This window comes from Phalangium opilio, unplaced genomic scaffold (genome assembly GCF_054372755.1).
Source record: "Phalangium opilio isolate 3A_F unplaced genomic scaffold, DU_Popi_V2 ptg000024l_1, whole genome shotgun sequence".
NCBI classification, from domain to species: domain Eukaryota; kingdom Metazoa; phylum Arthropoda; class Arachnida; order Opiliones; family Phalangiidae; genus Phalangium; species Phalangium opilio.
Window position 1 is genome coordinate 1 of NW_028324155.1, and position 132,135 is coordinate 132,135.

General features: G+C 35.3%; 8 protein-coding genes and 2 long non-coding RNA genes across 23 annotated transcripts; 6 read left to right on the plus strand and 4 right to left on the minus strand.

Moving 5' to 3' along the window:
* Positions 1–1,242: 1,242 nt before the first annotated feature.
* On the minus strand, positions 1,243–40,256 carry LOC149691939 (uncharacterized). The gene is made up of 2 exons (XM_089867561.1): positions 39,789–40,256; positions 1,243–2,139 (listed from the first exon to the last, which is right to left on the minus strand). Exons 1-2 carry the CDS (start codon positions 39,822–39,824, stop codon positions 1,258–1,260), a joined length of 918 nt encoding a protein of 305 aa, XP_089723687.1. The 5' UTR covers positions 39,825–40,256; the 3' UTR covers positions 1,243–1,257.
* On the plus strand, positions 2,394–10,312 carry LOC149691940 (sterile alpha motif domain-containing protein 3-like). 3 transcript variants are annotated; one of them, XM_089867559.1, is made up of 10 exons: positions 3,187–3,589; positions 3,736–3,824; positions 7,491–7,787; positions 7,853–8,113; positions 8,182–8,281; positions 8,337–8,537; positions 8,608–8,811; positions 9,593–9,773; positions 9,837–9,913; positions 9,997–10,312. In XM_089867559.1, exons 3-10 carry the CDS (start codon positions 7,501–7,503, stop codon positions 10,264–10,266), a joined length of 1,581 nt encoding a protein of 526 aa, XP_089723685.1. In that variant the 5' UTR covers positions 3,187–3,589; positions 3,736–3,824; positions 7,491–7,500; the 3' UTR covers positions 10,267–10,312. The 3 variants fall into 3 exon arrangements, with proteins under 3 accessions (XP_089723684.1, XP_089723685.1, XP_089723686.1); XM_089867560.1 differs by having other exon boundaries at positions 3,189–3,589; positions 7,642–7,787; XM_089867558.1 differs by lacking the exons at positions 7,853–8,113; positions 8,182–8,281; positions 8,337–8,537; ... (2 more) ...; positions 9,837–9,913; positions 9,997–10,312 and having other exon boundaries at positions 2,394–3,589; positions 5,021–7,586.
* Positions 40,257–46,383: 6,127 nt separating the features above from the next.
* On the plus strand, positions 46,384–47,045 carry LOC149691941 (cytochrome b-c1 complex subunit 10-like). Its single transcript, XM_089867572.1, has 3 exons — positions 46,384–46,638; positions 46,755–46,894; positions 46,958–47,045. Exons 1-2 carry the CDS (start codon positions 46,598–46,600, stop codon positions 46,879–46,881), a joined length of 168 nt encoding a protein of 55 aa, XP_089723698.1. The 5' UTR covers positions 46,384–46,597; the 3' UTR covers positions 46,882–46,894; positions 46,958–47,045.
* LOC149691942 (uncharacterized) lies at positions 47,005–47,677 on the minus strand. 2 transcript variants are annotated; one of them, XR_016382572.1, is made up of 2 exons: positions 47,351–47,677; positions 47,005–47,269 (listed from the first exon to the last, which is right to left on the minus strand). It is a non-coding gene; the product is annotated as an uncharacterized LOC149691942 (long non-coding RNA). The 2 variants fall into 2 exon arrangements; XR_016382573.1 differs by having other exon boundaries at positions 47,005–47,273.
* Positions 47,678–48,253: 576 nt separating this feature from the next.
* On the plus strand, positions 48,254–52,860 carry LOC149691943 (solute carrier family 25 member 44). The gene is made up of 3 exons (XM_089867570.1): positions 48,254–48,902; positions 48,967–49,094; positions 51,219–52,860. The coding sequence occupies exons 1-3, from the start codon at positions 48,254–48,256 to the stop codon at positions 51,408–51,410; spliced, it is 969 nt and encodes a 322-aa protein (XP_089723696.1). The 3' UTR covers positions 51,411–52,860.
* Positions 52,861–52,882: 22 nt separating this feature from the next.
* gem (transcription factor CP2 like gemini) lies at positions 52,883–59,722 on the minus strand. Of its 8 annotated transcripts, XM_089867564.1 has the most exons (18): positions 59,574–59,722; positions 59,435–59,506; positions 59,144–59,224; positions 58,363–58,485; positions 58,195–58,297; positions 58,013–58,136; positions 57,808–57,896; positions 57,373–57,579; positions 56,809–57,164; positions 56,559–56,732; positions 55,894–56,258; positions 55,583–55,836; positions 55,438–55,519; positions 55,168–55,358; positions 54,821–54,870; positions 54,585–54,730; positions 54,220–54,271; positions 52,883–54,109 (listed from the first exon to the last, which is right to left on the minus strand). In XM_089867564.1, the coding sequence occupies exons 6-18, from the start codon at positions 58,124–58,126 to the stop codon at positions 54,063–54,065; spliced, it is 2,127 nt and encodes a 708-aa protein (XP_089723690.1). In that variant the 5' UTR covers positions 58,127–58,136; positions 58,195–58,297; positions 58,363–58,485; positions 59,144–59,224; positions 59,435–59,506; positions 59,574–59,722; the 3' UTR covers positions 52,883–54,062. The 8 variants fall into 8 exon arrangements, with proteins under 8 accessions (XP_089723690.1, XP_089723694.1, XP_089723691.1 ...); XM_089867568.1 differs by lacking the exons at positions 59,435–59,506; positions 59,574–59,722 and having other exon boundaries at positions 56,809–57,071; positions 59,144–59,364; XM_089867565.1 differs by lacking the exons at positions 59,435–59,506; positions 59,574–59,722 and having other exon boundaries at positions 58,195–58,262; positions 58,435–58,485; positions 59,144–59,363.
* Positions 59,723–60,124: 402 nt separating this feature from the next.
* Positions 60,125–62,187, plus strand: LOC149691945 (uncharacterized). Its single transcript, XM_089867571.1, has 3 exons — positions 60,125–61,004; positions 61,061–61,279; positions 61,836–62,187. Exons 2-3 carry the CDS (start codon positions 61,068–61,070, stop codon positions 61,912–61,914), a joined length of 291 nt encoding a protein of 96 aa, XP_089723697.1. The 5' UTR covers positions 60,125–61,004; positions 61,061–61,067; the 3' UTR covers positions 61,915–62,187.
* A 5,284-nt stretch (positions 62,188–67,471) lies between these two features.
* Positions 67,472–72,150, plus strand: NPF (neuropeptide F). Its single transcript, XM_089868803.1, has 3 exons — positions 67,472–67,850; positions 71,020–71,110; positions 71,756–72,150. Exons 1-3 carry the CDS (start codon positions 67,669–67,671, stop codon positions 71,795–71,797), a joined length of 315 nt encoding a protein of 104 aa, XP_089724929.1. The 5' UTR covers positions 67,472–67,668; the 3' UTR covers positions 71,798–72,150.
* A 1,399-nt stretch (positions 72,151–73,549) lies between these two features.
* Positions 73,550–76,292, plus strand: LOC149691947 (uncharacterized). The gene is made up of 2 exons (XR_016382900.1): positions 73,550–74,270; positions 75,727–76,292. It is a non-coding gene; the product is annotated as an uncharacterized LOC149691947 (long non-coding RNA).
* Positions 76,293–83,889: 7,597 nt separating this feature from the next.
* Positions 83,890–109,565, minus strand: sNPF (short neuropeptide F precursor). 4 transcript variants are annotated; one of them, XM_089867579.1, is made up of 5 exons: positions 109,369–109,565; positions 109,197–109,275; positions 104,566–104,708; positions 84,636–85,084; positions 83,890–84,140 (listed from the first exon to the last, which is right to left on the minus strand). In XM_089867579.1, exons 3-4 carry the CDS (start codon positions 104,657–104,659, stop codon positions 84,885–84,887), a joined length of 294 nt encoding a protein of 97 aa, XP_089723705.1. In that variant the 5' UTR covers positions 104,660–104,708; positions 109,197–109,275; positions 109,369–109,565; the 3' UTR covers positions 83,890–84,140; positions 84,636–84,884. The 4 variants fall into 4 exon arrangements, with proteins under 4 accessions (XP_089723705.1, XP_089723704.1, XP_089723706.1 ...); XM_089867578.1 differs by having other exon boundaries at positions 109,197–109,286; XM_089867580.1 differs by lacking the exon at positions 109,197–109,275.
* Positions 109,566–132,135: the final 22,570 nt, after the last annotated feature.

Below are 132,135 nucleotides of genomic sequence, written 5' to 3' on the forward strand. Positions count from 1 at the left end.
GTATAACGATTCTTAAGAAGAAGAAAAAATATTCTAGAATAAAATTGATTAGAGGCGCATAGGGGGAGCCTCAACACACATTTCTCTCTCTCTCTCTCTCCTTCTCCCTTCTTCATTCCAAAAAAAATCTCCCTTCGAATGCTTTCTCATTTCTTCTAAACTTATTTCTTTTCACAAATATTAATTACGTAAGAAGGCAATATATATCACGTCTTCACGATGGCGCATTAATCTGCGAATTCATTGGCCTATCCCGTGATCAATTTTCTATGCCCCCCTTTTTTCATAAACCCCCTTCTCATTTTCTCAAGACTCTCTCAAACCTCGTGGAGTGGGAAAAAATTTTTAGTTTTTATATACATACACTGGGTTGGTTAGCCCGGGCCTAAAAATTTAGTTGGGTAACCACTATACCACGCCAGAGGTTAACCTAAGGGAGGTATATATTGGCGAGGTTGAAATTTCCTTGGGTTTTTGGTTTCATCTAAGGAGAGAATGAGATGGAAAAGAGATGAAATCGCTCGGAGAAATAGAGAAGGGAAAGCCAGAGAGAGAGAGGAGAGAGAAAATATCCCTTCCCTGGGAGACGCTAGGCTATCGGGGAATGAGAGGTGACCAGGGGTCAAGCTTTGGCTAATACGTTTCTCAGTGGGTCGTCCAGAAAAACTCCGAATTCGAAATCGCTACACCGCGGGGAGAAGGGGGGGGACTCTAACCTCGATATGAGATCTTATAGTTCTAGAGAAAAACGCTCAGGAGTTGGAGAGAGAGGAGAAAAGTTAGCTAGCTCAATTCATCAAGTTCAAAAAACAAACATTTCGAAAAGTAGGCGTTATTTTTAAGGTAGTAACGTACTAACGTTAGCGTTTCGTTTCCAAAGGGGGCTAGTTGTTGGGGTATAGGTTTGAACAGGGTGCCCGGGGTGGTAGAAGGAGGGAGGGTGGTGGTTCGAGCGAAATGAAATAATCACGAAAATAAGAGTGAGGAGAATATAAGAAGGGGAGGGTCTGGGTCAAAAAGTTTTAACTTTCATCATAGATGATATAACGATTTCAAGTCGAAGAAAAGTTTGGCTCGCGATAGCCAAAACGAGCTACTACTTTATTTTCACTCATCACCCCATCCTCCGTTGGACCATGCAGAAACCGTGGTGGAATGATGATGGCACGACTTATCGACGATTCTCTCTCTTTAAAGGTATACTGGGGATATTTGATAAATACGTCTGATATTCTTAGCCAACGCCGAATGGGGCCCTCAAAAACAATATAAAGCATTTAAAAACATAAAATTTCTAAATAATTCTTCCATTTCCACTATTTCTACGCTAAAAACGAAACGTAAAAAAATGATAAACGTTTTTTCCCTTACTTGTTTGAACTGTTCTTCGAAAGAGTATTTATGCTGATCCACGTTCGAAGACTGACTGGCTCCTGAGGGAGAACCCGCCGCCGCAGCAGCCGATGCCGTCGCGGATGCCGCGGCCATGGCGGCCGCCGTAAGTCCTCCGTGGAGTAAAGACGCGGGTGCGGCAGCCATGGGCATATTGTTATGATTATGAGCGGCCGTGGCCGCAGCGGCTACGGCAGCGGCAGCCGCCATCGCCGCTGTTAAAGTCTTGGGCAAATGGTGCGAAGACAGTCCGTAATGAGACGCGCTCAGGGGCGGCGATATGGAAGAGTGTGGTGAACCCCCCGAAGATGAACCCCCAGCGCTGACGCTACCCATCCCGGATTGACGGTGATGATGAGGGTGAGTCAAAAGGGGCAATGGTTGACCGTGAGCGGCCATGGCTTCTTGGTGTTGCAAGAAAAGTTCATTTTGGGCCAGCCTATACTGTTGTTCTTGCTTCTCCAGCCTAGCGTGTAGTTTCAAACGGTTAAGTAGTTCCAACTCTTCTTCGTTCAGTTCAGGTTCAACTCCGTTGTCCTGTTGCTGATGTTGCTGCTGTTGTTGTTGTTGGTTATTGTTGTTCACACCACCTTGATTCTGTTGTAGATTTTGCAAATTCACCGAATTTCCGTTGTTACCGAGATGCAAGGGTAATGGCGTTTCTTCGTCGTCCATGTCGTTAGGGTCATCCGACGAGTACTCGGACTCATTCAGACCCATGTTATCATCTTCCTCTTCGGGATTAGACTGTTCAAAAGAAAAATATTCTGGTCAGAAAAACATCCTAAAGATCGTACATTAGAACAGTGTTAATTATACCATCTCAAAATCCTAAACAATGATCCCTAACCTCCAACACCTCGAGGTACAAATGAGAAAGGTCGTCTAAATATACCGATATAATATAATAAAAGAAAGAATGGAAGGTCTCTATAAAGGAGTCAAGAAAACTATAAGTAGAACGATAAGGGAGCTACACTCTCAGAAAAAAGTGTGCAAAGCTAGTCCAAACTTGCACAAATGGATCCAATTTTAGGCGTATTTTGAAAAATTGTTCAAATTTGGTACATACATTCCAAAGTCAAACCTTTGGTCGATTTTCCGTTCAATATGGGTAAAAAGTGTGCAAAGCTAGTCCAAACTTGCACAAATGGATCCAATTTTAGGCGTATTTTGAAAAATTGTTCAAATTTGGTACATACATTCCAAAGTCAAAACTTTGGTTGATTTTCCGTTCAATATGGGTAAAAAATGTGCAAATGCACAAGCCTTTTCTTTTTTCTGATTAAATTTATAAAGCTTTAAGGTAAGATATGGGCAAGCATGCAGGTGGCCTTTATCTTCCACGTTTTTTTAAATTTGAGTACTTTGACATAAGTGATTTTATTCGTATTTGTGATTTGGCTTAGCGGTTGGTTTGAATAATTTGGTTGGTTTGGCCAATTTTACATAGTGATTTGACCGATTTAATAATAATCTGCCAAACACCCAACTTACACGTATAATTCTACACCTACTATTTCAGTCTGGTAGATTGAACTTAAGCTAATTTGGCTCTCCCACTGTTGAAAACAAGTAAGGTTTAGAAATTGAAATACAAAAGTAACACAATTAAAACTAATAACACAACAAATTAATTCCAACAAAAATCGTCGAGAACATTATTATTAAAAAGCCATTATTGGTCTTTAAAATTGGTTTAAATTTTTATCTAACTAAAACGTTAGAATTTAAATTAAACGTTAAAACGTATTTGTGAGAAAGCCTTTTTTTTGGAAAATACGGTATTATAAGTGCTTTTGGTTAGTATTGACGAAGGCGTTACCACCTGTCAGTCAAACTTCTTTCAACAAGTAAAAATTCCATTGAAACGCGTCACTGTGCCGAGGGTCGAGGAAAGGTTCAGGTTAAGTCTTAGGTTTAACGACAAAGAAAAACCCATATCCAGAGGTACCTCTCGGCGCCTCAGTAGCTGTCACGTGACCAAATAACTACAAAGACTTCTTTTCAAAGAGTTTTCGGAAATTCTTTTGACCATTTATTTAGCCAGTAGAACTTGTACTCAACAGTAGTGAACAAGAAAACCGTTCTTTAGCTTGATGAAATTTCTCTGCATATAGTGATCACAACGTTTGCTATTCTCGCGCCATTTTGAGAGTTGTTCGTAGAAGAAAAGAATATCTACATTTCATTAAAGGTATGGCTTCAAAATTTTAAATTAAATTATGCTTCGTCCAACGAAAGAAGAGATAATAATTACGATAGAATATTCATACATCTTTCTTTGGTCGAAGTGTAGTATAGCAAAAATTTGATACTAAACTAGCTATCGATGTTTTCCAGATTTCTTTTCCTTAATTTTACATTTATCATTTTTACTTACCAACAAAGTAAATTTTCGATAATAATAAGAATTCCCTACATAAGTTAAGGTAAGCTTTTTATCCATGTATTCTATATATATTCTATTTCCGGCTGGAAATATAATTTGATTTAGAAATAGAGTAGTGTAATGTGAATTTTATGTTCTTTATTCATTGTGTCAATGACTTTTAGAGTGCTCTAAGAGTAGTCGGAGCAGCTAAATTGAATAATAATTTAATAAATTAAATCACTAGTTAATATAGACTAGCTTTAATTCTTGGATTTGTAATCTGTAACTGACCCCTTGAAACGGATCGATGGTACGCGCTCATACTGAAATTTTAATCTAAGGGTTTTAGATATTACGAAAATAATTAATTTCGTAAGACTATATTTGAGTGGAATTTTTCGCGCCAGATCTTTGGTCCTGCCCATTTCGGTTAGAATTGCTTGAAAAGAAAAAAGGGGTAGCGGGCCCGCGGGGGGTACATTCCCCAACCCTCTCTTGGCTTTGTTCACCACACTCTCCTCGCACGGGACGAAAGGTTGGTTTTCAAAGGCGCTTGTTGAGGGTAAAAATCGAAGCGATACTTTTTCTCGTTCCCGCTCGTTTTATACCGTGAACAAGGGCTTTTGAAAACCCAACTTTACCCTGGTAAGCCTATTTTTAGTTAGCTCGGGAGTGGAATGCGGCCACTCCTGCGTTTGCCTTTCTGGGCCACGACTTTTCACCGCCGATCGTCGCCACAGATTTCAAAGGAGAGGTGACACGACGAAATAATATTTTTAAAGGAGGAGTGACGAGTGAGAGAGTTTTGGGAGAAAAATAATTAATAAAAAAACTATTTTAACTAAAAAGTCCATCTGCGAAAACCATCAGCTGTTTAGATTTCGATTAGAATGTTTAGATTTTGATTAGAATGTTTAGATTTTGATTATAATTTTTAGATTTTGATTAGAATGTTTTGATTTTGATTATAATTTTTAGATTTTGATTGGAATGTTTTGAATTTGATTAGAGTGTTCAGATTTCGATAACAATTTTTAAGCCATCAGTATTAACCACACATAGCCCAAGTTGTAGCATTTACAAATAAATGGCAAATAAATGGGTTTAAACATGTAACAGGTATTTAGAATATAATATAGGCCGGCTAAAGTTAGCAATAGCTCTGTTGTAATTTTTTCAAATCAAATTTAATTTTAAGTTAAGATCTTTCCACCAATGAAGTGTCTTTACTGTAATGTCTTATGTTTTTGAAAGGTTGCAATTCATGACCTCAAAATGGTTTTTGCGTGCTCTATTTGTGTTCACCCCAGGGTGAAAAAACAGTGTTATAAGTCATGGCTAAAACATTTGTTTGTGCTTCACTCGCACGAACCTAATCGAAGTTTTAAATGTGCCTTCGAACCTTGCACACGCATATTTCAAAAATATGTGTCGCTAAAAAGTCATGTTTACCGAAACCACGTAGGAAAAAGTATCGTAACTGTTCCTGGATGTTTAGCAAACGACTCCAATTCAGAATTAGAAGATAGTGAACAATTTGCGGATGAGGAAATAGTGAATAATGATTTACAAATTAGTGACCTTGAGAGAAGTGCTGCTTTAATGATTCTAGGAATACGCGAGAAACATAAAATACCAAATTCAGCTGCCATAAGTATGTCAAATAGCTTCACCGATCTATTGGAACAATCAATTGAGGTGTCATTTAACTTACTACGAAAGCCAGGTGACGACGAATCTGGTAGAAATTTCCATGTTAAAAAAATTACCTCTGGGGTTACATCTATTATTAAGTCAGAATACAGGTTACATACATATTGCAAAGAACAATTAAATCTTGTAGAGCATATTGAATACACCCTCGGAACTAGAAAAGTCAATAAGTCTATTTTCAAAGATACCCTAAGCTATGTGCCTGTTATTGAAGTCCTTAAGCATCTTTTAGCGCATGATGACGTGTGGAGTGACTTTTTAAAAGTGGACAAAAGAAATGTGAACTATATGGTAGATTATCAAGATGGTGCCATTTGCCAAGCGCATCCATTATTTCGTGTAGACTCCAAAATATTAAGACTTCATTTCTATTTGGATGAGGTGGAAGTTGTTAATCCACTAGGGGCCAAAAGGGGGAAGCACAAAATTTGTTTGATCTATTATGCAATTGGAAATTTTAGTCCTGCCTACAGAAGCAAATTAAGTAGCATTAATTTAGCTATGGTTATTAAATATCCCGTCCTAAAAAAATACGGCTATAATAAATGTTTAAAGCCATTATTGGAAGATTTGGAGCTTTTACAAACTCAAGGGTTTGAAATAAGAAGTAAAAAAATAATTGGGGCTTTAGCAACCATTTCTGGGGACAATTTATCGAGTCACGGTGTAGGTGGGTTCCTTCAATCATTTTCCTCTGGAAGAGTGTGTAGGTTTTGTATGACCAAGAAGGAACATTTATCTCAGAAATTAGACGAAAACGATATGATTATTAGAAGTGAGGATATTCATAAATACCATCTAGAGGCAATTCGTGAAAATCCAGATAACATTCCAATATATGGAGTAAAAAGCTCTTCCCCATTTTGCGTGTTACCGCATTTCAAAGTAACCCAGTCACTGCCCCCTGATATAATGCATGATTTCTACGAGGGGTTAGTACCCAGAGTGCTAAAACTGTGTATAAACCATATGATTAGTGAAAATTATATTTCTCTGGATGATATAAATGCGAAATTAGAAAGTTTTCCCTTAGGAGAACTTAATGTAAAAAATCGAAGCGTACCGATAACCAAGAGTGTACTTTCTGGCAATGGTACACTCGTTGGCACAGCGTCCCAAAAGAAATGTATGTTAACGTTTTTCCCTCTCATGTTCGGTTCGTTTTTCCCTGTTGATGACAAATATTGGATTTTATTGTTAACCTTAGTTGAAATTGGAGAAATAATCATAGCCCCCGCAATAAAAAAAGAATGGCTTCCTTATTTATATGATTTGATATACGATTTCAATTGTATGTTTAATGAAATCCCAAATTCCCGATTCACTCCAAAGGGACACTATTTGATTCATTACCCTCGCTTAATTTACGAATTTGGGCCTTTAGTTCGTCTCTGGTGTATGCGCTTCGAAGCGAAACATCAATATTTTAAACAACTTGCTGCTATATCTAGAAATTTCAGGAACATTGGTTACACAGTCTCTAAACGTCATCAGTTACTTCAATGCTGGGAAAGAAGTGGGGAATCGGGATTTGAAGATGATTCATTTGTAACCCCAATGAAGATTAATTTTTCCAATCTTCCGTTTGGTTTAAAAGAACATTTAAGAATGTACATGGAATATTTAGTAGACGCGAAAGTTACTCAAATTGCCTCCACCATTCGCGTTAATTCAATAACATACAAAGCAGGATATGTATATTGCCTCAATGTGAATAGTGACGACCTCCCAGTATGTGTGAAAATCTACTATATTGTACAAATAACTGAAAAATGGTATATATGTTGTCGGCCATTACTAATAACAAACTTTATGAAACATTACAATGCTTACTGCGTGGATGAAAGTAATGGCTGGTGTATTTTTTCCCCCGGTGAGGAAATTGATAACTACGCCTTAGAATTATATAAAATTGACGCAAACGCAGTTTTAGTCTTTAATCACAAACTATGTAGCAGAGATTAATTTCCATCTTTTAAAGAAAATGATGTCTAAACAAAAATTTGTTTAGAGTTTTAAGGATGGCAACAAACCATTTGAAATATCACGTTACGTGCAAGGAAAAAAAATTAGTGTTTCAATGCGGTGATGTCAGCAAGGAAACATTTATTCAAGAACTTGAGACTCTTTTTGAAATCAATCAAAAGATTAAATATGTCCAGGTTGAGGACAAGGATTTCAATGATTTCGTAAACCACAACTTTGATAATGGGTTACCCGAAAATAAGTCGAAATTAAACTTGGTTTTAAAACCAAATGATGTTGTTTTGGAAGAAACAAGCACTATCATCCGTATGGAAAGATCTAGGTATTAAAAATTCATATTCATCTAAAATATATAAACACGTTGAAATTATTCTTCCAAATTTTTAGTTCTTCGAGCATAACAAACCCGGGTCAATCATTTGGATTAAATAGTGATTCTCTGAAGTCGATGACAGATGAAGCCTTTTGCAGAGAAGCCTCTTCTACAACAGACCTAGAAGAATTATCCATTCCTAGCCCTTATGTAGTTCCTAGACTCCCGGAAACTATTAGAAAAATGATTGAGAGCAAGAATCCCCATGTATTTAAGAGGGAATACAAGGCCCAAATTGTACGAATCTTGTTTGAAGACATGAGTAGATACAAAGAGTAAGAGTAGTGTGCATTCGCTCGTTTTTGTACCTTTTGATAATATAGCTTAATTGTAATATTCTAAGGTATCCGACAAAGCAAGAACGGAATAGAGTTTGTAGTGCTTTGGTTGAGAAATACCCTTTTCTAGAAGACAGGTTAAAGCACCCAAACAACAATGGATATGTAAAGAGATAAGTTAGATGTGATGTTCATTTTGTTTAATATTAAATACTTTTAGAACACGTGGCTCGAAAGTTTGAAAACTAAATACCGTCACGAACGGGCTAAAAACAGTAGTTCAAAGATGGTCGAAGAAATGAAGAAAAAATATGCAAAAAAACGTAAGCTTCCAGCAGAGGAAAATCCCACAGGAGATGAAGAATCTCAGGAAAGTCAACCCAAGCCAAAAGAGCCCAAAATAAAAAGGTCAACTCAATTGGTGAGTCCTGTGTTTAACTAAAATAGAAATATAATCATTAATCCTAACAAGCCTTTTTTTCTTTCATCAGAACCTTTCCAGCATAGCCGAAGATGAGGAAACTATACAAGCTCATTTATGGGCTATGAATAAAGAATTGGAGAAATCCAAACCCAACGAGAATTTAATTGAAGAAAAAATGAAACGTACAGCTGCTTATAGACAGAAATATGCTTTCCAGCATTCTGTGCCCGACGTAATTAGGATGTTTCCCGTTTTGTCGAAGAAAAACAAAGTAATAATTATTTTAAGGGATGATGGAAGTTATATTAGATAGTGTTAAAGGGAGGTTGAAATGGAAAATCAAGCGATTTTTAACGATTCGAATATTAATTATAAGATCTATCTGCATAGTAAAACATTTAGAAAAAATTACAGAACAATTTTAAAAATCGAAATACATTGAGAATTCACGGACAATTTAATGTTTGAACCTACGATCAATCGTGTAACAACGTGCCTTTATTCCTTTACACGCGCTATATCGAGCGCAATTATAGCACGAGATGTGATAAACAATGCCCAGGATGTGACAAAAGTGAAAACTTTGTTAGCTGAAGGGCAGGGCGTTACACGATTGATCGTTCAAGCTTTAATTTGTCGGGGAAATCTCAATCTTTCTTGATTTTAAAAATTATTCTGGGATATTTTCCGAATAAATGTTTTACTTTGCAGATAGGTCTTATAATTAGTAGAAGAATAGTTTAAAAATCACATGAATTTCCTTTTCACCCTCCCTTTAACTAACAAACTAAAAGCATACAAAAGTAGTGTTTATCAGGCCTTCTCTAAATATATTCCACTATAAGTAATTTGATTAGCATGAATCAAATATAAAACTTTCCGGACATCGTTTTTTATGGTAACAATTCTAGTCTATTGTAGTTGAAAATTTTTAAATCCATTATGAAATGTGTTCGTTGATTGCCTAGAACTCTATCTGGCCGTGGCTTTTAGCTTCTCGTTGTATTTTAATAGTATAATTTTGCTAATGAACTACCCCTCTTTCTGCACAGCTCATTAAAGAACTGAATATGCTGTGTAACATTCACCCATCTGCTGAAAAGGTTCTCTACCTACATTTCCAGCCCATCGCGACAAGAATTTTGCAATTGGTGCAGAAAAAGAAAAATGCTAAAGCTATTTTGTCCATTTTAAAAGAAAAATGTCAAGTTATGTCAGATGATGCTTTTAAAGGTAAATACAAACATAGCTGCGATTAACTTTTATCAGTAATATATTTTTATTTATGTTTTGCAGAATTGCAAATACGGGCTTCAATTTTATTATTACCGTGCTTATTTGGAGAATCAACAAAATTGTTTTTTACTGCTGATGTGAGATTTGCATTTTGAAACCTTTTTCTCAAAATTCTAAATCCTGCTTGATCATAAATTTTAATTTGTGCTCCTTTTTATAGACGCCTGAGGGAGCTACCCCTATAATCTTGTTTTCGGACATAAATTATCTTGATGCTGCAGCCGAAGTCCAAGTTGAGTCTGAAATCTTTGAAATTGGCTCTACCGAAGAAGGTGCAGTTTCTGTTTTTGCCGCATATTACGTGTTTCATATGCAATATCCGAAACCACTTGTGAAAACAATGGAGTATCTACAAAAAATTGTCTTCAAAATTGATTCCGGAAAAACTTCCAACGCTATGCTAAATGCAATTAACATGCTTTCTCTGTAATAAATGTATGTATGTTGAAATAAATATTTCAGAAAGACATCCTAAACGTGACCTTTTCATATTACCTATCAAATAGCTTTACAATATTACTGGTTAAATGTCCCAAAATGGGTAGATTAAAGCCCCAAAGTTATGCGTTAAATCCCCGAAACTGGACGATAATAGGGCTTAAACTGATCGATAAAACCCACGAAATAAAACGACAATAGCCTCGAAACTGAACGATATGTCTCGAAATTGAACGATAATAGCCCTGAAATTGAATGATAAAACCCCCTAAATTGAACTTTAATAGCCCCAAAACTGAACGATAATACCCCTTAAATTGAACGAAAAAATCCGAAATTGAACGATGAATAGCCCTAAAACTGAACGATAATACACCTTAAATTGAATGCTAATAGCCGTGATATTGAACGAAAAAAAAACCTAAATTGAACGATAATAGCTCTGAAATTGAACGATAATAGCCCTGAAATTGAAAGATAAAACCCCCTAAATTGAACGTTAATAGCCCTGAAATTGAACGTTAATAGCCCTGAAGTTGAACGGAAAAAACCCCGAAATTGAACGATAATAGCCCCAAACCTGATCGATAATACTCCTTAAATTGAACGAAAAAAAAACCGAAATAGAACGATAATACCGCTTAAATTGAATGTTAATAGCCCTGATATTGAACGAAAAAAAAACCTAAATTGAACGATAATTGCTCTGAAATTGAACGATAATAGCGATTAAAATGAACGTTAATAACCCTGAAATTGAACGAAAAAACCCCCGAAATTGAACGTTGAGAGTCCCAAAATTGAACGATCAAAGCCCCGTAATTCAACAATAATTCTACCAAAATTGAACGCTTCTGGTAGAAATGTGCAAGTTTAGATTATAAAAATGTTCAAATTTGTGTCTTTTTTATCCATAGTTGAACGACTTAACGTCTAATTTTGGCCGATATAAAGGGTCCAATATTGGACGATATATTTTTGTTCAATTTCGGCCAAAAAAGTGTGCTGTCTCAGTGGCAGCCTATTGCACACTTTCTCGTCCAAGTTTGAACACATATTTCTAAGAGTGTAGCTTTTTCGGGGCTTCAGAATTAAGATCTTATAAGAATTCCAAGATCTTTTTTATATATCACGGAGAGAGCGAGAGTTCGATGCGTAGCTTTTACTCGAGGACAGAGTTCATGAAAACGTCAGATAGTCATTTTTAATAATCCATGGGGTACGCGAAACATAAAGAGGATTAACTTTTCTATCTTTCAAAAGGGTCAAACTATACTTTGACCGAATTAAGAATCCCTAGAAATTATAATCGTACGTCATTACGCTTTACAACGCGATTTACGCTATGGAATCGATTCGCAATTCCTCTCGATTACGGTGTAACGTTTTAAAGTTCAAATGAATGATAGTATAGCCTACATTAGCTTGAATTAAAATAAAGGAACCTTTGGCATTATACCTTAGGTGCCTCGTAGAAACTATTTTACCCTTTTACAATTAACTACACATCTTGCACCAAAGGGGTTCTTCCTTTGCCATTCGTAAAAAGTGGTATTGAATTAAGCAAAAAAAAATTTCACCGTCGTACAATGAAATTTACGACGAATTTCAGCATCGGTTATAACAATCGCGGTTATAGAATCACCAACCAACCATCACTGAAACAGAAATTTAAAATTTCGGAAACCCCCATCGTGCGTGTCACAGTCTAGCAAACGGACTCCATGGTGAAACGTACATAATATAAGTCCTTTTTGTTATGTAAATGATTAGCCTTTCGCGATGAGAAATAGAGGTTGAGATACAGGAGACGTCGTGACTGCGACGAGGATTTGCATTATTTACCTACATTGTATTTAAAAATGTCTCGAGTTAAGTGGCTCGAGGCAAACGGCTTGAATTTGGGTAAATTTTAAGCTAGCTAGACCTTGCTATAGCTTGTCACGCCAACTTTCAGATGCCATTTTCTGGAACCATGCATACAGACGAAAGAATTTGGAATTTTAACATACAGATCCTTGCAAAGTGCCTTATTTACAATGTATTGACTTTTACGAGTATTATACATTCCACCATCGTAATATTCCACAGTCCTAAAGGGTATGGGTACCTGGGCACCCCAAATACAAGTTTTCGGGTTATTCAGTTAGAATGCACCCATCGCCATCGTTTTAAGCAAAAGTTGTTGAAGACCCTATCGGACATTGTGGATTAAAAGCAAGGAAATGGGCACGGTCATTAACTCTAGGGAAAAAAAAGGGAATTCATGAAAGATTAAGTTGTCCATGGCCCCGGCCACGCGTCCATCAGGACGGAAGCCAAAGTATATAGCAAAAAGGGGCTACTTGGGGGTAAAGCTCGCTCGCTCAAGGTGACGACGATCTATTCGCGGGGGAACTTCGACGGGGGGATAGAACAGCTGCACGCGCTCCAGCACCCATTTTATAAATAGGCCGAGAGCTACTCGTGTTTACGATTCAGCGAGATTAGCCAGAAGACTTTGTAGGCTTATGGTCGGTCGCGGGCGCTCGCGGAGCCAACGCGACGCGGTCTATACCAAACCCCCCACCCCACAAACCAAAAATTAAGGACCTTCTTTTCCCCAATCGGAAGCGGCGGTGGAATTAAGAGGAAGAAATAGGCTATCAGTAGTTCAGTTCGACGAAAAACATTACACTTTATCAATTAAAACTTATCGAAAAACAACAAACCAAACCGGGTTTTTTTTTCTTTGTTTTTCATTTTCATTAAACGTTGGACCCTTTTTGAAATTTACTTATCGTGATAAGACCAAACTTAAAAAAAAAAAAAAAAATCGAAAAACACCCTCCGCGTTTCTTTGGGTAATAATCTGGGGGCACACACCAGGGTGCGTTATAAGAGTTACGACTTTAAAGGGGCAAAAAGAATGGCAACGAGGGATGTAGGCACTCGAGCATAGGACAACTTCCGGGGTCCGGATGTTGGGACGAAACTGGTGAAGAAGTTAGCCCCCGAATTGACGCCACCACCATCGCGGGGGCAACTAGGGTTACCAAAACTATAGCAATAGGGGAGATTTTTAATGTTTGAATTTGGCTATAGCTGCAGCGCGGGGGAGAGCTATATACTAAAGACGAAATAAAAGGGCAACTAGATTAGATGGGGAGAGTTATTAAAAAGGACATATTTACGATCGGTCTTCCAGGAAAAAAAGGAGAGGAGCATCGGACCGAGTAAGCATAAAGGTCTGGAAATATTTATTGGTTAGGCATTACAAATACTTGGAAAAATGGAAGAGAGGGTCCGGAATAAGAGAGGATGTATCGGTTCGTATTACATAGTGTGATTTTGTAGAGCTCTATAGAACATTTCATTATTTGCCTGCAGAGAAACCAACCCGTTACCTAGCACCAAAAGGCATCACCAGACGAGGCCCGAGCTCAGTACAAGCAATAGGCTAGCCTACTCGCGCTGCCTCTAGCGGTGCTCCTTGGCACGACGGAAGTAACCCAAGAATGTTGCCCCGCCCCTTGTGTGTTTGCTTCTCTTAAGACATTAATGAAATGGTCCATAGAACAACGAGACGAGACTCGGGTTAAGAACCAGGTCAGCCAGCATCAAGTGAAAGCTTCGTTTATTTGAAAATTTATATATCTACTTTTGGGCACCATTATAGTTTTAGAGTCAAAAATAAATGTTTTATGTTTCAAACAATGTTTGATAAACCCAGGCAGCTGTAGCTTTCAACTGCCTTACTGTAAGGGAGGTGGGTACCAGTCCTGAGAACAGTTTATTATTTTTAACACTTGAAGGGGGGTCCCTGGTCCAACGGACTAGTTTAAAAATATTAACATTGGGAGTTAAGATTTGGTCCATGGCCACCTTCTGGTGGGTAGCTTCACAGTGTAGCATTACAGTGTCTACTGTAAATTTTGAAACTGAAAATTGAAATTTCCATACAACAAAAACCCTATTGCCCATCTAAATAATAATTCTTGGCAAAAGTACGTTGTTAACTCGTCGAAAACCATATGGTTTAGGGACACGAATAAAAACTAGAAATACTACAAGTAACGTGTGACAGATTGCTTTAAGCAGTGTCGCATTAAGAGACATCACTTCGGTATGCATCTAAGTCTTTGTGCCACGAACTTTAAATTTACGTAAAAGACACGCGTTTTAAAATTATAAGAAAGGGAGCCCTGAGCGAGCTCGTGCTACCTTATTATTTTCCAAAATCCCACGTTAAATATTTCGGGCGTTTTTACATTTTTCCGTCGAGTTTTCTTTTTTTTTTCTTTTACAACGACAAAAAAAATGCAAACTGGTAAAAATATAATGTCTGCAGCCTATCCCACAAGTTTATAAATTTTATTACAATCATACCAAGACCTGCCTAACTAAACTTCCTTTTGAAGAGAAATAAAAGGGAGTCGAAATATTTTGCTGAAAAAAAATTACTTATATATATTTTAAGTTCCATATACATTGCATTGCGTAAGAGATGAGAGAGAGAGAGAGAGAGAACAAGGGGTCGAACATATCTTCACGAAACCCAATATAAAATACCGGCCCATAAGATATAAGCAGCTACAAATTACTTATAATCAGTTTGTTCAAATACCCAACCAACCCAAATATCACAAACATTAAAATTTTATTTGATCACTAAATTCTGTAAATATCTCAATGTCCGACACCTCTGCTAAGATATCCTACGTAACTATAAGAAGACATCCACCCACCGTCGCAATCACGGGTCCCAAATGTTCCGCAAATTTTTCTTCAAAAGCTCGTAGCAAAAATCCACCCATTCCAAAGAAGTAAAAAATGTAATGAATAGTTTTATAACTTAGCTAATATCAAAGGAAGACGCCAAAGATGATATTTGTCGACATACTAGACAACGCCTGCAACCAGTTAGTCCCTATAACTTACTGGGGGTAAAATAAGGAGAACGACGCGCGCCACTAGCGACCATAGGCCTACCGGTATTGAAAAATTACCCCGCTTTACATTTTACTTCCCCCCTCCTTAAGTTGGTAATTACGTTTCCATGCAAATGACGAACGATGGCTGTTAGTTTCGAATATACTTTACATTTCAATAAAGGTATATTTTCATTCCCCCCCTAACTGTCTGAGATTTTCAACTCAAGTTACAAAACCCTCTTATTAAATTGTATGATTATTTTGTCTTATGTTGCGAAGACGCGAGATTGTTTGGCTATATAATTTGGAATCGTTTCAAATTTATTTCAAGTTTCATACACTGTAACTACTATACCATCTTAGCAACTTGTAAGGAGAGTATTAAAAGTTACAGAAAACCAACGGGTTTCCAAGGACGTTTTGGCAGTGGGTTTAATTTTCCGATGTTGATTGAGGTGAAGTCGCTAAGCTCGTTTTCAACGTCCAAGTAAAAGATTCGCGGGTTTGGTTTGAAAAATTTCCAATTTTGTCATGCAGTGCTTGCTAACGAGATGGCACCACCTCTTTAGCGCTTTATGCCTTATTCTGTAACACGATCGAGTGAGCTATGCATTAAGCAGGCGATTTATGAAAAGTTCTGGAACTTCTACGTTATCTTGGCGGTACTTGTCAGTTTAAGTTTGGTTGTTTTAGAATTGACAAGTTTTGGTAAAAAAAAAAATCACCGTATACGTCGTCTGCTCTCACGTCTGAACAAGGAAATGAACGCACCAACGCGAACGAAAGGAACCTAAGATTTTAACATAGTTTGAATGGGCCTTAACAGTGACAAAATGATTACGTGTAAGGCGTAATCGTTGCACAGTAAAAACTGTGATACTCCTCATCTCTACGAGTTATCAGTGACTATTGATCCGCCATAGCTTCCACCATACTTCATCTAAACTCCTCCACAAACGCCTTATCAGTTAACAATCATAATTAAAAAGCGATCGACCCAAATAGAACCATTTATTAATTAGCATAACTAAAGACCGTTAAATAACTGCACGCGCATTATCAAAGGGGCCTGAATCTCCGATTGGTTGAAATAGCACCCTTAGTACCACCCTTTTCAGTAAACTTCACCAATAATAAAATTCAGAGCCCCCGAATATTTTTTAATTGCCCTTCTTATGGTTCTCCTCATTCACAAAAATTCCAGCGTAGAGAGATTTGTCAAGTATATACGATTATACCAAGAAAACAATTAACGCCCAAAAATTGTTTTTAACAGGATTTCGACGGTATCTCGACTCGAAAATTGGCCCTCTTCAAAAAAATGTGTGCAAGTCAAAGGCGAAATTAGGAAATAGGCCATCAAAAGAATCTAAAGTTAATTCTTTATCTTGGATATAAGAAGAAATAAGAACAAAAAAATATAAGAAAAGTTGAAGAACCGCATGGCCAATTATTGTTAATAATAAAAATAAAAAGAATCTGAAGTGGAACTATAGATCTTAACCTTTATATTATATTATAAGCCGATAGAGAAAGCGACGGAGGAAATAACACAGACGTAACAATAACTTACAAGTGGCGACTGCTTATTCATTTCATATTTAAGATAGATAGAGATATGTCTATATTTAAAGGGAGAGTGAAACCTTTTTACACAGAATTTTCCAAGCTAAAGTCACTAAAATAAAGATGTTTTCAATAGAGGTGCGGGGATATACAAAAATTACAAGGCGATAATGACAAAATTTGACCTTTGAACCCATAGAAAAAATACGCTACATATTTCTTTAATAAAAGTTAGGGAAGATCTGATTGGGTGTAAATTTTAAAAACAACTTCATGGAATTTAAATTTTTTATAATAAATATTCAATTGACAAAAATTGCAAAAGATGAATTAAGGTAAGGCGGATGATTACTTAACATTACTGCTAAGAAAAGTAGTGTATGAAAACGCGGTAAAAGAGGAGAAAAATAAGTATAATTTCGTCCGAGAGCAAGTAATTTAATGAGGATAATCTGGGCTTGAATGGTTTTGTTTGGGGGTTAAAAATCCAATAAAAGTGAATAATTTAAGGGCGTTTCAAGTTCCCTTTAATATTTCGTTAGATTTAATCCCGGTAAGCACGATAGGCGGTGTGGGAGTCGACAATATACGCTGGCGCTGCTGCGGAGAAGTCGTCGTAGTTTTCGTTTTTGTGACCCTATTAAAAAGATTTCCATAAAGGTCTATCGCGTTTTTCCTTCAAACCGGAAATATAAAATATATTAAACATAAGAGTTTCGCCTAAAGACGAAATTTCTTTTCTTCCTTTTTTTTTTTAATATGTTGTTATACCTACACTCGTATATGAGGTTTTAAGTTTTAGGGTGGCGACATTTTGTGCATTGGCCCTGTTTTATACTGGTCATAAAAAGATATTTCTACATCTAGGAAAAAAAGACCGGAGAAACTTAAGTGAGTGTCAAGACATTTTTATTTGATTTTATATTTTATATAAATAAAACTCTCTCGAGTTTCCGTCTCCTTTTCCGTGCCAAGTCAAGCTAAATCAAAAAATTCCAAATGTTTCCTACCCGCTTATAAACTCGAAACACAACTCCGCCAATTATTAGACGTTAAATTAAATTATTCCTATGTTTTTTGTTTTTTTTTTGTTTTTTTTTTCAAAAGAGATTTACTGTATCGTGGTAAGTAAAGTAAAAAACATTTATTACGAGTATTTCGAGATTTTGTAAACACTAGAATATGGTAAGTGCCCCTGTAAAGGTATTTCGAAGCAATACACCAGTGTTTAAGAAAACAAGTACGGAAATTCTCTTTTCGTAGACTGGCTGTGTGTAAGTAAGCACGAGACAAAATACGATGGAGTATTAACAACGGGAGTGCGAATATTATATGATAAAGCAAGTCCCTTACTGACCGTCAGAAGTAAGCCAAATTTCCCTGACCAATCAAACCCTTCTTTTGCCTATAAGAAAGCCAGAGTGTAATTGTGTTTGAAACAGACTAGCGCCATGAATTTTAAAGTATATTAAGCTTTCTTAAGTTGTAACAACTTAAGAAAGGATATCCACACTAAGCCAGGGGCTAATTCACAACTGTGTCCCTTTACAATGCATGCTGCCATAGAGCTAATATTAACTATTACCGTTAACCTCAGCCATTTGAATAAAAGTTCCACGAGAAACCGTGTAACACTGCGGCCCAAAACCCTTTAACAAATGGAGAGAGAGAGAGAGAGAGAACTTGCAAACTCTACGCGGAAGGTTTTGTTCCTACATACTTCAATAATAAAGACATTAAACTCGGATTCCAATAATCACATCATGCAATTGACGGAGGCCGCGGAGGGGCCCCCCGTTTATGTGGAACAAAATAAATAGGGCAAGCTCTTAATCGAAGTGACACTAGGGTGACACGAAGGGGGGTTGGGGGATTGCGAGGGAGTCTTGGATTTTGCGGGGAGAACGAATAAGAAGCGAAGTTATATTACGGATCGATGCTAATGAAATCTTGATGAATCCGCACCACCAACAATCGGCTTTGGGGTACAATGTGGATGAGGGGAGAGAAGAGCGTAAGGTCGGGAGGTCGGAGGCCATCGCGATCGCGCCAAGTAAACCTCATTGTTCCCTCTTCCCCCATTTCCTTCCGCGCCCCCTATTGGCTTCCTTTTCTAATTGACAAATAATATTTCGTTGGGACAAAAAGTAACGCTGACATTATCATCCAAGGAAGTTACGAATTTTCTTTGAAATACAGAAAAGGTTCTAATAGGCGACATATATTATAAAGTCAACTTATTAAAATGGGACTAGAGTAAAATGCATAGATTGAAGGCATTCTTCCCTCCCGCGTCTACTGGTGGAAAAGTACTTTATAATATCGCCTATTTCTGAAAATTACCCAAGACTCTTCAAGAAGGTATAGCTTCACCCATTCCCCCCCCCAACATATTATGTATAGGTCCTCTTAAAGAGTTTTGATGACTTTACTAAATAGAAATCAGAAATGTATAACTCCAGTTTTCCATCGAACATTTAAATGTAGATAAATTTGAGAGTACAGTTAAGTACCAATGAAATTCTTTGTCTGTGTTTTCACTCTCTCTTACTTATACGTAGTGATCGGAACATAGCTGAGGCTTCTTCTCCATCTCGCGCGACCCTTGTAAGGTATCTTCCCGGCCAGTATTAGCGGTATTACCCCTGACAAGCTTTCTTCCTTACGCGAGGCGTCGAAGAAATCGGAACTCAATCGTCTTTGTCGAGGCTTTTGTTCGACCTGAAGGGCGCCAGACGGCGCGAGCGAATGATAAGGGCTCCCCGGCCCTTCCTTTCCCCTTGGTGCCCTATCTTTTATACACAACGTATAGTTTGTGTCGACAACTTTACGCCAAGATGATGGCTGTACGATCAGGGGCCCGACCGAGGGGGATATGTTCCTAAAACTATAACAAAAACATTTTTTCTTTTTTCCTATATAGAGATATACATTTTTTTCTTCTTCCTTCTATCATGGTATGGATGGGAGGAAGAAAGAGAGTTGATATTGCGTATAGCGTGTTTTCGGAGCAATCCAATAGAAATATTCGCCACTCGATCGCCCCCATCTATTCACCACAGATAGGCGCTCTATTTAGTCGATTAGATTTCACCCTCTATTTACAACTCAATCTATACTAGTCTCCGTTCGTATTAAGAAACAGTTTGACTAATTAGATATCAGGAATTTATCGCGATTGTGAACTATAATGGCAATATAATTAATTTTCGTCTATAGATAGTGTTGCATACAAGCATTGCCAGTCATTTGCGATTGCAACTGAACCGTTATCTACAACAGACTGAACATCTTGTAAGGGTTGCCACGAAACTTTCAGATTCAAATTGCCTGAGTTATCCAAGTTTTCCCTGTCCTTTTTTTAACGATTTTCCTTGACTTTTTAGGCCGCAATGTTAATGTTCTACTTATAACTAAACCATTCTTTATTGAAATTCTCATAAATCCCAGACCTTTTTGGCTTATTTTGATTCCCAGACTTTTTCAGGTTTTAACTAACCTGTGGCAACCCTTTTGTAGTTCTGGTTGATCTGATCATTGAATTCCAATTTATTTTTAAGAATTTTCGTAAATTTTTATAACAAAACACGCTTTTAAAACTTATATACTCAAATAAACTGTGAGAAAAAAAAAAAAGACTATTTAACCATACCTGATCAGAACGCAACCTTATGACGTATTAATCCGCACCATGTCCCTTCCCCCCCCTCAAGAAAAAATATTCGATAATAAAGTATATAATACCTTCACATATTTTTGTTGAAGTATATCGAGCACCCTGTTTTTAAAGTTACATTAAGGGGTCCACCCGCTTATAAGGCAATATAGAGAAAAAATCTGTCCCAACAAGGAACCTCAGGGGCTCGCTTCACACACACCCCGACTCCTCGATTTTACAACAATTGAGAATAGGGTGAGAAATATTCGATAGTCAAATGAGCCTTTAATAGAAAAGAAAAACCCCGGAAAGAAATCGATAAGAAGTCGTTAAAAACTCTTTTGAAGAAGACGCGAGAACCAAGAGAAAAAAATAAAAAAAAATTGATACCAAGCTTTCAAGGGAAAAAATTTTGCAACATATTTTGCCCTTCTCAATCTCGTTCCGCTATATTAATACAATATTCCATGAAGAAGAGCTCACAAAAAAGTTCTCATATTGATAGGCTATTCATCTTTGATGTCCCTTATTTTCAATATCGAGCCATGACACCCTATGTTATTTTTACATAAGCCCAAAATATAGCTAAAGGAAGAAACCTGCCATTAATCTATACCAGGATAGGAAACAAGATATTCAAGTCAACATTAAACCCCTTGTTCCTAAAACATAGATTTTGAACTGAACTTTAAACTTTTATTCGAACACCTTCCGACTTTCCCAATCCCAAAACTGGGCTTCTTATCCCTGATATTTGATTACAGAGTTAGTTTAATTAATAAACTATTCTCAATACGTGACTACGAGTTCACTGTTCACGCCACTCTTGATCAGGTCAAAACCCTTGTCGAAACAACCTTTCTAAAAGCTTAAAAAAAATCTGTATTTTTTCGACAACTTTCCAAACGACAACGACACCGTTGTTGATAAATTTTTCATACCCGAGAGAATATTTTGGTGACTATAATGAGGGTTATTAATAATAAAATCGATATAAGAAACGAAAAAAAGCCCTTATATTATCGAGATTGTCGCTTAATAACGCTCAGATATTACTACTAAGGAAAGGGGCCCTTACTAAGGCGTTGACAAAGGTATCGCCCATCAGCGGGCGTTTTTAACCAACTAATGAGCCAACATTTCACTTTACCACACGACAAAAAAATACCAGATTAATAAAAAAATAACCGAAAAACACCCTAAATTTAGGGTGACGTAAAAACGCCTTCATAATTCGCGGCGAGGATACGGGGGGCCCCATGGGTGATCCCTAGATCTAACTCCACTATGAGAAAAAGGTAGGTTCATTTCATTTTTCCACTCATCTTTATTTAACAAAGAATAAATTACTTTTAATAAAGAAAATCATATCATTAAAATAATAAAGGACCTGACTTATAATGGAAAACAATAAATTATTATTGGTTTCTATAGTTTTTCATATCAAGCTTAATGATTTCACGGGCCCTGTGTAGTGTAGTCATAGGTGGTCTATGGAATGAACACTCGGGTTACGCAAAAGCGGATGTGTTTAAGAAGCCCTAAACCCTATTTTATTCATATGGGAGCTTAGGGTGCTGGTCCCTGATAAGAAAAGATACCGACAAACTCACTCTAAGGGACTAAACGATAACTTCCGTGAGAAAGTGTATACTGCTTGTTTTCGGATTTTTAAATTGGTATGCATTTGGGTTAAAAATGGGACTGAAACTGTATGAATTTACGAACCGGAGTTTTATCGAGGGGCAAATCACTATTGAAGTAAATTGAACGAATGTTTTGATTTCGTGAAGTTCTTGTAAAGATGTACCTACATAATCACGTTGAAGTAAATTCACGCTCAAAATAATTTTAAAATAAAAAGTCAAGGCAATCACCGAACTCAAGTGTTTCAAGTCAGGTTTTGTGAAAACACTTTCGAAGTGACTTACCCCTCTGGTTTTACGAGCATATACTTAAAGTAAGGAGTATAATCCGGTTAATTACCATAAACCACCCGAATCTAATTTAACTTTCCAAGAAACACAACGACTTTCGAATATTTTTCGAATCATTTGTATAAAATGTCTAAAATATATTCCCAAAATTCAATTAGATCTAAGAGACTTATATAACTATGACGTCACCATGGGTGACCCCGAAACGTACGACCCCCAGCACCACAATTTTGGGCACGCGACTGCCTCGCTCTTTTCAATCTACTTGTGTGGTTTAGTCGCGTTCACGAGTATCCACCCAGTCAATCCAGGCACGATGCATGCAGCTCAGACTCTCGTATACTTCTCTTGTGTGTCTACCGTGACGGTTCGCCTTGACCCTTGGTCACCCTAACGGCCCGGGGTGGGTGATGTTGGGTATTGAATGGCGCTCGACTATACCTCACTTTCATTCTACCTTGCTTTAACCGCGGATTCGAGACACAAAAGTTAAAATTGTTGGTAACATAATTTCACCCTCCCCAGCATCCCGGACCGTTCCAGCGGAAGAAGAAGTCCAGGACTAGACCAACGCCATTCACGATTTTACGGTTCCACCGCGCCTAAGAGAGAGAAAGTTAAATTCGCGAAAAGTCTTTTCTTTGCCAAGTATTATCCGTTGGGTGAGCCCTTCCGTTAAAAAGGTGCCCTTTTATAATAGAACCCCGCAGATTAAATTTTTCTTTCTTTCTTCAAGATGGGCGACGGAGAAATATAACCCAAGAACGAAATAGTAGTAACATAATATTTTAAAGTGTACGCTAAACCGCACACAATTATGGTGAAAAACGTCTTAATTACATTAATTTCTAAGAAAAAAATCATAACAGAGCAAATTTCGTGGAAAGATTTTGAAGAGAAAACATTTATGAAACAAAAAACTACCATTTTTGTTAGGGTTTCCCGCGCAACACTGAGGAGTACCGCTATTGGACCTGACTGACTCGCCAATAGGGGTACTCCCCAGTGCTTTGTGGGAAAGCCTAACTTGTAGCGTCCATAACGCGCTGGCCTGGTGCTAAACAATATCCTCCCTTTAAAAAAAGACCAGTATCCACGTTCCATTTTAATAAAATCTATATTCTTCAGTTACAAGCTATTTGCACGAATACAAACGATGAGCACGCGCTAGCCACGCGTCTCATCTTCCAAAAAATAAAAATAAAAAAATCCCAAAAAATAACTATTACGCCAAAGGAGAAAAGATTACGGGGTTTTCGCCCATCCAACGTTATACGAATATTTATTTTTTAATAATTCCCCCTCCAATTAAAGTACGTTGGGCTCTTTATTACCCCGCGATGCTAAGGGAGAAAACACCCTCGGGGATGAAGAATGGACGACCTAAACGCTCTTGACGTGATACCGCACTCCAGATACCACCAGGACCCACACACATACACGGAGTACCACCACCACCAAGACTTTTTAACCATCAACGCCCGACTATTTAATTTTAATCATCTTTATCCCTTGAATATAAAATATTTCTTAAAGGGTCAGATTTTTTACTAGTGACGTTATTTTTCATTCTCCCTATTGCGCAATAATAGCAGTACCCGAAGTAAATATTTTCGAAGTAACGATTTCCAAACATTTTGCGTGCGCTATGAAATTTATTAACATTATTGTCATCCAGGTGGAATATTTAACTTCGTGATAATCAACCTTTACGATTTCTTAAAACGAATTATTTAACTAAGATTTTTTCAAAAGATATTTGGGACATATTTCCGGCGAGCTCTAAACTAATTTAGTTAGTTCCCTGACGATGACACAAAAGTAAAGCTCGGGGGTAAATTTCTCGATCAAAAAATGCGGTTTATTTTTTGGTTCGGGACAGGAACGCACCCCCCTCTGCGCAATCAAAAGTGGGTAGATGGTTTTTGATTATTTTTCAAAGGGGGTAAAAATTGGGGTGTCGACTGATTTCGACTCCATTTCATTCCTTATATTCGCCCCCTTTTAATCTCGTAAATCATGGAAGCAAGAACGGAGGGGGAAGGGAACGGCAAAAGGGGTACATTCGAAAATTGACTGAAAGATGAATTAAGAGTGTGATAAACTTATTAATTCGGTAAGCCTTTTGATTACGTGGGAGATTGATTCCGAAAAATCTCTCTCTCCCTCTCCCTCTTTCTCACCTACGCGCCAATTTCGTGCTGGCGCAATCGGAACGCTAACGTCATTTTAAAAGGTTTTGATTGAAACATTCTTGATCGATGATTTATTAAACATAGTATATTAAATTGTGACTTCTTCAAAAGGGGGAGTGAAATTTAAGCCTAATGGATCGACTTTATAAATACAAAACTGAACACCTAAGGTGCTGAACAGTTTTAGTAGAATATTGGATGAAGGGCATCTATAGAAATTAGGTAATGAACCGGCAACACTTGCTTGCAGCCTATCAATACCCCAATAGACCAATTCGATATAAATAAGAGGGAAAGACACGGGGGGTAAAACTCCACCTTCCATCTCGCTTTTTGGCGCCTGTATCAACCCCCTTTAATGTCCCCATACTGAGGGTTGCCTACCCCTTTTAAAAGCTAAATATGGGAAGTACTGTGTAAAACTGAACTGTAATCCTTTCTCTTTAGTGGAAATTTCGCCATCCTTATTTTCGTTTATATTATGGGCTGCACACGAAGCACACCATATCACTAATAAACGAACAAACGCTTCCAAGGTCACCAAAACTCCCTTCCTATAAGCTACGTTGTGTTTATATACCCTCACACGTAGATAAAAAATACTTCTGCAGTAAAACCTCGCTAAATTTTTAGCCTGGGGTCAAAGGATTTAGATTGAAACTGAACATGAGGGAAAGCATTAAATATTTTCTAGAAAAAAATATCCCCTCCCACCCATTAATCATGAAATTCAATAAGTAATCTAGAAATCAAGTTTTGATCTTTTTTTTTTTATTTTTTTGGTATTAAAAATTCAACGAACTCTTTTGATCGGGAACTTTTAATTCTTATTAAAAAAACGGCTGGTCGTTTTGAAAGTTTTTCGGCAGCACCAGGGTTTAGTTTTAATTTAGTGTCAAAAAAGGTATAGAGCTCGCGTCAAAATAAGCCCACTATTAATAGCTTTTAAGAAGACGTTATCTCAAATCATATTTATATATATACGGGCCATCAAAAATTCCAAACGATCAACGATTTATAAATTGAGAAAACGCCAAAATCATTCATCTTGTCTTTAAAAACTCCCTTAATTCCGTAAGTTTTTAAGGATTAGCTAGATTCCCTTATACGGTCCTGTTAACGTTTCCCCAATTTATTTTTTAATCAATGATTAAAAGCGCATTAAAAGGCGGTTATGAAAATAAATCGAATGATCTAGTTTCGATTAAAAAAAAACTGAAGAAACGTTCGATGGTGGCAGTTGAAATAATTAGGTCAGAATAAACATAAGTAAGTATTAATTACGCCACAGATTAGATTGACTAATAAAATCTTATTAAAATTAATCAAAAAAATGATTTGATTGGCTAACAACAACAGGGTTGAAGATTTATTGATTGAATTAGATCAGATTAGCTAAGAAGGTCCTTGGTTTAATTAATTATTCGAGCCCATTTAGTGTCTTTAAATGGAGTAGAAAATAAGTCCAGAAATCGTCAGCGAACACAAGTGACGACATGTTATTCACGCAACTACCGTCCAATTCCTAAGGACTTAAGAGAATTAAGACAAGGAGGGTTGCGACCCATTTTAATCAGTGGTTTAATCTGTGCTCTACAAAACGAGACGGGGTTAAACTTCAAAACATGGTATATAAAACTATGAAACAGCTTAAATTTTTTGAGTCTACCTGGCGCGATGGTCCGCGGTGAAAGGTTAACTTTAAAGATAAAGATGGATAAAATGGAACTGGAAAATTCCTCAAAATAAAGTGATATCATATTAAACTATCAGCGTCAGCGTGATCTATGTTTTTGCCCTGTTTAATCCACTTTTACCCAGACCGGGTGGGTGAAAAAGTTTCAACCCCGGTAAAATGCAACCCTGGTTCTAAGTATGTTTATTATCACCGAAAAAACGTTTTGCGAATTAAAAATTTGTTCATTTCAATTTTAATTTGACTTCGAACAAAGAGGATAAAATGAAGGGGAGTTGAAGCTAGCCGCTTTGGCAAGACATTTTGTTAGTTCTCACTTTTCTTTTTGTTTATTTACTGAAATCGAGTAAATACCCCCACAAATAAAAGAAAGAGAGAATACAAAAAGGCAAAATACGAGAAAATAATAAATGAAACAAAACGTAACGATGGACGGTTTACCATATTTTTAACTAAATCCACGGGAACATAAACGTTGAGGCCTTCATGTTAAGAGTGGCGCACATTACAGCTTGTTAGTAAAGAAAAGGGCACGATGGCATTTTGTTGGCTACATGACTGACTTGACTACATAGAGAGGAGGAGGATGAGGAGAAAGATGATGAGCGCGCGAGAGGAGAGCTGATGGAGAGGTGGAATTAAAAAACGCTCGACGGCGGAACTTTCTATAAATGACTTAAGGAGGCTTATCTTGATAACGGGGAAAGGGGGAGAGGAACGCGAATCGTTTAATCACCTCGTAATCGAGGAGAAAAGAGCGAAGAAACAACTTGGCGCTAAGAAAAAAAAATGTTTTACACTTTCCTAATCAAAATTGAAACGGGGGAAAAGAAATTTCTCTCTCTATCGCTAGCTCTCTCTCTTCCTTCATTTCGATTTAATATTTGAGCACGAATTCACGCCTACTAACCTCGCTTGGCCCGACGATATTTGGGAAAGCAAAAATAAAAAAATATATATATATATATTTCTAAATTCTAAATTCCCTCACCCCTCTTTAAACAACTTTTAATGTTCTTGATGCAATATATGTTAAAGAGCAAAATGAAAAAGAAGAAAAAAATGTTTCTAAAGTTAAAGATTATTACCGGGAGGGGCCTCGAACCAGTGGATTCCACGTCGATGATTGAAACGATAACTTTTGATATTTTTTTTTATTTTTATATACATTCATCTTAACGTTTTTAAATTAAAAGAATTTAAAATTCTATCTTTCGCAGCTAGGCCTAGGCATCAGCGCGAATATTGCATCTCTTGCCCCTTTTCTTCTTATTTAAGTTTTAAGTAAAAATGAATTAATCGCCATGAATGGAAATAACCCAGGGTTTAATATTTATGGGCACTTTAATATTAAAGGAAAGCTGAAACACCCAAAATGTCTAATTAACTTGGTAAAATTATTTTCTTGATTTAACCATTTTTCATTTCAATGTTATATTTCCGACTTATTCAGGCTTTCAATTATCCCACTTTATTTATTTCTCAGAATTTCGTGGCTAGAAATGTATAGTTCCAAAACTACAAGTAATAAGGCAGGCCATTTAATTAATTGTGATTCGGATTAATAAATTAGATTTAATCACGGTTCAATAGGACTGATAAAAAAACGCCATTTAATACCTAAGGATTCAAATACAAACTCTGGTATAAAAAATATTTTAAATATTTTAAAATAAAACTATTGCAATAATATTAAGTCCCTGCTGATGCCGGATTGCAATAATATTAAGTCCCTGCTGATGCCGGACCTTGTAGAAGGAAAAACCGTGTGATTTATACGATGAGCTAAATAAAATTGGTTTGATTTATTGTTTCACTATCCCTTTGATTAAAATGAATACGATGTAGAAAGAAATCTTAAAAAGATTTTTACAAGCGGGAGTGTTTCTAGCTGGGTTGGGGGAGAGAAGAAACATTTCAAAAACGTGCAGTAAAAGTAAAAAAATAACAATCGTGCACCTGCGAAAGCGGGGGAAATTAAAGAGCCGTCAGTAATCTTGATATTTTGATAGATTAAGAAAAAGATATACCTATAACTATATTCAGAAAAACGAATCAAAATTATAATCCCCCCCCCTATTTCATAATACTAAAGTTAATGTATGTATATTTTGGATTATGTTTTGAATGAATAGCTATATGTAATTCAATACTGAATTTCTAACAACATATTCTGAATTAAAACAAAGAGAAAGGTTTTCTGTGTATATTGTGTAATTAATAAACAGTGCCTTTGTTAAGAAAAAATAAAAGAGAACTAATACGGGGTATTTCTGAAATTAAGGGGGATGTTCTTTGGGCGATTTTGAGTCGAAAATGTTCTGTGACATTTTGTCGTCCGGGCCACTGTTTTCGAGTTAAGATTGTCCTGAGTATTATACGGATAACCTCTTAAAAATTAAGAAACTGATTTAGACAATGATTTCTAATTTAATTAAGGCGTCATCAATAAAACACTCAAATCATAACTCGAAAACAGTGACCCGGACGGAAAAATATCATAGCAAAATATGAAAAAATACAAAAAACCTTTCAAAACTGTGAATAAATTCACCATGACGTACCTCTATGGTTTCTTTAAATTCATCTTCCCTTTATAACCCCAACAAATAAACATACCGACCCCAAAAATTAAAAATGCATAAATTCCCTTAAAAAGTAATTAAAAAATACCGAATCGTAATTTCCCATTAAATATTACCGAAAGCGGGGGGATGAAAAATGGGGAAAACTATTCGAAATTTATTGAAGAGAAAATTAAAAATATATAATTGCAATTTATAAAATTTATTTCTCTAAGAATTTCTTATTTATTTTTTCAATAGATATACACTAGTTACCTTCCACATGCACACTTCTTTTTCACCCACCCTTACCTATAAATTAACTTTAAATTAAAGTGAAAGATAGTGAAAGGTATTTTAATATATGTATTTTTTCTGCTTGAAATATCGTAAAAATTGGCCGGTGATAATTTACATAACAAAAAGGAATTCTGGAATTTATGTAATATATAAAGATGGGGAGGAGGAGGAAGGGGGAGGAAAAGATGGAAGATGAGGATATATTCAATGAAATATTAAAAAGGAAAGGAAAAATTCATAGAAAGTTTCTTTTTTTATAAAAAGGGACGTGTTAGCTAGATTATATTTCTAGTGGCGCTTGAAATTAAGTCGTAAATCGAAACCATAGTCTAAGAAAGACTTTTTAACATGATTCAAAACGTTATTAAATGCCATAAGGAAGAAATTTAAATGTCTTTACTTTTGAATTTATTTATTTCATTCAATATAAAACTGGTTAGAAGAAGAAAAAAATAAAAATTAATACGAAAAGTTTTCCTCTAAAAACTAAGACTTGGGATTTATCTAATAGATAAAATTTAATCGGGCTTATTTAGTAATTGAAGTGTTAAGTAAATAATTTTTGACAAAATTAAATATATCAAATTGAAAATTATAATTTTCCTCGAAATTATTGTTACTAATTTTACACGTTATTCTGTAAAGGTAGAAATTAGATTTGAATTAGCGTCTAAATATTCATTTATTTATTTAATTTTATTTTCATATCTGCCAATTTCCTTTGTTATTATTTACTAACACACATATTGATTCTGATAAAAATTGATTTAAAGATTTCCCGTTCAAGGCATCAAACTTAAATAATCAAAATAATTTTGAATTCACTTTTAAAATATTACGGATAAGGTTCTTCAACTGAACTGAACTGAACAGATTACGCTTATTTTACGAAACGCAAACTCAATATTCCTTAAAAGTTAATATTATTTTGAGAGGTCTGCTAATATTTTGACAATCCATTTCTTACAAGCGATAAAGGAAAGAAAATATTTGAGAACTCAAAAAACCAAAAAAAAGGGCAAACCCTGCTAGGAACGCTCTATTATCTTAAATAAATTTGAAAAATTTAATTGAATTAGATGATTTAATCACGACAAAACGTGGCTGGAATGCATTTCCTACGCTTCATAAAGCACGACAATCGAGTATAAAAGAGAGAAAATCTCTTAAAAATGATAGACTTGTAAAAACAACGAGCTAAGATATGTCGTGATGGCGCTTGATGAAGCCAATATCATAAAATAATACACAGGGTGTTTCTGATAAGTCTGCCATAAATTAAGGGGATGTTCTTGTAACATCTATCTCCATTTTGCCGTCCGGACCCCTGTTTTCCAGTTAAGATTTGAGTGTTATAGGTACGACCCCTTAATTAAATTAGAAATCATTGTCTAAATCAGTTTCTTAATTAAATTTAAGGGGCCACTCGTAAAATACTTCTTACAATCTTAGCTTGAAAACAGTGGCCCAGACAGAAAAATGGAGATAGAAGTTACATTTTCTCCTTAATTTATGGCAGACTTATCATAATATAGATCTGCACCGTAGGAATGTACACACATACACACGAATAGCTTAGATTCTCAGTCCCCAAAAATAATATAGTAAAGTTTTTTAAAAACGGGATAAAAACTATAGTCTAAAACAAACAGAATCGAACACGATCTCACGATTCGACGAAATATTTTGACTGTAGCTCAAAACTACTATAACTTTTGAAAGAAAATTTCCCATAAAGTTTCATATTATATAGTTGGCCCAAAGCCATATCATTAGTAAATTGAATCTAAATAACATAGAGTATAATATGATTTAACTTATAAAGGGAAAATAAATATAATGAATCGACGTAACCCCTTATAAGCCTCTCAGTGCATACATGCACACTTAATACCCCTTTACTTCATTATCCCTTTACTAAATAAAACATAAAACCAACTCATAACCCGAGGTATAAATTCTTAATGTTTATTTAGATAAATTATTTCGGGTTATTTCTAAATTCTATAAAAATTGTTGTTTTTGACCTGAGCTTTTCCGTCATTTTTGGGGGAAAAAGCAGAAAAAGTAAATGAAATAAATTATTCCAGGCAATATCATTACTAATTTCTAAATAAAGGCGACTTAAGTAAAGACTGGTAAGGATTGGTTGGTGGTGCCTAAGTGTTACTGAAACACCTCTCTAGAAGAGATTGGGGTAAAACGGAGGACTTTTATTGCACGAGATATATCAGTCCAAGGAATATAAATTTGGTTAAGATGTTGCCAAAATTTTCTCGCTTCGCAGTTCTCGCCTTTGCTATTTCAAATACAGTAATGGCATCCTTCTGCCTTTAACTATATAACATTCTATAAATGGTTAACACGGAGTGTCACTACTCTACACGGCCGAATGAAATATATAGGAGCAGCTGCTTCGAGGCGCGTGGTAAGAAAGGGAATTTATTTTTTCTTTTACTCTTCTTTTTAAAAGATTGGATAGCGTACATTAAATAAAAGAAATAGGCGATTAGAATAAACAAGCTTGATGGAGGGCGCTCGATATATCGCTCATTCTGACAGTATTTATACAAACTGAATTGGCGCCCATGGTGCGGGCGTGCCTACTACGCCACACGGAGAAATTAGAATCAAATATCTCCCCGAGTAAAATTTAAGTCTGGAGCTTCCAAAATTAATGGAGAAGGTGGGTGACGTTGGTAACATTGCATCCAGCTTTCACCCTCTCTAAATGTAAACACGATCATTGGAAACTGTGGTATAATTTCTGTTGGCTAGTTTAATAGTATCACAACAAGCCTGTGACTCCGAATTCGATGAAATTAAGGGGGTAAAACTTTGCCTTCCATTTAGCTTTTCGGCGCCTGCGCGCTAGGGTTTTGGGTTCAGAGAGTGACCAGAGACGGCAATGAGTCAACCCGATACTAAGGGTTGCCTACATCCTTTTTACGTCGAAGAGGCTTACTGCCGGACAGGAGTTCAAAAATGGAAGATGAACTCAGTGGCGAAAGGTCGGTCCAAGACAGGATTATTCAACAATTGTATGGGAAGTAGAAGAACTTCGTGACAAGATATTTACTTATAATCAGCACTTTCTTATAACTACAGACACGAGGAACATCTGAATATGATAAACATGAAGATGCCATGAACGGTTTCACGTCAACTAATGGGCTTCATTTATTATTATAGGGGGTATCCACTCAAGTCGCTCAACGTAATAGACCATTTCGATGTAACTTAAGAGGGAAAGCACAGAGACTGCAATGTATCAGCGCCATTGTACGTTTCGATACCGAGGGTTGCCTACCCATTTTACGTCGAAAAGTTCTATAAGTCTACTAAAGGATTACACGTGTCCAGGGAATCTGAATTCTAGAGTGATTATCCCCTTATTCAAGATATGACTGAAGAAGTTATACATAGCAGACGATTTTTCATTTCTCAAAGACTCCAAGCTAAACTCATCTATTATGAATGCCAGGAGTTTTAAGAAGCTCTATAAGTTACGTTTATTTCCGATTGCTTTTTCTGTAAAACGACAGCGTTTTTACCCACGCAGGCCGGTAACCCCTCTAACTACTATCTTATTTTTAAAATGACGAAAATTAAGGGGAGTTGTTACTAAATGGGAAACATTTCTATTTTTTTCCTTCGCGTATTTTCCATTTGGTAAAAGATGCGAAAGAAAAAAGAAAACAATAACAAAGCAAAGGCGAGAAAAGTGTCGACATTCATTTCTTGACTATTTGCCAAAAAGTATCGTTTTTTCTTCAACACGGTTTTTCCGAAACGTGAAGTTTCACCGAACAGTTTTGATTTTCAACTGTCAGCGAGACTAAAAACTACCCATAGTTTGTTTTTCCTTCAGAACCAATAAATTCAAAAAGCTCAAACGCTCTATTACTAATTGCAAATTCAATTACGAAATTAGGAATATTATTTGGCAAAGGCCTAAGAATAAGCCTTAGCTTTCTTTTTTATTTTTAAGAAACAAAAGTGACTGACGTTCGGAACAAAGATCCCTGATAAGTTAATAGAAGTAATTTGAAGAAAGATTCTGTCCTGTATTGTGATTTCAAAATCAAAATGTCTACATTTTAAACCTCATGTGACGTAATAATGCTACGATGAATTCAATGGAGGACAAAGTATTCCTTTGAAAACAAATAACCGATTAAAATGTGTTGTATTATCAATTTAAAACTATTGCAGATGAAAATTAGCTAACAAGGCAATAAAACTAAAGAATAGGCCATACATTAACTCGGCCGCTTATCTATAAAATTATACCCAACTCTTTCAGAAATTGATAAGGGGAATATATCAAAATTCTTTTATTATATAAGGGGGGTTAGAAACACAGAAAAACCTTTTCATCAAATTATATTCTAGACCAGGGATAACTTGATTTGAGGCCATCAAGCTCTCTTTTTACCCCCCCCCCTTCCCCCGTTAGATAGTATTATTAAATATAAAAATCTTGCTTATATTAACCTTTTTACTATCAGTCAAACCAAACGTGGCAGCAATTTTATGGAACTTTGTAATCGAAAGATGTTGAAAATAATCCGCTCGACTACAATTATAAAATGAGCACCAGCTTTTATTAATTGTCTAGTTACGTATCCGCCTTAATATAAGATAAGGGGAAACTAAGTTTGAAGCTTAATTGAAGTTCATTAACTGAAGTAAAACACGACAACCCAAGATGACCGTCATATTTAATGTGATTATAAACAAACAATACCCGGGCAGCGCTCAGTGTGAACCCATTTTTCCTAATAGTGTAATGTCAGTGTCCCAACTTGACTAAATTAAGCTCATTGAGGAAATAACGTGGGGTGCCAATAGTCTATCAGAAGTTTATAAGATATGTTCCATACGTTTGTCACAGAATTGACGTAGGTAAAACGTCACAGATTCTCGTAAAGTGATGTCTGGTGAGGCGCTGTCAAAGGGTTAATACAGACTAAATAGGAAGATGGACTGCAAAAGCGAGTGTAGTCAATTCTCGCGTTGTTTTCGAACTAGTTCTCAGTAAGTCTCTAGCATTACGAAGCATGGGTCGAGTCATACTTATGGAATCATAAACTTATAGTCTATTCAGGACAAAGTTATGATGGCTTAAAAATAGTAGTAGTATTCTATTTATTGTACCCACTTCATGAACTATAACTAGACCCCATAGATTTAAACTTCTGTGCAATTGTCAGATCCTCTGTCAGCTAAGGGACTACAAAAAGGGGCCTCCGTATGTCATAACTTCAGATAACAGACATCATACTTAATTGACTAAATTTCATTGGTGATAAGGGTTCACAATTTATTTTATCAAAGAAGCTGCTATATAAAAATGAAAATGTTTCTTCATTAATCCAGACTTAAAACTACCTATTCAGCATTTTAATAAAAATTCTTACGTAATAATCCGATATCACAGTTATAAAAATTACCAGTTTTAACTCCCTATATTTTTTATAGGCAATAAAATAAAGTTAGGTAATCATTTCCTTGTGATCTTCAAAAGTTTTGCAATTACACGCAACTGTTATTATATTTAATCAGGCAGAATGGGTAAAATAATTTAGTGAGGAAAGAGTTAAAGGATTACAACTAAGCCTTGGAACTGAATCAAAACGAAACTGACTTTCTAAAATTCCAAAAATTCCATAAGGGAAGCAAACACAATATAGTCTGAAAACTATATCTTGAAAATTAACTTAGCTATTTTTGACATCACAAACAATAGAAGAAAAATTGGGCATGGCAAACCTTGAAGAAAATCACCTGGGGGAAACAATTGTTGTAAGGTCTAAATTGTCCTTTTCCAAACATTCCAATCTTTAAAACTTTTTACTTGAAGAAAGAACATCCAAGTTAAAAAAAGAGCAAACACATTTAACAGCTTGGTGCTAAAAGATATACACAACACAATATTCCAAGAAAAGACCCAAATTCGCATAAAGGATAGATAGATAGGGTGGATTTGCTTGTTAACTCTAAAAGCCGGACGGTTAAGAATAAATAGTCTTCTTTATAGAAAGAATTTTAGGCCAGTCGAGGACACGAGGTACCCATCCCAAAAAATCCCCGACAAAATTGAATTCTTTATCGCATCCCAACTTAAGTAAGCAACAAAGACAAAGCTATTCCCGTTTATTGATTAGCCCCTTATAACTCGTAAGGAACTACTTTGATACACGAGGTAATCTTAAGGTAGAACAGACTAGACATCCTCCCCCCAAACAGTACGCCATTTCCCACGTCCCATTGGGCCTATATTTAGAAAGACGCGAGTTTTTAAGGGGTCGGACATTTACTGTCCTTAAGTTCAGGAAGAGATTTTTCAAGTTGCTTAACAGTAACGTAAAATAACCCAAAATGTGTCCTTGAACGGCCCGGGTAGGCAACCCTCAATATTGAGACATACAAAAGGGTTGACCCATAGCTGTCACTGCGCACTCTCTGGTCCCAAAAATCCTAGAGCGCAGGCGCCGAAAATCAACATGGAAGGCAAAGTTTTACCCATGTGACTTTCACTCTCGGCTACATCGAAGAGTCTTATGTCCCCATCGCGCCTCACCTTGACAAGTATCCGACCTCACGACGCATACTTAGATAGAGTCCCATCTCAGCTGTCCCAAATGAAAGAAAAGCTTTCCCCTGTCCCGAAATTTTCACTGGCGAGTCGCGCTCCGACTTTGATCTACACGCTACAATACCCTTAGCCATATATATCTGTCAAACTCGGTAAAGATATTCTGGATAGCAATAATATAAAGAGACCCCCACCAAAGTATTATTTAGCAAACCTCTGGTTTAACTCCACTAAAAGATTCGGGCAGGTACATATACCTTTTGTTTACCATTTTTATAATACCTTGACGCCGAAGTGTAATCTCTCGGTGCCCATCGAAAAAAGCGTCCCAAGACGCAGTAATGGCAGTCATATACAATTGAAAGTATTACTACCTACTAAGACATAACACTGGGTGCCATTCCTCTATCTTAGATTTGAGGGGGAAAAGGCTTTTAGCGAGGGTTAGGGAACCCACTATCTAACCTAACCCGTAAGTTTATAGGAAAATGGGGGACACAAGGGGAAAGTAGACGACGCCATTGAAAATTCTCGCCGCTGGCCATCTATAATTTTGGTTTTATCACCCTCCCTCTTTCACCATGAACTTTGACCTCATCCCACCCCGAGAGAAATGAAAAAGAAGTGATTTGGGACGACTAAAAATAGTTTTTGGAAAATTTTTCCAGATAAAACTTAACAGTGGCCAATAGGGGCGGCGGCGTTTCTCTTTTTACACTCCTCTCTATGAATCTTTGGAAAAAAAAAAAGAAAAAAAAAATCATTCCAGGGTCAAACTAGTTAACCAACGCTACTTGGCAGTAACGTTGGATGATAAAGAATGGTTTAAAGATAACCGTAGATAAAGAGTCTCCACTTGGCTTTATCAAAAGAGACTAGTAACCATAGGGGGAATAATAGGGGGACCAAACAAAGACCCCTTCCTCGGAGGAAACTTCCTTTGGATTCTGGACTGGAATAAGAGGGGATGATGATGTCGTATATAAATAAAAATCTCTCCTCTTTCAGCCTCCTCCCCCATCATTTTTATCCCAACGTGTTTCCAAGAAAACTTTTTAATCCTTCACCGCTCTTTTTTTGTTAGAAAATGTTAAAATTGAAGGGAGGGGACGCCCCAACATAGTTTACTTAGAAAATGGAACGCCATTTTGATTTAAAGATTACAAAGGGATTTTTTTTTATCAAAACTGAGAAAAAGTGCTAGATTTCGAAATTTTCTATTTTTATTCCTGCACCTGCAATAAAATGAGGGGTGAATAAAGACAGAAACCACGGGGGGGGGAACCAGACGTCACCGTTTTTCTAGCCAATGACTGGAGGAGCTGATGCTGAATTTACCTTCAAAATGGGGAATGAACTGACTGAACAATATTACATCATTTAGGTTCCACTGATGATAGAAACAATACAATAAAGGGGCTAAAATAACTTCCATCCTCCAAATAAACACACCATAATGGCGGCAGAGGGTGAACCTCTGGTCAAATGGTCAAATCTCTATCGTAACTAAATGCATGGCTATATAATTGGGCAATTAATTAAGCTATTTCTTGAAAAGGATACTATAATATCGGTTCCTTAAATTCAAAAATTGTCAAATTGATGACGCCAAGTTGTGGCAATAACCCCCAAAAAATTCCATACTAAAATTGTTCAGCTATCGATGCAACATTAATCCCACCCGTGGTGATGTGGAGAAACCGAGGGGATGTCAAAGAATAATACATATCCCAATAGGAAATTGAGAACAAACCCATGAGGCATCATGGTGTTTATTTCTCAAAAATGAAACGGGAAATTGAAGGATTGGGTCAGTCTCATTATAATCGGCCACTATAACATACGCTTTCCGTAAGGGGTGATATCAAAATGATCTTTTGAAAAAAAATTCGATGGCGAAGAAAATAATTTTTGTGTTCTTTTCGGTTGAATTCGAGGGGCTAATCACTCCCAGATTCACCGATTATTGGTTAACCAGTTAGGTTTTTGATTTGGTACCATGACCCCCTCCCCAGTGATCAAAACCCAAAACCTAACCTAATATAACCAGATTTAACCTAAACAAATCGAACCTATAAATAGATTTTTCTTAATTGGGTTTATGGCGTTCCACCTGTGTTGCCAGACCGTTGATGAGGCATAGAGGAAGGCTTCGAACCAGAACTTAACCTGAACTAACCAAAAACTATGGAGGTCGCAAGATAACCCAAACCCCAACCTTATCTACCCAACCAAATTTAACCCAAACCAACCCAAAACAGCGTAGGTCGGTTTACGTCATACCCATATTAACTGTAATACCTTTATTAAAGGTATTCACCCTTTACACGAGTGACTGGCCCCTCGACTGCATTTCAAAAGTAACGCCAATATTCCCGGGTCAAGATGATACTGAATGCATGGCTTCCAACCTTGTCATTTGAACCCGTAGTCCATACGTTTTACCGCGGTATTCACTTAAGTTGCACCACATACCGTAGGAAACTGGGTAGCCGGCTCACCACGGCTTCCGTACGCGGGAATTCTTAATTATATCGAAAAAAGGCATCGAGCAGTAAACCCCCTCTTATCTAGTAAAACCCAACAAAACAAGCCCATAACCCCCCAAAACTATATATACGAAAAAAAAAGTGTTTTCTTTCGCTCTATAAGAGGGTTTTTGAAATAATCAGAGGGGTGAATGGGTGTTATCCTGGGCTATCTGGCGCCGTCGCCATTCTAGATGACGGCAAAAGGGAAGGGATATAATGGTTCATCTCATCTTCAGAATTCAGTAATTATAAAAGTAAGGTAGAATGATTTATTTTGGTAATGTACGGCTTAGCGTGCACTGTATCCTTAAACTGAGGCGAACTTTAGCGGCGTAGCCAGCCGCCTTTGCCCACCGCAAACTCTGACCCCGAGGTACACGTTGCGCCTAAAACCCTAGTTGGTTGAAGTAGAGGTGTCGAACACTTCGATAAATCAGGTTGGTGTGCTTACTTTAATTTAGGCATTAACAGTTGAAGGGGCACGAGTCAAGAATATTTTAAACGAAACTCACTTAAATTACGCGTTAAAACTGACAGGAAAAGCCAACAAGATGTTTTGTTTTAGTTAGGACTTTGGACCTTGATTGTTAAAATACGAAATTAGTAGTTAAGTCAACATTGTAAGTTACTTGGGAAGTGTCGGACACCTCGGTTTAGAGACCTACAAAAATGCCTAGAGGGGTGGAAAAAACAAAAGCTCTTCCCTATGAACTGTCCCATCGTGAAAAAAAAAGAACCTATTTTATATTTTACCCTAATATTCTGCCCATGGCAACCGCTACTGGTGACGGCGGTAGCTACTTTTTTAAGCATACCCTCCAATTATTTTTTATTTTAAATTTATTTAAATTATAATTTTCCACACTGGTTTTTTTTTTCTTACTCACTAAGTTACTGATGAAGAAATTTACTCTTAAAGATGTAGCTACTAGTCTACTACAACCGCAAGAAGGGCTCACTCAAAACTGGTCTAAAAGGGATATACAGTCACAACACGTGTAACAGGTGCAAGTCTATTCTAGCGTAAGGGGAACGGGGATTTTAACAATGATACCCTCCTAGGGGGTCAAGAGAGCCTTCACGAAGGTCAAGGCATTTTTTAACAACAAAAAAGAACGACTTTCTTTTCTTCGATTCATCTTAACTTTGGAATTATCAACGCCTATTTGACCTTTTGTAAACTCCTTTTGGTCTGGTATAAGTTTGACTTGTCCCGTTGTGAATGAATATTATGACGTCATGGTTAGTGTTTAAATGTCAAAACGGGAAACACAATTTCACAGGTGATGTATAACGTGGAATCAAATTGGAAATTTCCGAATTTATAGTTTTGATTATCAAATTCCGTTAACTAACCCTGGTCTAACCTAAAAGTAACCGAAACCTAACCCTATCCTACTCTAACTTAAACTAACCCTAACCCTTCTTAAACTATCACACACTTAATACGATAGTCAGGTTGTCGTCTTATCTTTAAACTATAGGGTCTAATACCTCAAAATGACTTATCAAAACCATAATTAATTGAAATGAATCATTGTCAAATTACTCACCACACTCCCGTCTAAATCGGACTCCTGGTTGTCCATCCTGAAGGCAGGAAGTGGTGCTCTATTTTTCACCCGAATTTTGAACGTTTATCACAAAACCTTGGTAGACATAAAACAGTTCGTCGACCAAAAAAATTATAAAATCCCGAAATGTAGCACACTCTTCCAAAATAGACTAAAAATGTTGTCTTCTCTCTTCGCGTTTTTCAAAAACCGTAGTGATTTAATCGAATCAATCCCGATTAAACGAATGTTTTCGGAGGCTGAGGAGCAAAGAAGGAAGAAGATGCGGAAAGATTTCTTCTTGAAAGCGCGGGAGATCCGAGGTTTGAAGGAAACGCGCCAAACTGATGCTGCACCGACGGCGGTTAGAACGTGAGATACGCGCGGTCTCCGTTGTCGATTCGAAAATTTTCTCCCGTCATGCCTCAGGCAAACTGGGCGCGTTATGCTTTTACGAGAAATTTCCGCGTCGAGGCGCTGAATTCGGAGTTGGGAGTGCGCGGAGTTCGAAGGTAAAACCCCCGGTTCTTCCGATTGGCCGTATGTTCAACGAAAAAGACCCAATCCGAAGCGATCCAGCCTACGGCTTTAACCCGGTCCCGCGCCTCGATTACGCGCGCAGACCGAATCGAAAATATAAAACCACTAAAGATAAGGGGAAAAAATTAAATAAAAATTTTAGGGAGGAATCAAATTAAGAAAAAAAATATTCCAAAAAAAAATATATAAAAGGGGGTATGAAAATTTCGGGTTTTTAGCTTGGCTCGTACCATTCGTAAAGGCGGGCGAATCTCTTGCAAATTTTGGGAGTCTTCTCTCCCAGTCTCTCCTAGATGAAATTAAAATGAAAAGCCGAAAGGGGTCGTTAGTCATCAGTCTATAAACCTGCTATGGGTTTGGATTATCTATTATATTTGTAATTATAATTATTAATTAAGGGGAATGGGACTAGGCGTTTATTATTAGAAGTAATTAATATTAGGGATCGGATTGCTCTTCGTCGTACCTTCAGTTTTTCACATGCAAGAACAAAATATAACGATGGCGAAGTGCAATTAATGAAGAAATATCTAGCCTATTTGTTATCCGCTCTTCACGAATAGTTATTTTACTCATGTTTGACGTGAAATTAATTAAAAGTTTCAGCGTAATGAATTAAGTCTTGTTTCCACGAGACACTTATTTGGCACCGTTTTGGAAGGCCTAACCCATGCGTGTTTAAAAATAATAATATCATTTTCCCATATCATGTATGATTAACAGCGAAATGTTACATTTCGACCGTTACAAAACTGCATGTTGACAACGGTTTCAAAGTATCTCGTGTAAACGCGGCTTTATAATCACAAACCCGATTAAAGATATTAAGAAAATCCCGTCAGGGATTTTCTATTTATACTCAATCCGAAATCATAATGTTAAACTCTATGGAGCTTAACATTATGAGGTGGAAAAATTTTTGCGAGTTAGACCCAAGGTTTCGCGACCAAGGGGGTACACTTTTTTCACAGCCTAACTTTACAGCACTAGCAAAGGCTGAAAAGGTATAGTATCTCATTTCTCGTAGTGTAAGGTTAACTTGGCCTTTTTCAAAAAAATATTTTTAAACCACGCGCTAGCTCACGCGCCAGCACGCGCAGCATTTCAATAAAAGTTTCAATTCAAATCTCGCGCTTAATTTCACCATTTTGATTCTCTAATTAAGTTCACGTGATTTTTTTTAAAACTTTTTGGGCCTATTTTTTGTCTTTCTAAGCCTAATGTTAAATAATCACAAAGAAATAGTTGGAGAATTTTTATAATTTTCACATGGTTTCAACGAATATTTAGCATAGTGTGTTTTTATACAGTGCATTGTATTATCCGACCATTCCAATTTCCAAATGTAAGTTACGATTTAGTGAAATAATTAGTCTTAAAAAAATTGGACGATTGAGTTTGACTATTCCAGAACTAATTTATTCCCAAATAACGTTTCTCCCCAAAAAGGGACAGATATTATACAAAAACGAGTTTTGCTTCGCAGTCCTTAAAAAACTGCATTTATACACAATCCGCGACACTTTTTCAAACCCACAAAGGGCCAGAAACTAGGAATTATTATACTGTATTTATTGCAATTTGAAATGAAGTTTAATCGATATGAGAAATTTGGTTTTAATTGCGTAGTTCAAACATTTGTTATGATTAGAAATTTTACAACAAAAACGGGTATAAATGCGGCGTTTTGGAACAAAGAGCTAAATCACGGACGATTATGACTCGAGTTCGAATTGAAGTTTAAAACTTATACAAGATGTAACAACACACATATGAACATCTTTTCTGAATGTATGATAAAGGTCAGAAATACTACACTGCTTTTAAAGCCACAAATCAGAATGCGGGACCTCATTTTAGGAGTAGTAAAGCGACATTTTACTCGAAATAAGTGTTCTTCTTATCTGTTCCACCCTGAAAAATTAAAATGCTAAAAGCTCATTTTGTATTTTTTCGCCTTAATTATTTGACAGGGTTAAGTTTTTACGGGAACAGATTCTATATAATTTCATACGTGAAAATCTAAGCTCCCTTTATCTCGAAACGCCGCATTTAAACCCGTTTTTGTTGTAAAATTTCTAATCATATAACAAATGTTTGAACTACGCAATTAAAACCAAATTTCTCATATCGATTAAACTTCATTTCAAATTGCAATAAATACAGTATAATAATTCCTAGTTTCTGGCCCTTTGTGGGTTTGAAAAAGTGTCGCGGATTGTGTATAAATGCAGTTTTTTAAGGACTGCGAAGCAAAACTCGTTTTTGTATAATTGTATATTTGAAGTATATTAAAAGTCAATACGCGGAGAGTATTCAAATAGGATATTCTGACGTCATCGCGCGTATAAGTTCCGTTTTGTCTCATCACCTGTTATTTAAAAAAAAAATTATTTCAGGGTTCATACAACTTTTGGAAAAAGGATTTCCTTGAGTTTTCCAAGTTTATTCCCATATATTTCCCTGAGTTTTCCAATGGGATTTTTTTTTATAGTTGAAGCAACTTCATCAGAGCAAACTTACTCAAACCTCACAAATTCCCCTAATTTTCCTGAATTTTACTAAAAATTCTACATTTCCCTGAGGTTTTTTGTCAACTATTTATTTCCCTGAGTTTTCCAAGTTTGTCTGAACCCTGTATTAGACTTGGATGCTGATTTTAAATTGTTTTCTCGGTGAGAAAATTGGATTGGGAATAACTTTACTTATAATTGGTTTCAAAATAAGTTTTAAAATAATTTATTCCAATATTAATGGGGTTGATTAAGAGGCAACAGCGCCCAGACGTATTTCGTCAAGCGAAAAATATAAGAACAAGAGTTTTGGTAAACAATATCATAAAAAAGATGAACGATTATCACGAGTTCATTCTTTTAAAGTTGAAAAAAATGAGGGTGTAAGCACAGGGTCATTGACATTTTAAGAATATACAATATTATTAAAATTCAAGTGTATACACGCCTATGGATGAGTGGAAATTTATTGATAAATCTTCAAATTTAAAAAGAACAAAAATATGTATTTTCCCATTTGAATAAAGTTCAAACATCGCGCATTTACAGTTAAGTGACAGATAAAGGAAGATACTTATATTAGTTCGATTAAATCGAATTTCCGAAGTATTAAAAATATATTTTTTTTCCATCATCCTTAAAGATATTATTCATGGACTCTCACGTCTAACGGGACTGAAATCGAAAGTCACAATTAATGTATAGCATTTTAGCAGTTTGAATTTACCGTTTCTCGATCATTTATAAAGTTTTCGACTTAATTGTAATAAAAAGAATTACACTACACAAAATTTATTTCCGTCTATATGTAGACAAAAATATTTCCGTATAATTAGGAACCGTTTTCGTAGTTTCCTTCCTCTAAATATTCAAATAGTAACTACCGATTTGTGTTTTATACTTATTTAAATAACGTTAAAATTAACCATTATCAGTTAAACAATATTTATTAATTAGAATTTTATAGTTGCCGTGCACTTTCAGATCATGCTTGCCTATCGAAGGGTTAATCTCCCTAAAATGCCCTTTATAGTACACCAATTACGAGTGATTACTCGTGTAATCATTTTAGTACTGTCAAAGGTAACTAGGGCTTTTAAAGATTACAAATTATATAGGTATATCATACATCCCTTCGGTCAGTATGTCTATCTTTTCTCAATGTCGGGAATGAGTTGAGAACTATATACTTTAGACTAGACCTCTTACGATCCTTCCAAACAATGTGAGCTAATAACCCCTATTAACTTTTAGAGATTTATTCGGAATAGTCTGCTACTACGAACTTTCTCGTGACGTCACACCCTCCTCTCTCTTAGACCTCGGTTTTGGCCACCATATTGGAGGTCGTCAGCTCAGGCCATACAATTTCGACTATACCAATATTGACGTCACATCCCGTAACTCCTCCCCTCTCAATAGCTCTCTACAGATGACATCATTTAGATATAGGCCTACATATTTTTAAATTCATTATTTCATGAACGGGTAGCACCTGAAAATATGGAATGAACTTAATTTTGTAATAATCGTTTTGTGGGTATCGATAAATCACAGTATACCCCTTTGCACGTGGGCATTTAATTGCTTTCCCAAAAATCCAAATTTAGCAAAATATGTTTTGGTGAAATGGGGGCGAAAACAAAAGACTGTTAAAAGTTTAAACATGCACTCGAAAATCTTTATAGTTTCCCAAAGAAAAGGTCAACGTTTCTTCGATTATATTTATAAGCTCCGATCGATGCACTATATACTTAAATTGTAACTAAACCGCCCCCCTTTCTTTCATAAACGACAAAAAAATATGAAAACTCACAGGGATCATCGAAACGTTTATAATTCTTGAACCTTAAATATTTCGAAATAGAAAGAATTATAATGTCACGGTGCGGGTCATGTCAAACCAAGGAGGAGGGGGATAGATGGATAGTAAGTAATGGAGGGCGTTAATTTTTCAACTTTTCAGCCCGAGAAAGAAAAAAAAGGAATATATAGACTTAATTTTTGTCGTAAACTGGGTGCGGGTTCTTATTTAACTGGGCGGATTAGAAATTCCTTTACTACAAAACGGGTAGCTGCTAGAGACGATTATAATATAGCGGAGAATCACGCGAAAATTATTACAAACACGACACGCAGAAGAAGAAGAGCGTGTCGTGGAGGATTCCGTGGAAGGCAACAGAATGCCCTGACCTTTCTAGAACCATGCATGTGCCGCCATGAACATTTTAAATACTCCCATGAAATTTTCTACTTTATTTGTATTGATATTGTATATGAAAGCATTCTGTATCTTCTCATGCATTAAAATAATAATTATTGTTTAAATTAAACTCTATTTAATTGGTTCGTTTTCAGACTAGGAGGACTGGTACCATCTACACCAGGAGGCCCGGCTACTTGGCGGACAAAGTGCATTATCAAGTAGCCTGGTCTCCTGGTGTAAATTGTATCAATCCTCCTAGTCTGAAAAATATGTATACTTCTCCCCTTTACAATGATACCAAATATTTTTGTGGCTGCAACAATCAGGGCCCGAGTAATTAACCGAAATAGCAATTAGCGTTAATTCTTCAATCATCTCAAAACATGTATCTGTTGATACAGTTTTGAGCTATAGAAATGATTAATTTAATTGTTCTTTAACTTTAGGTGGAGGTTTAATATTCATAAGATACTTGCATGAATTCGGGAGTTAGTTTTTTTTGTAGAGACGCGTATTTTGGCGGTGGGAGTTAGCATTAAATTACGCTCCTACGTAAATTGAATTTCTTTCTGAGCTTTGAACCCGATCACGCCTTTACGTACCCTAAGCCCTCAGTTGCCCTCAAACAAAACTCGCGCCAATTTCCGCTGTTACGCGGACGAAATTTTTAGGAGTACCCATGAATACTTCTATTTTTGTTAAAGAAAGAGGTTCACCCTTGGAAAAATTTTACACTTTTATAAGGCGATAATTTCGGCGAAAATCAAAGTCGGGCAATTAGGCGTAATTACGAAGAGGGACTGAAAAAAAAAATAATGAATACGTCAGGGCGGGGTTTAAATTTTCTTTTGCCGAAATTTGTGTCAGAAAATAAAAGGCTAATGATGGCGTTCAAAGAGAAACTTCTATAAAAATGAGGGATAATGACTCGATCCTATAATTAAATAAACTATTTTAACTAGGATTTATCAGTGTACGCCTTTCAAACCCCGATAAATACCGCGCGAAGGTTACGATTACCAAACAGCACCAAAAATACTTAAGTGTATAACATCACGTTGGATACTTGCTAAGTGTTTTGACTGAACTCAGAGGAAATCAGAACGTCCGAGTCAGACTTCTTGAGCATTATAAAGTCACGATAAAGCGTATATATAAATAGATGAGATTATTAACACCCCATACATCTTTTTCTTTCAAAATTTCTTAGGACTTCAAGGTTCTTAAGCGGTTCGTATTTTATGGAAAAGATTAAATTTATATTACTGAACTTGTATAGTATAAGTTATAAAGATTGAATTGTTTAGATCTTACGCGTTGTTGATCCAATTAACCATTATAAGTAGTGTATCTTCTAGCTTTCAAACCTGCCCCGAGTTTGCGCTTGTGTCGCCAACTGGATTCAAAAAGTCAAACTAAATCCATGACCCCGATTTGACCCCTGCAATCCCGCATTTTCTTCTCTAGAGCGGTTTCGGAACGTTTTAACGTCGAAGAGATATCAAATCGATATCTAGTTCAATTGAAATTGATTGAAATTAACAGTAAATATGATTACAATCCAGAAGGCAATGAGTCTCGCTAAATCCTGGTGATTATTCCAAAAAAATTAATGTATTCTTTAATTAGGAAATAAACAGAACCAAGGCATAGATTAGTCATACAGGGTTATGGTGAAATTTCTCAATGTTTTGCCCCATTTTAAAGGTCAAGGAGTGCCGCAGCGTTTGGAACTGTTGGTGCCCTAACAGGACTTTACATTACGGATTGGAAAGCTGTACTACAGTATGTACCAATTTACAACACCAAGTATCAAGATGAACCCTCAAACTGAATCCTAAATTGAAGTAAATAAGTGTATAATTTCCCAAATCTAGAATAACTGTCCTAAACTCAAATATTCCTTGCAGGTTTCAAGACTGAAGCTAATATGGTTGTAAAAAAGAGAACTGTAGAGTCAAATGTCTAATAATTAAAGATTTATTAATTTAAACTGTACATATTTTGTTCTAAAATGTATTATAAGAATTGTTGTCCTCTTTTTCCTTTTGTCTCTCTTCACGAAGCCTTATAATTTTCAAGGCTTCACTCTCAAGTTCATCCATGTGTTTTCTTGATTTTAAAGGCCTAAAATATTCTACATAGGCGATTGAACCCAATCCAATAATTGATATAGATCCAAAAATAGTGGCAACAAATTTATTTGGCATCTTTAACAAGTTCTGACTGAAAGTGTTGATATGAAATCAAAACCAATCAATGCTATTAAATTTCATTATAAGAGACTATAATTTACAAAGTACCTTTGTGACTAGTGACTATGCTGATGGAGTTTGGCTTTGATCAGTGTTTGGATTCTCCTGAGTTTTAATTTGCTTAATTAAAAGTGGTTGATAAATGTATAAACCAGTTGCCAAACCCAGAATTGTTCCTATTATAATCTGGAAATTGGATAATCCTCGGGGCCTTCTAAACATATTATAGCATTCTATCTCAGTTTCGTACTTTGCAGGTAAATTGAAAATTGCGAGTTTCAACTTAACTTTCCGACTTCCGAAGTTCCAGTAAAATAACACAACACTTCATTCATCAGTAAAGCGCCATAAGCCTTTGATGTATTTTAAAAAGCTAGGAGAACTCGGATACTGGAGTGGAGTCTTTTGCTTGATTGTTCCTCTGATTGTTCATGCTCTCTGCGAATATGTACCGTTTCTTCAACTGTTCGTTAGCTCAAAGAGAATGGAAGTAGAGGAGTGGAAGGAATGTCTCAACTTGTTGCACTTTTTTCTGGTACAGGGCAACTTCCGCTAAGCAAAATTAAACGGGCCGGAAGCTCTCATGTACCAATTTTAGAGCAACATCATTATTTGCGCTTGTAGAGCTGGGGAACTGCCACCGCTGCCACTCCTTGGGGTTTATAGTCTCTATGGTTAGCTTAATCCAAACGTGTTGGAGTAGTGGACAGTTGGGAAAACGGACCGTTCCCTTTAAAGATGTGTGGTTCCAAGCCTTGGTCAAGAGTTTTAGAAGGGAAGAAAGATCATAAGCTAACTTCATAATATTTTACGCAATAATAAATGAGTATGAGATCATAAGATCTGATTAACGTAATCGCCGACTGTCCTCTACGGAAAAGACTCACGAATGCAATACAAACCTCCATAAACTATTGAAATCAGTGTAGTGAAGAACTGAAGAAACGAGAAATGGAACCCATTGAATCCCAAAGAATTTTTACCATAGAATGGGAGATGATGGACAAAAGCAGATTTTTCTCCTTTAGTCTAGTTAACTCTTTAGCTTTGAGAACGTTACTTTACCCTTTGACGGTCATTAAAACCAGGCTTCAAATTCAGACTCAAAAATCTTTATATAAAGGAACATTTGATGCTTTTGGTAAAATCATACGTTACGAAGGTATTTGCGGACTATACAAAGGCTACGCGGTAAATTCCATACAAATTGCTTCTGGAATTGGTTATATATGGACATACGAGAAAGTTCGTCATACCTTGGATACTGAATTAGGTATAAAAGATAGTCGAATAAAAGGGCTAATTGCTGGTGGCTTTGGTTCCCTTATTGGCCAAACTATCATAACTCCGTTCGATGTTGTTTCCCAACACATGATGTTACTGGGTCAAAAGGGTAATGGCCCAAACAACCCTGGTTTCAACTCCTTGAAGCTCAATTTTGAAACTGTAAAAGGCAGACCCGTTAAGGTGGCCCCAACCATTGTTAGAGAACTTTATCGTAGAGATGGAATTAAAGGTTTCTATAGGGGATACTTTGCATCTATAAACACCTCAGTTCCAAGTAGCGCTTTATGGTGGCTTTTTTATCCTGTGTATACTGGTAAGAATTACTTTTGAAAATCAACAGTATTGTCAGTCATTCGTGACATGGTCCTTTTTTTCAGACTTATTAGCAACAGTTATTCCCATTGGCTTACCTAGATTATTAGTGTATAGCATTGCAGGGCCTCTGAGTGGCATCACAGTTTGTGTTATTACAAATCCTCTTGACGTTGTTAGAGCTAGAATACAAGTGAGTAAAGTTTACAATTATTGGGTATAGTCCTTGGGGGAAAAATTAATGGGTATAGTCCTTGGGGGGTGGGGCGGAAAATGAATGGGTATAGTCCTTGGGGGGAAAAATGAATGGGTATAGTCCTTTGGGGAAAGAATTAATGGGTATAGTCCTTTGGGGAAAGATTTAATGGGTATAGTCCTTTGGGGAAAGAATTAATGGGTATAGTCCTTTTGGGAAAGAATTAATGGGTATAGTCCTTTTGGGAAAGAATTAATGGGTATAGTCCTTGGGGAAACAATTAATGGGTATAGTCCTTGGGGAAAGAATTAATGGGTATAGTCCTTGGGGAAAGAATTAATGGGTATAGTCCTTGGGGGAAGAATTAATGGGTATAGTCCTTGGGGGAAGAATTAATGGGTATAGTCCTTGGGGGGGGGAATTAATGGGTATATTCCTTGGGGGGAATAATTAATGGGTATATTCCTTGGGGGGAATAATTAATGGGTATAGTCCTTGGGGAAAGAATTAATGGGTATAGTCCTTGGGGGAAAAATTAATGGGTATAGAGCTATTTCAGTGGGGGGAAAATTTCGTCTGCTACGAAAATTGGGCCTGCCTTTGAGTGTAGGGCGGCCATTTTATGAGGGTTTTCTCTATGGGCAAATAGCATTGGTGACGTAGCCATTACCCCCTCTGAAATAGCTCTATAGTCCTTGGGGAATAAATTAATGGGTATAGTCCTTGGGAAAAGAATTAATGGGTATAGTCCTTTTGGGAAAGAATTAATGGGTATAGTCCTTTTGGGAAAGAATTAATGGGTATAGTCCTTGGGGAAACAATTAATGGGTATAGTCCTTGGGGAAAGAATTAATGGGTATAGTCCTTGGGGAAACAATTAATGGGTATAGTCCTTGGGGAAAGAATTAATGGGTATAGTCCTTGGGGAAAGAATTAATGGGTATAGTCCTTGATGAAAGAATTAATGGGTATAGTCCTTGGGGAAAGAATTAATGGGTATAGTCCTTGGGGAAAGAATTAATGGGTATAGTCCTTGGGGGAAGAATTAATGGGTATAGTCCTTGGGGAAAGAATTAATGGGTATAGTCCTTGGGGAAAGAATTAATGGGTATAGTCCTTGGGGGAAGAATTAATGGGTATAGTCCTTGGGGGAAGAATTAATGGGTATAGTCCTTGGGGGGGGGGAAATTAATGGGTATATTCCTTGGGGGGAATAATTAATGGGTATATTCCTTGGGGGGAATAATTAATGGGTATAGTCCTTGGGGAAAGAATTAATGGGTATAGTCCTTGGGGGAAAAATTAATGGGTATAGAGCTATTTCAGTGGGGGGAAAATTTCGTCTGCTACGAAAATTGGGCCTGCCTTTGAGTGTAGGGCGGCCATTTTATGAGGGTTTTCTCTATGGGCAAATAGCATTGGTGACGTAGCCATTACCCCCTCTGAAATAGCTCTATAGTCCTTGGGGAATAAATTAATGGGTATAGTCCTTGGGAAAAGAATTAATGGGTATAGTCCTTTTGGGAAAGAATTAATGGGTATAGTCCTTTTGGGAAAGAATTAATGGGTATAGTCCTTGGGGAAACAATTAATGGGTATAGTCCTTGGGGAAAGAATTAATGGGTATAGTCCTTGGGGAAACAATTAATGGGTATAGTCCTTGGGGAAAGAATTAATGGGTATAGTCCTTGGGGAAAGAATTAATGGGTATAGTCCTTGATGAAAGAATTAATGGGTATAGTCCTTGGGGAAAGAATTAATGGGTATAGTCCTTGGGGGAAAAATTAATGGGTATAGAGCTATTTCAGTGGGGGGAAAATTTCGTCTGCTACGAAAATTGGGCCTGCCTTTGAGTGTAGGGCGGCCATTTTATGAGGGTTTTCTCTATGGGCAAATAGCATTGGTGACGTAGCCATTACCCCCTCTGAAATAGCTCTATAGTCCTTGGGGAATAAATTAATGGGTATAGTCCTTGGGAAAAGAATTAATGGGTATAGTCCTTGGGAAAAGAATTAATGGGTATAGTCCTTGGGGAAACAATTAATGGGTATAGTCCTTGGGGAAACAATTAATGGGTATAGTCCTTGGGGAAACAATGGATTAATTTGAAACATCTGTTAGGTTCACAGGTTAAATTCAATTGGGGAAGCGGTTTCAGCCTTATGGACAGAAGAACGCCTGGGCATCTTTACTAAAGGCCTTTCAGCAAGGGTGGCTCAGTCTTTTGTCTCTTCTTTTTTTGTCGTATTAGGTTACGAAACTCTTAAAAGATGGAGTCTTTATGACCATTACAAAGATCAAGTTCGCTGGTGACCCCCCCACCCTCAATCCAAAGATAATACATACATACACTCCTAAAATAACTATATTATCAACATATTCACAAAACAATGATGACTAGAAAGTTATTTTTCAATATGTGATACGCAGTATAGGCCTTATAATCTTAGCAGGGAATAACTTTGGCTTTCAAGGTTATTTAAGCTTGTTAAAATATACTGTTATACTACTACACCCTTCCAAGTTCTAACAAAAGAAAAAACAAACGACTAAGACAGTACTCTAATGAAAATGAGCCAACAGCGTCACCAATGTGTACTTAAATGTGCCATAACTGTGTAGTGTATTATTATTATTATATCTTTGGTCTAAAGCTCATTAGCATTATTGTTGCAAGGGGAAACAAATTAATTAATTATCAATGGAGTTTAAAACTTAAAATTACGGGCTTTTAAAATACGGGCTTGACGTTAATTTTATCATGAAACCTAATTAGGAAACAAATTAATTCTATAAAGTATTTTTTAGCTTTGATTAATGATGATAAAATCATAAAATACCAAGAATGGATTCATGCTCATAAGAACAAAGGGCACGAGACCCTGTCCTAGCATACTTGGTGTAGGTTTGCTCTCTCACTTCATTCCGCCATCTATGACGGTTTGCAGCAACTATATAGATTATAGAAATGTATGCTTTTAGACCACACTTAGAAATAGCACACGTCCACTGGTCCAAAACCAGTTTATTAATTGCTTGGACTAGTTTTTTTATTCAAAAAGTGGGGGTTACTGGTCCTCGGGACCAGTTTATTAATTGCAAATCTATAGGAGAACAAAGGCTGGGACCACTCCGGAGACCAGTTTATTATTTAGGACACTAGGGGGGTCACTGGTCCCAAGGACTAGTTTAAAAATTATCCTTATTTCTAAGTCTGTAATTTAGACACGTGACATAAATATTAGCAGACGAATCTTCTCAACCAAGTATGCGAGGATGGTACCAGAGGATAAAGCTATTGCCCTATGTTCTTATCAGCATGAATATGTTCTTGAAAATACTGATGTTAAGCGGCCAGTAATCTTAATATCTTCCGTGTTGATTTAAGTTTATGGTTTAAATTAAATTAAATTAAATTAATTTTTAAATTAGGATAATAAATTATTTGTTGGGTTATTAATTAATTAGTTTTTTTTTAAATCGAGATAAAACTCTAGTCTAGGTTGTAAAGTTCTCTTTTTTTTAGCTCCAAATTAAAACTTTTAACTTTTAAGGAAGAAATGAAGAATTTTTATTATTTATATTAATTAATGATAATTAATAATATATTTTTTTGGCGAACGAATTGTTGTAGAAAGTTGTAGCGAACGTTGAAACTTTGTTGAAGAAAAAAAAAAAAAACTATGTATATATATTATAAAATATTAAGTTTCGTATTTATCTTTTAATAAAACAACGTTAAATTAAATTAAATTAAATTAAATTAAAAAATAAAATAAGTCTCGTTTCTTTTTCAAAATACGCTTTCTTTTTTTTTTAATAAAAAATTCTTATCACAGGACGAAATTAACATCCATAAAAACGAATTGAATTGACTTGATTTAAGCGCCAGGTTCTTATAGTTTTTCTTTTATTTACAAAATGGCGGATGAAGCGACAATTATTAATTATTATTATTTACAATAGATCATTTAATTGAAATGAAGGGGTTGGGGGGGGGGGTGGTGTTTTCAGACTTAATTCAAAGTTAATTAATTCTCATGGATGGCACTAACGAGGAGGCCCTGGACGCTTTAATCAGAAATCGTCGTATCCTATCATAAACATTCCAAATTATAATAAAAAAGCCCACAAACCCACCTGCCTAATTAATTAATTTCATTTTTAATTAACAGGTAAGTTAATAAAAAAAATTAGGGGGTTTCGACTTTATACTTTATAGTATCAAAAATAGCTTGATTAACGCAAAGAATTAATTTAATAATAATTAATTAATCTTTCCTCTTTTTTTAAGAAGACCCGACAATGATTAATTAACCTTCTTTCAAACCCATTAATTATAAAACTACGTAGAAAATAAAAACGTTAAAAAACCCTGCCTCTTTTGATTTGATTTAAATGCCAAAAAAAATTAAATTTAAACATGATTTAACCTCTTAATTAATTAAATTATATTACAATATAAAATTTAAATTGTGTATTTTCTTAGAAAAAAACTAAAACAAAAACAAACAAATATTTATCTAGTTTCAGATTACAAGCGAAGAGCTGAAGAGTTAAAGTATTCCTTAATCTTTCTGGCAACTGTACAATTAATCTGATAATTAAAAAAAAAAAAAAAAAAAAATTCTAAATGATTCTATTTAATATCTATCTATTTATTTTAATTCAAAAATAAGAAACCTAAATTTATTTATTTGTCTGTCATTAATGTTTTAATGTTTAGCGCCTTTAATTTAAAATCTTACGCTAATAATAATATAATTTTTTTTTTTTTTTTAAGTTTTACAATATAAAAAATTTAAAAAAGTACGATATGATTGAAAAAAAAATTAGGGAAAAATATTTTTCCCTGATGTATTGAAAATTGTAAGCGGAACAAATGAAAAAACATTTTTTTTTTATAAAAGTGCAAATTATTTTTTTTTTTTTTTGTATTTCATCGTGTATTTGTTTTATATTATTTTAATTGTAATTTTTTAAAAGGATTGAACATCCTTCTTGAGATTGGTCTGTAAGTAAATACCAAATTATTTTTTTTTAGTAATTAATACCCTATTTGACCTTTAACCCCCAATAAAACTAGTATCATCGTTAAAACTTAATAACAAACTACACTCACCATGTAACACTTCCACTGTATACATGGAATCATCTTTCATGTTTTGTACTACCTATAATGTTACAAAAAATTAATTATAAATAACTTTAATTAGCCTTATTCCTGATCAGCGCCACCTACCCATAGCGGCGACTTTGAGAACTACTGTAACATGCAAGCCAATCAGATGTCGCTAAAATCTGGTGACGTCATTTTTGGTAAGACCCCGAGTGTCCGTCAGTGACGTCACCAGATTTTAGCGGCATCTGATTGGCTTTCCGATTACAGTAGTTCTCAAAGTCGCCGCTATGGGTAGGTGGCGCTGATCAGGAATAAGGTTAATTAGGCATAATAGTTAATATTTTAATTATATCAAATTAAAATACTTCATCAGTGACCACAACCCGAATTCCCATTGGACCAACTAAGTATATCTTTAAAGTGGCTGGTGTTGAAGAAAAGTCAAAAACAGCGCAAAGTTTTGTAGCAAAATCTATCAATGTTAAATTCTCTAAGTAAATTGCGTGGAACGCTAAAATGAAATTGTTAATTAATTACGTTAATTAGTACGGAAATAACGATATTTATAAACGATAGAAATTCAATTATTTAAGGGTCATACTTTTATCTGTATAAAGGCAAATGAAGACGGTAAGTCTCGGGCGAATTCCTCTGTAATGATAATATATGTTAATTAGCCTTATTCCTGATCAGCGCCACCTACCCATAGCGGTGACTTTGAGAACTACTGTAAGCGGCAAGCCAATCAGATGTCGCTAAAATCTGGTGACGTCATTTTTGGTAAGACCCGAGAGTGCCAGTCAGTGACGTCACCAGATTTTAGCGACATCTGATTGGCTTGCCGCTAACAGTAGTTCTCAAAGTCGCCGCTATGGGTAGGTGGCGCTGATCAGGAATAAGGCTAATTAATACTTAATAGGCTTTTAATTATTAAAAGAGGCATAATACTTTGATTGGAGCGCGTTAAAAAGTCGAATGCCTTCAGCCAATCCACATATTTGAATGAGATCGTCTCTTGAAAGGGCTAAGATATCAAAGCCGCCAAAATTAGAAAAAACATTAATGTAAGGTTCAAAACGTTGTTTACGAAGCCATTGACTGGCTTCCTTCGAAGTGGCATCGGATGACAAGGGTGGAATCTGTCAAAACCGTTTAATTAACCGTATAAGAATCAATATTTAATAAAATATCAAGAGAAGAGCGAGTTAGTTTCTGTACTTTTGTAAATTGAGCCAAAATATCAGTCTTTGGACTAACTGGATAATCCGATAACGGAGGAGAGTCGCACTGCGCGCTCGGCCTAGTAATTAAAAATTACAATGTCTTACCTTCTTTAACTGGATAAGAGGGTCGAAATACTTACTCTTCCGGTGTTTGTGCGGCGATGCTCGTGATACTGTTAACGTGAGAAGGTGTTGTTAATGATGAGGCGGAGGATGAAGGGGCAACGGTGGTAACTGAAGTGTTAACCGCTTTCTTGGTTGGAGGACTTAATATAGCTACAGTATCAGTTACGGGGTTTTGAGGAGAAAATTTTCCAGATGAATTAGAAACCGAGGTTGTGGGAGAAGTTGTCGAGGTTGGACTGGCTAATAGGTAAACTGAATCAACGGGACACTGAAAAGGAGTTAAGTCATAATCATGGTCACGATACGACACTCTAGACGGACGGACCTCGGAAAAAACTGTGCAATCATAGGACGGTTGATATTTTTCTTGTTCTACTACTCCGCGTTTGCTCATTTTCTCCCGGTCAGTTTTATGTTTTCGGTCAGCTCCTTTTGGCTTAAAAACTTTGACTTGGCAAGAGGCAACGTGTAACTGTTTAGCGGTTCCCTCGCCATGGGTGTAAGTTTCAATTTGAATGCGAAAGGGAACACCCTTCTCTCCTCCGTGTTTCTTTGGAGTAAATTCGGTGCTGATACAGTTGACTCTGACAAAGACTCCCGTTTCCTTGGTTGGATCCCACAGAAATTCACTAATGTTGACAGTTTTGGGATCGTTGATGACATCAAAGACGCCATAGGATAAAGGCACATCTAAATAAAGATACGCGATGGTTCTAATGACGTCCCTTAATTCATCCCTATTAACAATTAGCCTTATTCCTGATCAGCGCCACCTACCCATAGCGGCGACTTTGAGAACTACTGTAAGCGGCAAGCCAATCAGATGTTGCTAAAATCTGGTGACGTCACTGACTGGCACTCTCGGGTCTTACCAAAAATGACGTCACCAGATTTTAGCGACATCTGATTGGCTTGCCGCTTACAGTAGTTCTCAAAGTCACCGCTATGGGTAGGTGGCGCTGATCAGGAATAAGGCTAATTAGGTCTTACCAATTTCAACAATTCTTTCCCCTTTCCTTTGTAATCGCCACTGATTAATTTGTTCTTTTTCCATATACTGGAGTCTTCTCTCTTGAAAACCTACTCGTACGATACTTTTTAGCAACTTTCCTCTCATCTCAGTTAAATCTCCCAGCTTTTTAAGCTTGATTTCGTAGGATTGTCCTGGAGACGAGTTAACGGCAACAAAACTAAGATGAGTTAACAGCGACAAAACACCACGAGATCCTACGACACTAACCCTGATTCAAGTAAGTCATAGTTTCTTCGTGAATTTTGGTAGCGATTGAGGTGGCTGCGGCTAAAACGTATTGAAAGTGTCCGGTACCCAACATTTGATAGCACTCTTTGATGGAGAGAGGGGTCGAGGAGATTGGGACTGGCGAGGGTGTCGAAAACTGCAACATTTGCGATAGAACCGTGTTGTTGTTGTTTGCCGTTGAAGTGGGAGAAGATTGTTGCACCGCCGTGATCAAGTCGGGAGCCGAAGAGCTATGTCGACACCTGCTATTAGGGTCATGCGAGTGAGAATCAGGCATGGCGCAAGAAAGGCTGTTGGTTAACGGCGGGGGACCAGGTGCCCGACCGTAATAGCCACTATACAATCAAAAAATAAAAACACCCAAAAAAAAGAAGAGTTGCAAAACAAAAAGCGAGAAAAAAACTTGAAAACGTCTCAAAATCAGGGTTACTAAGGTCAAAAAGTGTGTTTATACATTAGCCTCGAAAAAAATTTAAGGGCAAGAAAAAGGATTCAATCATTCTCATTCTAAAACAGGCTTATTATTGACGGATGCGATTGTACCTGGCAGAATTAGGAGAGTGGTTAGCTAATTCGCGTTCGTTACTAACGCAGAACCTTTTGATGGCCCCAGTAACGTCATCGTCATTGCTTAGAGGTAGGCGATTCTTTTTGCCATGATGACTGATTTGAGGAATTACAGTCACAACAGCCGAACGATTGACATTGTCGCTGCTTAATGGACGGCTGTCGCTGCTTTGAGAAGTATCACTATAGTTGAAACGAGTCGCGTAAACAAACAAAAGGTTAATGTTAATGTTTTAAGAAGTTGTTTTTAAGTTGCATTGTAGGAGTAACAGGTGGAATTCATAAACGTCGGACGCGACGTAATTTAGTACAGGCTAAGGCAGGGCGTCGCGTTTGCGCACGACGCCCTGCCTTCGCCTGTACTAAATTGCGTCGCGTCCGACGTTTATGAATTCCACCTTTAATACTAACCCATTTTCTCGAATGGCCTCTTGCTTCAAATTGGACAACGATGGTAATGCCATCAAAGCATCACTACCCCATGACCAAAACGTGTATGTCCAAAACCACGAATAAAGACATAAAAAAATTATAAAATACGAAAAAAATAGATGAAGATAACTAGGGCTTCACCCATAAATCTAGTAGTTATATTGAAAGTGAAAAATGTTGCTCACCTCATATTGAACGATGACGTTCCCAATTCCATCCCCAGTCCCGAAAGGCTGCCATCAAAATCGGCTGCCAGGCATTCGTCAATATCATCTTGCCAATGGGTGGTTGCAGCCATTATGTAAGTTCTTAAGTGTTCGATACTTATAAATTTCAATTATTTACGTGATGTTTTATTAAAATTACCATAAATTTCAAATAAAAATTAACATCAGGTTTAATAAAACAGCCTTCAAAATGAAAGACTGAATAGACTATAGGGAAAGGGCGGGAGATAAAAAAGGAAATCCTACATGGGCAAAAATAATTAGCGTTATCAATTTGAATCTTATGAAAAACTCGGCCCGTTTAGACCTTATTCTGGAAAGTTTGAATCCAGATGGCAAACAAACTTTCAATTGGAAAGTTGGAAATTTTTCAAATTACTTAAAATCCGGACATAATCCGATATTTGAGGGTAAATTCCCTTCGGGCCACCTAAAAATAATAATAAAAAAGTGAAGACGCGAGTTAATTATTTAGTAAAATATATATAATTTAATTAAATTCGTCAAAATAAATCCAGTAATAAACATATGGTAACTTTTAAAAAGGGGTATATAAATAATTTTTGTGGGTCAAAGATAAGCTTAAAGGGTTTTAAAATTTTACTTTTGTGATGAATGAAACATTTTATATTTAAAAAATACATATAATAAAGCCCACAAGAATTTTCAAACATAGCTTATAGTTACGAGATACGGGGTCATGACCCCTAGTAACCTTTCTGGACTTCCTGATAACAGATTAGTGGGTGCACCACCACCACCGAGACACTCACATTATCATTGATAAACAGTTAAGCCTTGGACTAAATTGCAATTTAAACAACAAAAACCTAATTTAAAAACCTTCCCGAGTGTATTTAAGGTTTTTTAAATTATAGTAGACAAAATTTTAAGTATAATATACCGTTTCTTAACAGTTGTCTTACTAAAAACGTGTTTCAAGGAAGCAACGAAAACTATTTTACCCTGAGGGTTCAGACTACTATATCAAGATTTTCAATGTGTGTTCGTTTTATCACTAAGGGGTCATGTGGAAATTGGTCTATTTTTTTTCTTTATTGACACGGGGGTTTTAAAACGGAACTAACCTGAAAATCAGTAAGATACACTGAAAAACGGTGACCGTTTTTTATCGCAACTACATCCCGATTTAAAAGGCATTGATTAATCTGCAATAAAGAGATTGAAAATTCTCTGTTATCATAAAAATGGAGGCACAGCAGACTGTCACAGGTCTCGCTCCGCTCCCAACTCCGTCTCTACGGCCTCGATCGCGAAGCTTCCGAGCCCGCAAAATTTTCGCGGCTGTTCAATTTCTCAGGGGCTTTGGCGTGCGACGAGATTGGGAGCGGGTGGAGGGAAAAAAATGCTAATTTAACTTGTTTTCCAAGCTTGAAACCTCTTAGAAATTGTGGCAAAGCCTAAAATGCCACTCTATTCCAAGTCCTAACCTTTAAAAAAACCAGAAATATTATTGATGCCATAGGTAAATCAATAATTATATTTCGAAAAAAAGACCTTTATAACTTTCCAAAGTGTTCAACCGCTTTACACCGGTGTAGTGCGGGTAAACTATCATTAAGGGACAAAAGTATTTTCTTTAAATTTGTTTTTAGCGATTTTGAAATTTCTATATTAATGCTTTGAAAACTTTTCATCCGAAAAAAAAAAGAGATAAGCTAATTTAATATATTTCAAGTCTGAATTCGTATCTATGACGTCATATCTTTATGACCAGTGACTGTTTTTACTGATAAAAGATAATAAAATCCCCTTGAAAAATTGAAACCTCTCGAACCTCGAAGCTCGAAGACAAATTGGGAATTACCATATCGGTATCTCTGCTCGGTTTAAAATAAGGGTGATTTGAAGGTCGAGGATTTTCAAGGGGTCGGGTATTTTCTATTTTTGGTTTACGAAATGTTGACAATCTGATGAGATTATTCATAGACAACGTTTTAAAGGTCTAAAGATAGGCAAATATCATATCCCTCTTGGACTTTCCCACTTGAAAATAAATAAAATAAATTAAACACAAACACACACTATGATAAAGTATATAAATTCCTTAAAACATCAAGAAATTATTCAATTTTTCGTGAAGAAATGTATGAACGCGTAACCGTGATCGACCTCATTACATTATTTAGAATATTAACATTGCGCATGAGAAAATTGAACGTATTCATGGTTACATCCCATATTTTTAGAGAAGAAATAACGCTTAGACCAGCGCATTTTATCAACGAAGATTGGAAATTGTTATACCAGCTAATAATTACCATCGAGATTATTGTAGTTCGTTCAAGAGCAGTTTGTAAGGTTTATCTATGCGCAGTTCAGGCAATCCGTAGCTTTAATTTTCTATATAATTCGGAAAAAATTCCTACGAAAAATGTGTTCACTTTTAAAGATTGTACTTTGTAAACGTGTCTTGAAATATAACTTGCCGAGTCATTAGGGGGTCTAAGTGTAAGATCCACCAGCTTTTAAGTGGGCTGTAAATAATTAAGTATACTATGGGGGCTACGAAACCGTACACAGAGAGGACCCACGAGTTTAAAGCACGTTATACTTCTCCAGAACTTTAGGAAATGGATCAATAGAAAAGTCTTTTGTATAATAAAGCATCGGAGCCCTCCCGCTAGTAATAAGTTCTTAATCAATCTAGGATGTTATTGCGCGGTTTCCTTTTTCAAAAGATGAAGAACATAATCGGATGAAAAGAAGAGGATGTAAAAAAATCCGTCTCCCGCTATGTATGGAGGAATCTGTGGTTGACAAGGCGCCGTCCACTTTAACAATGAATACCTTACGAAAACTCCCTCGCAAACAAGGTTTATTGTCCGATATCCAGTATATAAAGCCGGACAACGGTCAGTTCGTTCTCAGAAAACCTGGATTGAAACCTACTAAGCATCTTCTAGAGAAAGTATAAAGATCTCATTGGTGAGTGTTTCATTTGGGAAGCTCGTAACGAAGTATCTAAGTCTAGTTCCAAACAGAAAAAACATGGCCAGATCTGTGATTTCCGTGGCACTTTTCCTCTTGGGAGCTACCTTCCTTCTCCTCCAAATCTCTACCTCGGAGTGTGCCGAACGGGGTGCCAACGAACAATCCATGGCCGATTTACCATCGGCTCCAATTGTCTTCAACAGCCCGGACGAACTGCGTAGCTACTTAGAGGAATTGGACAAGTACTTCGCCATCGCCGGCCGTCCCAGGTATTTGCCATTGCCGTCAACTCATTGGAGTATGTACAACTATCTCGAATACGCCTCGGATATCTTCGACATCGAAGATATTCTTCGTGATTGCTTGGAAGTTCTTTTCATTTCGGACAATCTGAGGCGGATGGTCCAGATCGGCGGCGTACCTTCGGGTTACCCGGACCGATTTTGGCCAGTTCGGTAATCCTGGTTTCGCTGTGGTGAAATAACGAACTTGACCACGTAGTTATTTCATCCACCGAGCCTAGCTTGTTTCCCTTTTTATTTCTAATTTAATGTAATTTGAAACTTATATGAAATGAGAGACTGCCTGAGTTCGATCTCCGTTTTGTTTACTGAGAATGACCTGTAGTTAGCCTTATTTAGGTTTAATTTTAGAATCATAGTTAATGTAGCCCAAGCAAAGAGTAGAATTCCATATCGTTGTTTGGATTATTATTTCAAATTAGATTTCTAAATCCCTGAGCGCTGACTGTACTATAGTCACTAATTAAGAAAATTGCATTAGTGAAATTAATTCATGTTATTGCATTTATTCAATATTTATTAGATTCGGTCGTAGCCTTCCGATTAGCAACGCTTTCCATCGTATGCCTTATCCTTTTTCTCGCTATCCAAGCGGAATGTAAAAGCTGCCTGGCTCTTGACCGCACACCACCATAAAATGATTGACGAATCACGATCACTGCGAGAATTATCGTTCAAAAGCACCCACTAGGTTTTAATCAAAAAATATAAGAATATACAAAAATAAAAAAAAAATGCTGTTTTAATTTTTTTAATCGTTGGTTTTTTTGAAAAGAAAAACTAACGATTAAAACTGTAGAAAAAAAAATAAATAGAATAAAATTAAATGTAGATTTGTTTTTCAAAATAAAACATTATCATATTTTTTCGCTCCGTATTTGAGTGTGAAAATTTATTTAAATATAATATTCTTTTCGTATTGCTCTCAACTTAAGATGAATTATAGTAAAAAGCTTCAAGTATTTCAACGGGATCGAAGCTCTTAGAAAGATTGGTTCACGGATCCACCAGGTTAGTTTATTAAAAACTTTCGTCGAGGCAAACTTTCCGAGTTTAACAGAAAATTGCACCATAAATTGAAAAATTTGCATAGCTATGGTAATGAGGTGACTTTGAGTTTTTTTTGTTATTATTACTTCTTTCCAATTTAGATATAAGGTGATTTTTTACATAACAGTTTTGTATTTTAAGTAACCATAATCTTTACCAATTTCATAATTGATGAGAAAAGAATCGATGGTATAATTTTAATCATGGAGGTGTTCAAGATTATTGACCAAAGAATAAGTTTTGGGACCAAAAATATTGGAATATATTTTTGAATTGTTGACACCAAAAATCAATAGGGCGTTTATTTTGTACTTGGTCCACGTAGTATTGGGTATCTCCATCACTAGGCACTTTTAGAAAAATTTGACATTTCGTGGATTGAGCAATCGACTTAGAAACACGTGTCGCTTTTTAAATGCGTCAAAAGGTTTCCAATTTTCCTCTTTATAATGCTAGGCATGTCCTTGGTTAAAGGCGATACCACGTGACCTTTCGCCCAAGGTGACCGTTGTTGTGTCCCGTTGTTGCTTTTCTTGTCTAACCGCAATCGAATTTCGGTTGGAAGATGAGTACCTTTCACCCGATCTCTCTTTAAGCTAAATCCTAGGGGCTCAAAATAATTTGTTTCGCGCAGCAGCCCCCTCAATTTTATTTGTCGAATGTCAAGAATGAGTCAGTGTTTCGTGTTACTCAATCGTCCATAACAAAATAATCACATATTCGATTGAATCGACTGTAGGCTTTATGGGTGCACCACCACATCGTTGTCTTTATGATTGAAATTGAACTGATATGTATAACGAAAACAACTGAAAAGGACAAGGAGTATTGGGCTGTGTAAACACTCTCAACTTGGAAACAAAAACACAATGATCAGGTGAGTGTTTTTACGTACGTCCGTTAGATGAAGGTAGACTTGGAAAACAATTGAACCATGAAAAGAGCAGTTATTGTTTCAGATTGTAAATGATAGAAATCACTTCTCCGGTTTGTTTTACAACGCAATTAGGTTTAATATTTCCTTCAATTTGGATGTAAAATTTATTTCAAGAAAATATTTCAATTCGTATAGATTCAACCCTTGTACAAGATCTCCGCAAGTAAAATGGCTCTTTTAGGCTCTCTGTAGTCGGAACACGCTACGAGTTAATGCTCGTATAAGCATATAGCCGGGTAGATGTATCAAAATTCACAAAGAACGTGGAAAGGTGAAAATGTCCCTCTTGAAGTATCCGCAAAAATGTTTTGTAAAGAAAAAAAATAGCCATATACGACGTCATAAAAATATGAAAATGCGATGGGAACCATTTCCTAAACTGGCTGGCCTTTGACGCGACGGTCTCACCCTAAAGCGGTTTTTAGTATACAATGATTTCCCAGCCAAGTACTGGTACAAAATATACTAGTGTACCGGCGTACAGAAAAAAAATGTGGCCCAAATATTCTTGTATAGTTGACTTAAAATCCGGCTAACGTTTATTCTGTCTGAAATTTAATTTCAAATGCACACTTATACATCTATACCATTCTTTTATAGAGGACCAAGGCTAATTATCTTATCCCGCGTCATGTCTGGCTTCTCAATTTTTTGGGATTCTTTCATTAAATTTCGCCCTGAATTAAGTTTCCCAATATGATCAGTAAAACGTCACTCTAACCATTCATTGATGGAACTGTTGAAGAACCATACTAGCTAAGCTTAGAAATGGTGAATAGTCGGACTGATTAGTTGAACATGGATCGAAATGGCTTACAAGTTTCTGTTAAGAAAATACTACAGTTAAGCCTGGGAAATATATATTAGCTTTTCCTTAGTAAAAACGAGAACATACAAGGCTGCAATGTCATTGCCAGCTAGGGTAAGAGGTTTTTCTGAACAAATTGTATTTACCTAATCGCTTGGAAGTGAAAAATTTCCAGAGAAGTAAGGATTAAGCTCGGGGCGTTACGTCATTGGTTCTACAGGTGGTGGTAGATTTCTGTGATTAGTTTTTTGCTTATTCTTTATATGGTAAGCGTATTATAAACGTAGCTAGACGTAAATTTACAAAGCATCAAAATGCAGGAACTTGATGGAAAAACAAAACATTTCGAACGATGAGAGGCCCTCTTCAAAACGTCGTGCCCGGAGTTATAAAACCATTGATAAACAAAAGGCATCCTCCTCCTTCAGAAATTCTATTTTTTTATAACGTCTCCCCTCTTATGAGTGGGCATTTTTTCCTAAGCAATTTTTGACATTTGTCATTTTTAATTTATTTATTCTGAATTACAAAACATTTTATCTAGATTTTTCGATTGAAAATAAAAATTCACAATACTCTTGTTAACTTCATTATGAGGAGCTTTCAAGAGCACTTCTCAAATCCACTTTATTAAATCATAAGAACTAATACTGTCAAAGGCTCAGAGTTCCCATGAACCAGCCATAAATTGCTTTTTAAATATACCGCTTTAAGTGTGGGAAATTTGGTTGTTAAGGAGCGCAAACTATACCTGCTCTTAAACGAATGGTACCTACATTTTATTATCGACACTTTTATTGGGTGTCTAACAATGTTAGCAGATGTGACAAAACCTATACATCTAGCTTTTTACTTAAGTAGTTGTAAAAACGGCTTTGTTTACTCGTACTAGATAGTATCAGACGTATATAATACTTCTCTTCGAGAGAAGTGTACCACAAACCGGGGTAATTGTAACATGATTCTTCAAAACATTAGGAACAAGGTTACTAAACCGAATAATTTCTTCATCATTACTCTATTAGCGCTAAACTATTTGTCAGGCGCATGCGCTTGTGGATTTTTGTCCCACGTCAAGACAATCAAGGTTTGTGGGTTGATTGCTGAGGATTTAGTGCCAAACAGTTATAGAATTCACCCCAAGGTGCTATGCCCATCTGAAGTTTGATGAGCGGGAGAGCAAACAAAAAGAGAGAGCCTGAGAAGAATCATGTTACACAACTAAAGTATTAAGAGGATACGATACTGAGTGTCATACTTCTTCTATTATCACCTTCTGATAGTATACACGTTGTTAAAGGTCTTTTAGGCTTAACAGCTTGAATCTTTCTAGAGGAGATACAGATACAGTTATAAAACAAAGCTATCCATCCATAGAAGGAAGGTATATGATCTCATTAAACCGAGGCGTGTAGAGAATTGTCTATTTTTGTTTGACTGTCTCTTAAACACACGTGAACGCTAACTGAAATTCTACTCTATATTCTTCAAGCTTTTCCGTGGGGAGAAGCCAAAACATGAAAACTGAAAACTAATCCTTCCCAAAATTAAAAAAAAAATTATAAATTTGAACCTATTCTAAAGATTGTAATAAAATATTTCCCAGGACACAACATTAAAACAAATAAAGAATTTTATATGAAATGATATTTGTTCCTATTTATTGAAGATACAACGTCTTCTTGAGAGAATATCGTGTTGCTAAGGCATGAAACTAGATTTGACTTATTTTTTGAAACGAATCAATAATGTACAGTATACAGGGAAACGATCTGGAATGTGAAAACATTAAATTATTTATTAGTTATATATAAATACAAACCGCAGTGTATGTATTTGCTATTTTTTTACCACGATTCTTCTAAAAAAGAGTTGTTAGTCGAACAACTGAAAAATAAACTGTTTCGGAAAATACATACAGAGAAACCAACACACAGGGGCCAGGTCGCCATTGGAGTATTCTGATTCAAACTTGAAGGAGAGAGGGATGGAGAGGCTCAGCGTACTTAACGATTTAGTACGCCCCTTCTGTCTTAAAAATAGAAGATATTTCTCATACAAATTTTCAGCATTAACCTCCCGCATGTTATGAACTTGGGCTCCGTTTTGGCTCCAAAATGGCTGCTTCGCCCCTGCGTGTTATTGCCCTCTGTATGTAATTTTCGAAATAGTCTATTGCGAAGAGAAACCTTAAATGTTTGAGGTACCCAATCAATACTAAATGTCTAAGTAAACCATCCGAAATCAGTTTCTTGAAAGATTTCTAACTTCATCTTTTATTCAATTTTTAATATTGTCATTTTTCTAGTAAAAATGGGTTACGCAGATGTTATAAATTGGAGACTTAGTTTTATACGTGAATGACTGCAAAAAGCGTTGAAAATTTACCGTCTGACTAAGAACTTCGGTTTTACGCTCTTCTATCTTTCAGTATTGTTTCACAATGAAAGTAAACTCATCTTTTGCCAACACACTTGATAGATTTAGGTAATCGGACTTCAAGGTTGTTTTTAACCCGAATCTGTCATTACACATAAATGGGTGAGAGCTCTTCAATTAGAGAATAGATCGTGCAAAATGGGACGACTTTCCTGATTAATTACCATACATATTGGCCTGTTTTCGATTAAGACACGGCTTTAATTTTAGCCATTGAATGACACCCACCACAATTAAATCGGGTCTTTCTAGGATATTCTCTTGGTCAACCAACCCTTCCATTTAAACACTCTTTGTAACCCCCCTTCCATCTCTTCTATCCCCCATCCGAGAGAAGTTATCCAATGGCGTGTCGCGATGGTTTACCGTCATTGGTTTCTCCATTTCCATCCCCTCCTTTTTCTAGAAGCTACATTACATACTTAACTTTCAGTTTAGAAAGTAGTTCTCGAATATGTCTATCCCAAGTTAGTCGTACAAATGACTAGAGAGTGAACCTCCCAAAGGTTTCTCTATTACCTTAATTCATCCAAACTTTACTTTTCTCAAGTCTGTCAACGACAGGTTAACCACAAAGCGCTTCGGAAAGAGGGAGCTGCCTTCTTTTTCGGGTGTGGAAATAGACCTCTTTTACCGTACTGCTCGTCTCTTCCGAATCTTCCCCGTCTACAGGTTGGGGGGTTTATCCAAAGAGAAGGGAAATATTTCCCTCCTCTTTGGTTTATCCCCGCTAAAAAATTACATCTCGGTGCAGTTCCCAAGCTTTCTATCCTGCGCCCATTTGGCGGGAGTGAAGATGAGGGTTGAAGGGGATGGTTAGGGTGGTATTTTTACCGCTCTTCCCATAGTTTCCGTCAGGGGGCGCCCAGGGGAACGCGGCTGGCATATATAAAGTCCCTAACAATCGGCGGGACGGTCTCACAAACTCTTCAACCATTTCCGAGTACACTTTTCCCGAAGTTCGGTCAACGGAATCGTCTCGAATTTCTTGTTTTTCCACGGTTTCTCTTCCGTAGATATATTAGCTAAAGTTAAACTCTAGACTTTCACTACTTTCGCTCCTTCTCTTAACAAATTTTAGGTAAAACGCGTAGATAATCCCTAAACAGATAACCAACAAAGATGGTCAGTCTAAAGATCAACTGGGTTCTTTTGACCACTTCCGTCGCTTTGGCCGTTTTAGTAGTCATGGCCGGTACTTTGGCCGAAGCCAAACCGGCAATGGATGACGTAGCTAATATGGCCGAAGCATTAAAATATCTCGAACAGCTCGACAGATTCTACGCCCAAGCTGCGAGACCCAGGTAATTATAGTTTGCACGCATCCTTCCTTCCTTCTTTCAACCCATATTTTCTTTAAATTATTCCCACTCTTCTTCATTTTCTACTTCTAAACCCATCAATTAAATCCCTTGTCCAAGATCTGTTATGCTAGTATACAGTAAAGTGATTGAGAACGCAACTTTTCAAACGTGAGTTCTATTTAAGTTGAATAAAACAGGGATGTAAATGAGTCTTCCTAAGGAATGCTTGATCTATGAGAATAATTCGCTAGGTTTTGTGAAGTTTTCCAGTGAAATTTTACGTTAAGGTATTTTCAGGATAATAAATTATAGAAAATGTATAACGTAACATAATGTAAATGTAACGTTAGTTGCAGTGTTAAGATGTGTTAAAACGCATGTTTCATCGGGTTTTATGTATAAAACAACCAAGTCCCTTTTAACCCTAGATTTCTTTCGTACTAGATATTCTTTTCACTTGTTTTACACATGGAATAAGTTCATAAAATAGCAAAGGAAAATCAAATCAAAACTACTTTGAAATTACTTTTGCCTGAAATTGGCAGATTCAATAATTTTTCAGCTAATTATTACTTAATAAAAGCATAACTTGAAAATATACGGAATTTTGGAATAATGTATAATGTCTATACAATTATCGTAAATAGGTGAAAGAACCAAATTCGATCCCATCATAACATAAATATGATATTATATCCGATAAAATATATTGATGTATATCCCATTTTCTATATTATTCGAAATTTTTGCAGTTCAGAATGTGTTCAGGTAAAAAGCAAAACAACCGAGACAAAGATTTCTCTGTTAAAAAACCGAAAATCCAATATATAAGATGGTTACTCTAGTAAATTGAAAATTCGAAGAAATTACGAGAAAGATTCACTGAACGCATTCATACATCTCTGAAACAACGCCTTTAACATCATCAGGGTACCTCCTACCATCTCCTTTATTGACTTAAGTAGAAAATAGAAATTTCTGTAATGTACATTCGCAGGAACGACATAACAGAAAACTACCGAAATATCATTTAAAGATGCCCAAGGGAGTTTTAAACAATAAAAAACCCCTGAGAAATTGAAAAGTGTATAGCTAGCTGTTCTTTTTTCATTTTATATAATAAATAAGATTCGCTATAGGCCCTTAAGCAATAAAAAACAATTTAGAGTCTTAAGGAGGTGAGAAGGTATTAAGGGATAAAGGGTATAGGAAAGGTGTAAAAATTGTCCACGAATCCGATCATTGGGGACCAATTTGACATCGAATCCACACACCTGTGGCGAGAAGAAAGAAAATCTATCGTGATTTCGTTTCATCCCTCCAGGGAGTGATATTTTGATTGTAGGTTGTAAGGATGGATGGTAGGTGGAAATTGTATTTGTTCTTGCGGACTTATCGGTCTTTTGAACCAAAAATGAGATTAGTTTCCAAAGTCCTGTAACATTGGTAAAAAGCGACATAAACACGTCAAGAAAACAATACTCTATCTCTTTTTTCGCGGAGAAGAAAGTGATGAAAGAAATCTCTGTCCCTAACGAAATTAAATTGGGACAACTGTTAACTCTCCTTTCTTCTTCGTTTCTCTCTCTCTCTCTCTCTCTCTGTCTCTCTCTCTCTCCAGAGATTAAACTACCCAACCCACTTATTGTCTTTTAATAATCCGGCAATTCGAAGGAAATTCTTTTAAATCCGCAGAAAGATTTTTTTCCAAGAATTAGTTAACCAGTAACTCGCAAGAAACTGGAAAGAAACGTTTCGTTAATTAATTTATTAATCAAAACTCGGGTTCGTTTTCTTTTGATGATTTAAGTTTCAAAACAATACTCATGAATATTAATTTATAATTCTTTCCCATTTTTCTGTAATTAAAGTTTTGATTTCAAACGGAATAATAATGAAGTCGGATAATAAATGAATCCCTATTATTTTCAAATTAATTTGAAATTAGGAAAACTTAAATAAACTTTCGCCCGAAATAGTATTTAATTACTAATTGTTGAATCTTAATTTGAATTTGGAACTATTCATCTAGTGTACATAAGTCTGAATAGAGTGGAAACCGATGTAAGGGATATATTTCAATAAACCCACTTCACCTTTAGTTTTGCAATAGAGCAAAGGCTATGGCGGACTTATACACAACGTTAAACCTCGTACTGTTGAATATAGTTATTGAAAACTTAGCTCGAAATTCGTGTACTTTCTCTCCTCTTTTTTCGCTTTTAGGTTTTAGAACAGGTTCAACTTAAATTATGCAAAAGCTTTCCTTACTGTAGCATCTACCTATAGCCAGACTCTTTCAACACCCAACGACATTTCTTCATTAACTGAAATAAGTTGAACCGAATGGCAGCGTGAAGCCATAAAAGTTAATGCTTATTACTTTACTTAACCCATTAGTTCCGTTTAGTCGAGATTTAATCAACTTTTCGTATACCCTCATCTCCGTAAGGATATCATTGATCCCAGTTCTACTTGAGAAAAAAAAATCCAACTAATTTCACTAATAGTTAATACAAGAAAATCCATATGCCCATACCTTACTTCTTTCGTTGAAAGATGTAGTTTAACTAAAGGTTATCGAAGTCTCTTGGTTGCTGAAGTTCCCATCCCAACCAAAACTCCACTGAGGATGCTAGGAGGGCTTCGTTGCCTTAGATGGGGGTACAGAGTCTACGTTATAGATTACCTCTCTCCTTCTAACTGGAAATTTGGCGCTAGTTACGTTTAAAACAAACCGGATCAGCGTAATCTCGCGCGATTTTGTTTCCCCAAAGAGAGAATTGCTATTCTGTAACTTCGAGTTAAAATACTTCTGATGATTCTAGTAATTTTTTTTTCATTTAATAGGAGAGTTAAGATCTTTCTGGTGTAAATGGGGATGCCAAATTAGTCCCATCAATGCATTGAATTAGGATATATAAACTAAAAAAAAAATAAAAAGGAAAAAAATAGTGACTAAAATAAAATAGCTTTTTCTGTGTGTACGATCTTCATCTTGTTAATATCTTGAAATCCCAAAGGATGCTATTGATTTCACTTCTCTCTTTTGCTTTCTACGAAATCTATTTACTTTAGTTTTTCTTTCTTATCAGATTTCCTCTGTTCATTAGATTCCATCTGAGTCCACTGATGAGAGTTTTCTGTGTTTTTTCTTTCTCCCACACAGATTTGGCAGGAGCGTTGGTGCTAGCGGATCAGCTTCTTCAAAAGCATATTTGAACAAAAATCCAACTTTACAAACGTCCTCCGTGGTTTCGGTACAGTGAACTTATTAATCTTTTTGTTCTTATTTTATTTACTCAAAACACGAATCGGAATCCCCAAACTAAAAAGAGAGGGAAAAACACTGAATGTTTTTGTTTCACCATTGAATCGTGCTTTACGCAGTATTTCTTATTCAGTTTTAAATTGGTTTAAAATCCCATATTTTCTTCTAGATTTAAATATTTCAAGGAAAATAAGTTTATGGTTGCCATACCTTTTTCTTTTTGAAGTTAGAAGTCCATTAGTTAGAGTAAAACAAATATTGCTATCTTGTTTTAAATTATATGTCATAATAGTATTTAAGATGTTTGATCTGCCGTAAAATTGGGTCTATAACGGGAGTTTTAGGGAACAGTAATACCCTCAAAGATCAAAGTAGGTCTGGTAGAAAACTGAATTTTCCCAAGAAAAGCAATCTTTTACTTCAACAAATGGACTTCAGATAAAACTATAATGCTATGGAACACCTTAAACTGAAAAACCAGGAATGCATAGATTTCTATATATTCTTGGTAAAACTCACGTATTCAGGCAGAATATTATAGAACGTGACCAAGTACAAATACGAGGCTATGGTCAAAAATCTAAATATTACATTTTTGGTCTCATTTGTGCATTTTTTTGTCTTTCTTTTAAAGAAAACTCCGAAAAATGACGACTCTTCCGTTTCTTCGAGGTAAAAATATCAGTAAAAGAATAATAAGATAAAATTGTAAAGAATTTATTTAATAATAATAATAATAATAATATCAACAACATCATGATTGAAACAAAAAAACGAAAATAAAATATTTACTATATACAAAAACTTATTTTACGGATGAGAATCAACATCACTGGAATTCCGCCGCAGCATGCCAATTATATGTACCCCACCTTTGTTCATTGTAGCATTAGTGGAGAAAAAAAAAGGTTTAAAATAATGTGAATTCCGTTGTCCAATCTAATTCTCTCTGTAAAAGTTGTAAATGGTGTCATTGAAGAATTTTCAGAATAAATAAAGTGGTCCAAGACTTATTTGGTACCAGAAAAACTTTTGGTTTTATTTCAATTTTTCGTTACTAAAGATATTTCTCTAAAATAATATTACTTCATCATTTGATGAAAGTTCAAGGTGGATTTTAAATTGAAAATGAAAACAGTAACTACATATTGTAATTACTTAATATATTAATACGCCTACCTGCTCTAATTAAGTCTCAGCCTACGCTCAGTCAACTGATTCAAATTACTGAATCAAAGCTCTAGGCCCACATTCAGTCTCTTCAAATGCTTCTTCACAACAAACCTGTATCACGTGATCTATATTTATGTAAATGTCTATATTTTACTCTAGATAAATCTGTAATGTAAATAATACATATTTTAAAGTAACTAAACAGGCGGGCAAATTAATAGAGTCCAGTAGAAATATAACTAAATAAAAATTAACATCATTATTAATTATTTTTTTGCGATAACAGATACTCAGATAATTCGAAAAAGTTATGTAAGGATTGTTTGAAGATCCATCCAAATAATCACGATGAGTACTTGAAACACCGCGTGAATTCTAGATTAGTCTCGATAATTTTATTATAAAATAAATCTGGCGACTTCTTTCGTAACCCCAGACATAGATTTCAAGTGGCAACTGCTCGAGCTTTTGAGGTTTTAGGGCGCCCGTGAATACCTTGTTTGTTACCAAGCAACTTACTTATTATTGATGTCCACACTTGTTAGGTCCTATTTACCGTAATGGCAGCTTAATGTCTCTTATAATAGAGTTTAAATAGGGGAATAACATAACATTCGTTGCCATATCTGTATGTGAGAGTATAACCCAGAATCTAATCCAGGGTGGAATTAAGTTGTTTCGGAAAGGGAGCAAACGTGGCATAAATATATTGAATTTTTGCTTGAAAAATCCTCGATTTGATAAAGAAGTAATATCAGTTCAAATTGCCATAAATTTTTATTCAGAAAAATTTGGAAAAACCGTTTTACAAGACCACTGTATAATGTTTAAAGTAAATCAGTGTTTTTGACCTTTGTTTTGATAAGGAGATAGTAAATTCTGTCTTTATTTGTAAGACGCTCATCGCAAAGATAGTAAAATTTAGAAAGTTAAATTTGCATCCCATAAATATATATCTCAGTTTTTATTCTACGGATGATTTCAATTATTTGTAATAGTATAATAACAATAGTTCAATTCACCACAAAAATGTCTAGGATTCAGAGCATATCCCATAGAGTAATACCTTTGAAGTTATGGCAATTTACGATTGAAATCTGGTGAATACGCGCTCCGATAACGATATTATTATCTTAGATAAATTATTTCACCAATCGTCCTCTTCAAACTAACCACTCCAGCCCATAAACCTAATTATACCATGAATGTTGTCACTTTTCTGGTTACTAACCCTATAGGACGACTAATACCACCTGACGGATTCGTCCAGTAGCGATACTCCCCAGTGCTTTGCGTGGAAGCCTAACTCTTAGTGTCCATTACTCACCATTACGTAAACTTAATTGCTCGTATTTTCTTTAATATTGTAAATAGACACATGATTCCAATTGATGTATTCATCAATCGATTATGAAAGACACCCTTCTAGCCTGAAGTATTTCTTTAAATTAGTATAAACGTTTCTTATGAAAGTTGTTTTTGCCAAAGATGGGTTGAAATATGTGATTTGTATCGGCGTTGACAACCAACACAATTATTATAACAACAGTTCAGCATTCTTGGGAGATTCGCTAAACTCTCTTTTTAATCTTAGAATGTCTTCAGAAGACATTACGAGCTTGTTTTCGCGTATTTCATTAAATAGTCGGATCGAAAGTGACTTTTAATTCATTTGTAACTGGGTTTCCTTCCAAGAAAGTCGTCTCCCTTAATTTACCAGGGAATGAGCAACACGAATCTCTTTCATCATCCATTTAATAATTTTGATCGGGAAGCCTAACTAAATACTTTAATAATTTTAAACCCTTTTACAAAAATAAATATATACATTAATTTTACAATTATGAAATCTCTGTCGGTCTTTTTAGTAGTACTATTAGGGTCTTGCGCCATCATGGGGGCACCCATGGTTAGAAGATCAACAACTAATTGTGGACCTAATCCATTGTTGAGCATTGTTAATGCCACAAGAAACAGTAAGTCTATATTTTTCCTGGTTTCAGTTTTGAGAGGTTTTTAAAAAATGATTGCTAAAGAAGAGAGAACTATAGACAAGATATCGCGTGTATTTCAACCCAATCTATATTGTGAAGGTCAATGTCAAAGTATGGTTTTATTTTTAGATTTCAAACTTAGCTCCCTAGAGATTATGATAATATACAACATATTGTTGTTAGCGTTTTTTTGTTATTTGCGAAGACAGATATCACCGTTGACAGCCTTTGATAATCGATTTGTAACTCAGCTTTTCCCGTATAGCGATTTACTAGCGGCATCTCTAGATATACTTGCTTACTTGGGTAATTAACGAAAGTCAATACCCGGGTGATATTGGTAGATTAAAATTTGGTTTCGTGTATCACGCAATCGAATCGTTACCTTGCACCAACCATTTCGACGCTTGGCCTCAGAGTTCATCCCATTTCGAATGAACATAAGTGGGAGAGAGAGGTCGTCTAAATATTGTATTCTAACAGAAGTATATGATGCTTCTTTTCGAGAAAAGTGAACCACAAGGCGGGGTAATTGTAACATGATTCTTCCCAACATCCCTTAACATTTTGAGCAAGGCTACTAAACCGAATCACATAATCGATAAATAGTTCCCTCATCATTAGCGTTTAAAAATTGCCAAGGTGCGCTTGTGGATTTTTGTGCCACGTCTAGACGAGGTTTGTGGGTTGATTGCTGTGGATTTAGTTATAGAATTCACTCTGCAAGGTGCGGTGTCCATCTTAAGTTTGATGAGCAGGTGAGCCTGGGAGGAATCATGTTACATAACTAAAGCATTAAGAGGGTAGAGATTGTCATCCTTCTTCTCCTTTTGATTCTCAGTAATGGGTACCTGTTGCACTCTGCAACTAGAAGTGGGCACGTGGGATCAAAAACCTTTCGTGTGACCTAAATTCACTTGACTTTCCAAGGAAATTTCCGTTACTTTCCTGGAAGTAACCTTAATCTGTGTCATGCCGTTCTACCATGGTTGATTGATCTTAAAATCTGTAGTAGTAAAGTTAACTCAAACCCTGAATGTATGATAAACATTGTTAATTTTATTTGGTAATTGCTTCGAGTTACAATCTTTATTGAGGAACAGTAGCCTTGATTGCATCGCATTCCCGCGATCGATTGATATCGACGGTCAAGGCTATACTTGAGACTGAAGTTTAAGGACCCGAAAGGTATTGAAGCCTTTGTTAGTGGTGTCAGGTAACCGTGGTTAACTGAAAGTGCTTCACGGTATATCTCATCGATCCGTTTATCCATCCAATTCTTCCCCCTTTTCGCAAATTCTTAAGTGACATCTCTAATTCTCTTATCTATATTAATTTTCGTTTATGAGTTCCCGCTTTAAGAATCATTCGATGCGTCGGTATTATTTGGTTTTAACTGGTTATCTAATCTTATCACGAATAATAAATTTTTTATTAGAAGAAATCACTTTCGAAGACGTCAGGAGATACTTGACCCTTCATGCCAATGCTCGAAAAGAGATGTCGGATCGGGTTCGAGACTACGAGGAATGTATTCGATTGGCAGATGATGGACTTAGATACAAGAGGGAGGCTCATTCGTCAACGTAACGCGTTGACCAATTGAGACAAACCCCAACACAGGATGTCCAGATGCGGAAGGCGATCTTTCGAATTGTTTATTATTTTTTTATTTCTTCTTTACAATAATTATTTACACGTAATTTATCTATAGAAAAAAATCTGATTTTTTTCCAACGAGAATTTTATACAACGCGATGGAATTTATTTACAAGAAATTCTGTTATGCAGTATTTAAACTATACTGACCCCCGGAAATTTATGATCCTTTTGGGTCGGGTGTCGTGTTAGTTTTATTATAAGTTACAACTGTACAAACTTATTTCCAGCGATTTTTGCGTTTTTCTTATACTTATTTTCCATTTTATTAATGTTATACTCGTCGTTTTCCGTTTATGGACCGACTAAAAGATTTTTTCTTTCCAATAAAATGATATTTCTAAACAGTTTCGAATGCTTTCCGCTGACCCTTTAGGCCGTAGATTTTCTGAACAACTATTTTTGTAAGAAATTTAATTTGGAGCTATTTGACTTCACTTATACCTTAAAGTTTTTGAAAAAATTGGCCAAGTACTCTTTATAGGAAACCATCTAAGGGCTAACTTCTTATGGTCCATGATGCCCCACTTTTTGCACTAAGGTGTTAGTTACGATAGTTTTAAAAAGGCTATTTTTGAAAATTGAGGTTATATTATTTTTGATATGAATGATAGTTTTACTGGTTTTTTCAAAACATGTCAATAAAAATTTAGTAAAAAATGGGGTACATTAATTATGAAACACTTCTTGAATTATTTACATATTCTGTAAATTTTTAACAAACCGGGTTGATTCTATTCTTACGTAACACAATCAGCGACATAGCAATGAACGTGAAATAAATTAATCACAATACTTTCCCTTTAAATCTCCGCTATCATTTCTATTTAATATTTGAAAGACCCACACGCACGCTAGCTCCCAAAGTATTTCAATCACGCAAACTCGTCAGACGTAATATTAGAATTGAAGTTTTTGTAGCAAATCGCTAACAAGTTGAACGACGTAGGAAAATGGCGGGCGTGTTGATCATTAATGGGTGTGTTTCTCCTTCAAGTTCCAAATGGTAATTGAACGCGTTCTCCTCTACCTTTGGTCCCCGGGGGTCTCTAGCTGTCCTCCTGGTCTAGATTCGTTCCGAGATCGGTTCAGGTTGAGGAGGGGAACTTCACTGATAATCCCGTAGGAGATGGAACTATAGCGCGGCGAGGGGCTGCTACCTCTCACTCGAGAGAAAGAGGGTATTTTCAGGACTATACCTATTATTTTATGTAACTTACGAATCTTTGGGAATACACCGTAAAATTTGCGGGAATTCACGAAAATGTATAAAAAACGCGTGTAAACTTTAAGAATTCATAAGCACTTTTTGGGAACTCACCTAAATCATAAGTTTTACTCTTCCTATACTTCGAAATGCCAGAGACTTAGTGAGAGCTAGTTCGAGAACGAAGCGAGAATTGACTACACGCGGTTTTGCAGTCCATCTTCTTATTTAGTCTGTACTAAGCCTTTGCCAGCGCCTCACCAGGCGTCGCTTTACGAGGATCTATGACCTACGTCACTTCATGACAAGCCCTCAGTAACCAGTGACAAACTTATGGAACATATCTAGGAATTTATGGTTAAAATCATAGAATTTAGGCACTTGTTTTGGGGTAATTTGAGAGTTAGAAGCCCCTCGTTGTAGCTGCATGAGTCGGATGCATTATGCCTAATAACGGTCCGATGTAATGACACGTACTAATTACAACCTTTCGTATTTTTGAACCAACCCCGCGTGTATACTGGCGGCTTGTACTTCTGCCTGTGAAGAGCAGGGAATTCAGTTGGTAATCTTGGGATTAGCCAACTTCTATAGACCTAACTTCAAAGCATTCGTAAAAGGAGAAGTGTTTATAAACTGAAATCAAGCATTGCTACAATCTTTATAATTCGTTGAATCTAGATCAAACTGGAAAATGTTTAAATGTATCTGGATAATTAGATATATTAATGTGGCTTTTTAATTTTGATTGTTTAGACTCTTGTGTTGAGGCTAATTTCAACCAAAACCCTTTCTAGTATGGAATAAATTGTCGGAGAAGAGACAACTTAGATGTGCCGAATTTAGGATTTATCTTTGATTTTATATACACGAATATTAACCTTACATTCCCCAGTCATTTGATTTCTAAAACTAATCTTAATTAGAGATGAGCGCTACCCGACTAAACCCTAGACACGATCCCCGAATCTTGAACCGATACCGATATATTATTAAAAAAAAATACGAAATTATAAAGTTTAAAGAGTAATTTCTCGAATTATTTAATACAACCTATATTTTTTAATGGAATTTTCCAATATAATATCAATGGTTTTGTTCAGAATTGGTCGGGGCTCAACTCCACGCTTCTAATTATTTATATAAGAAAAATATTTGAGAATATCGAATTTATTTCGTGAATCAGAATCAGAATCAGGTGTACATAATTTATGGTAATTGTTGAACCCCTCGCTTTCGTCTCTGTAGGATTTCGTAAGGTTTAAATGATCCAAGCCTATTCGAGGTTCCCAAAACTCAATTTTAAGTTTGTGTTTGGTCAATATTGAATTGTTATCTGGTCATGAATCGTGCAATTAAGCTATAATGGTATAAGGAATGATGGGAAGGTTTTCCCCGCAACCTTGAGGAGGGTGCTTCTTCCACGTAATCGTTTTTCTTCCTCTCTGTTGAAAATCGTTTGCTTTTGGATGACGGGGCTTTAGAAATTGAAATAGTTTCGATTACATTTTCAATCTGTTTGGTCTTGTAGGTATTTGATCTCGAAAGGGTTCATTTCTTTTGCTGTTTGGTAAATATTCTTCCCTAACCAAAGTATTGGGTTTAATGTTATCCCATTACTGATGTGGAAAGATTACTTGGCATCTTATGATCCGATAAATCCATCTTATGTCATTTACAATATTGAACCATTCAATGATTCCATGTAGACAATGTTCCAATCTAAAAAACAAACCTACAATTTCTCAAACGTTTCTGTATAAAATCCATCCATAATTTTTTAACAGATTTGAAAAAAGCGGGCATTCTCTGGTTTTATTAAAAAAATCAAGACTAACCTTGGATCTTAGAGCCCTATAAACGGGAGGGGGATGTAATGAAATTTATTTCTCCTACTTTGTTCGGGTTACAAAAATTACGGCTTTAAAAGTACAAAGTTCATGCCTATGCCAAGCTCATCTAACACGTGACAGAGGCAGACAGTGTATGAGTCATCACATGCAGTATGGAAAATTCGGAGATTCGATTTTGAGTTCGTTTTTATACGCGAGTAAAATTAAACCTTAAATGATTTTAAAACGGTAAATGATATACGCTACAAATTTAGTAGTTTTGAGTTAATTCTTTTCTGAATTTAATATTAGTTATTTAAAATAATGTTAATGAGAAGAAGCGTGCCGTGATATTAATTAAAGGGTAATTAATTTTTGAAATTTTAAAGCCACATATTTTAATTCGTACGCCACGTGCCAGAGTTAGGGATATAATTTTAAACAATGCGCTATACTAGAATTGTACGGTAAATAATTATATTTTCCAGTAATTTAGAACGAGATAGAGCTTTATAATTAAATATTCAAATTTATTTTAATTGCAGGTGTGAGATGCAAATGGATTCTAAGCCATCATCAGGTGCGAATAACTTCAATTGTCAATTAAAGGTGGGCCTTGGTTTCTATTAATGATTAAGGGCGCGAACTTAATTCACGTGGTGGTGGCGGCGGCGCTGAGAACCGCCATGACACACAAGTCTACGTTATTTCCACTCCTGTCATCAGCGAGTGTATTGTATGTTAATGGATAAGGGAATATCTGATATTGATAGAGATGTTGCGTGTTACCTACCTGATACATTGATTGATCGTCCTCAAACTCGAACGGGCCTAATCTATTAAATTTAAAACCTTTGACTTTTAAAACTTTTACAAAAATATTTATGTTTGACGACGCGTTTTCAAATTTAGTCAATCACAAAGTCAAACATCGCCACCGTAATTTGATGACAGGGTCAGTGTCCTGTAACGATCAACGTAATCAGACCCCATTTCTTCAAGGTCCGGCAAATCGAGCTAAATATAGGTCCTCTTGATAGCTAAATAAATAACCATCATGTTACGATAGCCCGCATTAATCTAAGAAAAAGGAAGCCTTCGCTATTGACTTATACTCTCTTTCATTTATTAAAGTGTCAATACCATCAGTAGCGTATAAGCGATCCTATTCCCTTCATGGTTCAGTCGCAGTTTGTTTAACTATATCTAACCCCATCTAAGGGATGACTAAGGCCGTTATGGCAAATTACGACTGACTCTTAGACTAACTCCCTCGATAAAACGCCCCCAACATCAGATTGTTTCGCTATGTAACGCCAGTTCGATCAAGAAATGATACTTCCGCCCCACCTTTCTCAAACTGTTATCGGTTTTGATTTTGGTAGGTTTCTTGAGACCGCGTGGTAGGTTCTTCTACCATGGGAGTTGCGTGATTCTTTTAAAATTAAATACTATTAGGCCTAAATGTTCTATTCTAAAAATTATTGAAGGTATTATTACAACGTTAGTATTCCATACTGGTGACGTCGACTGTCGTTTCTTACTTTGACAACACCAGGGTTTTGAAAGACTTTGAATAGCGTCCTCCTTAAACTTTTATTCCAATAATTTAGTATTTAAAATTATTAATGCTTTTGATTCAAGTTGTTTAATATTTAAGAACTTTTTGGGTTGAGTTACTACTATATTTGCAATTGTTACCATTGGCATAGCCATGGAAGAACAAGGGTTTCTCGGCGTACTTGGCGAGCGTAGCGTGCGTGGCGAGTGAAGCGAATATTTTACCCTAGTGCAGACATAGCTTATTATCTCAGGGAAGACTTGAAAAAAAGTTCAGGTAAGGGGAAGACTCGTTAATTTTTATGAAAACTGGCCCAACAAGATAAATAAACATCGTGGAATATAATTTTACTCGTATAAACAATTAGAAAAGCTCATTAGAAAATGGTTTGATAGTACTTCAATAACTTCAATTTGGCTTAATAGAAGGGAAAGTAAATCTTCTAAGAATCTGAAAATTTGTTAAAACCTTAGTTTTTCAGTTAAAGGGTTTTCTGATAGATCTCTATTTTTGAAAACATTTCAGAACTTCAAATTTTAAAATCTAAAAATTGTGGATATCTTGAAGACATAATTTTTGAATTTTGAGTTACATCCGCGTAGATTTTTTTTACCCTATCCACGTGGGAGGAGACCCATATTAAACAATCAGATCCCTAACCACACCATCTTAAGTTCCACTAAAACACGTAAGCCTATCCCTAATGTTTGCCCATACCTTCATTTATCACTAAAGAACTCATTTCTTGGCCCACACCGATTATTTCTAAAGTTTGCAATCTCAGCTCCAGAGCGAGAGAGAGGGAGAAAGAGAGAGAGCCAAGGGAAAAGGAGAAGGCAATACTTATAAAGCAAACAATCTCTCTTCCTTTACGATCATGGCCAAAAAGGGGGTTGGATGTTAGTGTTACGATCTTAAAGACGCAATAACGAAGTTTTAGCAGAGATGGAGGAAGGTTCGAATTGAATCTTTCGGTTTTTCTTTTCCTATAAAAACTTCCTAGAGAGTCTGTAACGAGATTTGGACGATATAGAAATCGAGCAAGGGGAAAAAACTCCTCCCATTCGCGATTCTGATCTCCGCTCGCAGCTACTAATGACTTTTTGCACCCGAGTAACGCTTTGTTTGATTAAGTTCTTGCCATCGCGCCCATCTCTCTCTCACCCTCCATCTTTTTTAGCACTTTGAATTGTTAATTAAGAAGCTTAAAACCAATAGCATTAAGATAAGGAATCTTTTTCGGTGTTGGTTCTTCCCAACATCTCTTCCTTCCACCCATTTCAACAATGAATCGTAATAGGAATTGCCCGCAGCCAAAGTTAATGTTTTGGAAAGGATCTATTATTTTTTTAACTTCATTTTCGCCATCAAACGTTAGAAAGAAGATTTTAATTAGTTTTAGAAATTTAAAGGCAAAGGTTAACGTGAAATCCTAAAATTAGTGGATAATTTGAATTAAGATAATTAGTAAGTTTCGGTAAAATTGCATTAATTGACATCGAACTCCGAAGTGATTTCATTTAATTACATCACAAAATCATAAATTCGTCGTGCATCTAAGCCTAGTATTTCACGTGACTCTCTCTTTGATATATTTCTATTTCAGTATCAAATACTTTGTTGTTTAAATGAAGAGATTTTTAATTATCTTTGGTAGCTTAATGAGGTAATTCCAAATTTCTCATTTACCCCAGCGCTACTTCACTAACCTTAGCGGCCGAAGTTAAATTTGCTGTAATGGTTTGATAAGGATTGAATTATTAAGGCAGTTATCCCCTCTCTCGTGTTAGCTATCTAATAAATGGCAGTGGTAAAGTCTTCTCATCAAGACTTACCATCGATTCTCGTGTAAGATTGGAGTCAGTGATGACTTTTTTATGTCTTTCATAAATTCAATAACAGTGGTTTATTGGCTGTCGGTGCTACTCATAATGCCTTTTGCGCGGGCGTCATCATTATGGTGATCGCCTAGCGCTTCCAGGGATAAAGGTGTCAACCTCAACAGCCTATAATAATTCAACACTTCCCCCCCCCGCTATATATTTTTTTTATTAAATCTGGTCTAGCTTGTCAACTAAGGCAAAATATGATAAGCTCCTCTGGGATGGGAAATAATTTTTTTTCTTTCTTTTTCCAAGTATTATGCTTACATTGATGCGGGTTTTAATAAGGTTTTTTTACGAGCAGGTATGTGACACCAACACGTGTCATAACTGACATATTTTAGTCATTCTAGAGGTTGAGTATGACAAGTAATAATATTTTTAAGTAGTTATTTTTAACGGGACGGTTTTACAAACGATGGAATGACACTTGGTTCTTGGAAATTTAATTTAGTAGAACTGTGAAGTGTTTATAGGAAAATTCTATTCATTTTTATTTCCAGATTTAGGCAGTTTTTCTAAACCTTAACTTATATTAAATTATATACACTCTTTAATTTTTTAATTTAAGCGTTCAATGCATAAGCTACCAATATATTAAAAATAAAATAATTGACACTTTGCAAAATATGAATGTTAAAACTTGGAAAACCAATCACCTAGATAGTTCTTTTATAATGTTCTAGAATTATAATTTCATAGCTGAAGAGTTAAACCTCTTAATTAATAAGAACGGTAAGCCTTAAAGCGGATTAATTAGCGCAAAAGGCAGACACTGATTGATAATATATTTTCAACTGAATAAAGCAAATTCATATTTTCCAAAGAAAATTCAAAAAATTTTCGATTTTTTTTAGCGTTTAGGCTTAAAATATATAAATATTTCTTTTAATTGTAATTGTCTAAGAGAATGAAAATTGAAAAGGAAAATATTCTTTTTATTTAATTCCAAAACAAAAAAGTTCAACACAAAAATCAAAAGTCATTAGCGCTATTAAATTTAATTATATCTTTTAAAAAGCTTTTTAGAACTTGAGTCAATATTCTTTTTTAATAGAAACGAAGTAAAAATAATATTTATTTGTTAAACAAGCCTGAATCTGGAAATAAATAAATAAATAAATGCAATTTTGGGTATCTCCCTCGCGACTTGTAGATTAATATCTCCATGTTTATTTTAACGTGTTTAAAAGTAAAAAGACTAGAAGTTAATGCGTCTCCTGGGATTCAAACAAACCAATTTAAAATACTTTATTATTATTTTTTATCTTCCGTATTCACTAATATACATAATCTCGAGAAAAAAGTTAGGGGAAATTTTTTTTTAAAAGACAGACGAGTTTTTGGGAGTTTTTTTATATAGGCGGCTGAGTGCCGAAAGGTTAAATATTACGTAATATAATATAATATAATTTATATATATTTATATATATCTTTAAAATAAAATTAAATAGGGTTAGTGATTAACGCTATTTTACACGCGAAATTGGGATTAAATTAGAGATTAATTTTAATTAATTTAAATTAATTAAATGAAGGCCACGAATGTTTATAAATAAGAAATTATGGATTTAAATTTACTTTTGTATTGAAACGAGATCTTTTTAAGCGAAGAAGCCGCGATTAGGGACAGAAAAAATTGTGATCGTTTTATACAAAATGATTACATTGGCTTTGCGATTGAAAAAATCGTTGATAGGAAAGGTGTTTCTGTAAAGAGAAGTTTAGAATTTAATTAGATATTACTGCAATATTTATTAGTATAATTATTTTATACTAAATATGAAAGGGGTCTAGGCCTAGTACACTTTATTGCTAAATATTTAAAAAAAACCATAAACAAAATCACCAATAATATTTACTAAATTTTTTGAAATGTTTGAATAAATCATAAAACCTCAGTCTAAATCACGAAATCTTTGACTAAATTTTTTTTAAAAAGAAAGAGAAATTAGCTATTGAATTTAATTTCTAAAGATTTCTATTCATATCCCTTTGTAAAAACTAGCAAAACGTATCTAGTATCATTCAAATTCAATACAGGCTGCTTATGTCAATTTAAACTAGTTTTCAGACAAAGAGGATTCATACCATTTACACGAGGAGACCTGGCTTTTGATCTCCTTGTGTAACACCCGAAACCTGGCTTCCTTGTGTAAATGGTATAGAGTCTCCTAGTTTTATAACTATATATTAATTAATTACCTGGAAATCAATGTCATCATCATTTTCCTTCGGAATCATATTTGATATAATTATTTTTTTTTTAATTTTGGCGAAAGGATTATAAAAATTATCACTACGCAATCAAGGTTTAATTAAATAATGTGTCAATGGAAAATATTTCGAGATGGTGTTTATAGTGGGGGTCTTTACGGATAAAGGAGGGAGGATTGGAGGGATGAAAAATAAAAGTCCCGGCTCGGAGGGATTCTTTAATAAAGGTTTTAATCATTAATTAGAAGGGTTGTCGGGTCCGGACGCTGAAGGTGCTCCAGATTCGGAAGAGCCCATGGCCGCTTCCCAGACGGGGTCCGCTCTCCTACCAAATCTTAATCGGAGAGAAGGGGATCGGCCTCCTTTACGTTCCATCTGATGACCAAAGCTGGAACCTCGATCGGCTCGCAGCAACAGGTCGTACAGCTCGCGTAAATCTGAAAAGAAAGAAGATCCCGCGTAGCAGGAATTGGAGTCAAAACATTAGAACCCCATTTTTTTTAAACCACAACTATATACGGTGTATAATATGCATTATATCAACATGCGAATTTCGGGGGGGTGGGGGGATTTGCGAACTGATTTGAGCCTTAATTAAATTGTAGCCTGAGGTTAATTAGATATCAGACGTGCTTCTATTTAATCCGAGGTGATTCGAGTCTCGTATCTTTTCTAAATTATTATAGAAGATGAATTTATAGTTATACCCTCACAATTATATTTCGGTTCGATGATTAATTTTGTTAATGAGTGTCTACTTACAGTCTTGTTAATTAGCTAAATTTATCGTGTAGGGTTTTTTTTCTCCAGAAATATAATATCGATAAGGTGCTTCTATATATAAAGGGTTTTTATTATGTCTGCTATATAAGGGGGATGTTCTTGCGATTTTGAGTCGAAAATGTAATTTCTATAACATTTTATAGTCCAGGCCAGTGTTTTCAAGTTAAAATAGATTTTAGTATTTTACGGATGGCCCCTTAAATTTCATTAAGAAACTGAAAGACATTGATTTCTAATTTAATTAAGGGGTCATCGCTAAAACACTCAAATCATAACTCGAAAACAGTGGCCCGGACGGCAAAATGTTACAAAACATTTTCGATTCAAAATCGTTCAAAGAACATCACCCTTAATTTATGGCAGACTAATTAGAAACACACTGTATTTATTATCTATATTCATAAAGTACAATTTTCATAATAATTTTAACCATGAAGAGCATGGTCTTTATCCGTTTCACCAAGGTCATATAGAATCATTTCTGATAAGTGTCCAGCATGCTCATGCGCAGCTCATCTCATGCAAATACGTTTATAAAATACCGCGATTTCTGAAAAGTCTTCGCGATCTACCTTACTTCATCATCTTGATGGTCTTATAAGAGATCGAAAACAAAAATGGGGGAAAAAAACAATCTTCATCGTTTCCCTTATAAATTTCCTTTCTTTATCCGCAAAAAAAAAATTTAACCCGAAAAAAATGTTTTTCGCGTTGCGCGATTTTTGTCGCCCAATCGGAACCAAATGGTCCATACAACTAAACACGGTAATTTCCGTTTTCGAAGCTTGGGGGTCCCCGCTATCCTAGCGAAAAGGAGGACAGATTCCTTAAGGGCCTCAGTAACAGAAAATATGGAAGGGGAGGGTGGCGGAATTTTAGGACCGAGAGAAGCGACAATACATGGAGAAGAGCAACACTGTAGGACAAACTCCATCACTCTTTCGCTCTTCGTCCTCCGTTAGCGTCGAGGCCTAAGGGGAACCCGGGACCCTCCGAAAACCGGAAGTTGGAGGAAAAGGGCCACGAGGAGTAAAGTTCCGGAGATGAAGAGCGAGAGAGAGAGAGAGGAAGAGGAGGGTTACCACCGCTTTCCTCTTCTTTCGTAAAAGTAATCAGGAGCAGATGGATTGGATACGATTTCTTGGTCAATCATGAACCCCCAATCCAAAAAATAGTATAGGGATCAATTTCGATATTGCACTGCGCCTCTTTTTTCTTTGTTTACGCTGGTAAATAGATCTCTTTCGATATTTCCAGATGTCTTAATTTAAGGGATTACTACCTATATAGAACAGTATTGCCCCCCCCTCCCCCACCTTATCTTTCGATAGGCCCTAATGCAGTCGAAGGCAGTGTTTCGATATTACTCTGTCGCTATTTGTTCTCCGGTTTCGACTATAGTATTCACTAGACTATTTAGCTAAAAGCGAAATATATTTAGGTCAGTTGTGTGTTGGTGATATACACTGAAAATAAATACCCGCACCGCTGCAGGGTCTCCTCAAATTACCCGCGATTCTTTTGATTCCTCAAATCGTAATATTAATATGAGTGAAGAACTTCTGTTTGATTTCAAAATTTAAGGTCTTCGTTTGCATGGATTAACTTTTCATCAAGAGTTAATCAACCAAGAGTAAGGAACTTCGCCGCAACCGAGACCTTTTATTTTGACGGGTAAAATTGCGAAGAAGTAGTAAGAAAATGGGTTTAAAACTTTACGCTCTAGATTTACTGGTTATGGATGCCGGTATAGTCATCGACAAATGCGGTCCTAAACTTCTAGTTAATTCTATCAGGTGCCTTACAATTTTAAAATTGAAAAGAGAGCGCTTAACTTGAAATATTACGTGATTGACCCAAAGACGTGCTTTAACGTAATCTTTTTTCGGGGGTTTAATACTCATCACTTACTTTCTGGAGATCTGATCGCTTGATTTCCGTAGAATCCCTTTAACTTATTTTTCAACAGATCTAAATGAAAAGGCCCATTTCATTTTGTTTATAAAAATTGACGTACTTTCAAAATCGTTACTAATCCGAAAGACCCACAATGTCACCCCATTTATCTACTCTACTATTTTTTAAATCAAATGGTTTTTGTTTTCAGTAAAATTTAACGCGCTGTTTTTAAAACGGTTTTTCTAATTTAAATTTTGAGAACAAATACTTGCATGTGAAAACTGCGTTAATCTTGGCGTGCATCATCTTGGTGTCTGACGGATTAGTTTGGAATCCTGCCGCGCGTCTTGCTGGGACGGGTAAAATATCATCGTACTGGGACCAACCCGAACCGGGAGGCGACCAAGAACCTAGAGTTCAGAATTGGGCAAACCTCAGAAAATCATGCTCTAGTTAACTTGGCGCCTATTATATTATTTTTAATTATTTTCAAACTTTTTAGGCTATAGATAAGTGCTTTAATCGAAAGATTCGATTATTGTTATCAATCGGTGAAAAATATTTGGTTTAAAAAAAGCTAAAATTTAAATTGCTCGTGTCGTTAGTGCTGAAAAACTCGGCGGTGTTTCTCAATAGCAAAGCGTGACTTTGTTGTTGTGATTTTGCAGTTTAAAATATGCATAAATTGTGAGAATCAATATGAAAGGCAGAATTGTTGTAGTTCTAATGCACGCGTTGAACATTAAGAAAATGTCGCTTGCAAAATTCAAATGGTAGTCTATTGAACTTTAAAAACAGGTGAACTTAAGCAACTTACGTGAGCTACGTATTGTTTCTAATAACTCTTTCAAAAAACCCCAATGCTTTTAAATATTGTCGTTGATAATGACATACGTAAACCTTGATTTATTTTGACACTTCAGATCTAAAATTAAGTTCGTTATAGAATTTTAAACTGGCTGTCTAATTTAATAATTCTCGTTACAGGGTTACGGGATTGAATTTAGTGAAGACACTGATTAATCATGCACGTTCCTCGAGTCCTCTCTCAGCCTTGCAACTATAGTCAAAAGCGAAGTTTCACTAGGACAACGACATCCTTAAATTGCAAGAGAATATACGTCCTCAGACAAGAGTGTTTTGACCAAAGTTTGCTATAAACTCGTATCAACCTCGTCCCGAATTGTCAAGAGTACGTCTCAAGGTAATGGCTCTTTAGTTTCAAATTTAATTATCGTATTCCTGCCCCCACCCTATCAATACATCAATCATCCTCTTTTAAGAGAGCTCTAAAGTTAAACCCATGGTTACTTATCCAAAACTCGTTTCTATCACGTCTGTCTTTTCCCTGAATTTTAATTTACTTCCTGTATATTATTCGAAATGAACATACAGGGTGTTTATGATAAGTCTGCCATAAATTGAAGGGGTCAAACTGAGTGGTAGTGTGGAGATATGGATTCCTAAACATTGGTCCTATGAACTAAGACATATCAGACAAGAATGTTCCATTATCTATAAGAAGTGTTCAATTAATTTATGAATTATTTCATTTCTCCAAATGCCTTGACTTTAATTAAGAAAGTTCCTTATTATAACAACATGGTGATTGTTAAGATACTAATTTTTGACCGTTAACTCTATTTAAAAGTTCGCGATATACTATGATTGGTTTATTATAAACATAACAAAGACGTAACACATGTTATCTGGGCTGCAACTAACCCCCATAGAGATAGATTTACAGTTTAAAAACATGCAAAATCTATAGATTTTTCATTAATACGAGCACAACAACAACAAAGCTTGAAAGAGCAAAATGGAAAGGCTTCACGCTCGTTAAATCTACATTAACGAAGCCCGGAAAGTATGTAGCTTCTCGGGAGTCAATTTAATCTTGATACCAAAAAGAGGGAGGGGTTGAAATAGGGGAAATAAGGTTAGGTTATTTCCATAGAGAAACAGTATTTTCTGTACCATATAAACATGTACGCGCGCCTTTGTGTTTTAATCCTGGGTAGAAAATGTAGAACGCTTTCACAAAAGAACATATATCCTATGACTTATATTTCATCTCATAGTAAAGCTTACTATGAGGTTGGGTCAGTACTCTATGCGTGAGTTAAGGTTAAATAAAGAAATATATGAGGAGTAAAGAGTTCAATAATAAACCACGACACTTTCTACTACATTCACTAATTCCAAGCGAATAGAATGGAGTAACCAGGAGCAGATATTAGTTTTCCCAGCCTATTTTTCCTTTCCTACTTTTTTTATTTTGACCAAGGCTTAGCAGCTATGATAGTCTTTGCTGCTATTTTTGCGTATTTTATTTGTAGTATAGCATTGATGGATAACTATTGGAGTTGTAGTTTGTCGTACGTTTTTGGAATGGAGGAATTTTGAGAAGGAAACTGGGGTTATTCAATGAAATGAGGAATCCATTCAAGAATGTAAAGAATCAAGCAATACGTGTATTGTTGGGTATTTTTTGGGGGGAAAATAGACATTTTGTTCGATCGAAATCGGTCTTCCTTTTATCTGTTTAATTTATCATAAAATATGGTAGCTTTCTTTTGGACTAAAGTTTCCATCATATCCGATTGATTTGTCTATTGTATATACATTTTTCTATTTGTCAGAAGTTACTACAGCAGGCTTTTGTATCGATAAAAGAATAAATTTAGGGTTCGATAAATTATTTACATATTACATACGTGTTCGATCGAAAGCCTTTGAATTCAATAACCATGGCTTAACTGTTTTATTCAACTATCAAACTTCTTTACATTACTGAACTAAAAAGAGTAAAAGATAAATCATAATTCCTATAATAATGATTATATTATATACTAATTTACTAACTAGGACAATTGATAAACCTTTCATTAATTCATAATTTGTCCACCATGGTTTGTCTAAAAGTATCATCGGAGCTTCAAGGTTTATTAGGGATATAAAAACAAAGGTATATTCAAACCAAATATAGATATAAATAACGATTTAGTTACCATAAAACAGATCAACTGATCTTTTTATTATATCTTGTTCTTTTTCAATCCGCAGTCCATAAGATATGTTCCATAAGTCACTGGTAACTGAAGTGACGTAGGTGAAACGTCATAGATTCTCGTAAAGCGACGCCAGGTGACGCGCTGTCAAAAGCTTACTACAGACTTAATTGGAAGATGGACTGCAAAACCGAGTGTAGTCAATTTTCGCGTCGTCTCTCTGTAAGTATGAAGTGCCATACTTCTGGAACATATCTTATAAACTTATGGCTATAGTTTATCGCTGGTAGTATGCCACTCACTAACTTTCCTAGAAAAATCATTGTCTAGCATTGAAAGTAAATTTCAAAATTTAGCTTAAAAAAAATGAAAAATATCCAATTCATCTTCCGGTTGAGTGAACATCCAAAATACGCTTTCACCATCGGGTGTCTTTTTTCACCTTTCATTTTTGCAGTATGAAATAATTCATCCGATAGTAACGTTTTTGGTTGAAAGTAGCTAAAGACAGTTCGTGTTTTTCACAGGGACAAAGGAATGTGGTAGGCCTTCCTGGCTTATTTTTTGGAAATCTTCTCTAGAGACAGCTTTATCGCGATGTGGTTTGGTAATTTCTCTTTTAAACTTTCCACGGTGCACCTTTTCCAACACCCCGCTTCGAAGGATATGTAAGATAGGACTGCGTTGGCAACAGTCAGAGTGAATTAATTACGCCTGGCTGATTTTTTTCATCTTGTCTTAATAATTTTTTCTCCTGGGATTTAGAGAGTGGGTATTTAGATTGCATTTGAACGTTTTCGTAATATTTACGTTTCTTCTCTACCTATGCATTGCTTTGAAAAACTAAGAAAGAAACCAGAACGCTATAACAATAGTCTCATTTAGGTGTTTGTTTTACCTGTAGTTTCAGGTAAATAAACTATTTTCCTTCCAGTTTTCTTAGCCTTAAGGTTCATCGAGTATTGTCAGAATCGGTGTAACTTATTTCTATTTGAACCTGGAAAAAATCTAAACAAACTGCATGGTAGTCCAAAGATATAGTAAATAATCTTTGGTGGAAGTGTTGTACATACACTGTTAAGTCAAACTCGATTTTGAAATTTAAGTTTTATTGGGGTTAAAAGTCTAAGACCTTTAATCGGTATCGTAGTGGGGTTAAAGTTTTGAAAGACGCCATTGTGAGGGGCGAATAATAGTTTAGGAAGATTCTGAAGACAATTTTCTGTATTTCCAAACCGTTTTGCCCTTCTTAATGCCTACCACATGCAGTGACGTATTTATAAAAATTAGTCCCCGCCTTGCCGCAGCCTACTATACATTTCCTTTAATTTACAACTTTAATTTAAGTTATTATTAATTTCAACCTTTAAAGATACGGGCGGAAACTTCAAAACCCTGTTCATTAATTTATATTATAATTATAAACTATATTGGCTTTTGTTTAATTTGTTATCCCAAAGGTTATACTACTCTAAGACGCTGTATAATCAATCAGAAAATCTTTAATTCACTTTAGATATATTAGAATTGATAGTCTTCCGTTATACTAGTGTAAGGAGTTAATTTAAAATCCCTACCACTGTTTCCCCTTCGCTTCCATAAATCAATTTCTCCTTCTCTTGACCATCGGTCTGTCAAAATGTTCGAAAAGACACAAAAGGCTATTTTGACCTCCTCCCGCTGCAGTAAGCCTTTTCAGGAACTGAGACACATTTTAAACGTCAAACCAAGTGTCTGAAAAGTCGAGATATTGACAAAAGAGTGAAAATAGAAAAAGACCATTCTTTTTTCTTCTTCTCTCTTTTCTCTGGCACCCTTTTTTCCAGCAACCGGATGTGTATAAAGTCCATTATTTCTACCGTTTTTGAAACCCCAGAGGAACCGGTAGAGACTCTTTTTCAATCCATTTTTTACAACTAGACAAATAATTTCCCTTGCGAACATAACCACCGCTGCTGTGGTTGGTAAATTGAAGTATTTTGTCCATGCTCGTAATTGAGACCCTTTATTAGAACTTTCTGAATGGATTCTATTAGAAAAAACTATAGTTTTGAACATAATACAACTAGCTATATTGACCGACGCTGCCCCAGTGTTCTAATACAGTTAAAACCCTAAATTGTCTTTGAACACACCTGTTTGAAATACCAGTATGGTGTTGTTTTCTCTTTTTAAACTTTAAAACAATAAATGGAAGCTTAAGGGATCAAGCATAAATCTAAAATGCTACGAGTTCGGAATAGTACGTTCTTAACAGGCTTAAAGGCAAGGAAGGGAAGTGTTCCTTTTGTGTTACTAGTATCTATCGCATGAAGTATGATCAAATTCAGTAAAGTATTGTCACTTTTTCAAAAAACATAATACACAAGTCGTACTGATGATGCTTTATCGCGAAATGTCCTTGTGGGAAAGTTTTGATTCAAGTATCCATTGAAGAGAATGGCGTCTCTTTCTCTCAGGGCGATTTTACTCCTTCGGAAGAACCTCTTAATATCCATCCACGCAACCAACTATCTTAAAACTCTTATTACGCTAGCGTTGCCGCTACCGTGAATACATTAATCGAAAAGGAAATGGAAGTTTCCTATCCTGATTTTTCCGTAACCTCTCCGAGCTAGCAAGCAAACTCTTTTACACTTTTTGAAAACAAAGACGACACCAATTCCGAGTTGTTCTTTTCGTTGTTAACCCTTTGGCTTTAAAAGTTTCCAGTTCTCCAACTTAAATCGTACATTTATTATTGGCATTGACTGGAAATTCGAGACTAATGGAATGAATTCGGGACTTTTATTCTAATGAGTCTTGTATTGTAAAGACAGTTTTGTGTTTTCAGGGAAATTTTTTAATAGTTCTTTTATTGTTTCTCGCTTTTAAGACGAGGAAATTTGAATATACTCAAGGGTTTACTTACAAATGTAAGAGCTTAATGCCTTTGGCATGAATACATTCAGAAATATAAATTTAGCTGCTTGCTTTTATTATTTTGATTTGGCATCTCTTAAAGTGCTAGCTAGCTTTTGGAAAGGGTTTGGTCGTAAACTTAGCCGAGCTCAAATGTTTTAGAATGCCTTTGGTTGCGTACCTTCTGAAGTAACACTTAGGGTGAAGCCTACTACCAGGCGAAAATGATCCCTTGTATTTTCAACCAGCCCCTGTAGAAATGTTGTTTCTGCTGAGCAGTAATGTTGGTAGTAAACGATACCCACCAGGGACTAAGTAATATTCTTTGGATTTAAGCGCATTTCATTTCCCGAAAGGTTGAAATCTTTCTAAAAAAATTTCTTTCTGACCTTTGAAGCATGAAAATTATCCTATTAGTGTGATTTTAAAAAAACAGCACCTGTTGGAAAATATTTAAATCTGTCTACCTTACAACTAAATTTGAATGTTTGTACCAAGCTGATCTCCACAAAAAAGGGATAGGGCAAACCAAGCCTAGTCTTGAACTGCTAGATATGTTTAAAATACTTGATATTATTTGAGGTTAGACGAGCGTAAATCCTTCCGGTCTACCGTTTATTTGCGCTCAATGGGGTCTGAGTTTCGCCGATAAAGATTCCCGCGTTAAAGGGAACGTGGCTTCGAGATTGTACGTGCCTGGGAATTTCATTAGACCGGTCCCAATCGCAAAGTGATTTGGAAACACCCCCCCAGAAACAACGTTGCCTCTTTCAAACTGTCGCCAACGTCTCCGCCGCCAAAACAGTAACTTAAAGGAGAGAGAGAGAGAGAGAGAGAGAGAGAGAGAGACACGAGCTAAGTGAGACGTTTGTAAACCCCTTAATTGTATCGAAACCTTAATTGCAAATTGAATATGACTATAACATTTTGTAAATGCCAGACGGATATTATATAATATATAATAATAATATAATAATAATATTTATTGTGTAAAATATTATTATTATATTATTATATAATATATTGTATAGATAAAGTGGTTAAGTTATGGGAATAGTTATGTCTCGACGAAACACGACAGTTACTAACTTCCTTCCTTTCTCGTAGTCATTGAGGTTTCACGACTCTTAACCGTTAATTAATAAACTTCTAATGACCGGATAAATCTAAGTACACTACCTCCGTTAAGTGTAATATTTTTTTTCAAAACCTTTTTCGTAAATCGTTAAAACTAATTTGGGAAACAAAACTTTCATGATTCGATAATAGCTTATCGTTTACAGACTTCTTTAATGTTTCTTTAATACTGCAAATGAAACTAAATGTAATACAAAATATTAACCTCGCGAGCGATTAAGAACAATTTTTAATGGAGGGCCCATTATATCCTGATCGATTTTTAACGTTCGATATGAGTATACATTAATCTTTGAAATGTTAGAAGTTCGGCCGAGAAAAGTCAATAATTGAATTTCGTTCATGGTCATCATTGGGGAAAGGTTTCCAATTAGAACTACAATATTAGATATTTCTTCTACATAATCCGATTTAAAGTATTTTCAAGATATTGAGATTAACGTCGTTATAAAATAATTGGCTTCTTTTCCCCTTTTCTAGAGATTTTAACCTTCACCGTTTGCCCGTACAAAGCTTTATCGCAAACATCCGTAGCATTTTTACCACTTCAATTTATGCCTTGTTTCGTTTGACTTTCGGAATTCCAAGATTCACGTATAGAGTCAAAAATTTCTTTTCCTTAGCTTAAATATAAAGTTAATCTAACTTCCGGCATTGTGTAACCAATAACAATAAGTTATTTTTAATATAAATTTAAAATTAATATCAAATTAAATATGAAATAATAATTACATAAACGGATTATCAAGTTTTGCAATAGCTATAAATCTTCCGGAATTTTTTTCGCTTGAACCCGTGACCTTTCACGACTAAGCTTCTGTAAAATTTAGGCTTAACGTTTCCCAAGTTGGCGTGGTGTTTATTTTTCTTACTTTCTTTCTTTCATTATTTCATGACTTTAGTTATCCAAATAGATCGATTTAATATCGCGCATTAGTTACGACACGTCGACACCCCATTGTTTAATTTACCTTTCTTACATAATAACATTTTTAAAAGCTTTTTTTCCCTTCAACCCAACACATACACGTCCTTTCCTAGGACCCCCGCTTTGTAAATACGACTTATGTTTCTCGATATATTTTTTGACGTGTTGAATCGCCTACTCTAGTTGAGTGAGTTATATTTATACAGTCTATATAGGCAAATATCAGGTAGATTTTTTTTCTAATTCCCTTAATGCACCTATGAGGGTGACTAGAGACACGAGGAAGAGAATGAAACGAGAAAGAAAAAAATAGAAAATATTCAGTTGGCGTGGCGACGAACCACACCGCGTTTTTACCCTCTCAATCTTTCAACGTATATGTGGTATACGTATGAGGGAACATATTTTTCCTTTTATATACAGTAATAATTATAATTCCTTGTTAAACATTACGCAATGTGTTCCAAAGAATTATAGATATTGCATTCGGAGAAAACACGCTCATGATTGCGAATGCTCGAATCTATTTTCATCTTAAACATTTGGAATGATTTGTTTTTTTCTCTTGAACTTATTGTATATATTCATTTCCAATGACAATTAATTAAATTGATAACAATATATTAGGCTGAGCATGAAATGTCGCAAAACTTGCATTACATATTTTTGAAGATGATTTTCAGATATTATTTCTCAATATTACATCATAAAGTCATCAAATAGATTAAATGTCTATAATATTATTATTCCATTTGTTATAAATAACAAATTGATCCAACCTAGGTATAAAACATTATTGCAAGAGAGGGGATTGTGTACGAAAGCCAACGTGCAAATATCTGTAGGGACTTAAATTACTCTGCATCGCTGATTAGCCAATTATATCATAGTATAAACTTTAATATTAATGTTGTTACTTTATTTGTTATCGTCAACAAATAAACTTTAGATCAGTTAAAGTAAATACTATCCTTAAATTGGCTATATTTGTAGCTGAAACTTTGCCATATACCAAAACGTCTGTTCCTAAACATAATTTAAAATTTATTCTCTATTATTCTCAAAACTCTTTGGAGTCAAACTCAATCGCATTAAACATCGCCTCATTAAATATTAATTTATCTCATTCTGGTAGACGTCGTTAATATTTAAAATCCTTAGTCTATGTTACTTAAAATCATTCGTCCCATTGAAGAATTTATAATAAATTTAAAGGGATGTACGATTTTGCAAGTACTAAATTGACTTAAAAAGAAAAATAAATAACTTTAGCTGAAATTAGTTCTCAGTTTCTAGCTGGCGCGGGAAAAGCACGTCCACCTTTAGTCTCATGTAATTATAATATAACAAAGCAATTTTCCCGCGAACTAAATAGGCCTAATTAGAAAGAGTCGTTAAGACTAATAACGAGTGAAATTTCTCAGGATAATCGTCGCTTCATTAGAAATTCCACGTGTGGGGATAATAAACCGCCTGTCGCTTTGTAATAACGGTAACTCAAACACCCTAGATCTTTTAAGTTTCTTCAAAAAGCTTTACCTAAGGGCTAGCGTAAATTTATTTAAATTAATTTATTTACAGAACCGAAACGTTTTGTAAACAAAGAAGTCAATAATCAGGGGTATAAATTAAGGAATTTGCTCCTTTCTCTTAAATTCTCATAAAGTTACGCCACGCAACTTAAGATATTCAGCTAATTAGTTGTAAATTTAATCCCCGGGGTTATTTTCACTCGGCCTTTGCGCTTATTAAGGTCGAGACTGAAAAGTAAACAATTAGGGTGAATTATAAAAATACCACGAATCTCTTTGAAGTGTCTATCGTCGCCAAACATTTGTTAATTCTCATAAATAACTAATTCCGTAAAGTTTTCCAAGAGAAAACGCTGGGGATATCAAGTTTGGTATATTGTTTTAATTAACTTAAGTGGACCTCAAACTTTGATTGTTATGCCATGAAAACATCACTACAGATTCATGAGGTTAGGCCAGATTTTACCGGCATTGAAGGAGAAATTAACAAGTCTCGCTAGCTACATTAAATAATCATTGAATTTTAGAATGAAAGGTCTATGTTTATGTATTACTACCAAGCAAAGGTACCCGTTGGGACATTTTCGTAACTTTTAGGGCTGCCGTTTTAAAAGACGACTGCAAATCGAACCCCAAAAGCTTTATCGAAAACCTTCCTGGACGCCATTTTTCAAGATGGCGTCGGATTTAATAAATATTTTTTAGTGCAATCCTACTACTTAAGAGCAACGTCTCTGCAAATTTTCAGTCTTCTAATTAAAGCGGTTTGAGCTGGGCATTGATTATCAGTTAGTCAGTTAGGACTTGACTTATAAAGATATAAATTACCGAACACTTACACTTTATTGAGAGATTATAGAAATCAAAATAATTGAACTATTTTATCCCTTAAAACTAATGGGCAAGAAGCTCCTTAGGAATGAAGTAATGAAACTATTCTTGTTAGACTTTTGGCTCTTTGAGAAGCTCTTGGGCACTTCCACGATTAGAGGCTCTTTTCTTTGACAAAAACGTGCAATTACTTCGATGGCCATTTCAATCTCAAAACGAGAAATTTCGCAAATTGAGGGGATTTCGCTCCTTTAATTGTCAATCATTCAAAAACCATTAAACCGAATTAATTCGGTAGGAACTAAAAATTCACGATCATTTTGGAAACTTTTAGAGACACTCTTTATTGACTGAACCTTTAAAAAAAAAGTCTTAAAAAGATATTCCTTTTCGTGTCGGAGGAAAGACTTAACCTCTTGAATGATTGTCGACTCGGAAGTTTTATTCGAAATAGAGAAGAAATCACGTTAAAAGTAATCGAAACTCGAACCCCTTCCGCTTTATTTTTGAAAAGGAAGACGATAGATTTATTGGAGTTTTCCCTTTCTTTTCGATATAGATAAGAGTGTTGACTTTTTTATTGTTTCTCTGCAGTACCATTCTTATTTTAAAACAATTCACTTTTATGGGTCTAAATCCAGTCTCTCATAGCCTTTAGGAGATCAATAAAACATTTGGGAATTTTATTTTGAGTTTTTTTGCGAAAAGGTAGTTCAAGTATGACGTTTAGCAGAATGTTATATCAGAAGGACTGAACTCGGGAGTTTTCGATTTAAATTTATCTCTGATCCACATGCCGGTCTCTAAGTTTGGCTTTCGCTTCTCTTTAAATCAACCTGCATCTTATTGGTTTATTTAAATCTGCCTTTATAGGATTTAAACTAGTCATTTAATTTGAATTAAAGTAATTTGCAGTTACTCTCAGAAATAAAAAATAAACAGGCTTCATTCTAAATGGGAAAATAAAATCTTCCCATTCTCTTAAATCTATGCCTGTAATCATAAGTTTATAAGATATGTTCCATAAGTTTGTCACTGGTTACAAATTAGAGCCTGTCATGAAGTGACGTAGGTCATAGATTCTCGTAAAGCGACGCCTGGTGAGTCGCTGTCAAAGGCTTAGCACAGACAAAATAGGAAGATGGACTGCAAAATTAACCGAGTGTAGTCAATTCTCGCTGGTCGTTCTCTCAGGAAGTCTTTAGCATTACGAAGTATATGTAGTGTATTACCTTGGAATATATCTTATAAACTTATGCTGTAAAATATAGTTGCGAGTTAAGATTCTTAATCCATACCTACGGCTAAGTATTTTCCCGAATAATCTCCTGGTGATAATCCACATGAGTTCCCCATTATTTAAGAAAAACCTAAATGTCTGGACAATTACCAACCAAAACCGTGCCAAACTTCCAATAATTCTCTAGATCTTAATGAAGTTATCTCTAGGGACAATTCAAATTTCAATTGAAAAGATCGCACTTAAAAATACCGGACGATCTACTCCCCCGCAAAATCTATCAGGCTTGTGATTTAATTCATTCTGGAAGGTCACGAAACTGATCTTCTTAACGCGATTTACCGTAAAGATCTCGAAACAGGTTCGGGGGTCAGCGTTAACTGGATTAAAAGACTCATTTGAATAAACATTCAAGAACAACGGTTATAATAAGAAAATTTAGCAAAACTACCCGTAGGTAGCAAAGGGTTATTTAAAAGTGCCGGACCCTTCACGGTGTTTCCGGATGAGTTAATTGCTTAATTGGATTCATTGCGTAATCGGAAACTAGAAATTTTCCTGTCATATACAAAGAGAACTGTTGCAAAACAAAAATGAAACTGTGGGGTTCTCTCTCGAACTTTCTCTTGACGGATTGTACAGTTTAGTATTGCAAAATATATTTCGGTAGTTTCTTTAGAGTGTAGGAAGTGTTCGACCCCTCGCGCTCCCGTAACAATTAAATCACAAAACTAGGTGAGAAGATTACGTAACAATTGTTAGAGTGTAAATGTTAACGCTATCTCTAAGGAAACAAACGATGTTGCTTGGGATTATGTTTTAGATAGGGTTGATTTTGGTTGAAGGAAGTTAGGAACTAAATTCAAGTAAAGTTTAAGAATTTATAATAATCTATATACTTCCCAGGAAGTTAGCTAGTTCATGGATTAAGGAAACGCACCCCCAGTCGTATAATTTTCTCGAAAACTGTTCTCCAATAAAAGTAATCCAGTAAATATATTTTAGACAAGAGAAATAAATTAAATTAAAATTTCTAATTCTGTACCTATTGGTTTGGTTAAAATGGAATATTAATGAATGCATTTATGTATATAACTTTCCTCAGTTTTATGTACAAGATCTTCTGTTTCAACGCTTTAAATACAAGAAGCTAGTCCGACATAACAACATATATCTATTCAAATTGTAACCCTTTGTTTTTAAAGAAGCATTTTAAGTTTGCGAATATAAATTTCTAACACATCTCCTTATTTAGCAAATTTAATATTAATATTATTAATATTGTTAGGAAAGAAATTAATGAGAAACTTCACAATTTTCATCATTTATCAATTTGAAAGGAATTTATTTTATTTTAAATATGTTTCAACTGACAATGGCATTCTAGACTTACTGTCTGAAAAGGGTTGAAGATTCAATTTACGTAAGCTTTTGTTTTTCTCACTGAAACGAAGGAAAACAGGAACCGATAGCGTCGTAGATGCAAAATTTATAGCAAATTCTTTATCTAATTTAATTTAATGTGCAAGTTTGACACAAATATTACGTTTTCCGCGATGAAAACATAGGCAAATTGTTACGTATTTTGAACTTCTTAAAAATTGGGTTCGAATAATCCAGTCTTTTAAATTGAAAATTTTAATATCTGTTACTTAAGTCGGGCAATTAATTTTCTACACTTATCTTTTACCCATTCGCGCCATTGTCTATACAAAGACAGTTTTTAGTAATGTTATATTGTCTTTATTAAGTTGCCTTATAAACATCTCAGATAGATATCTGTTCCTCTGAAATATGTTTTAGTCTAAAATAAATAACTTTTTAGCTTAAATCTCATTTTTCACTTGACTGTCTCATCAATTTTATCCATCTCCCTTTCGAATAGAGGGAATGAAAAATAGTTTTCGCAACTTTGCCTTAGTAAAGCTCAAATTTATGGCGCCTCTTTCCACCTTTTCAACCCTCTATTCCTTTAAAAATCGTCTAGAAATGAATATTTTACATCCGAGTCTAGGTATCCTTTTTGTTCGTTCTATAGAAATTTTCCGCTCACCGTTTTCGTTTCTCGTTTGGAAATCGGCCTTGCGTGCCCGAATCCATATATTTCGCGGAAATAACCTTTAACAAAGCTATACTTGGGCCTCCCCTGACTAATATTTTAGTAACAATGTCTATTATTATAGACTGGGAGCCCAAATCTAATATATCTCCGACCTTTCGGGAATTATATATATAAATAAATCGAAGCTAGATCTTATACCACAGGGGGCTGGCCGGAATGAAAATTTGAATATTTCTATATTTTAAACCGTAATCCCGGTTATATATATAAGAGTGGTCTGCTGTATTTTTCATATTGAGGGGTTATTCCTCGTAGATTTACATTTTTTTTACAGAAGGTATTTCCTTTATTGGTTAGAAATATGGTTGGATTATATTGACATCAAAGGTTTTTGTAGCGTAGCTTTTTATATCGTATTTGAAATTTTGAATTCAATATTTAGTTATTTATTTTTCAAAAATGGGTTTTTGGAAAAAATATGTTTTAGAACTTTGGTATTTTATGCGAGGTTTTCTAGAGCTCGTCGAATGCTGCGTAACAGAATCGAAATAGTTTTTTTCCTGTACGTGTCTAAACGTTAATAGCCAATTCGATATATCCCGCAAATCTCTATCGACTCGAATAATGTTTTATATGCATCGATTTTTGGTTTAAATCGTAACCAATCTCTTGTAAAATAGTTGATCGAATTGATTTCTTAGTTCTGGTTTGTTCTGCCAAAAAAAAAAAAAACTAACTTTTTTAACTAAATCCTGATGTTAAAGTAAAAAATGCATGAAACCATGAATTTCTTCAAGGACATATGATTAAATTAATGATGAAAAGGGCTTATATTAATTAATTCTACTTGAAAATTAAAATTTTCCAAACTGTCTTCAACGAAGTAATATAACTTTTGAAGAAACTTAATTTTATTTGCAAAAATATGATTCACAAAGTCATTAATTCATTTTTATGAACTCTATTTACGACTTTGAAATTTCAATTTGGAACCATTTCGACATATGCTGAGGTAAATCAAATACAATTTATTTAATTTGAATTTTTCCTCTAATACTAAACTTATGAATATGTAAATTTAAATTCTCGTTTTAAAATGAAAAGCGAAACCAATTTTAAATTTAATTTCTTTCCTTTGAAAAGCAAGCGAGAAAACCCCTTAAAAACGTGAATCAAAGTAAACTAATAAGGAAGGAGGTGTTAAAAATATATCCCAACAGGTTTAAAATTTATGCATTTTCTGACTAGCTTATTCCACATCAAATATTAACACGAACCTAAATTTCTCTCGAGTTAGTTTGCTATTGTTTAATATAATTCGGATTGTCGCCTGCTGGAATTGAAATCCTATAGCTGCTAGAAGAGACTCAAAACTCAAAATGTAAACCTTTCGCTTGAAATACGCGATTTTGGAATAGTTTAACTGGAAAAGTTTCCCTTGGACGACGTCACGACTGAGCTCTAGTTTTCCCAAATCCTTCCTCGAGTAGTTGTAGTTTTAGTCTCAGGAATTTATAGTTTTTTCCACGAATATTGAACTAAACATCCTGGACTATTGAGAGAACCCGTAATTTAAAGAGAGGACTAAATGTAAAAAATTACAAAAAAACAAAGCGAACCAACATAGTATCAATAACTAGATTTTAAATAACACAGAGAAAATGTTTTAGGTTAAATACTGTAACCTGTTCTGCAAAACCGCGATAAAAGCTAGTTAAATTACGTTAAAGTGAGCTTAATTTAAATTTTATCTTGAAATTATTTCATTATTTAATATAAAATAAGTAAATATGTGAAACTCCACTCATTTTTCAAGATTCGTGGTCATGGAGCTGAACTGAACTGAATGCTCGCTGAAACTTCTCATTATAATTAGTCTAATACCCAATTTTTCCATTATAACTGTCACCGGACTCCATTCTCTACCCCGTCTTTGAATGTATATGTTACTTAACGAATTAAATTCTTCAATATTCTAGCAGCAAATGATTAAACTCGGGGTTTTGTTTCAATTTTATATTTTCGTCTGCAAGACCATTTTCCAAATCCAGGCGCATAACACGGTAAGGATGCGGTGAACGATAAAAGCGTCAAAAACGAAAGATCGTCCCTGCTATCTCGTCCCGACCCTCATTATAATAAACATTTTTGACTTTGACGATGTTTGCTATCTGTAGGGATTTGCTAGTCGGATATTTCTTCGTTCTTCTTCTTTAAAAAAACCCTCTTAAATAGCTTCCTCTAAGCTCAACAGGTGAGAAAAGCCTTGACACGACCCGGTTTACAAATCCCCGCTTGATTTTTTGGTATCTAAAAGAACCGTTTTTTATCTCTTACCTGCATGGCGCAGTAGAGTGCTATTGCTCCTTCCCGCCTTTTAAATATTAGGCCTAGCTGGTTTGAAGAAGTTGCGCTGTTTTGCCTATTTTTCATATTACACCCTCAGTTTGCCAAAAACATCAACTTTCGAGTCTTCATCATATTCAATGGAATTTTCAGGCTTTTGCGCATAGTAACTTGAGGAAAGGTTGAGTTGCAATTCTTAGAATAAGTTACTCGAGCGTAGTTTCTTGGTTTTATTTCTATACACCCGGTTCTTTAGAAATGACTGATTTTCAGACGGTCCCCACGCGCTTTGAAATAAGATTCTGGCGGGATCGGTTTTATTTTTAAGATTTCTGGATTAAATCCCACGTGAAGAATTGTCTGTATTTGAAATAAGATTGAATGTCCTGCTAGACTATACGAGTATTCAATTCAGCACTAGTATTATTGTAATATTCAAAGTTAAACTTGTTTACATGGTGATCCAAAAAGGGTTGTAGGACCAAAGTTCTAAGGGCTATTTTGAGTTCAAAATGTAATTTCTATGATTTGAGAGGCAATTCTAATTTCCTTTATTGGTTGGTCGTGTCAAGTATTAAAATAAAATCATAACTTGTTTAGGGTGGCCCTTAAGGGTCAAAATCGCCTGTAGAACCCTGTAATTCGGTCTAACCAAAATTTTTTAAACGCCCTGAATTATACTAGAGATTTTAAGAAATTACCCGTAAAAATGTACGAAAAAGTTTAGCGTAAGAAAAATTGCAACAAATTTTCAATTTTAATTTTTAATTTAAGCCTAACAATTTAGTACAAATTATTTCGGTCATTTCCTTAAACTCTGTGTGCTTTTATAATTTATAATCTAAGATTAGGGTAAAGTGAAGCGTTTATTGCACATCAGATTGGCAAATTTGATATAATTAAGTGTATACCGCAAAGCAATATGGCACTGAGCTAATGCAGGACTGAATTATTGACGCGAGAATTTCCGATGTACAGTCAGGTTTATTAAATATTAAACCATAAAGTTCTCGAATAGCGAAATAAATTAAAGTTTAAACATTTTATATTAAATTTCCTAATCACTTAAAGGAAGTCCTACCTTTCATACGCCCCGTAAACTTAATAATAATTACGAATGTCATATTTGAAATTTAAAGAATCGTAGCGTGCATGCATTGTGAAATAGCATATATTCAAGTAAAGTCGTGCCATAAAGATTATTTAAAAAGGAGTAAGAAAAGAAAGGTTTCGTATCTGCGAACTTACTGTCCTCGTCGTACATGGGCGCGGCTGCCAGCTCGTGAAGCACCAAGAACAAACATAAGGTGATGGCCAAAGCTTTTAATACGGTCGAGCTCATTTCTGATTGTGCCTCGCGGTTCTTTGGTTTTTCCACTGATGAAATTAGTCTGTAAGGTGCAAAAAAGAGAGAGAAAAAAAAAATAAATTAAATTACCAAAAGTTTGTTGCTAAACTTAATCTAACTTTCGAAAGTTAAAGTTTTAATGAAATAAATTTCAAATTGGACTTTCTATTGAAGGTCTAGAGTCTAGACTTTAGTTTGATTGTGTCCCATATGTTGTTGGAAACAAATTTTAAACAAAATCGGAGACTATATCTATTCACCTCGTGTTAACAGTCTAATAGAAAATTAAAGGAGGAAGTTAGAATTCCTCTAGTTTTAATTTAGTGTTCTTAGAAGGGGATAATAGAAGGATACTGTAGTTATGTAACATGATTCTTCCCAGGTTCACCCTTTCTGTTTGCTCTACCTCTCATCAAACTTCAGATGGGCATCCGTGGGGTGAATTCTATAACTGTTTGGTACTAAATCCTCAACCCACAAACCTTGTTTGTCTTGACGTGGGACAAAAATCCACAAGCGCATGCGCCTTAACAAATAGTTAAGCAGTACTAATAGAGTAATGATGAGGAACTATTTATAACGTATTTGCTCCAAATGTTCTGATGTTAGGAAGAATCATGTTATATACTTCATCGTGTTATGCGTCGATTCAACTCTATGTTACATCAATTTTACAGAAACTAAATCTATTTATTATTGATTCACATTTCTTATGAGAAATCCTAGGTCACTTATAGAGAAATAAAGCCAACCTGTAGGATAAAACACAGAAGCTAAGTAATTACCCAAAGAAAGAACTCCATAGTAGTTAGGCTTAACGTCCGAAATTACGGAATTTCTGAGAAAATTCGTTAGTTTTAATTGCCAAATTAAATTCTTTTTTCTCAAGCCCGGAATTTTTTTTATTTCGGTGTTGTGTTTTTCCTCTTTTTCTTTCTCTTTGACTCTTAAATTCTATTAATCTCTACTAAATTGTTCTCGACAAGCTCAACCACTTTTAGAAAGATCCAAAAAAAAAAATAAGGTCTTTTAAAAAATCAAGAGAATTGTTCTTTCGTTAGTTACTAAGGTTCATAAACGTAGGAAGGCGAAAAAGGGCAAGTACAAGAGGGGGCCAAGGAAGTATTTAATTGGTCGGCTCCACTTCAATCACTATCCAACTATATGGCTTATAAAGAGAAAAGAGCCAAGGGATCTAGCTTAAGTGTCTGAGGACGGCCGGGGAGTGAAAAACAAGGTCTCTCGCCGAAGCTCTTTACAAGAAGAGTCTTGTAAGTGCCATTAAAACGAAACACGCGAATCATTCGGGAATCTCTATCTTGGTTTTTTTACCCTTCTCTTTTATCTTCTTTCTCATCGGACGCTCTTTTCCGGGGTTAGTCCGTGTAACGATAGGCAAAAATAAAAAAAATACTCTGAACTTAAGAAAGAATTTCCTAACGCCTTACTTCCAGCTAAGAGGACCCTTGACAAAGTACTATTTCGCTAATGAGAACCCTGATTGCTTTTGATTAAAGCTTGAAATTGTTGCTACCTGATCTTATGTCTACTCGAACATATTGTATCACTTCAATAACCTTCTGTTGTCCGTCCACTTATATGGATTAAAATAGAAGTAGAGATAGTGCGTAATGACTTCGTTACATTTGCCATTTACAATCTTCCAGTTAAGACGATTCTTCAACTGTATATTAATTAACAAGAAAACGTGTAGTTAATTCTTTTATGTATCGGGCTTAAAGTTCTTTAAGTTTAAATGTCACAAGAGGTTCTACGTTTTTAGCCCTAATTTGAAAAATAAAATTGGGAAAACATCTGTGAATTTTCTCGTGCCAAACTTCATCTTACATCAATAAGACTAGAAGTTTTAGTTCTTTTTGGTCAATTTCTTAAGCTCTAAACCTAGAAACTTACGCTTAAATCCTACGCTCGGTATTACTCCCGTTCATTTATAGATTAAAACTACAATTAGGTACCTAATTAGAGATATTGTTTGTAAATAATAGCGGCTTGATAAGAAGAGGAAACTAAATCCTCTTATCATTTGTTTTATTTTGAATTGCATTTTGTAAACGGGATACGTGAAAAACAGAGTCGCTATGAAGTAGCTTGCTTCACTGCTAGCATTTGTGTACAGCGGGTGAAACATTTCTACAGGCGCTAACGGGAAATACATTGAGTTTAAAACCCCTGAATGTCGTCTTTTCTTAAAAGCTTTGAGAGTATGTTATTATCTATATACAAACGTTTCAAGTTAGTTTTTAAAACTAAGACACTAATTTTAAGACTCCAACAATAATAATAGTCTAGGCTTTATCTATGAAGGGATGTTCAGACTAAGACTGCGGCTTATTTACGTGTGGATCCCTTTACAATTCTAGCCACTAAACCACATCTAACCTAAAGCCCTCTATACTAACTATTATCGTTAACTTCAGCAAGTTTCGAAGAAAAGGAGAAACCGAGTAACACGGTGGATGAAAACGCCTCAATGAAACCATTCCCAGAAAACATGTATACTAACTGTTCCACCTAAGAGGAATGTATCTGAGATAAACTCCTCTCAATTCTGTTCAATTTTTAGTCAGTGTATAAATAATATTCTAATGTTTTGTTGAATGGAAGAGAAAGATAACGAGAAGAAAGATTTACCAAGGATTTTAAAACATATTAGTTTAGAATTGAAAATAGTTGCAGTTTGATTATTATAAACCTTTTCTAGATTTAGAGAAAGATATTTTTCAGAAATATAAAATACAATTAAACAAGACCTAATCCTCCTCCACTGTAATTTGGCGTTTCCCAGTATTCCCGAAGGTCAGCTTCGCAATTAAATCTTGACTACTTTGGGAAGTTGTATTTCAAATATATCGCCCGCAAGCTTGCAGGTGTCATTAAGAGCTTTTGTAAAATACTCCCATAACTACACTGATGACAATTTACAGCCCTTCCCGAAACGTTCTTATATAAAGAAAGGTGCAACTGGATATCCATTTGCTAGCTTTATTTTTGGTATTCCCTTTTAGTTGAAGTTTGTAGAGTGGCTGCTGGCGTTCGTTCACGTTTTGGTGGTGCAAGGTTTGGGTAATATCTCCCTGGAGGAATCAGAAATGGTTCTGAATATTACATGGCGTGAATAAGATGACCGTTGGGCAGCCCACACGGTCATATTTCCGACCCGCCTTTTCGAAACCATTAGGGGAGAGGGGGGGGTCAACATTTTAGGGTCCAGAAATAAACTGGAAAATTAATTTTATGTTTTTTTACGGTACAAAAATAGAAAGAACGAAACGATTCCGAAAATGACTCCCTTATTTTTTTATATTTCCAACGTAATTTTATATTTTTTTACGTTCTCGCTTTAACCTATTTGATTTCTTATATTCCGTATCTTTCTTTGAATGTTTTAAGATTGTCTTGAAAATTTGGACGTAGAATGACAACAACTGTTTCTCTGCCTTCACAAAAATTTAAGAATGAGGAGAGGTTGTAATGTTTCACGCCTAAACTATTCAATTAGCATTTTCAATTCAAAAGTGATTAAGATTTTAAATTTATTTGAAGATTAAGTTAACTTTAATTGTAACAATTTTAGATAGCGTTGATTATAGTAATACCGTTAAACGCGAATATATTGTCTGGATTTGGCGCTTTAAACTATGTAATTTACGTAATCGTCGTCCCTTCGTTTAAGGTTGACGATACATAAGGCTGTGCCAGTTGCACGGAGTGTAAATGACGTAATGTCTAATTGGGATTAATTACGAAGTTAAATGTGGGATTTCCGAGAATGTGGAACTTCTGTTATACAAAGATTCAAGTATTCTAAGAACGATTCCAGTCGTGTTTGACTCTTGTAGGTTTAATTAAGAAAAGTCCATGGAATTTTTTTTCTTTAATTGATTTTACGAAGTGGTTATATAATTTGATTGAAAATATTCTCAAAGAGTTTTAAATAATACAAAAAAGGATAGTCTGATAAAAAAGGAACAAGGAATAGTAGCTTTAAGTCCAAAAAAAGCAAATACTTTGCTTAGAAATTTGATTTCTCAGTAGAATATTATTAAGTTAAAATTTTAAGAAAATTAATGAAGTTTCAACTTTTGTGATTATAAGACTAATTTCAAACAGCCAAAACATTAACCGTTTACTATGTCTTTAAATATAAAATAAGGACGAGACGCGAAAAAACATACGTTTCATTGGAAAACAAAAATGGGAGGTTTTCTTTGATTACACTGGATAATTAAAGTTCCAAATCTCCAATTTAATTATAATACCTCCGTCCCTTATTGGATCCCTTAACTTAAAGCATATCTTACGAACATATTTGTGGTTTAATTATCTACCATATCGGATAAGAAATTTCCCACTTACATTTACCATATAGCTTATCGCGATAACTTTAATCTCGTAATCTCGTCCTAATTAGACCTAAACTGATTTGACATCTGGACCCCAATACCCTAAAAACTAAACTAATCACGATCTTAAAACTCCGACACTGATTAGAAAAATTTCAAGAACTTACGTCGAAACACGGATTTTTCGATCTCTTCTTTTTGGTGGTTGGGTTGTCTACGTTAGCTTATTTAGCTATGTTTCTGAAACTGGGAGGAAACTTTAAATTTGGGTTTAAACTAGCTTTCTCTAGAAGGAAAACTATTTTGGGGATTTGAAGAAATTAAATTTAATTCTCTTACTGGATTTAATAAAAATTGCGACGAGGTTCGGTTTGGTTCTTTTTTCTTCGAAAGTTTCTGTTGTTTTAAAAGTCACGATTTTTAGAAGAAGAGTTCGAAATGGAAGTTGGTGCTTCTAGTGTCCGGTGCCTGCCAGGGAACCTAACTTTATATAGCCCCCAAGTTTCTCTCTTCTCCGCATTCCCCCCTCATTCAGTTTCCTCTGCCTCTCTTTCTCTCTACTCTGACGTCAGACGTAGCGCCACCTGTAGGCAGGGCTATGACCACACGGCGCCGCCGCCTGAGAAATTGGAAAAAGATTCCGATTACTTGATTGTGGAGAGAGGAACTGTTTTAGAAAGGGAAACTTGATCGTTTGCGACCAAAAAATTTGTCCCCTTCTTGCATGACCCGAAACAGATTATCCTGGTAATAGAAACAATCCAATTTTTATGAACAATTGGATATTTTTTATCGAATTTCTCTTTTGGAGAAAATAGATAATCCCTTTTTCTTTGCTTTCTTTTTGCTTAATTCCCATGATGGAATTTCTGAACTTAGGCTAGTTCCTTTGTTGTTTTTTTTTCCTCGATGAACCAGCCAGCTTATTTCTATAAAAATCAATCAATGAATTCACTCAACTAAAGCTGAGTGACATAATTAAAACGAATGATATTGGATTTACCCGATGAACAAAAGAAACGAAGTACGAAAATTTTAAAACTTAAGTGGCAAGGGAATTAAAAAATAGATGAAACTAAAGATGAAGTGAGGGCTAGTTTATTCAACTAAATTTCTACGTGGCGAATTGCTTTACGACTACACCTCCTGAGATATTTATTGAAAGTTGATATTTAAACGAAGCCTGAAATATGTTGATGTTTTGTCCGAAGTAGGGCAGAAGTAATTAAACGTAACGTACAAGTTCTAAAATAATTTATTTACAGACTAAAGTAATTAGATTACTGCGCACACTATTAATTGTATAACTGATAACACTATCGAAGCTTTCATAACATTACATAATCATTCTTTCGTGTGATTTGCTCCTCTGCTAGTCCTTGGACGGTGACTGACCCGTTTGTTGAAAAAGTTGGAAAACTATCTAATTTCGATAATTCGTTTACTTTTGTTTAGACCCTATAGGAATCTATAACAACCTATAAAAAAGGCTAATGAACCGGGAGTATCATACTAAGTACAAAGACTGTGATTTCTTCATGAAGGAATAGGGTAAAGTGTAACTATTTTCCTGGAATAATTTGCAATTCGCCCACGCTTTCTTGTCAAGTAAGGCTCTCTTATCTTGTTAACGAGCTCCTATATTCGGATATAGCTTTGTTGAGCGGGAAAGCTGGTCTTAGTGTACTGTCATCAGAAGAGGTTATGCCTACAAACCACGAAGGTGACGTCACCTCGTTTTAACGAGCCACCCACTTGGCCTCCTTCATAAACTAGTCAACCGTTCAATAATGGCGTCATCAGGCTAGCTGCTAATAAAACTTTAGCTTGACTTAATTACCCAGTGCAATCTAGGACTCATAAAGGCCGATTTTTTGGCCAGGGGAAGACTCATGGTCTCCTTTGAGATTTCCAAAGAATTATTTTAACACTAAAAAGGCCAGCGTAAGGCAATTACTTCCTTATACTCTGAAGGAACACCAGTTTGCTTTTAAACATGCATTTACGTGGAAGGATACGTTATTATAATTTCCAAAAAGAAGAAAGTAGTTCACGAATACTGTATGTTTAGTATCACTAGGCTCATATTTTCTTCTACCCCTTTTTTATTGGTAAATGAACTTTTACAACCCTTAGTATAATGAACCCCAGTAGTTAATTAGGATATACGTGTGGTATTCTAACCCCCCATCCCCAAATTAACAATATATACTCTATATCTAAGCCACCTGACACGTTTTCTTGGAAAAATGAACCTCGACTGCGAACAAATATTACTAGTTTTAATTAATCCCTTTAGACGATAAGGTAATTAATTAATTATGAAAATACAACGTTTCTAAATTTGATCTGGACTGAAAGGAAATTAAAAGTTTTAATAAGCTTGTGAATTTCAAACACAATTAACTATAGTGTCGAAATTTAGAGACTAAATAGAATTAGAATACTTTGGCATGGTATATCCAAGTAATTGCTTTGTGTTTGTACAAATTCAAAAGTCTTAATTGATTCTTATTAAATTTGTAAGTTCTAAAACAAATGCTGGAGCGAAGAATATACCGACTGAATTTGTTATATGAAACTATATTTATTTTTCTTATAATCAAGTTACAAACTTAAAATAGAATTACTGATATTTCCAATTTAATGCTTAAAATATGGTTACTCTTCAACTATATACAGGGTCTTTCTGATAAGTCTTTGGCATAAATTAAGGGGGATGTTCTTTGGGCGAATTTGAGTCGAAAATGTTATACGACATTTTTTTCGTCTGGGCCACTGTTATCAGAAACACCCTGTATATGAGCATTGCTTTCTCGATATAAATTCCCTAATGCAATCTCGAAACCAAATATTTGCATCTCATTAGATGAAATGTAGAGGTTTGTTATAGACTTCTCTAGTTTCAATGTGACATCGCCGATATTATTAGGTTTGTTTAAAAACTAGTATAGATATGATTTTACGTTCCATAAATGTGGCACTTCTTACAATTTGAGTATGGAGAACTGGTTTCGTTCCCAACTTCAACAACTCAACTTGATGATCCAGACAAAAGGTTGGACCGTCAACTGACCACTACTACTAGAGAAGATATACCATTGATATAATCATTCATTCATTCCTCTTGCTATTTTTCTCTCTGCTCAGATCTTGTTCGAGAACAACCCGGGAATTAACTTCACTATTGTCTAATGTACCTCTTTAACCCACGAAAAATTCGAACTAATTAAACATATATTAAGGACTTAAGCTCACATATGTATATATATAAAAAAATCATGTAAGGATAAGCCATACCACGTGGAGGCAAGCCAGAATTTTTATGGTGCCAAGTCGTGTGAAAAATAAGTCCACGAACCCTCATTTGGTACCTGTCAGTTTCGCTTAGAGAAGACAAATTCTGAGAATTACTTAAAACCACCCTGCATTAAAGGTAGATTAAAAGTACTTTATCTTTTCCTGGTAAACTGAAAAATAACCAAAATCGTAGACGGTAATCTTGCATTTGAAATTCCTTAATGGTACGACGACTTTGCCTCTGCTATTCTTTAATAAACGCACTAGGAATTACTAGAGTTAATCCTTCGATTCTTAATATCAAAAAAAGGGGGGGGGCGAACATTTTGAAAAAAAGAAAAGAAAAATTATATTAAGAAATCCCCCATTTCCCATTAGCTCTTAAGCAATTCCTACAACAACGGTGGCGGAGTTTTCGTTATATGGTTTTTAATGAAAATCCCAACGCTAAGCCTTTGTTAACATAGTGACCCGTGTATTCCAGAAAAAGAATTGAACTTTTTTTTTTCATTTCCCTTTTTTGGAGGTTAATTTTGTGTGTACGTTGGAGTTAAAGCTTGAGAGATGGGAGCCCCGGAAAAGTCAAGAGCTTTACCATCGGGGTTATGGATGACTAGAAAAGCGAAAGTGAAAGAATCGATCCCTCTCGGATTGGATCAATCGGTTCTAAGAGGCGCTCGCTAGTCGGATTGATTTAGAGATTAGCTTCCAATCGAGCAAAGGTTAGGAACACAGTGTACAAGCCAAGAACCTCGCAACTTCCATTCCCCGAAGGTTTAATTAAGTCAACCTCCATTATTGAAGTTGGGATTGTCGAGCTTTAATTGAAAACGTTCTAAAGAAAATATTGTTGTAAATCATAAAAGGTTTTCCGTAACCTGATACGAAACGGTTCAAATCACTTCGTTCCTTGCTTTTCTCGCTCTAGTCCCTTTTAAAAGAGTCGAGACCGTGTACGTCACGGACAAAGGTGAGCGATCCTTACCAAACTGTTTCTCCAATTTGCTTCCTTTTTACTCCCGTTAAACGAACGTATATGACAAGACTCATTTCTCCAATAATATTTCAACTTCTCGCAAAGTTCCTCTTCCAGGCGGTTGCGTTCGAATCTTTGACGAAAATCTTATTTCCGATTAGCGTTGAATGTGTTTATAAATTATATTTAGCAGGAAGCGGCTGTGTTAGGCTTAATTTTAAATTCAGTCCTAAAATGCCATCGTAAAATACGGGAGTTTATCCGTTTAGGCGGGAAACTGTTTATAAACTTTACACAAAGTTTGTAAAACGTTACTTCGCATCATGACGTAAGAACGTCGGGAAACTCTATCTATAAAGATTAGCGCCTTTGTAGTTATGGAAATAAACACAGCTCGAAAGGCGTCTTTCCACAATATTTTCAATTAGGACGCTTTACTCTTGGTAATTGGTAATTATCTTCAAATTTCATTATCATTGTTCTGAACATACGGTGACGTTACATGAAATATTTTTATTTATCTATTCTTGGAATCTTATAACTTGGGTTTTGTTTGATCTATTAAAGGTTAGGGAAAACCCTAGTGCCCACTAGGCTTATGATTTGCATCAAGCTCATTAGCTGAGAATACACTATAGCTCGTTCGCTGTCAATTTGAGCATAGTTTCAGGGGTAGTAAGGCGATATTACTGGAGTTTGCATACATTTCCTAAGGCCAAGGTCAAACTGCAATATTCAGACCAAGAACTTATATTCTTTCTTTATTTGGAATTATTTGAGGCTTAGCGTTGGCGAAATGAGTACCTGACATCAACCAGCGTCTTCGGGATTACGAAATGGCTGTGTCATTAGCAAGAAACCAAAAATATACGTTAATCTCTTAAGCCATTAATTTAATTTAAAGTTTCTTTTTTTAATTTTTAAACGAGTTGCTGTTAAAGGAAAAAAGAAAAATTAAAGGTCTTTTAATTATTCTTCTTTAGAAGTAGAAATAAAATTTTTCATTTGGGAATTATGAATTAATTTCCACTCTCCCTCAATTTTAATTTGGAAAAGGTCTCAGAGACAGAAACTCCAGTGGAATCAGACTCTTTGAGCTAAACTTATTGTCGTTCATCTCATTTAAGCTAAAGAAGTGTTATGATAGCCTTGGATAAAATCCTTGTAAACAACCACTTTGAAACCTCGCCTACTTCAGCTGTGTACTCATCTTTTCAAAAGAGGTGAACCTATCTTTTTCTGGTTTTCTTGAAACAGAAAGAAAGCTATCAAGAATTAAACTTTTTGGTTTTAGTGCATTTATGAAATTAGAGAGTAGAGGCGGATGAACGCGCAATGTTAAAATGAAAGTAGTATTTGGGGAGCGCGATTGAAGCTCACTTTGTCTAATTAAGATGTCTGAAGAGTCATCATCGCTCATTTTTCCCATATGCGCGAACTAGAATTCATTTGTACTATTAAGAATATTTAGAACCTTTCCTCGCATACTTCGTGACGTTCTAGATGCTCATCTTTGTGATAATATAAAATAAACAAGTAATTTTCACGAATTGAAATAACAAAATACGCTCTCCACATTTTATCAATGAGAGGGCAATTTTCGAGGAGCTACGTTCCAATATTCTTAGTAACGTAAATGAATTCTTTGTGTTAGTGTATTTAAACGTATCTTCGCTTGACTGGCCTTTTTCCAGTTTTTCACGTTAATTACCCCTCGAGCTCAAAGCCTACGTTATACCCTTTTGACAGCGATTTTTGCCTTAACTTTGAAATAGTTAAACACCGTTGCCCTAGAGGCGTTTTTGCCATCCCAAGGCTTCAGCCCCAAAAACCTATTAATTTGCTTGTTGTAATTAATTTCTTTCAAGCGCTTCACTCCAGGAGTGGGAAGCAAGGTCTTATAATTATAGAATAAATAAAATCTTCTCACCAAACTGCGCAGCCACTAATACAAATTGGGTGAAGCACTGAAGGGCCCGAGCTTTTTACAAATTGAGTTGGCCAAGTATGGGTCTCCTACCTGAAAGTATTACGTTAGCAAACCGTGCCTTGGTGATACCACGTAACGCTTGCTAAGTTTTTTATACTCACTTTCCCTAATTAGGCTTTGGGAACGTCCGACACACAAACTTATTCAATTATTTCTAAAAATCTGCCGGCCAAATCGGCCCTCTTTTTACCTCCAATAATCGAATTTCTGGTCGTTCTTGGGCCACACTAGCAACTCCACATGAAACACTTGTACTTTCTAGTATAAATTTATCAAAATAACTTTTTGTTACTTGCCTTTTGTGTCCTTGACCAATATGGATGATACAATATGCGTAGGCAGGAGGTGTTACCATAAATTGTGGTATAATTATTTAACTAGTACATTCAGTAATGGATTGTAAAAATCTTAGAAAATATATTGAGTTTACTTTTATTATTTGGGTAATAACTTAATTAAACGCACTCATTACCAATTAAAGTTGTTCAATCATTAACTGCCAGAGAAACGCATCCAGACTGTACCATTATTTGCCATGGTCATTTCAATTAATTCGTTAAAGTCTTTGTGCGTAGGTGTTTTGTAAGAGTTTGTCTAAAACAATTCTTATTCAGTTTCCCTGGTAATTCAATTTACATTGAAGCATTTCGATTGTTTTGGTTTTAGTCAGTTTCAGGTGATGCTGTTTAAAGAGATACTGAAACACGGAATCGAGTATTTCCATTCCAAGAAACCATAATTTCATTAAGACTTTCATCACGTTTAGTAGAAGACCCGTGAGATATTTTGTACAGCAATCGCTCTGTTAAACTTTGAAAAATGTGATATTTTTCAAAGGATTGATAATCTAAAGAACTTTTTAATATATTTTGGTTGTTTTTAAGTATTCCTTCAAAGTTCCGGCTTAGCCGAATGAAAATAACGGAATTTTCTTTTGTTTTAAGACTAATCTTAGTTTCACTAACTCGCTCCTCTCGAAGCTTTTCCTAATCAAGCATAGTTTGAGGGAAGGAAATTTCGCATTGAGGGCATGTTATTCCCTGGCTAGATCCCATTTGATCTCGGCTAGCACCCAAGAAAAAGCCATTTTATCGCGAACGAGTTGAAGCGGGAGCCTTTTAATGGTATTCGAAGAATATTTCAAGCGTATATTTATGGCTTCTAACCAAGCTCCTTTTATTTTGGTGCTTTTCCTATACTCCTCAAGTTACTTGGTACTTGTTACGGCCTACTATAGTTTGAAGCTTTATTTTTCACCCACCAAGTGAATTTTCAATGTTAAGTCACGCGTACTATATCGGAATTCCATTATTGAAGGCTTGAAAACACAAACACACACACAATGAAGTTCTATTTTAGAGCCACTGCTTGCTGCGTAGCTTTATCCGAATTTTTTGATGTTTTTCGATAAATTTAAAGAAGATATAGAAGTAATTTTCTTAAGTAACTTTGTGTTTCAAAATATATAAATTACAACTTCAATCATCAGAATACACCCTTCATTACCTAATACTAGAAGTATATAATACTTGTTTTCAAGAGAAATGTACCACAAAGCTAGGTCATTGTAACATGATTCTTCGTAACATCAGAACATTTATTATAGCAAGGTTACTAAACCGAATCACGTACGCGATAAATAGTTCCTCATCATTACTCTATTAGCGCTTAACTAACTATTTAAAACCTGAGAACGTACTAGTACTCATCTTAGATTTCTACGAGCTGTATTGGTCGTTACATGCTTGTCCATTGCGTTGATTCACGATTGACCGGAATATTGAGGGGAAAAATCCGATACCACTTCGCTATAACCCAATCTATCGTTGAAGGTTCTCGGATCTTATATGTGTTCTTCATATAATATGTTAAAATGTATCATCTTTCTTTCCTATGTGTTGATACGTATATATCGTTATATTTTTCATATGGCTCCTCGAATCCTACGCGAAACGTTGGAGGAACCAAAAAATGGTCCTACAGAGACGTGCCCTTTTGATATTTTTTTCATCGGTTCCATTTTTTTCTAGGATGGTCGGTGGAATAGAACGGAATATAAGAAATCTCTTCCCTATTTTGTATCTTTAAGCTCTTCCTCCGAGGCCTTTAGGGGGATCATCTCGACTCTTTGCCAGCGTTCCGGGTGAAAGGGGATAGAATATGCCACGCGCAACCGTTAGCCAATAAATCATAAATGTTTACTATTTTTCTGGACCTCGCGATTTCCCACTATTTTCAAGCTAAAAAGGAAAAAGTTACGCTGAAGTCTGCGTTGAATGTCTTCGGTTTTTTTTTTCATCTTTTCTTAAGAGTCATTGTCCGGGTGTAAATAATGGCAGCTATGACGTAATGGCATTAGGCCTAACGCTATCACGCATTTTTACGGAAATATCGTCTTGGCCATGGCCGCAATGTCGTGATAGGAATCCATTTTCGATAAAAAAAATTGAGCAAGAATCAAAGAAGTATCAAAGCAATTAGGTTGTAAAATTTGAAGGAAAATTAGTAATTTGTAGGGGAAAAGGTCGATTGTCTGTAATTACACGTGGTCAAATTAAATGGGGATGGATAACAACCTGTGTAATCTAAGGCGTCTTCCTTGTACTCTTAGTTCTTAGATCTAGAGTTTTGAATTCAGATTTATTCAGTCAGCGGTATTGCGATATTCAGGCGAAACAAGTTTGTTTTATTATCGTTATTAGCTTGATCTATTCCACACTGTATAAATAAGAACATTCTGCTATTACAGCAAGTTTTACTATTTCCATAGACTCGTATTTGCAAAACAGCTCGTGATACCAGCCGTATACGTTATGTTCTTATAGCCTTTATTATGTTACTCGGATAAAAACAACCGCGTTGACGCGTATGTCCAAGAGAAAAAAAGAATATAAGAAGTAATTGATGGAGAGAGACGCTCTGGCCAATTATGTCCGCGATTTTGTTCTTCCCACTATAACACGGCTTTTTCTCTTGGCGTGGGAAATGACCATCTCGAACATATAGATGGTCACTGATACTTGACCCTTTTGTTTGCGTTTCAGCTTGGTACAAACTTGAGTTGTAACCAACACCATATATTAGTTTATTGTCACTCTAACTAACCGAATGGTCCCTATAGTCATAGTTGTAAAGGGAATGTAGCGGTACAGTATTTTTTGGAGAAGTTCGGTTCACGTATGGGACACGACTGGCCCTAAATGGTGGCGTCCAGCGTAACGGAATTGACGCAAACGATGATGAATAGTTTTCGAGGACAGAGCCGCCTAGCGAGAGTTTTTTACGTCTCTTCTTCGTTCTGAGAAGACGCGTGGAGTAAATGGATGACATATCTGGTCACCCAATAAGCTATACTTGAATCCAACCTTAGAATGATTAACTCTTCCCTTAGAAAATAAGGTTGCTCTTCGTTATACTCTACTGGTTCTTGCGTTGGTTTCCTCGTGTAGTTGGTTCTAACAATATTTTCGGACATGGAGCTGAAGTTATACCTCTTCGGAATTATTTCTCGCGGATTTGTGGTGTTCCTTATATACTAGAGTTCTTTATGAGCTAATGAATGGTAGCTGACTACAAAGGTTACTGATCTTTCTATGCATATGGCTAAACACAACTTGTTGTAACCTGTTGTTGTTGTGCCTGCGTAAACGTTATTGCTAATGTTCAAACGACTGATGATTTTGCTAATATCAATATGAGATTATTTTTATTAATATTAATATGAGATTATTTTTATTAATATTAATATTAATATTAATATTAATATTTTAAATATACATTCTTTTCCTCTTTCTATTTCTTATTAAAATATATTGGTTTAAATAACCACTAGCTTTTTTTACGTATCTGCCGGTAAGAGACTATCATTTGACTTGGCTTACATTAACCATTTTTCATTCAAAATCTTTGCATCTCAACTGATAAATATAACTAATTGGCTCTCTCTTGAAAATTATAGTAGGCGGTAGTAATATAAAGACGAGACATCTTGACCCAAATCTATACTTTGAAGTCTAAAATAACTTATACTAACGAAGATAATAGTGTGCTTAGTTTTAAATCTTGATAAAGTTGTAAAATCAAACATTCTTAATCCCATGAGAGCGTATAGTCTCCGATGCTTGATTTTGAGATGAAACGGAAATTTTATTGACTTTACTCCATCGAGTTTAGTTCTTTATTTATGTGTCTTACTTTGGATTAAAGTATACTAGAATTAAATGTCAAACCTGAGGCTTGGTTGTTGTTAAAAAGGAGCCAAAAACATTGACTTTTGAAAATTTTGATATATTATTGAAGAATTATCAAAATGTATATACTATACTATACTACTAGGTTATTTATGTATGACTTATCTCTTTTTCGGCCAAAAGGAAAGAAGTATGTATGGGGTGGTCTGACTCTCTGGGGGGGGGGCATTTTTTAGTTTAGGGTGTCTCTTTCCCCCGCTATCTCCAACCTATGTTTTTTACTCGAATCACGAGGTACTTTCCACCTCGTACACTACCGATGTTTTTTCCGTTTCAAAATAAAAACAGACCAAAAGACGAACGAAGTTTCTTGCCATGGTTTTCTAAGCATGATGTCTTGTATAGATATTTTGGGCGAGATAATTACGGAAACAAAAGGTGTCATACTAAGAGTACACTAAATGGAAGGCTTACGCGGTAGTTGGGTCTCGTATAAGTTTAAACCACGTTGGTTTGAGCAGGATTATAGGCATAGGCAACAGGGTGGCAGACTAATTCTCTATAGATCACCTTTAGACGTATAAAGTTAGTGGTAGATATCAATTTTTAGTATCATACAGTATAGTCTAAGAAAATACTAGTTTATTTTGTATCAGATTTTGCTTTTGAGTGAATGACAAGTCACGGTTTAAAATATCACATCGTAGCTCCAAATGTAACAGAGTTATAGACAGTTTAAACGTATAGTTAAAGGAAAAAATAGCAGAAAAATAAACAGCTTGAAATTTAGAAAAGTGAGGCGGTTATATTTTCTAGTAGAATTGAAATTCGTCAGGAAAAGGAGGCTTTCCTCCTTCAATTCTCGGTTTCAACTACTCTGTCCTGAAGTTAAGACTGCAATATCCGGGGCTGTCGTTTTCAATTCAACTTCCCGCAGTTTACTTTTAAGCGCGTTTTGAGTGGGTTTCATCTTATATTTAGTTCGGTTGTTGATCCAAGAAATATTCATTTAATTATTACGGTTTCCTTTATTTGAAAGCGCATTCCTAAAGATGATCGTTGCCATCTTTGTTTATTAATTGCTAAACGCGACGATTAAATTAAATCAAGAAAAGGCGAATGAATCTATTCAACTCATATTTTCCAAGAAATTTGGGTGTTTAGAAGCCTTTCAAAGTCACTTGAAATTTATTTACTAATGATGCTGTTCGCCTTTTATTTCACGAAACGTCTTTGAACATTTTGACGCCATTAAGACGTGCACGTATACGGTTAAATCCTTTGTGGCCATATCTTTGTGAAGCTATACTTAAGCTTACTACACATAAGAGAGTTTTGAATTGTTGCGTAGGGCACAGAGAAAATGGAGCGGTAATGATGATGGGTGACCCGTGTTAATGAAAGTCTCCCAGTGTACCATGCGCACGCCCCTAACCTTCCTTAGGCGATTGTTGAGTGCTGCTACGTAGTGCCTTAGTATTTGTATGAGAAATAGTTCCCTTTTTAAGACACGGGGGGCACACTCGACTTTTCCGTACAGTACGACCCTCGGACCAAAGTGAAACACCGACCATGCTGGGAGGACATCGTTGCCGTAGATTGGGGTGCTGAGGCTACGTTATAGGTATGGCGGTTTCGACTCCATTCCTCTTCCCTTTAAGCCTAGGGTATGCGTTTTCTCTTGTGAAAAACGTCACCAGATGTCGCGCTGAGCCTAAGGCAATTTTTTCGAACCGTATCTGTAGTAAGCTTAACCTAGAAGCCTTACGTTTTACTCGGTTTTTTTGTGGTTCGCGTTCGGTTTTAAAAAATTCCAGGAATAAAATTTTTTAGTGTCACTATTTTTCCATTCATAATATTGGGAAGCCATAAGAGCAAAATTACGAGCCGAGCCGAGCTTTTAAAAAGCTCGCTCAGCTCGGCTCGTGAACAGTCCTAAAGTCTGTGAGCCTCATTCGAAAATGAAACTGTTTTCAAAAAACCCCCTGTGAAGTAGAATTATCAAGAATAAGGTGAAAATTTGAAACTTCGGATAATATTACATTTTTAAAACTGTCATTAAAAATAGATGTCTCTTACTTGAAACACTGAAATCTTACAAATCTCTTGCGGTTGAAAATTCTTAGAAGTTGATGTTTTGTAGAAAACTTCCTTGGAATTAATTTGAGCCTATTTAAAGTATACTGAATGTAACTTTTAGTTCAGATGGACCAGAAATGCATACAGTTAATTGGAATCATTGTGTAGCCAAAGTATTTTTGCGGATTTTATGGGAAGAACTAGACTGATCATGTATGTATGACGAACTTTACCTCACGATTAATCTGTCTAGTTGCACCTTGCGCGTGCCTCACCTTGTGTCGCTACAAACCGATGACATTACGTTAGAAAAACGTCATGCGTGACGGATAGTTCTCAAGCCCAGCCCACAAAACCCGCGTAGAAATTGAAGTTACCGATATGGTAGTACAATGATTCCAATTAACTATATACATTCCTGGTTGGACTGATAGCGAATTTAATATTGGATTAGGCCTCCTTTAGCTTTGTTAACTTTCTTACGAAAGCAATGCGAACCTCTTTTCCTTTGATATAGGTTTAATTCTTAGAAACCCAAGAGTCTTTAAAATTTGTCGAGGTCGTCGCGCTCCAACGCGGGACGATATAAAGAAAAATGGAAAAGCCTTGCCACTCTATTAGCGACAGATTTCTGTTTAACTGGGATTCTTTGAGGGCTCTCGTCAAAGTTCATTGGATAGAAATAAGGACAACTTTGGAGGAAATATATCCTTTAAAACCTCCTTTGAACTCAATTAGAACTTCTTAATAAGAACTCTTTTAGCGGCCTGTTTTAAGCTCCCTTTCTTCATTTTTCCCTCCTTTATACTTGATTGTGGGAATATAATCAAGATATATAGATAGTGTTTTCAAAAATATCCCAAATTCCATATAATTTTATAAAACCTCATTAATTTTACGACGAATTTCTCAGAAATTTGTGGTAGCGTTGTTTCCGTAAATATTATATACTTTTTTATGTAAGCAGATTAATTTCATCAAATGCTTTAATATCTTGTTCGAACCCTTTCATAGCTAATGAGTTTCATTTTACTAAAACCTGAAATTACTTTGGTTGCCAACTTAAAAACTCCGATAGCTACGCCTATTTCGAAATAAAACTTTCAGCTCAGTTTCTCTGAATTTAGTTTACATAATCTGAATTGAATTAAATTAAATTGAACTTAACTCTAAAGATCTGGAAGAAGTTAGGGGTGGGTGTTTGTTCTTTGGGCTTAAGGGATCATCCTTAAAACTCATTGTCTTTCAGTTTCTTAATTAAGTTTAAGGGGTCATCCGTAAAACACTCCAATTAAAACTTGAATACGGTGTCAATCAGGGAAAAATATCTTGAACATTTTCAACTCGAAATAGTTCAAAGAACACCTCCCTCTCATAATTCTTCACAGACCTTTGAGGAACACCTTGCCTTGTATATTTTTCTATGAGATTACATCAATTTTCAATATTCTCTTATTTCACTGGCATTATTGACTATGTTCTATTCTAAAGGTAAGAGAGTACTTCTTTAAAATGTCTTACCGCTTTCTCGAACTAAAAAGATGTGAGGTAAAGCGACTAAAATGAGTATAAGAAAGAAGGGTGGGCGTTTACCTTACCCCCCCCCCGTCCCATTTCTCTTCAGAAATCGCTTTCGGAAGCCAGAAGCCGGAATTTTCGATAGGAATTCAAAAGGCATTTCCATGACCAAACCAAATAATGCTGACGGTAGCGCTATCATCAGCTCGATACCTTCAAAAACTCCTTTTTTAAGGGCTACTTTTCTCCACCCCCGGTTCCAAATGCCCCTTCAAAGGCCTACCAACCGAGAGGGGGCCATTTCCTTCCTGAAAACAGAAAAAAAGTTGGATTTTGTTTTAGGGTAAAAGCTTCAAGATCAAACGGTTGAGCCAGGGATAAAGTGATTTTAATACCTCCAGAATGGAGAAATTCGTAGTGACGGAACACTGCGTTGTTTCACTATTCACCTTGAGATACAATCCTGCTGTTTGTATATTTATTTGTAGTTCAATACCCAAAACTCGGAGAACATAGATTGGTATTACAAACTGAAGGCATTTTTAGGTACATACAGTGACAGAAAGGTCTTTGTTTGATTGTGTTACACCGTCGATTCACTTTCGGGTTGAGATATTAAAATGTTCAAAGTCAAATGTTTGCTCAGGTTTTGTTCGCAGTGAACAAAAACTAAATGAAATTTAAGTTTAATTTATCTCCTCCGGAAGTTGGCGAATTTTTTGTTAGAAAGGATTGAATATGATAAATAATTTTCTAGGGATGTACTCAATTTAAAACTCGCTTGAAAAATGGTACTTTCATTCTTAAAAGATTTATCATTACGTTAAGATAGATATTGTTTTACTTGGTTTTACTCAATATGAAATTGAAAGTTGTTTTTATGGATTTTTGTCCTTGCCAAAGTGAAATTCGATTCCGGACCATTTCGAGTATTTTTAATTATTTATTAAGAAATTTGATATTGCTCGGTTACTTATTTGTCTTTTTCCAATTTATTACGTTTGCTGGATTGTTTCTGTATGCCTCCTATAGTTATCTCCTTGTAGCTTATAACGTAAGAATGCAATTTACTAATTTAATATGCTCGATTCACGGTCCCCACTGTATTGAGGACCTTTTATAAACGATTTTGTTCAGATACAATGACAATCCGCCCACTATCTTCGAGTCTGTCCTTCCATCTTTAATATCTTCTCTGACACTGACATAAAACAATACGAAAGTATTGCGTTGCTTACATAGAGGTTTTAGTTATATTGATTCAGCTTCTCAAGCGCGACAAATATAAAGAAATTCTCTCCAAAGTTAAGCTATTTTGTTCTGACTTAATAATATTGTTTTTTATACGAGTTATCTCGTATGAATACGTTATTTGTTGTTTATGAACTCTTTTCGGATGTCATATCTGTTGAATTAAAAATATCTAGTGCAAGAAAGAAAACGGAGATTATTAATTTATATACAGGGTGTTTTTGATAAGTCTGGCATAAATTTAGGTCTGTGTTTTTAGGGCGATTTTGAGTCGAAAATGTTCGATGACATTCTGGTCACTGTTTTCAAGTTATGATTAGAGTATTTTACGGATGGCCCTTTCAATTTAATTAAGAAACTGGAAGACAAGGCTAATTTAATTAAGGGGTCATCCCTAAAACACTCAAATAATAACTCGGAAAGAGTGCCTAAGACGGCAAAATGTCATAAGACATTTTCGACTCCAAATTGGGAATACCAAAATTAATAGCACCAGCAAAAAATTTGAAGTTCCCTTGAAATATTTGGTCTTTGAAATTTATTACGTGTTTAATTAGGGCCCGAGTTAATTAATAAATTATTTTAATCTGACCTCTTGGCCCCGACAACACATATATATAAGTAATATAATTTTTATAAGTACATGTACATCTTAGGTTTCTTCTTAATTAATTTTCTCTTAATTGAAATAGATCACTTCTTGCTAAACAGTCATTAAACATGTTAAATGTTTGCATTTACGTTGCATACTTATTTGTAGTTGTCACTTATGATTTCAAAAGCAAACCAAAGACTTGTTAATGGGAATAAATATGATTTATTTTCAATTGCAACGTAATCACCTTAGATACGGAACCTTCCTTTACCCCCATTCAAAATCCAGGATATTAGGTGTAGAAATAAAGAAGTATTTGATGGCCAAAAGGCTTTGGCTTAAAAATGAAATAATCATTTGTAAAAAGGATAGGAAATTTATCTTTAGCTCTGAATAATGTCACTCGCTCCGGGGATGTGGATGGAATGAAGGAAGTGAACGGGTGTGGAAGTGAACTTGTTTGTTTAGTGTCTGTCTCTATATATCTTTCTCTCTCTCTCTCGTTCTCTGATAACCTCTTGACCCTCACTTGAGAGGCTTAAAAAGGATGGATTTTATTCGCCGGCGGCTTGTTTTAATCCACGTCCCACATCTTCCATTCTCTCATCTGTTTTAATCCTAAAGGAAAACACTCTGATGGTATAGCCTTAAAGGAGGAAGAAACCCTACTCGAATATTCCCTCCTCTTAACTATACCCTCAATCCGACCCTTTTTGGCTATCACGCTGATTTGGTAATGGAATCCAAAATGCTACCGTACTACTACTATATTGTTTCTATGGCTACTTTAGCCTTATAATAATATACTTAGTATATCGATCATATAGTGTGTGTACACTATATAATGGTAGAATTATGTGGGTACATTATTTTTTTTTTTTTTGAAATAGCCTTTTATGACGTCAAATCAAACTTGTACTAAACTTGAATTACTGACGTCACAGATCATTCTTTAAACACACCCTATATAAATAAAAAATAATCACTTCAAAGAATTCATTCATCTACCCTTTAATACATTTACGTGTAAATTTGAATTTTTTTTTAAATTTCTCTTGCCATTATGAATAATTTTTAAGATTTATTTAAATATTTGAGAATTTTTAGTATACATCAACGTTTAAAATATTTTTCTTACCTCTACATTTATTGTTTTTCTCCAAAAATATTGGATTTTTTCTGAATTTGCTTAGAGCCTCGTCTATGAATAAATTAGCTTTCGGTAATAAAAAAAACGTTCCGACTAAAAATCTAAATAATTAGATATACAAGTCATATTCCGATGTACGTGCCATAAGATTATAATTGTATAAGTTTGAAAATCCTTATATTAATAACGAGACGAGAATTGCCTACACACCCTCTCTATTTAGTCGATTTTAAACTTGGCGTCGCTTCATTCGAATCTATAATTTTATACCTACGTCACTCTAGTATTACCTCTCTCTCAATAACCACTGTCAGACTTATGGAATATATTTTATAAACTTATGGATCGTCCAAACTCAACTCAACAGTATAAAAAAGAATTTTATATTTTTCTTTGTTGAGGTATAAAAAAGTATTTTATATTTTTCTTTGTTGAGGTATAAAAAAGTATTTTATATTTTTCTTTGTTGAAAAATAAAAAATAGAAATAAAACTTCTTTATCCCGTTGTTCGATTTTGAATACAGTTTCTTCAATTCAGAAGCCAATTTGCTAAGGTTTATATTTAAATTAAGATAAAACAGAAGGAATTTTTAAGTACGCGGAAAATGCTAATTTTCTTTTTTTTTTCTTTGAAATTTCTCAATTTGAATGCAAATTTTCTCATTCTTCTACTAACGGGAGAATAGCACCCCCAGACATTCAAATTGTCGCTAATTTTGTCGGGGGCCGTCGTCTTTTCGGAATAATTGACTTTAAAATTTGTTACTTGCGAGTACGAACTTTCATAAAAATTGTAATTTATATATTTAAAAATACTGTTAACTGATTTTCTCTGCCGAATCTTCAAGGTTTGAATCTTCATTAAATTTGAAAGTTGTTTACTGGATTGTAACTTCATTATTCGATAGAGAAAGACTAGTTTCCTTTCATGAATAACTCAACCGACTTTTTGAATTCTAGCAAAGTTTCATGGTTATCGTAATTGTTTTAACGCAAGTTTTAAAATTTATTCGGTACTGCAATGAGCGCCGTTTCGGTTGGAATCAGTTAAAGAACACTTTTCTTTTGACAAACACGATGAATTCTTAATATTAATCGCTGCTCATTACAAATATTGTAAATTAAATTAATTTTACACTGTTATTTCAAGAGATATTCAAATGTAGTAATTCCAAGATTTTATTATCTTGTAATTTGAAAAGAATATCTTATGAAAGAGATTGTTTGCGACATTATTTTATAATTTTTATATAATAAGTTCGTTTTTAAAATTGAATTATTGCCTTTAGTCAAAGACCATATTCAGGGGCAAAAGGGCTAATGCTTTTTCTACGAGCGCCTGTAGAAATATTTCACCCGCCGCACAACTATGTTCAGGGAGAAGCAAACTTACAGGCTCTTGAGCCCTTAGATTCTAAATTATGGCTTTTCTCGCTCCGTTCTCTATCAAATATTTAAAATATATATATATAAATTTTAAAGTTAAATATTTAACAGTGGTTGATATAAATTTATAAGCTGAAGAAACTAGACTGAATAATGTTTTAAAATGGCTCGAGAAATTTTTGATTCTCAAACTTCGCTGCCGGTGTGTTTCTAACATCTCTAAACTGTAGAAGGTGTTGATCTAAACACTCTGCATTTGAGATTAGCCTTTGTTATGCTTTCTAGGCGTTTAATATATTTAACAAACACTAAATATTTATAAATGGCAACTTCGTACCTCAGAAAACAAAACAAACCAAATATAATTTAATTTAGTAATGATGCAGTCTATTAATGTAGTTTAACACAACTGCATCTTCCTTATCGTAATTTTTCTTCTGATATGCATGCAGTTTGAATTTTATTCCCCTATGAAAACGTGGATATAACCCTGGTACATCGCAAACATTTTATATAAAAATTTCTAAATCAATTTTCGATTTAATAGAATTTTATATATATATTTATAAAAAAATAATATAAGTATTTGTAAGTTGAAGAAATATTGACTCTTATTTCGGAAATAATATTTTTCAAAGGACTATAAAGTTTATAAATTAGAAAAGTCTGAGAAAGTTATAATTGAATTTCCTATATATAGATAGCGTCTCGAATTTTTATAGTATATTTGAGAAAGTCAATCGCTCATCTTCTAACTGTAACTCCAGAGCCTCTTACGGATATAATTTTCAGTACCAAATTGCGCAAGATTTTGTTAGTTAATCAATAATAATTATGTAAGGTTAATTAGAAATTTATAATAATTATTAAGAGGGTATTTTTCAATTTCGAAAATATTGATTTGTTACAAAATTCATTCTAAATATTTGAAAGTCGATATATCGATCGTTTTATATTACTATTAGCAACTAATTTTGTTTTCGCTTAATGCTAAATACGGTGATTTAAATATATTTTAAAAGTGAAAAAAATAATTACTTGAAATTTGAAATTTTAATTAGTATAATTTTAGAGATAGATGTCGTGTTCGGAGTTGAAACTAATCGATGATTCGTATAACGCCATCATCACCCTTAGTTCTTAAACAAGCTCTTTTATGGCTTCGAATTTCAAGAAACAAAAGAAAATAGTTTCGGAAAGTTTAATAAAGTTACGAGCTGTCAAAGGGGGCTGCTACACTGTCCGAGTTTTAGGTCAGGTGAACTTGTTGAAATTTAACCTATACTGGAAATTGCAAACCTTTAATTAAGGACTTAAATTTTAATTAGTTTGTGTATAATGAAGAGTTTTTAGTTTAGTTATATTTTCCCTGGCAATTAAAGTGGCCAGACTGGTTTAGCTACTCGAGGAGAGCAATGGCGACTATTGGGTGGTTTCCCATCTATCTTCAAAATTAATATTTATCCTACATGTTTCTTATTCATTACATTGTAGAATCGAACAATAAATGAAAGGCCCTGGATACTTTTATAGCTACAGCTCCCTAATAGTACGAAAGCGCTTAATTTTGGTGGAATAATATTACGTCATAGGATCAATTCTAGTATAGCTGTAAGACATTTTGCATATCTGACTAGTGCCAATTTGAATTATAATGGAAAGCGCTATCGTTTGGATAATTTCTGACGTTCCGAATCAAGTCTATGATTTGGATCATTAGTTCTTAATATATGTTCCATAAGTTTGTCACTGGTTACTGAGAGCTTATCATGAAGTGACGTAGATCATAGATTCTCGTAAAGCGACGCCTGGCGAGGCGCTGTCAAAGGGTTAATGCAGACTAAATAGGAAGATGCATTGCAAAATTAACCGAGTGAAGTCAAAACTAGCTCTCAGTAAGTTTCTAGCATTACGAAGTATAGGAAGTGTCATACTTATGGACGAAATATTGTAAACTTATGTTTGGATGGAGAGAATGCTATAATTTTGCTAATTCGTTTATTCACTGATTGCAACCTAGTTATTGTAGGCTTAACTTGTTAAAACTACGCCATAGAATTTAAATTGAAACAAAGAAATCATAGAAGTATAACCCCGAATTACGAAACACCGATGTATCCTTTTCAATTAGAGCTAAACGTCACGTGTTATTTGGACTGCATCATCATCGTTGTCTTGGTGGTATGGGTATTTCTCTGGATTGTCACACGGTCACTCCTCAATCGAAATACGACGCTTTTATCACAGACCAGTAATCCTGCGGGGGAATTCCAGGTGGCAACTGGTTAGCGCGTGATCTCATGTAGATTATAAAGGGGGGCAATAAAAAATTCTCTCTTTACCATTATGAGAGGTTGCGTAGCCTTGTAGGGATAAAAAAAAATACCCAAAAATTGCGGATGACTTTCATTAAGGAAGGACTGCTGGGAATTAAGAATTCTCCGGTTGCCTTTAAAAAGCGGGAGGATGAGGAATATATTTCCAAGAGCCTACCTACTATTCTATTGTCTCCAAAGAGAGCGCTCGAAAAGGCACTTCGCTTTATTAATCCGAGAGTTACCCTGTTCTCTCTCTCTCCTCTTCTTCATCTCCCGCTGTTAATGACGATATTTGACTCAGTCCGTATACAGCTCTTTTCTTTTTTAACTGGTTTTAGCCGCATCACTTGCTTTAGCTTTAAACATAAACAACCGGAAGAATTTTTTAAACACAACATAAGCTAATCTCAATAAAACTAGCTATATTTGGGTTTTAAGTGCCATCTAATAAAGTTGTGACTCTCTCATTAAGTATTAATAAAATTAACATGGATGACGAGGCTCGTTTCTAGAGTGGGTTCCGAGTAAGAACTTATAAAAGCTGTTCCGTATGCTGAAATGAGATTTTTAATTGACTCTGGAAATTAATGTAGATTTAATTTATATGACTTGAAGTATTTTAAAGTGATGTTAAAAAAAGTTCTTAATTTTTAACTATCTACTTAATTTTAAGTAAAGTTTGTTAAGGTCATTCGAAGTGGAATACTGTCCGAGTACGTTGAAGGTTAATAAGAGCAGCGTTTGCGTCTGACTTACTTTTACAGCTCTTTAAATGCGCTTTTATTTCAGGGTATTTCTGAAATTTCTACATGAAATTAAAACAGGTGTTCATTTGCGATTTCGAGTCGCAAATGTTTCTATGACATTTTGCTGTCCGTGCCAGTATTTTCTTCTCGAAATGGCCCATAGAACCTACAGTACTTCACTACCTAAACCCTTTTAGTAACACCGTTTAGAATTTGTTTACTTTAACCCAATGTAAATACTTGATTTTTAATCTTATGTAGCGATATTAATAACATATTTTGATAAACCTATTTTGATTACGTTTAATTAAAAACCTTAAACATATTTTTAATCAAGAGATTTTTTTATTTTGTGTAGATAAAACAGCGCTAGTAAAACAACACGATGTTTACTCGAGTACTGAATCACTCAAATTTATTTTTATAATTCACGAGAGAAAACGTCCTCCAGTTTGGAAAACGAATGGATTCCAGGAAACAGGTATGATAAAATTTTTATCCTCAACTTCCTAGATAATTTACTAGTGCTTTGATTAATTATTGAATTATTGGCGAATTCTCAAATATCTAAGCAAGAATGTCTTAGCTCATTAAGGCTCTCTAATTTATCGAAACCTCAGAAGGAATTTAGGCCTATTGATTTAGTAGACATAATAATTGATTATAATATTATACCTTATAAGTTGACTTGACTAAGCACTTGATAATCGTGCATGGATTTGCCTCATTTTTTATAAAGAGCCACAAACTTCCCACGTGTTAGCAAACTCTACAGCGAATAACGAAACATTTTCTAGTAAAATGATCCTCCCCTTTTACTAATTCAATGAATAGGTATACTGTCGTAATAAAATAGGTATTCACGTGCCTGTTTGTATTGCGGTGAAGTTTTGAAAGTACGCCACGTATGGAGTAGGCCATCGAATTTATTTAATCTAATCGGCGATTTCCCAGAAAAACATATGGTACCCCATTAACTGAAAACAGCTCAAAGGCTTATCATCGTGTAAATAAGTAACCTATAGGCGAAAGAGAAAGAGAGAATTTAAAGGGATTAAGAGGCTTTTGGGAATAAGGCTCCGGTTTGTCTTTAGGAAAATGTTCCACCTATACTTCCTCAACTCGCTCGCTAATAGTCAATTGCCGGAAACGGAAATCGGCACTTCGAATATATAATTAATTCCCTGATATAACTTGCACCGCGTGACAAACTAAAAATAAAGCTTCCAAGTGATTTTCTTATAGCCCTATAACGTCAGCTAATTTTTCTTGGACTAAAATATATAGGAGTTTCTTTGTATTTAAATAATTTCCTCATTGGAATTGTTTCATCCAATGTCAGAAATAATTCTTCACATCCTATAATCATAAAATGAGGTTAATTTGAATACCAATTTTATAACGCACTTCAAAATTGAGTGTGGTTTTGAAAACAGAATTTAGTAACTTTCTACCGAGTTGTGTTAGGCCTACCAACTTTTCCGTAACTAACTTTGAATCTCTATTTATAAACATATAAATAATTCTGTGAGTAAAGCAAGGAAATTCAAAGTACAATCGTTTTGTACCTTTTGAAGACCTTATGGGCAGTAGAAAATCCTTATTT

Excerpts from the sequence above, each read along its gene's own strand:
- LOC149691945 (XM_089867571.1), top strand. The coding sequence starts at position 61,068 with ATGGCCAGATCTGTGATTTCCGTGGCACTTTTCCTCTTGGGAGCTACC. Across the intron at positions 61,280-61,835 it reads GCCATCGCCGGCCGTCCCAG|ATTCGGTCGTAGCCTTCCGA; the intron begins GTATTTGCCATT and ends AATATTTATTAG.
- sNPF (XM_089867580.1), bottom strand. The coding sequence starts at position 104,659 with ATGAGCTCGACCGTATTAAAAGCTTTGGCCATCACCTTATGTTTGTTC. Across the intron at positions 85,085-104,565 it reads GCCCATGTACGACGAGGACA|ATTTACGCGAGCTGTACGAC; the intron begins GTAAGTTCGCAG and ends CTTTCTTTTCAG.
- NPF (XM_089868803.1), top strand. The coding sequence starts at position 67,669 with ATGGTCAGTCTAAAGATCAACTGGGTTCTTTTGACCACTTCCGTCGCT. Across the intron at positions 67,851-71,019 it reads GCCCAAGCTGCGAGACCCAG|ATTTGGCAGGAGCGTTGGTG; the intron begins GTAATTATAGTT and ends TCTCCCACACAG. Across the intron at positions 71,111-71,755 it reads AAACGTCCTCCGTGGTTTCG|AAAACTCCGAAAAATGACGA; the intron begins GTACAGTGAACT and ends TTTCTTTTAAAG.
- LOC149691941 (XM_089867572.1), top strand. The coding sequence starts at position 46,598 with ATGATTACAATCCAGAAGGCAATGAGTCTCGCTAAATCCTG. Across the intron at positions 46,639-46,754 it reads ATGAGTCTCGCTAAATCCTG|GTCAAGGAGTGCCGCAGCGT; the intron begins GTGATTATTCCA and ends CCCATTTTAAAG.
- gem (XM_089867564.1), bottom strand. The coding sequence starts at position 58,126 with ATGGCTGCAACCACCCATTGGCAAGATGATATTGACGAATGCCTGGCA. Across the intron at positions 55,359-55,437 it reads TTTTGGCTCAATTTACAAAA|ATTCCACCCTTGTCATCCGA; the intron begins GTACAGAAACTA and ends CGGTTTTGACAG. Across the intron at positions 54,272-54,584 it reads GGGTTGTGGTCACTGATGAA|GTAGTACAAAACATGAAAGA; the intron begins GTATTTTAATTT and ends GTAACATTATAG.
- LOC149691939 (XM_089867561.1), bottom strand. The coding sequence starts at position 39,824 with ATGGACAACCAGGAGTCCGATTTAGACGGGAGTGTG. Across the intron at positions 2,140-39,788 it reads CCGATTTAGACGGGAGTGTG|TCTAATCCCGAAGAGGAAGA; the intron begins GTGAGTAATTTG and ends TCTTTTGAACAG.
- LOC149691940 (XM_089867558.1), top strand. The coding sequence starts at position 5,042 with ATGGTTTTTGCGTGCTCTATTTGTGTTCACCCCAGGGTGAAAAAACAG.
- LOC149691943 (XM_089867570.1), top strand. The coding sequence starts at position 48,254 with ATGGAACCCATTGAATCCCAAAGAATTTTTACCATAGAATGGGAGATG. Across the intron at positions 48,903-48,966 it reads TTTTTATCCTGTGTATACTG|ACTTATTAGCAACAGTTATT; the intron begins GTAAGAATTACT and ends CCTTTTTTTCAG. Across the intron at positions 49,095-51,218 it reads TTGTTAGAGCTAGAATACAA|GTTCACAGGTTAAATTCAAT; the intron begins GTGAGTAAAGTT and ends AACATCTGTTAG.